Genomic DNA, 141,817 nt, shown 5'->3' on the forward strand with positions numbered 1-141,817 from the left:
GATAAAGTGACTTGCATATGGTCAGATAGCTAACAGTCCTTGAATCAGTATATGAGTCCAAGATTAGTTCTTTACCTACTTTTCCATGAGATTGTGTATGTATATATGTATGTGTGTGTGTATGTATGAGTGGATGAATGAGTGGGTAAATGGGTTGATGGGTATGTGTATATAGGTTTGTTGGTTTATGTATTACAATCCATATGAATATATTTTATAGCTTATAAGTTTATATTTATGTGTTACAGTCTTTATGGAGACTCTGGACTTACTCTTCCATTCCACATATAATATAGTGGCATGGATAAATAGATTGATACAAGGTCTGAAAAATCTTATTTCACATTTTTGTGAAGGGAAATTGAAGCAATTTCTAGCTTTGTGGAGCAGAAGGGGTGTCTTGGCCAATAGTTTAGCTGGAGTGGAACGAGCAGAATCCAGGACAGTTGTGGCTAGACAATCACTCTTTCCTTTCTGCTATCTCTAAGAGAGATATTGGGACTAGAATTATATATATTTTATAATTAATAATATATTTATTATATATTATATATATTTATTATACATCAAATATTTGCATCCTGTGGATATGATTCCCTTATTTAAGGATTCAGAATAAAATCTACTTTTCATAATCTCTCCCAAGCTAAGGGCTATTTAGTTTGTTTACTCTCTCCTCCTTAACTCTTTCCCACTAAATGATTGATAGATACACAAAAATATTTCACATAATGAGTAAGTCCATTTGTCCAAGCAAACAGTAAAAGAAATCAGAGAAATCATATGAAAAAATACATAAGATAAATGATCTCTTCAGGAGTGCTTAAAATTTTAGCTCAGTCAAAGAGATAGCAATCTCTGAGGGAGGAAGCATCTTTTTTTAAGCAGTCTCTGAGGTCTGGGATTCTATGGATATGGTGGGGGCTTGCTTCTTTCACTTATCTATAGCTTTTAAACTCTCATTTGGCATTAAAAGTTTGAACCCCATTTTTAGCCCATTTCTCTACTATTTTATTTCTTCCAAGTCTCTATATTTATTCACTCTCAAAAGCTCAGAGGTCTCTTCATCAGTAATAAGATCTCTCTTCATGTACCCAGTGCATAGGATCACAGGGCTGTGATTAAGAGAATTGTTCACCTAGCCTGAGTGAGAGTAATCTATATTGATATCCATGTCTATATCACCTCTATCTAGATATAAACACATATACATATATATATCTGTATATCTAAATATGTATTTATACATATAGCCAAATACATATCTCTAAACATGTGCTATATATATATGTGCATATGTATATGTGTGTGAACCTAAACATATATTTTTATAGATTGAGCGATATACATATAAATATGAAATTTCCCTATGACTGTAAGCCTCTCCTTGGCAGGGGTCCTTATATCTTTTTCTCTCTTAGCCTAGCATGGAGCCCAACTACATAATATTTAGATTTTACTTTGGAAAGCAGTACATTTCCCAGGAAATGGGGATATGCCTAATAGCTCCTACACCAAAGAATAGTGTCTTCACTATGGTTAAAACTAGACAATAGAATCATCAATTTGGAGCTAAAAAGGACCCTGGAGATCATGTAGATTTCATTTTTCAAATGAAAGAAATTGAGTATCAGAGAATTTAACTGGTTTACCTAAAGTCACTCTTGTAGCAAAGCAGAGAAGCAAATGCAGGTTTTCTGGATTCCAATTTGGTGCTTTAAATTTTTTTTTGCTTTATTTTGCTATTTTTATAATGAATGTAATCATCATTACACATGAACATTTCAATATCTTATTAAATCATTCAGCCATGTCCAATTTTACGTGACCCATACATTATATGTATGAACACCAAGTTCTACTCTCCTCTACTATCTTCTGAAGTTTGTCCAATTTGTTTGTCCAGTTTGTAAATGCTGGCTCCTGCAGCTGATAAAGAGACACTTTTCATGCTTCATTTTCTGGCTTAGATTTTAATTTTCACCAAGCCAGGCTTGTACTGTTTGTTTCTAAAAAACAAAACAAGAGCATTCATTAGCAGCTCTTTCACATGGAAATATATATAATTGTAATTTTCATCCTGATTCAAGTACTGCATTGGGGATGAAATAATCATCTCCTGAAATACTGTAATCAAAATATTGCTGGACTTCTTCTGCCTCTGTTTATGCAGACAGGGGTAGAAGTACATTGAAAGATAGACTACAGTGAATGAACCAGACAATCTTCAAGTATCTTCTCTCCCCTGGGCTAACCTCTAGGTAAGGACAGTATAAAACCAGCAAGTGACAGAATGAAATTGAAATTTGGCCACCTGATAGTTCCAAACTTGGAACAAGTTCCCAACAGAGGACATGTTTCTAGGCATCAATTAATTCTGGTAGCACAGAAAATACAAATTGAAAGGTTATTTATGACACCATCTAAGCCTCAGGTAATTTATTAAAATCTGTGACCCAACTGATTGATACCACTTTGGAATTAATTTTTTTTAAATTTTCAAGCTTTAAATAGGAAAGGATATTGACTTAATTTGAAACTGGTATAAACATTTTGATATTAGGTATACTTTTCAAGGATCTCCTTTTTGGACTGTGTGAATTCTTTTGCTCTTAGAGGATGTGTGTGTGTGTGTGTGTGTGTGTGTGTGTGTGTGTGGAGGGCTCCTGTTTCAGCAATGGAATCCTTAGCTAATGTAAGATATACAATAAATTCTGACTGGCAGAATAAGTGAAAGAGAATTAAAGATTTGAAAAAAAAATAGTCAATTCTCTCCTCCACCTATTTAAATAATTTTAACATTATTTTAAAGAAGGTCTTCATTAGGTGTGTTAGTATCTGGTGTAAAGTGGGGCAAAGTTATTGAAAAATAAAAACACCAATAAGACATTTCAAAGGATGTAACTCCTACTGCAAGTGATTTCTTTGTACTCATCAATATATTTAGATATTACTTTGGAAAGCAGTACATTTCCCAGAAAATGGGGATATGCCTAATAGCTCCTACACCAAAGAATAGTGTCTTCACTATGGTTAAAACTAGACAATAGAATCATCAATTTGGAGCTAAAAAGGACCCTGGAGATCATGTAGATTTCATTTTTCAAATGAAAGAAATTGAGTATCAGAGAATTTAACTGGTTTACCTAAAGTCACTCTTGTAGCAAAGCAGAGAAGCAAATGCAGGTTTTCTGGATTCCAATTTGGTGCTTTAAATTTTTTTTTTGCTTTTTTTTTTTGCTATTTTTATAATGAATGTAATCATCATTACACATGAACATTTCAATATCTTATTAAATCATTCAGCCATGTCCAATTTTACATGACCCATACATTATATGTATGAACACCAAGTTCTACTCTCCTCTACTATCTTCTGAAGTTTGTCCAAATATGTAAATTGCTTCATGACACTATCTATTTATCTCATCCTCTCCTGTCCTCTTTTCCTTTTGCCTTCAATCTTTCCTAACATTAGGTCTTTTCCAATGACATACATTTGGCAAAAATGGCCATACTATTTAAACTTTAACTTTTTTATTTGTCCTTCCAAAGAATAGTCTGAATTAATTTTTAAAATAATGTCTGATTTCATTTCCTTGTTGTCCAGGGACTTTCAAAAGTCTTTTGTAATATCAAAATCCAAAAGTGTCAATTCTAAGCCTTTCAGCTTTCCCTGTAGTCTAACTCTCATAGCCATTCATTACTACTGGAAAAACCAAAATTTTACTATATACATCTTTGCTGGCAAGGGTATATCTCTCCTTTTTAGTATGCTGAACAGATTTGCCATTGTTTTCTTTCCAAGGAGGAAGTGTCTTTTTGTTTCGTAGCTGTAGTCATCATCTGCAGTTTATATTATTATATATCATATATAACAAGTATGATTATTTATTATATAAGCCTATATCTTAAAAGATATAAAATCTGATACAGCTTCCATTCCTTCTCTATTTACCAAGAAGTGATGGGACCAGTTATCATGATCTTAGCTTTTTTCATATTCAACTTCAAGTCAACTTTTACACTCTTCTCTTTCATTCTCATCAAGAGGCTTCTCAATTCTTCATTTTTGCCTTCAGAGTACTATTATCTGAAAATCTGAGATTTTTCCTGGCAGCCTAATTCTGGTCTTTTGATGAGTTATGCAAGTCCTTCTGCCCCAAAAAGGGAATGACCCAGGAAGAGCTATTTCAATATAGAGAATCAAAAATAAGATGTGAAATTATGTACTTTTATTATATAATTTTTAAAAATACATGTTAGATTTCATAAGGAAGTAGCAAAATCATCCTCTTTGTCCAGTGTTCTTCCACCATATAAATTCTACCTCTTAAGAGTTGATTCAATGAAATTCAATTTTTTAGTCATTTATTGAAAAAAGGTAATAGCAACACCTGCAGAAGAGCGTATCCCATCAACCTACAAGTCATTTTACTATGCAAAGATGATAATCATCTAACCCTCTTCTGGTGTAGTCCTGAGTTAGGGGATTGGAGTATCAAGACCTCTGGGTAACATGTCTGATTGATTCTAGTTCAACAAACCTTTCTTATTTTGTCTGTTTGTTGAGATTATAAAACCATTACATTAATATTTCAAAATAAAGGATTTTCACTCTCATTTTTCATACTTCCTAACATTAATATCTATGGAACTCTATGTAGAGAAAGTGCTATGATTAGTTCTGACCACTAGTGAAACATTCCAAGTCATTCCAGGCTAGGACATTCCTTTCAAAACAAGATATATTATGCCTTGATTTTTTTGGTGATAGTTCCCACAAATAACCCTGCTTCTGGCTATACTCTAAATAAACCATGTCCTTGGAGTTAGCCCAAGTTCTGTTTTTTACTAAGCACAAAAGTATCTCCTTTTGGAATCTATACGTGTATATACGTCCTCACATAGTCTTATATGTAGGATGAATAGTGCTATAGTTTGAAGTCTCACAGCCCCCACTCTTCCAAAGATGTTCCCCAGTGAAATAATTGAAATTTCAGTTATTTTTTCATTCAATTAGCTCTTTCTGAAGTCCTCCATTAAATAAAATACAACTTATCTTGTTAAGGGTATGTCACATTTAATCACAGAAATGTTGAAATACATGAATTTATACTATAAAAATATTTAGCATACTACAGAATTTCACATACACACACACACACACACACACACACACACACACACACTAGTCCCAACTCCTCTTGCCTAGTATAGGCCTTTACAATTTAAAAAAAAAGTTTTAAAAAGTCTCCTGGTGAGAAACTCCTTTTACCTATGAAGATTAGCACACGTTCTTCAATATACAGAACAAAAAATTTTCCTATGATATTGAGAGGTTAAAAAATCCAGCCATGGTAACTAGCTAGTATGTATTGAGATAAGACTTTAATTCTTCTGCTTGGGAGGTCTGAGCTGTAGTGGAACCTGACTGGGTGACTACATTAAATTTGGCATTAATATGGTGAGCCCCTAAGAGTGCAAAATCACCAATTTCCCTATGGAGAAGTTATTGTGTCCTGCTTTCTAGACCCCCAAATTGGGGTGACAAAACATACTGCCTCATCACTTTTTCCACCATCCTCAGGAGTCCCGCCTCATCACTTCTCCACTAGTAAGGTATATCTTAATCACCCCAGTGTGGGGGACACAAGAAGTGAACTGACTCCTGTGCTCATTAGAATGGGACTAGGCCCATGAAGATCTAAGGTACCTTTAGTAGAGGTGAGATAGGAAGATCCAGTTAAAAAAAAATAATTGGAGTAGAAATAGCAAAAATCAATGAAGAAATATGAGAAGATTTTATGTGTAAAGAGACTCAAAATGACAAGAATAGAGAGAAAATGGGCAAATAGGAGTCATGTTGAAAGGGAAACTCAGAAATGAATCAAGTCAAAACTCTTGTGTCAGTCAGTACTGAGATTGGGCGTATGAAGGGGTGCTACCTTCCAGCTTAGGTAAGATAGGGAGATCCAGACTCAAAATAAATAAACAAATTGCCTAAGTAATCAAGATTTTACTAAAAAATAAAAAAGTGAATCAACTTCAGTCATAGTCCATCATCACACTCAAAAATATTTCTGTTTTGAACTTAAATGACCAATTCTTGAATTCCATAACCAATCATTACTAGAAATTATAAATGTTAGAGGTAGAAGAGGTTTTAGAGAAACTCAAATTCAGTTTCTTCCTTTCACTGTTGAAGAGACTGTTCCTTCAAGAGGTTGCCCAAAGTACATAGAACCAGGGCTAGAAACCAGAGCTTCTGACTCAGATCGGTAATCTATTTATCACAGCATTTTCAGAACTCTAAACAAAATCTTTGATTAGTCATTTGTACACAGCTACCTTATGAGCTGTCAGCTCATATCCCAGTTTGAAAGATGAGGAAACCACCATGCTAAAAATGTTAAATGAGTCGATGGGCAAGGCTGGCAATAGAATTCAGCGCCTCTAAACCTCCACTTATTGCCCACAGAACTACTCTACCTCAGTCTTTTGGTTATAAATAGGATATAGCTGACAGGTGATCTGCTTTCCTCTTTTTTAAATAGTATCTCACGCCAACACTAACATGATATTGGACCTTCTCTGAAAACACGCAGTTCAAATCATAACTCTCCTCAATGATTCAATGCTTTTGTATTTGCTTATGAAGTTAATATCCCTATAATCCATTTTGCATAGTTTTAGTCACTGAAGAGAAATAATTTCTTTCCAGTTCAGTGTGTAAGCAGATAAACCTGATTCAACAGCAAGGAGCAAAGAGCCAGTGTCTCTGTACACAGAGAGGCTCTTAGGAAAGCCTGGAATAGGCTATTCTCTATCACTACGTCTGCCTCTCACATTCCTGTCATTGAGTCACTTTAAAGGCTTGGCTAGGGCTCACCATTTTTTCCATTCTTAAGCCAATGCTATTTGTAGTTCCAACACCTGTTGCCATAATGTGCTAGGCTGCAAAGGCTGAGAGCAGATTCATTTGTACTATGCTACTAACTCAAGCTCAGTTAGAGTGTCTGGCTTTGTTCAGTTATTCCATGCTAATCATTAGTAGATACTTTAATATATTTTTGCTTTGGATTTTCATTTGGGTTGATCAGGAAAATGCTTATTTAATCAGGTTCTCATATCCCTAAACCATTCTTGGGTCATAAAATAGGACTTTTTCAATCCAATCTCCACACCATTACCAGGATAGCCTTTTTTATTGATTGTATTATTCTTTGTATTTCTCTACTCAAATACTTTGGATGTCAGGTCCCTGTCAGGTACTAAATAAAATCCTAACCTTCTCAGTCTGGCATTCAAAGCTCAAGAATAAACTGGCCATAGACTACATTTCCAATGTTATCTCTTATGACCACCTTTTATATACTTTTATGTTCTAGCCAAATTGAAACATTTACCTCCCCTTCCTCCTCTGTCTCTCTCTGTCTCTCTCACACACTCTCTTTCCATCAATTCTGTCTATCTATGTTGACAACAAGCCATCTATGACTTTGTAGATAAATTGTAGATATTTGCCTGAGGCAATTAAGGTAAATGACTTGGTCACACAGCTAATATCAGAAGTGAGGTTTAAATCCAGGTTTTCCAAATATAACACTGTATTTATTATGACACAATAATTGTATTTGTGTATGATAGGAAATGATTCCTTAATAGCCCATAGGATTTTCTCCCAGAAGCATTTTAGGTATCAGTGAAAAATAGTTGAGATAGACTTTCAAGGACCAGGAACTTTTCCAGAATCCCTCAAATTATAACTAATATATTGTCTACTTCATCTCTGGATAATGTCAATTCTATGTATAACACAAAAGCTGTAAGCTGTTTGAATTTTATCAACAGATACAAAGATCATCTCCTGATCTAAAAGAGACCCATCATGTCATCATAGCATAAGCTCATAAGTAAAATTTAAAACATCTATAAAGTTTAAATTAAAGTAACTATTAATCTGGACTAGATTAAAATTAAAAGACACTGGACTTAAAATTTTTTAAAAAATTGATTCTACTACTTATCAAGTATATATGTGTGTCTTTTATCAAATCCCTTATCTCTGAGAAATTCAGTTTCTTAATCTATAAGACCAGATAATAGTGTCAGCCTTGATTGTTCTTGCAAATAGAACATTATTAAGGAGTTGTACTCCTTTAGTTAGAATTGTTTCCTTCTTTGATATCTCGACTTTGTTCATACCTAGTTCATAGCTCTGGGTTCTCTGGAATTATCAAGGGAGGGTATTGGTATTTTTCTTTCTCTATTTTTAGTTTCTTTAGGAAAAAAATTTCAGGGAAAGGAATAAGCCTTGTCTTCCCTCATTCTCTATGTGAATCTGTTTAAAGTTAAATTTGAAGAGAGAAATAGAAAGGTTGTGTAAGTGATTTTGAAGAGTTCGAATTCATAAAGAAGGCCAGACCTTAAATGTGAGGGAGATGACATTTGGAAGAACTTGAGGTTAAACTGAAGAACAATTGAAATTGAAAGAGCTTTTATTTGAAGTCAGTCAAGAAGCAGCCAGTCAGTCATCAATCAAACTTAAGTGCCAGGAGCTGTGCTAAATCTGGGAGGAAAGTAGCCAGGTCAAAAAGCTAGTGTCTGAATTTGGATTTAAATTCAGGTCTTTCTGACTCCAGATTTAGCATTCTAAACTCTGGTCTACTTAACTGCTAGAAAAAAAAGAAAAACTGAAGATAGTTTATAAAGCAAGCTAAGAAAAAAGAAGGTAAACAATTTAGTAAAGAAAATAATTGTTGAACCAAAGAGTAAGTGAGAAAAAGGAAAGGAAGCAAGGTGCGTATGTAAAGTTATCAAGAGGTGAAAAATAGGTGGTAAAGGTCTATAGAACATGATTAAGAATTGAGATATAAATAGTCATAAATAATTTAAAAAATAAAGGAGAGAATTTAGCATGGAGACCAGGATCAGTTTTGTAGTTATTTGAATTGAATTTGTGCGCAAGAGGTGTTTCAATTATGTACAGAATTCTTTCCTAGAAGGTAAAGGGGACTCTCCACCCCAGGTTTTCAGGGACAATGAAGTGTTCCTTAAAAACAAAATGGAAGCCAGATTTTTGATATGGGGGGGGGAAAGAGTTTGAAGTGGCAGAGGATAAAGTTGATCTTTTTCTGAACATTGGCAAATAGTAGAATGATACACAGATGAAAAAAGGACATGAAAGGACAACTGTACAACTGGAACTAAAGCAAAAAAAAAAAAAAAAAAAAAAAAAAAAGCCTTGAAATTTGAAGCTCTTCCAGAAGAGGAGCAAGTTAGATGTTTTAAGAGAAAGCAGCTGTTTGTTCACAAGGAATGATAAAATAGAGTCACCAAATTTATGAATTGAGTTCATTTTAAAAAAATCAAAAGATGAAGAAAAGAGTAGTTATCATTATTGACTCCTTATTCAGAGGTATGAAGCTATTTACCAGCCTGAAAACAATAAAAGAGAAGACTATAGTTTTCTCATACTATGTGTCCAAGGCATAACAGAAAATCTCCCCAAATTCAGGAAAAATGGATGATTCACTACTTACTTTTGTTGATTCAAAACAAATAAATAGAATTGCTAGAAGTAAGTATTGCCCCAAGATTATGAAGTCTTTGACCAATAACTAGGGCATAAAAATTCAGGATATATAGATTTCACTGTCACCCTTTGAAAGCAAGAGATACAAAAAAGAAAAATTGATTTGGAGAGTGGACAGCTGGTTAAGAAAATGGATATCTGAGAATGGGATTTGGATTTCTGCACCAGGGCTTAAAATAAAGGAATGAGAGATTCCTGGACAAGAATGGCATGCATATAAAATGCTTATAAGAATGTATTTGTCTGGTGTCTTGCAAATCTAATAAAAATATCTTTAAAATAAAAAGATGGGGGAGGGAAAAACATCTCTCTGTATACCCACCAAGCTATATACAATAAAAAAAGTGTTTACAGTGAAGAAGAATTTTTGAGGTATCCAGAAATCCATAGGAAACAAAATACCAAAATAGAGTAAAACCAGTGGCTTCACATGTATACAGAGGCAGCTGGGTGTCACAGTGAATAGATAATCAGTGCTGGAGTCAGAAAGATGTGACTATAAATCTCATCTCAGACATTCATCAGCTGTGTGACCTTCAACAGGTCACTTAAACCTATTTGACTCAATTTACTCAACTATAAAATGGGAATAATAAAAATACCTATCTCAGGGACAAAATGAAATAATATTCACAAAGCACTTAGTCTAATATCTGGCACATAATAAGCACGACATAAATGCTAGTTGTTGTTGTTGTTATATACCAATGATCAAAGTTTTGGCAAAAGGCAAGAGTGAACTAGAGTTCCTGTTGGTCTTATAGGGAACACAGATTTGGCAAGTTGAAGCCCATGACAGGAATATGGTTCAGGTTGGCTATATTTTACTCAAAAGAAATGGGTATAGGGAAAGCCTTTTAAAATAAGGCAATAAAGACATACCTCATTTTATGGCACTTCTCTTTACTGCTGCTTAATTCTTATATTGCTTCTGTTTTCTCTGCCAAGGAGAAACAATTTTGTACTAGCATTGACATACTCCAAATGGCTAACCAGTCACTGATGCCCAAGACAAGTAAGGAGATAATGAAAACTCCTGACTGCCTTTGATGAACTTAAATCTCCTGCTTCAGATGGACTGCTGATTGATAAGCCACTGTCTGGAGTATTTGAAATAAGGAGATCAGAAAAGATACCATGGGACTCAAAGTGACCAAATATCTTAATCCCTTCATTTCTTTTCCCTTCTACAGAAGAGGATAGTCTGAGAACTATAGATCATTGAGTTTGACTTTGATTCCTAGAAATATCTCAGAACAAATGATTAAAGAAGTGGGAGTTTCTAGGAAAAGAAGGAATGATTACAAAGAGCTTCTATAACTTCACAAAGAACAGGTCTAACCAGATTTGTCTTATTTTTTACAGGGTTGTCAAACTGATAGATCAGAAGAATGCCGTTCAATATAGAGTTTATCTGGATTTTAGCAAACATTTGATAAAGGAGTTCATGCTATTTTGTAAAACAAAGATGGAGAGAGACAGATTATATTATTGCAATTAGCTAGAACTGGTTGCCTGTTCAGACTCAAAGAATAGCCAATAATAGTGCAATATCAGCCTGGCAGGACATCTCCAGAACAGCACCACAGGCGTTTGTGTTTGGCCTTGTGCTGGATAACACTTTTATCAAAGACTTAAATAAAAGGATAGTCATCTTGTTTATAAACTTTGCCAAAGACACAAAGCTGAGAGTAAGAGTTTACATACTAGATAACATGAATCAGGATTGAAAAAGAATATTATGTTGAATCTAATAAGGTAAAATTTACTAGTGATAAATACATCTCATCTGTATTTTAAAAAATCAACTTCACAAACATATGATGAAGGAGGCATGGGAAAAAAAACGATGCAGATCTTCCTTCCACTGTGTACCTTCCACTGTGTCCTGATGTTTTATAATTAATAAATTTCATTTTAAAACTTTTCCTGTCATGCTCCTACTATCTTCTGGCACTGACTGAGACTTGATTTTCCCTTGACTTGACTTGAGACTTCACTTAGGGATTATATTGCGTCCCTGACCATCTTTTCCATTATTAGCAGCATCTTTTCTTTTCTTTGAGTCACTGGGATTATCTGAATAATCTTTACCCCCTATTGCCAGTCTCAGACTCTCACTCTAGAAATATTACTCAATCACTTCTCCTTTGAGGTTTACTCTATCTAATTATAGCACCTACACTGGATTCTAGTAGATGCTAATCTACTGAAACCCAAGAAATCCTCCCTTTTTTCATTTCTAGAAGAAAAAAGACCAATGCCCTATGTACATACATTGCCCCGTGTATATACATATTTTATATTTTATAAAAGATTTGAAGATTTTCCCCACTATCATCCCTCTTTGCATTGATCTCAATTTCTCTCCAACTACTAATTCCTTCTCTGTTCTCTTCAAGTATGTCTAAGTCTCCTTCATCTTAAAGAAAAAACCCTCATTAGATACTACCATCCCCACTAGTTTTATTACATAAGTTTTCTTCCCTTCTCAGGTAAACTCCTTTAAAAAGCTATCAGAACTCAGAGACTCTCCTCTTGCTCTCTTCTAAATCTTTGTAATCTGACTTCCATCTTTATCACTCAGCAGAAACTGCTTTCTCCAAAGTTAACAAAATCTTTTAAAAAAGTCATATTTTTACTTCACCATAGTTTCCACCTTCCAGAAAGCCATTCTATATTTAAAAAGTAATATTTTTAAACAAAAAAAAAAAGAAAAGATAAGGAAAAATCAACACAACAAAGCAATACATTGAAAAAATAGAAAACATGTACAATGCATACCTGTGGATTTCCCATTTCTGCAAAGGGGTAGGTTGGGAATATTCTCTAATATCTTATATTTTTGCTTATGCTTAATCTTTACAATTGTGCATCATTCACTTTTAAGTTTTTTTGTGCCATAACTTTTTTTTAGCTATGCTTAATTTTTATAATTCGGACCATTTACTTTTGATTTGGGTATATGTGTATGGTTGTGTTTTTTCTGTTTACATTGTTGTAGTCTGCGTATGCTGGAATTTTTTTATTCTACTCACTTTACTCTTTATAAGTTCATATAGATTCATCATTTCTTATAGCAGAGTCATATTCTATTACATTCCATCATAATTTGATTAACCATTCTTCACGTCCATCAATGGACATTGACTTTATTTCCAGTTTTTTGCTATCACAAAAACTGCTACTAAAAATATTTTGTTGGGTATGGGGACTTTCTTCTTATCAAGTGCTTCTTTGGGGTGTAAATTGAATGATGGAATATCTAGGTCAAAGAGTATGGATATTTTAACCACTTATAGTTACATAATTCCAAATTGCTTCCCATAATGGTTATACCAATTCACAACTCCAACAATGAATTAATGTGCCTGTCTTCCCACATTGATTATTATGATCTTTTTTTTTCATCTTTGCCAATTTGCAGAATATGAAATAAAATCTTAGGATTGTTTTTGTTTTTTGCTGAGGCAACTGGGGTTAAGTGACTTGCCCAGGGTCACACAGCTAGGAAGTGTTAAGTGTCTGAGGCCAAATTTGAACTCAGGTCCTCCTAACTTCAGGGTTGGTGCTCTATCCACTGTGCTACCAACTGCCCTCCTAGGATTGTTTTGATTTACATTTCCCTTATTATTTGGGATTTGAATAATTCTTTCATGTAGGTGTGAGCACTTTGCAATTTTTCTTTTGAGAATTGTTTATGTCCTTTGACTACTTCTCTAATATTACTTATCTAATATCCAATATATAACCTATATTGGTTTTACACAAATTTGTTAAGTATTTATATATCTTGGATTGACCAAATTCTTATTAGGAAAATATGATATAAAGAGTTTTTTTCCTTCCCATTTGGCTGCTTCCTTTCTCATATTAAGTATATTAATTTTGTCTTTGCAGAAGCTTTTTAGTTTCATGTAGCCAAAAATTATTTATTTTATGTTATAATTGCTTCTATTCCTTGTTTAAGAACATATCTTCTATCCATAGCTATAAGATTTATATTATCTATTTCTATTCTAATTTTGTATAGTATCATTTTTAATATTAAAATCATATATCCATTTAGAATGGTTTGTGGAAGTTCTACATCTAATTTTTGCCAAACTTCTTTCCAGTTTTTCCAACAGTTTTTTTAAAAATCATAAAGTTCTTTCCTAAGTAATTTATATTTTCTGCTTTATTGAAAACTAGATTATTTAATCCCATTGTTTTTTATTCTATCTGTGTGGTCTCCTCCATTGATTTACATCTCTATATTGTTTTTTCCTGAGGCAATTGGGGTTAAGTAACTTGCCCAGGGTTATACAGCTAAGCAGTATTAAGTGTGTGAGGCAGATTTGAACTCAGGTCCTTCTGACTTCAGGGCTAGTGCTTTATCCACTGCACCACTTAGCTGCCCCTTATGTCTCTGTTTTGTAAAGTAATATCAAATGATTCTGATAATTTTTTTATAATATAGTTTGAAATCTAGAAGCACATCCCTAACTTTTTTATCATTTACCTTAATAGTCTAGATCTTTCTGTTTTTCCTAATGAATTTTGTTATTATTTTGTCAATGTCTGTAAACTATCTCTATGACAATTTGATTACTATAGCATTAAAACTATACTTTAATTCTGTTAATATTGTCATTTTAATTAAATTAACATAGACCATGAAAAATGAACATTCTTCCAACTCTTTAAATTGTTCTTTATTTCTTTACGGAATACCTTCTTGTTAAATCTATGCAAGTCTTTCATGTGCTTTTGTAGATTGATCCCCAAAGTATATTATTTGGAATTGATTTTCTCCTTCTGTTATTGTTTCTTAGATTTTGTTATAATGTAGAAATGTTGCTGATTTTTGAACACTTATCTTGTAAGCCTGCAACTATGCTGAAGTTGTTAATTGTTTTAATTAATATCTCTGGTAAAATTGAAACTATTTCTAGTCCTATGAAAAGGTGCTCAAAATCACTATTGATTAGAGAAATGCAAATTAAGACAACTCTGAGATACCACTATATCACTCTCAGATTGGCTAAGATGACAGGAAAAGATAATGATGAATATTGGAGGGGATGTGGGAAAACTGGGACACTGATACATTGTGTCAACAGATCCAACCATCCTGGAGAGCAATTTGGAACTATGCTCAAAAAGTTATCAAACTATGCACACCCTTTGATCCAGCAGTGTTACTACTGGGCTTATATCCCAAAGAGATCTTACAGAAGGGAAAGGGACCCACATGTACAAAAATGTTTGTGGCAGCTATTTTTGTAGTGGCTAGAAACTCGAAGTTGAATGGATGCCCATCAGTTGGAGAATGGCTGAATAAATTGTGGTATATGAATGTTATGGAACATTATTGTTCTGTAAGAAATGACCAGCAGGATGATTTCAGGGAGGCCTGGAGAGACTTACATGAACTGATGCTAAGTGAAATAAGCAGAATCAGGAGACCATTATACATGGCAACAATAAAATTATACGATGATCAACTCTTATGGATGTGGCTCTCTTCAACAATGAGATGATTCAAATCAGTTCCAATTGTCCAGTAAGGAAGAGAATCAGCTACACCCAGAGAGAGAACTATGGGAAATGAATGTAGACCATAACATAGCATTTTCTCTCTTTCTGTTATTGTTTGCTTCATTTTTGTTTTCCTTCTCAGATTTTTTTTCTTTCTACTTCCAATTTTTCTTGTGCAGCAAGATAACTGTATAAATATATATACATATATTGGATTTAACATATTTAACATGTATTGGACTACCTGTCATCTAGGGGAGGGGATGAAGGGAAGGAGGGGAAAAGTTGGAACAAAAGGTTTTGCAAGGGTCAATGTTGAAAAATTACCCATGCATGTGTTTTGTAAATAAAAAACTATAATAAAAAATATAAAAAATCTTTGCTACTTTGCTATGATTTTTCCAAGGATACTATCATATTATTACAAATGGTTATTTTTTACTTGTTTCCTTTTTAGTATACAGAAGTATATCAAAAAAATTGTGAAGAAAATGGACATCCTTGTTTTCTTGCTCTTTTTATTAGAAAATATTCTAATGTATCACTATTGTATATAATGCTTGTTTTTTGTTTTAGATGGATGCTTTTTGTCATCTATTGAAATAATTATAGGGATTTGAGACATTTGGTTTTAGTATGATTATGTTGATTGTTTTCCTAATGCTGAATGCTCTTTGATATTAAAAAAATCTAATTTTATCATAATGAATGATTTCTTGGATATATTGCTATAATCTTACATGTTTTGTATAAAATTTTAAAATCAATATTCATCAATAATAATAATCTATATATTTTCTTCTGTGTTTTAACTTTTCCTGATTTAGATATTAGTACTATATTTTTTCAAATAAATATATTCTGGAAGGTTCTTTCTTTCATAGTTTTTGAAAATAATTTGTATAGTATGGATATTAATTTTTCTAAAATGTTTGATAGGATTCTCTTTTGACTATATCAGAATTTTGAGTTTTTTTTCTCCACTTTGGGATTTTCTTTGCACTTCTTTTTCTGAGATTGGGTTATTTTAGATCTCTATTTGATCGTCTATCAGCCTGAGTATTTTACATTTTTAAAGGTATTTCTCTATTTCTTCTATGTTCTTAGTTTTGATAGCATATAGTTATGCATAATTTATTAAGTATTATATATCTATATGTTATATATAGATATATATTCTGGTTGATTTTTTTATATCCTCTGGGGCTTGTTTTAATTTTATCTTGCTTATTTGCTATTGTTATTGATCTGATTTTCTGCCCTCTTTATAAAAATCAGATTTATTGAAAGTATGTTGATTTTGATATATGAAGGTAATTAATATTATTGTTCTATAAAAAATGATGAACAAGCTGATTTTAGAAAGGCCTGGAAAGATTTACATGAATTGATGCTGAATGAAACGAACAGAATAAGAAATACATTGTACTGCTTGCCATCTAGGGGAGGGGGTGGAAGGTGGGAGGGAAAAATCGGAACAGAAGTGAGTGCAAGGGATAATGTTGTAAAAAAAAAAATTACCCTGGCATGGATTCTTTCAATAAAAAGTTACTATAATAAAAAAAAAACATTAAAAAAAAAAGAAATACATTGTACACAATAACAGCAAGAATGTGTGATGATCAACTATGAAAGACTTGGTTCTTCTCAGTAGTTCAATGACTCAAAACAATCCCAATAGATTTTGGACAGAAAATGCCATCTGCATCCAGAAAAAAAGAACTAAGGAGATGGAATATAAATCAACACATGCTATGTTTACTTCTTTTTTCTGTTTTTGTTTTTTATCTCTCCCATGGTTTTTTTCCTTTGCTCTGATTTTTTCTCTGCCAACATGATTCATAATGCAATGTGTGCTGATAAATAAATTTTTAAAAAGCATATTGATTTTATTGTATTTATAATTTCTAGGGGATTTTAGTTTCCATCTTATTTATCCTCTAATTTTCATTGTCTCCTCCTTTTTGCTTATTTTAGTTTTGATTATTTGTTGGCTTTCTAATTTTAAAAATGAATATTAAGTTTGTTAATTCTTTCTTTTTCTGCTTTGTTAATGTATGTTTGTAAGAATAAATTTTTCCTTTGAGGACTACTTTTAGCTATATCCCAGACATATTTATGTTTTGTCATTATCATTTTCCCCCACATCATTGTTGCTTCTTTATTTGTTCTTTCATTATTTACTTTTTTTTTTTTTACATTTGTCTATAATAGCTCTGTGCTCTAATACATGGTCAATCTTTTTTTTAAAAAATTAGTTCCATTGTTACTGAGAAATCTATCTGTATGTGTATATACACATACAGAAAAAATTTCTTAGTATATGTATTTATACATACATACATTTAAATACACACACACACATAATTTTTAATCCTATTGAGAAGATTCCAAAAATCTTTTAGTTCTAGTTTCTCAAGCAATTTGTTCAGGTCTAGATTTTTCCTTTTGCTTATCTTTTTGTTAACTTATCCAAAACTGAGAAAGCAACACTGAAATTTCCTATTTCTATTTTTTTTATTATTGTATATGTATTTTTTAAGTTTAGTCAATGTTTCCTTAAGTATCTGTACTTTATATGTTTAATAGTGATATTAGTTTTATCTATGGCTTCTTTCTTTTTACTGTAGTTTCTTAGTTTATCGTTTTTAATATTTTGAACTTTGGCTTTGTCTGATACCAAAAATGCAAGTTCTGATTTTCTAAATTGATTTGATATATAGTAAATTTTTCCAGGTCCTCACTTGTATGTATTTTTTTTTAATATGTTTTTCCTATAAGCAACAGATTAGGGGATTTTGTTTAACACTCTTTCATTTTATTGGATTATATAATCCATTCACATTTTAAATTACATGAGTTAGGTTTATATTTTCCTCCATTTATCTCTAATTTTTTAAAATTATAATTTCCCCCTCATATCCTCAGTTATTTTTAGATTAATCTTTTTTTATTATAGTCCTATTCTCACTATCTTCTCCTTATTCTTAAGCTTTTCCCATTCCTACTCCCACCTCAATACCTGTAAGTTACTCTTTTCTTCAGTTTTGAAGTTTTGCCTGGTAGTTCCATTTTCTTTCTTGCCCTTTTCTGGCTATTAAATTCTTTCCACCTTTTTTTCCTCTTAATTTAATAATTAAATAGTTTATGTTGTTGCTTTGTTGCTGATTCCCTTTCTCCTGAGGCAGCATGAGTAATCTCTCTAAACACCAAATTTCCATAGAGAGAATAGTTTGTAAAGTTTCCATTTCCCTTTATAGAATATCTCACTTCTCTGATTGGAGTATTCATCAATTGTAAACTCCCACCACTGAAACAATCTTTCTTCCATTTTCAATTCCCTCTTTACCTCCTTATCCATTTTTCATTGGTTCTCTTCTTCCTGAGATTCTATAGGTGTTATTTTTCCTTCATTTTTATTTTTGACTTGATTAAAGTACATCATTCATTCCCCTGTATTTTCTTCCTCCTCTCCCCATTTTAAAGCACTCACTGATTTTTTAATTTAGTCCCACAAAATAAATAATCAAACAAAATATTGATTTATTTGCAGGTTTAGTCCATGATGTTTCAGGCCTATTTCTCCAGGTCCATTTACTTTGCTCTCACCTTTACTTCATCTTAAATCTCTTAATAGCCTTAATCATTGAATGGTTATAGTGTCCGTGAAACTGAGACCTGTTAAAGACTTTAGGGTAAAAAGGCCAAAGTCTCCTTTTTTTTTTTCCGGGGCCATTGTCCTTATCTATATATTACCACTGGACCCAGATGGCTTTGGTGGAAAAAGTGAGGCAGATGACCTTGCACTGATCTCCATCATTTGAATCCAAGTCACTTGCATGTCATGGCATTACCTCCTGAACCTTGGTCCTCTTCAAGAACAAAGGATAAATAACAACAATAGTCTGTCATCTTGTCCTTGATTATTGTTTTTTGTTTACTTTTCCTGTGTTTCTGTTGTCTGGGGTATGTCTTCAATATTGTTCATCTTTTTTTCCCTTCATAATTAGGCGGAGAGTTGATGGATAGGTTGTGTTGGGCTGCATCTCGAGCTCCTTTATTTGGAACACATTATTCCATTCCTTCCTGAGGTTTCTAGTAGATACAGAATTGTAAAGGGCTAGAACTCTGAAAAGGTGTACTTGAATCTAGGTCAGCAAGGTACTTATAGTTAAGCATATATTTAGTATTTAGTATGGTGATGTAATGGTTGCGTCTGCTCAGTGTGTTGTAGTGATATAATTGTACTGAGATATTTAAGGGAATCTCAGACAAAGAAGACTCTCCCAGCCACAGACATAACAGAATTCTCCAGACTCCAGATTCCAGACTCTGGACTCCATCTTTGACCATCCTTATGGTCTCCTGTCTCCTTCACTCCTCCACTAAGACCAAGGATTCAGGTTGATCCTGAAGTCCTCCAGAGAGCTAGTTCAGACATTACACAGAATAGTCTTTTGTGACTTGAATTTCTTTTTCTTTGTATTTGAGTGTCTTTCTCCTGTTGCTTGCAGAATTTGTTGTTTCTCAATGAGATTTGTTAAATCTAACTATTATGTGTCTTGAAGTGTGCAGCCTTGTTTTTTTCTTTTTCTGCAAGTAATTTTTGGATTCTTTTGACTAGTCATTTGCTTTCTGTGTTCAGAAATTTCTGGGTAAATTTATTTTATCATGTCATATGCTCAGACTTTTTGTCTTATGTTCTTCTGGGAGATCTATAATCCCTAAATTGTCTCTTTGAATCTTTTCTTTGAAATTGTTATGTTTTGCTTGTTTGGGGATGATTTTTTTGAATGAAATCTCTTTTTGCTTCTCTTCCTCCACATTGTATTTGCATTCCCAATCAATTATTCTCTCTTTTATTTCTTTGTTGAGATTTGCCATAGAAGATTTAAATTTTCCTATTCTGTCCATTATTTCTACTGTGTAGGCCATTATTCTGCTTTCACAATTCCTGTTTCTCTTTTAAAACATTCAGGAATAGTGTGCATTTTCATGCATTCCTCAAAAATTCAAAGAGTCTTCTGTCTCATCAGGTTTTTAATCATTTTCAATTTTTTTGCAGTATTCATTTATAGATGCTTAAATTTGTTGTCTAGCTCTCTATTTTTATTAGTTACATGATCTGGAAGTTTCTCCAGTGATCTCACTTGTCAAATCTAACACTCTTTTCTTAATCCTCATTCTCCTCAACCTCTCTGCAACATTTGACACTATTCCTTGTACCACCTCTTAGATATAGCTGTTTCTCTCGGTTTTCAGGCACAACCAAAAAGATCGAAAGAAAGACCTCAGGTAGCAGATTAACCAGTGTAAAGTGCAATTACCTCCAGGGTATCTCTGAAGAAACACCAAATCGGGACCCCTAGGGCCAGCTGGGTTTGTCTGGAGCCTCAGCAGGAACCACAGATGCTTTCACCTTCTGAATTGCTTAAGGAATGGGGGTCAAAGTCCAGCAAGACTGAGGGAACCTTGTTTGATCAGGAACACCAGGTCCAACTGTGCTGCAGAGACAAGATCCTGGGTGAGAAGGAACCTGGACACCCAGTAAGTGTAGAAGAAGGATTCCAGGTCAGAGGGAAGAGCTGAAGTGAAGTTGAAAGCACCATCTCCCATGCCACAATTAAAGGTGCTTACCCTAATACCTCTTATTTTATTTATCTATTTATTTGTTTGTTTATTTTTTATTAAAACTTTTTAATTTTCAAAAGATATGCATGGATAATTTTTAAAAATATTAACCCCTGCAAAATCCTGTGTTCCAATTTCCCCCCCTTCTCCCTACCCCCTCCTTTAGATAGCAAGTAATTCAATATATGTTAAACATGGTAAAAATATGTTAATATATAATATATTATTATTATGTACACATAATATATTATATTATATATGCATACATATTTATACAATTATCTTGCCGTACAAGAAAAATCAAATCAAAAGAAAAAAAATGAGAAAGAAAATAAAATGCAAACAAACAACAAAAACAATGTTATATTGTGATCCACAGTAAGTTCCCACACTCCTCTCTCCGAGTATGGATGGCTCTCTTCCCAAGATCATTGGAACTGGTCTAAATCGTCTCATTGTTGAGAAGTGCCATACCCATCAGAATTGATCATTGTATAATCCTGCTATTTCTGTGTACCATGATCTCTTAGTTCTGCTCATTTCATTTAGCAACAGTTCATTTAAGTCTCTCCAGGCCTCTCTGAAATTATCCTGCTGATCATTTCTTATAGAACAATAATATTCCATAATATTCATATATCATAACTTATTCATCCAGTCTCCAACTGATGGGCATCCACTCAGTTTCCAGTTTTTTGCCATTTTCTGGACTTTCTATCAACCAAACCTGAACCCAATAGAAAATTTCATATATAAGAGTCAATATTAAAGATCAATTTATTAACATGGACAAGTTGCTTATAGTTTTTTACATGGAAAATGTATACCATATATTTAAGGTTGGCATCAGCAATAGGGTAGCTCAAAAGAAAGATTGGGGCAGAGTTTTAGGTAAAAATAGTAGTTATTCCTACAAATGAAGTGCAGAGAAGGAATAGACAGAGGCATTAGAGAGAGGAGGAGAGATCATAGTTCTGAAATTTTACTCACATCAAGAAAGGGTTAAAATAGGCAAGACTACAAATATATATCATGAAGGGTATAGCACCCTCCAAAATCTATAAAGAAACAAGAGGAGAGGGATGGGCAGACCAGCAAGCAAAGGATAAGGGAAGAAGACAAGGGAAGGATGGACTAGGGAAATGTTTTTTCAGGTCTTTTCTAGCTCTTCCTCCATGACTCCAATTACTGACTTTCCTTTAAGTCCCAACTTAAAACAGGAAGCCTTCTCCAACTCCTACTATTCCAGTGTCTTTCTTCTCTTAATTATTTCCTATTTATTTTGTGGATAGCTTGCTTCTTATATTTGTTTGCATGTTGTCTCTCCCCACTAGACTGCAAGCTTCTTGAGGGCAGGGACTATCTTTTCCCTTTTTTTATATCCCTAATACTTAGTAGGCACTTAATGAATATTATTACTTCAATCTTTTGTGCTCTTTTTTTAAAGCTTTTTTTATTTTCAAAATATATACATAGTTTTAAGCATTCGCCCCTGAAAAATCCCTTGTTCAAATTTTCTCCTTCCTTCTTCCCCTTCCCTCCCTTAGATGGCAAAGCACTCCAATACATGCTAAACATGTACAATTTTTCTATATACATTTCCACAACTATAATGCTGCCTTATGCTCTTTAAAGACCATTACATAGATACTCTTGAGCAACTTTGCAAAATCTAAATTAAAAGAAAAAAAAACTGTTTTATTAACATAAACCTCAATTTTCTTTCCAGAGCACTACGTGCTTCCTTTATGGTTAAGTGGGAGTAAATCTGTGCTTCTTATTCTTCAGTGAGCTAAGAGAGAAACTTTAGTTGAAAGTAGCAGGTGGTAAAAAGGGAAAGGGAAACAGGTGGATCAGTCCCTAGGGCTGGTTAAGTTAAGAAAGGGAGACTGCCAATCCAGCCTAGATCCAAGAAAACTTACAGTGACAGGAATCCATATCAAACTTTTTATTTGAACCCTAAAGAGTTTTAATCCAGTAATTTATCTTTCACCACTACTCACTCTCAAAATAGTTTCTTTCTAAATCTTCACCTGAGAATCCCCATATTTTCTCTTTCCCCCTTTCCCTCTCTCTAATTTCCTACTCTGCTCCTCCAATCCCTTGTGTCTGAGGCTCTGAGTTCTGAACAGTTTACAAATGAACATTTTAAAGAAAATATCTAAAATCTATTTTAAAGAAGAAAGGCTAACATATGATGACATTTCAAAAAATTTTAAATGAGAGATTCTAGGGTTTGACCATAGTTCTTAGATGCGAAACCCTCTCTCTTTTTTTGTGGTAAGCAGTGATGATATATAGGTTTAGGAAGGAAACTGAGTTGTAGGAAGGTCAGAAAAGCCTGTATATGTGGAGGATAGCCTTCTATTTTTAGCTGTCATTCTTTGGTTTAGGTGACCTCAAATGAGTCACTTAATCTCTTAGAATGCTAATAAGTCTAGGCTCTTGGAAAAATTCTTACTTGTGTCTGTTAATGCACTCAAAGAGTGCTGCACATGAGTTTGCATTGCTAACCTGACTGCATAACTATATGTTTGTTCATTTATTCATCTATTGTATCATTCAATAAATATTTATTGAGTGACTACTTTATAAAAAGTACTGTATCAAGATCCCAAACTGTACAAAACACAAAATCATAAATCTAGAGTTGAAAGAAATTTTATAGGCCATTTAATCATCTAGTCCAACCTTCATATTTTACAAATGAGAAAACTGAAGTATGGGGAGGTTGACTGTATTTAGACACATAAATAGTGATAAAGATGGGAACTGAATCCAGATTCTCTAATTCCAGATTCAGCAGGTTTTCCATCATACTATATCCATTTCCCTATCCCTGCCTTCCAGGAGCTTAGAATCAAATAGGAGTGAGAACTGTTCTAAATAGCTAAAATGTGAGGATAAATGAGAATAAAGTTGTATGAATGTTTCCATTTAAGCACTAAAGAAGGGGAAAAGGAAAAGATCTCTTCTGGAATGTGACCAAAGAAGGCATTTAGATTAAGTCTTGAAGAATGAACAGAATGTCAATAAGTGAGAACTTTGAGGTAAACTCAAATGATATGATCTAAAAGTCCTGAATCTCCCCAGGTTGCTAGTCAACAGTGTAGTTTTGATCCTCAATCAATTAAATAAAATTACTCAAAAATATTAATCAAAATAGATGATTTAAATATGAAGAATACATAGATGCATGGGAAGATTTATGAACTAATACAGAGATATAAACAGAGTCAAGAATTAAATATATACAATGATGGCAACAGTGCAAATGAAAAGAACAACAAAAACTCCAAACTCAATATAATTATAATAGATAAGATTGGCCATGAAGAAGAAAGAGATAATTCTTTCTCTGCTCTTTTCTGAAGAGGCAAACTACTATGGATATGGAACACTGAATATCTTAGCAGGCTCCTTAATTCCTATGTAGGTAGTTATGGTAAACAGCTTCTTTTCTCTTTCTTTTGTATTCTTTGATATAGCTGTTGGTTCTCTGAAGGATGAGAAAGGTTACATATGGAAATGAAGGTAATGTGAAAACAAAATATCAAAAAAATGTGAATTTTGTTATGATGGGCATACATCTTATCAAGTAAGAATAATAAAATGGAATATAGATGAAACTTTAAAAATAAAATGCATTATTTAAATTAAAAATCATTATTAATTTAAGAATTTCTTGCCAGGAAAATATTAATCACTTATTCCTACAATTATATGCTGATAGACATGATAATGATGCATTTTCTGATTAGAGGTGGGCTGTTTTTTTTTAATCTCTAAATCAAAGACAATTGATTTAAAAACCTAACTACCCTCTTTTAAAAAAGAAAAGAAAAGAAGTAATGTTACCATGTTTTTAGGTTTAATTGTGCAGACTTAATAAAACAAGTCACTTTAGCTTCCCAGTAAGTTGACTATACCAGTGAGATGACTGCTCTGAAGTAACCCTTGAACATTTGTTCAAAGCTCCTAGCAGATTCCATGGTTGTTCCTGACCCATTCCTAGTAGTTCTTTTATGTTTTTAAAAGGCAGGATAGAGTTAGCACTTCAATGACAGGTGCAAAGACAGTCTATTATGGCACATAAAGGAGTCAAACATTTCCAATAGACAAATTCGGCAGTCTTGTTAGCGCCTATGTTGTCAGTCACTGGAAAATATATGACTAGAAGGTCAGATATCACTCTTCCAGTCTCCATAGGATCATACCTCATTTTACAGATGAGAAAGCTGAAGACTAGAGATATAAAATAGCTTGCCAAATATCATAAAGGTAGTATTCAGGATCCAAGCCAGTTCCACTGAATCTCTACTTTTAAAAATCTGAACCTCAGTTTAACTGGATTGGTCAAGTCTTGATTTGGAAATTCAAATCCAAAATGTTAATTAGATACCGGAAATACCATTTTGTAGTAGTATCTTTAGGAACTCACAAGTCACTGAGGCTATTATAAGGTTTTTTTTTTTTTTTTTTTTTTTTTTGAGTCTTTAAAATAAAGAAATCAAAGTCTAGATGATTGTGAACTGGGTATTAGGGCACAGTTCTCTGACTAGATAATAGCAGATACAGAAGCAGATGGGGCATTTTCACAGAGGAGTGTGTCACACCTTTAATAAAGGTAGTCTTCACTCCAGGGTCAGAAAAGATCGAGATGAAGACCAGCAAAAAAAGGGGAGAGGGAGTAAAGGTGGTGTGGGAAGGGTAGGTTTCTCTCCTTTTCACGAGAAATAAAGTTCCCATGGTAGCAGTGACTGTTAGGAGACTGGGATGGAGGAGTTGTAAAATCACACAACGGACCATTAATGTCCTGCGCTTCCACCTCTGCACTCAGCTCCACAAAATCAAGGGATAGGTGGGGTGGGCGTTAAGGGGACTGATAAGGCTTGAAGGATGGGGAGTGAGCTGCCGAAAAAGCTTTACAAGAGACACACAAAGATCGTGGCGTGGGAAGCTAGGAAAAAGAGAGAAGACTGGGGAGCAAAGGGAAAGGAGAAGCGGAGGTGGGACTTCTATGCGTGGGGAGGGAGACAGCGCTAGAGCTCTGGAAGGACTGAAAGCAAAGGGGTGGGATGAAGGTGGGGGGGGGTGGTATTTGGGGTGGGGAAGGGGAGCAGGCGCGGCCTGGGCTGACACGTGACAGGTGGCGGGGATATTAAGCAGCCGCGGTCCTGGTTCCGAGCCTGAGCTGGTGCTCGCTGGAGACTCATCCGCTGAAGCAAGGCTCGTGCAGTCGCGAGTGGGGCGCGCGCGAAGGTCAACTTGCACACAGGTAGCTTGCTCAACTACCCCGCCACCTTCCACCTGCCCAGCCGGCCTGACACAGAGTGCACCCGGGGCTTCTCAGTGTCACTAAGTTCCAGTCCTCCAAGAACTCGGATCCCCTGCGCCTTCCAAGAAGGGAGAGAGCCCTGCCACCTCCCTCGCCTGTCCTCCGCCTGAGTCGCTCTCGGAACCGCCCCAGCGCGTATTTGTCGTTGCGAAGAAGGTGAACCAACCTGAGCGCCATGAACCAGATAGAGCCAGGTGTGCAGTACAACTACGTCTATGAAGATGACGAATACATGATCCAAGAGGAAGAATGGGACCGGGATCTGCTACTGGACCCCGCCTGGGAGAAACAGCAGAGAAAGGTCAGCCAAAGGAATCGGGCGCCGTCGGGGTCCCTAAGGTGTCCCTTAGGTGTCCCTTATGTCTAGGCTTATAGCGCAGACCCCTCCCCCCCATAGAAGAACCCTGGGATCTGCGGGTGATACCTATCTGCCTATCCCAGAGTTAGGTACTATTACGACCTTTCTTATTCCGGTCCCAGAGGGAGGCTTAGAAAGGAATCCATTTTCAGAGACGGAAACATTATTGTGTATTGTGTGTGCGTGCAATATAGGTTTTTAAATTTTAGAGAAATCTTGAAAAATAATCGACACATACATACAAAATATAGTGTGTCCTAAAGGTCTTAGTGCGATTTTAAGTTTTAATAGCTTATATGTGGAAAGAAAAGTTGTTGGGTAATATTACTAAAATGTTTTAAGTATTGTAGGGGGGAAAATCCAACTCTAAAATTTCATACTGACCCTCAAACTAGTTCTTTGACCTTAGCAGAGTAACTATAGTCACTTTTTATATGCAAGTTTTATTAGTCTCCTCCTTTCTATTTAATAACCACCTTACAGGGTTATTGTGAGGAAAATTTTAATCATTGTACAAAGTAAGTTGGAATCATCAATAAGTTATTTATTATTAATACCAATAATAGGATAACCAGGCTCTCTGATTTAGCTCTTTTTCAGAAAGATGCTCTCAGGAGTTAAAGGATGTCTTTGAATGCAAGCCCCTTGGAGAGAGATTCTATATTAGGACCACGTAGTATTATTCACTGAAAAGACATTTTATTTCACTATTTAAATATAGTTCTTTGAGGTAAGCATCGGGGACAGAGGAGTCAGCCAGATTCTAAAAACACTGACTCTGCCTCTCCATTCTGGTTGGCTGCTGTCTGACCAGTGGAACATTCTTGATTCTCTTGGTTGGAACAAATAGGTAACGTTCATCAGGTTAAAAGCTGTGGAGCCTTTATTGGGTAAGAAGATTCTTCAGGAAGCCAATAGAAACCTCTCAACCCAAATCCTCTGGTCACATTGTCCTAATAAAAGTAATATGGCTTTATGGTTTTTCCTTCCTTCTGAGGGGTGGAGCAAGAGGGAACTTCCCCTTCTAAGGGATTGACTTTAGAATGAGTGAATGACGTGTTCAGTCATGTTTGTATTTCTGTAATTAATTCATGCATATATCTATCAACTCCAACTCCCAATGTATGCATACGTGAAAGATTGGATCCTGAGCATTTATACAAATTACCTATCCTTCATGTCTGGAGTTTACTCTCTCTAGTCACTATTTCCTTGTGAAGTACTTCAATTGAGTACTTCAAACTGCTTCCCTCTTTTTATGCCCATGCCCATCTGAAAATGATTTCTTTCTCCTCAAAACTTTAATAGTACATTGCTTAGAATTCATTTGTCATTCTTATCTACATCTCCTTGAGGGAAGAAATTGTGATATCCTCCTCTCTCCAGTAGCCATAGTGTTTTGCATATAATAGAGATATATGTAGTATTTCTGGATTTAATTGAATGAGAATAGAACACATACTCATACTTCTCCACTCCCATTAAGGGATTCTCACTTTAGATAACTGACACATTTTTCCCATTAACAAAATATCACATTATTTTCTTTCTTTTTTATATTGAGCGATTTTCTTTTGTAAACTTTTTCTTAGAGGATCTTTTTTGATTAAAAAATTATTACATCTAAATTTCCTATTCCTAATTCTCAAAGTATAAGCTATTTTCTTCCACTTTAAAATTTGAAATACTTTGGAATTAATAAATTGGAAATTGAATTTAAGAGGGAAAACAATAAGATTTCAAAATTTAAGAGAGTTTTCACAAACTATAGTGAGGAAAATACAAACTCTTGAAATGTTAGTTGACTAAAATATCATTGGCCAACAAAACTAATGAATTCTCTTTTTAGGAATCAGCTTTTCAAATTGAATGATAAAACAAGTTCACACAACTAAATCCAGAGATTAATCCGAATAACCAAAGAAATAGCTGAATTTAGTCTTATTTTCTACACAAAGAATTCATGTTGATTGTGGTATCTTCTCCCTCAAAGAAAATAAACTCCTTTTTTTCTCTAATCTTTCAGTTTTGAATTGTATTATATAAATATTTTCTTTTTTTAATTGTTTATGCAGAGTTTTGTTTATGTAGGCCAGTAAATCTTTGTTTCAAAGTTTGCTTTTCCCCCTATATGCTTAAGAGAACATAAAAAAATCCATATTTTTGGAGAAATTATTTGGAATTCTTTTTTGAAATTATTGGTTTAAGCAAGTGATACATTTTAATAGAGAAGAGTAATAGGTTATTGTTAAAGTATTAATGTGAATTTTTGAATAACACATATCTTCTGGGACACTAAGTTTTTAAACCTCATTTAAAATATCCTTTAATGTAATGCCTATTCTTAAAAAAAACTGACCTGGGATATTTAACTACTTGAATTGGTATAAGTTAAGTTATTTTATTTTAATCTCTCAACTTTAAAGTATTTGGTAGGGGTATGTATTAAAGAACAAACCTGGCATTCATGGAACTTAAATGTAATTAAAGAGTTTATAATAAAAATTTGTTTCTTTAACTTAAGATTGGTAAAAATATATAGGAGATAATATGCTATAAAATCTAGATCTAAGGGTATCAATATTTTTAAAAAACAGTGATAAATAAGTTTTACAAATAATTCCCTATTCTGCTTTTGCTCAAGTCAGTAATGTAATATTGAACTGTGATCTCAGCCCTGACAGTGGACTGCATTTATGTCCTATGAGACAATTTGTTGGATCAGGTCACAAATAAAATGCCATTGTTTCTATTATAGGCTACCCTCTTCACACTTGCCATTTCAGTGATATGCCTGGTATGAAATCTGTCAACAGATGCTGGTAACACATGATGACGTCTATAGGGTTACAATGGATGCAGTGCCTAATAATAACCACAGTTCAGAGGGTTTCATGGTCTACCTTAATCCAGGCTCTTTGGTTTGGAATTCCTTCTTGCAGAAGGATTAGTGAGTGTAGTGTCTTTTTCTCTTTTTCTTTTTTTTTCTTTTTCTTTCTTTTCTTTTCTTTTCTTTCTTTCTTTCTTTCTTTCTTTCTTTCTTTCTCTCTTTCTCTCTTTCTTTCTTTCTTTCTCTCTTTCTCTCTTTCTCTCTTTCTTTCTCTCTTTCTTTCTCTCTTTCTTTCTCTCTTTCTTTCTTTCTCTCTTTCTTTCTCTCTTTCTTTCTCTCTTTCTTTCTCTCTTTCTTTCTTTCTTTCTTTCTCTCTTTCTTTCTCTCTTTCTTTCTCTCTTTCTTTCTTTCTTTCTTTTGCAAAAAGGAAGCAAAATGGTAGGCAGTATGATATGGAGGATAGAGAGCTAGCTGGTCTTGAAGCCAGGAAGATCTGATTCCAGTAGTATCGCTCACAAATAGTGGCTGTTTGATTCTGGGCAAATCACTTCTGTTGTAGAGAAGGTTCTGATCTCATTTGCAAAAGAAGTTTCCTCACATAGTAATTACCCATAACAAAGAAATAATAGATCTATCTCCATCCTTATGTTTATAGAAGTTCTGTAGATCTATTATGAATATTGATGATAAGTATTAATTTTATCTTTCAAGTGTGCCTTTTATTGCTAGGGATAGGAAAAATACATTATGATATGTATGACTTTTATCAGTGTGGATATTTTCTCAACTAATGCAGATCTTGGCTCCTGTTTGCCTTTGATGGGTGAATTTTTTTTTTTGGTGGGAAGAATTTCTGAGGCTAAAATGTGATCTCTTAGTAGCTAAATTTTCTGATAATGAATCTCTTCAAATTTAACTAGGCTGATGCTTAGTTAATAAATATCATCAATTCCTAAGCCCTTACTAAAAGTCTTTCCAGCTTGGTAAGATCTGTTTAGGTTGACATGATTCCAGTATAATTTTTGAGAACTCAGAATTGGCTTCCACAATGCCATGAAGTTTTGGAGTAGGACTTTAATGAAGGAAAGAAGTGCATATATTCTGTAAAACAAGATAATTATCACAACTTCTGGAGAGAAAAATTAACATTAGTGTCAGTCATAAAGTTTGAAATATTAATATTGAAAAGATTGAGATGATAAGGTTGTTCAATTATAATCATTACAGTGGCCCACATTATTTAATTATATCTGATACAGTGTTGGGGTGTCTTCCTTTTCAAGCTAAATACAGGTTCTCACAGTGTACTGTTGAGTATTTTTGTAGCTCATTTCCTGGAACCAAGCCATTTCTGTAACTAAGGACATGCTTTTAATATATGTTTAGCTATTAGTTGAAATCTAATCATCAGGTGACTTGTCAAAGCAGCAATGCTGAAAATGTTTGTTCTCTCAATAGGGGACAGGACTTTGTATTTAATGCTTATCTTTGTAGACACCAGTCCAATCCCTATATGGTAATAAATGGCCATGTATGTAAAGTGTCCATGAATATAGAGGGTATACGTATCTTCAGTTAATAATTCATAGAGAAACTTGGGTGGGATGTTGGAGAGAATGAAAGGAAAATTTATTTACTATATTGGGATCTCTGTTGTTAATTTTTTAAAATAAAAAACTCAAGAAGAAGCTGATAAATAGAATATAGTGAAGTTTTCTTTCATAACTCACAATTTAGGCAAGATCAAATTACTACAGGAATACAGTCTTGTCATTTCTGTACTAAAATACAGCCAAATAGCATTGGATGTATAGAAAACTACTTATTCAGAATCAGCTGCTAGAGAGCTCAAAATCTAGTTGATAACTAACCAATGTTCTGGTATACTTGGTATATTATGCTACATATATCCTAAAACAAATTGTGTTGTGGAAATATTTCAGGTTAGGCCCTTCATGATATTCACTCTTTCTCTGTCTCTGTCTATCTCTCTTACGCTTCTCTGTCTTTTCTTTCTCTTTGATAATAGCTTTTTGTTTCTGCAAAGATAGTTTTCAACATTCATCCTTGCAAAACCTCATGTTCTAGATTTTCTTCCTCCCTTCTGTCCACCCCTTCCCCTAGACAACAACAAAAAAGGTGAAAATACTATGTTATGATTCACATTCAGTCCCCATAGTCCTCTTCCTGAATGCAGATGGCTCTCTCCATCAAAAGTCATTATTGAAAAGAGCCAAGTCCATCACTGTTGATCATCACATAATCTTATTGCTGTGTACGATGTCCTCTTGATTTCTATCTATTCACTTCATGTACTCAGTTCATGTAGGTCTCTCTAGGCCTTTCTGAAATCATCCTGTCGATCATTTCTTATAGAACAATAAAATTCCATTACATTCATATACCATAAGTTATTCATCCATTTCCCAACTGATGGGCAGCTTCCAGTTCCTTGCCACTACAAAAATGGCTGCTACAAACACTTTTGCACATATGGGTCCTTTCCCCTTTTTTATGATTCTTTGGAATACAGACCCAGTAGAGAAACTGTTGGATCAAAGGGTATGTTCAGTTGAAAGCCCTTTGGGCATAGTTCCAAATTGCTCTCCAAAATGGTTGGATCAGTTCACAACTTCACCAACAATGTGTTAATATCCCAGTTTTCCCACATTCCCTCCAATATTAATCATTATCTTTTCCTGCCAACTTAGCCAATCTGAGAGGTATGTAGTGATACATGATACACTCTCTTAAGGAGAAAGAAAAGGAGGCCAAAGTTCATTCCATTATACCACACTGTGTTCTCTGAGGGAAAGGGATGTTTAAGTTGAATAATGGTTTGAATTTAGTAAATATTTATTGAATTACATTTGAATTAACTTGGTCAAGCAAAAAACCTGATTGGCAAAAAGCTCCAAGTGTCCTTGGCTTTCTTTACTCAATAAATATTCAAGAAACTTTCATTATAGTCTCCATCCTAGCCTTTATTTAAGTATTCTGTTTTCTCTTCTATTAATCTGAGAAATTTATATTTTTTGTAAATATTGATCCACTCATTTAGATTGTTAGATTTATTGGCATGTAATTGGGCAAAATAGCATATAATAATTGCTTTAATTTCATCTTTATTTAGTCATCCTTTTTATTTTTAATGTTGGTAATTTGGTTTTCTTTTTAAAAATCAAATTAACCAATGGTTTGTCCATTTTATTGTTTTTAATAAAACCAGCTCTTAGATTTATTTATTAGTTCAATAGTTTTCTTTCTTTTGACTTTATTAATTAGTCTTGATTTTCAAGATTTCCCATTTTGAATTTAATTAGCAATTTTAAATTTGTTTGGTTTTCTGGGTTTTCTGGTTGCATGTATAATACATTGATCTGTTCTTTCTCAGTTTTATTGATATAAACATTTAGAGGTAAAGTTTTCCCTAAGTACTGTGCTGGCTACATCCCAAAATTTTTGGTATATTATCTCATTGTTGTCATTCTCTTTAATAAAATTATTTATTGTTTCTTTGACTTGTTCTTTGATTCACTCTTTCTTTAGGATTAAATTATTTAGTTTCCAATTAATTTTTAATCTGTTTGATTGGCCAGAATGACAGGGAAAGATAATGCAGAATGTTGGAGGGGATGTGGGAAAACAGGGACACTGATACATTGTTGGTGGAATTGTGAATACATCCAGCCATTCTGGAGAGCAATTTGGAACTATGTCCAAAAAGTTATCAAACTGTGCATACCCTTTGATCCAGCAGTGTCTCTACTGGGCTTATACCCCAAAGAGATACTAAAAAAGAGAAAGGGACCTGTATGTGCCAAAATGTTTGTGGCAGCCCTGTTTGTAGTGGCCAGAAGCTGGAAAATGAATGGATGCCCATCAATTGGATAATGGTTGAGTAAATTGTGGTATATGAATGTTATGGAATATTATTGTTCTGTAAGAAATGACCAACAGGACGAATACAGAGAGGATTGGCGAGACTTACATGAACTGATGCTGAGCGAAATGAGCAGAACCAGGAAATCATTATATACCTCAACAGCGATACTGTATGAGGATGTATTCTGATGGAAGTGGATTTCTTAAACAAAGACAAGATCCAACTGAGTTTCAATTGATCAAGGATGGACAGAAGCAGCTACACCCAAAGAAAGAACACTAGGAAATGAATGTAAACTGCTTGCATTTTTGTTCTTCTTCCCGGGTTATTTATACCTTCTAAATCCAATTCTCCTTGAGCAACAAGAAAACTGTTCGGTTCTGCACACATATATTATATCCAAGATCCACTGCAATCTATTTAACATGTATAGGACTGCTTGCCATCTTTGGGGAGAGGGCGGAGGGAGGGAGGGGAAAAATCAGAACAGAAGTGAGTGCAAGGGATAATGTTGTAAAAAACTACCCTGGCATAGGTTCTGTCAATAAAAAGTTATTAAAAAAAAAACAAATTGAAAAAAAATTTTTAATCTGTTTCCAAGACCCTTTATTGAATATACTTTTTTATTGCATTATCATCTGAAAATGATTCATTTAAAGTTCTGTTTTTCTGCCTTTGTCAGGTTTTTATATCCTAATTCATGGTTAATTTTTGTGAAGGTTCCATGTACAGTTGAAAAAAAGTATACTCCTTTCTATTCCCATTCAGTTTTCTCCAGAGGGCTACCATAACTTTTAAAAAATTCTATTCATCTCCTTAACATCTTTCTTATTTAGTTTTTTGTTAGGTTATCTAATGCTGAGAGGGGAAAATTGATAGTATAGATTTAATATCTATTCCTTTCTATAACTCATTTAACTTTTCCTTTAAAAATTTGGATGCTAGGCCATTTGGTGCCTATACATTTAGTATTGATATTGCTTTAATGTCTAAAGTATCTTTTAACAAAAAGTAGTTTTCTTTGCTTATGTCTTTTAATTAATTAATTAATTTTTGCTTTTGCTTTCTCAAAGATCATTATTGCTGCTCCTGCTTTTTAAAAAAACTTCAATTGAAGCATATTTTCCATCCCTTTATTTTCACTCTGTATGTGTCTTTCTGTTTCAAGTGTGTTTCTTGTCAACAATGTATTTTTGGATTCTAGTTTTTAATCCATTCATCCATCTATTATATGGTCTGGTTCATCCCATTCACTTTCACAATTATAATGCCTAAATTTGTATTTCCCTCCATTCTAATTTTCTTCCTATTTAGTCTTCTCTCTCTCCCATTTTACTCTATCCCTTCTTAAAAATTTGTTTTGCTTCAGACTATTGTCTCTCTTAATCCATCCTCCCTTCTATCAGTACCATCCAATTTTCTTTTATCATCTTCCCCTTTCCTGTAAGGTAAAATAGATTTCCATCTTCAACTGACTGTGTATGTTATTCCTACTTTGAGCTGATTCCATTGAGAATAAGGTTTAACTGTTCCTTGCTATCCCCTACCCTATCTTCTCCACTGTAAAAACTCTTCCTTCTGCCTCTTTTTTTTGAGATAATTTTTCTCATTATACTTCTCCATTCTCTCTCTCTCAGTGCATCCCTTTTTCTCATCTATTTAATTTTTGGAAACTATCCTTTCATAGACAACTCACAGCCCTCTGTCTATATATCCTTGTTCTAATTTTCCTAATAATGACAAAACTCTTAAGGGTTGTAAGTATCTTATTTTTATATAGGAATGAAATCAGTTTAACCTTATTAATTACCTTTTGATTTCTTTTTCATGTTTACTTCTTTATACTTCTTGTGAATCTTGTAGCTGAAAGTCAAAATTTCTATTCACTTCTTACCTTTTCATCAGGAATGCTTAAAAGTCCTCTATTTTATTATATACCCATTCCCCCCATCCAGAAGACCTTTTGCCCTCTAGAGTATCGGATTCCAAGCCCTTTGATCCTTTAATGTGTAAGCTGCTAAATCTTGTGTGATTCTAGACTTACAATATTCAAATTACTTCTTTCTGAATGCTTGCAATATTTTTCCCTTGATCTCAAGGGCTTTGGAATTTGGTCATAATATTCCTGATAGTTTTCATTTTGGGATTTCTTTTAGGAGGTGTTTGGTGAATGCTTTTGATTCTATTTTACTCTCTGATTCTAGGATATAAATGTAGTTTTCCTTGTTAATTTCTTGAAAGATGATATTTAGACTTTTTTTATTACAGCTTTCAGATAGTACAATATTTCTTAAAACTATTTCTCTCTGATTGTTTTCCAATAAAGTAGTTTATCCTTTCTTTTGTTTTTTGTTTTTTCATTTTTTGACATTTTTTTAATTCTTTCTTGATGTCTCATGGATCATTAGCTTTTACCCACCCAGTTCTAATTCTTAAGAAGTTCTTTTCTAAGGTGAATTTTTGTACTTTTCCCATTAGGCCAATTCTATTTTTAAGCTGTTATTTTCTTAAGTATTTTTTGTGCTCCTGTTACCAAGCTTTTGACTCTTTTTTTTCATAATTTTCTTGAATTGTTTTCACTTCCTTTCCTGGTTTTTCCTCTTCCTCTCATTTCATTTTTAAAATACTTTTTGATCCAATTCACATTTTCTTTCTTTCTTTTCTTTTTTAGCACTTGTAACTGTTTTTAACATTATTTTCTTCTGAGCTTGTGCCTTGATCTTCCTTCTCACCATAACAGTTACTTATGGTTAATTTCTTCTTTTGTTATTTGCTCAACTCTCCAGCCTATTTCTTGACTTTTAATTTTATGTTAAAATTGAACTCTGCTACTCAGGTGGAGGGGTACTATCCTGAGCTTCAGGTTTTTGTTCTACTCTTTTTAGAGCTACTTCTGGGGATCTGTAAGTTGTCAGTGCTTCAAAGGTGCTATGAGCTAAGGATATTTGTGGTCACTGTTCTCCTGGCTTGTGCTCTGGTCTTAACTCAGAAAGAAATCTGTTCCTTTGTACCTACATGTGCTAGTATTCCTATTACCGCAGGAGCAGAAGACCTGCAATCACAAACACCAGTGTTTCTTTTTGCCTTGAAGCTGAAGCTAGATCCCCTGCTTTTCTGTGAGGAACCATTAGCATTTTTCTCCACCCTGAAACTAAGACCAGGGCTTCTGTTTTCCAGTGGCTAGCAAGCATTAGTGATCTTCTTAGTCCTGGTACTTCAGTCTAGTACTGCATATAGGCAATGCATGTGAGTTCTGTACCCAGCATCAGCAAAAGGTCTCCTGCAATCTCTTTCTCAGTCCAAGCTTTTTACTGCCTGTGACTGGATTGCTTCTGAAGCTGTTGTTATCCCTAATGCAATTGCCTACAAGATCTGCTGCTGGTATTGCCGAGGTGTTACTCATGACCTGACCACCACCCTGGTATGACGGACCTTTCCTATCTTATGTTCTAAGTTGTCTTGGGCTGGAAAATTGTTTCACCCTGACCCTTTGTTGCCTCTGCCATTCAAGAATTTTGATTTTGAAGTGTTTTGAAGTTTTTTGGATGAGAATTTGGAAGAGTTAAGATGAAGTCTTGCTTCTACTCCAGTGTCTTTGCTCTGTCCTTCCCCAATAGCTTTCCAAAGCAAAATACACCCCTATGATCACCATTTCTCTAAGTACATGATGTCCCCAAAGTCATAGGGTAGTTATCTTTAATACTTTAAAACTATACTAGTATTTTTTGACACCCTTTATATTGCCTCTCTCTATTTTTTTGCTTAGGCTGTAGGTACAAGATGATACCTTGTTGCTTTTGTATATTAAGTTTTTTTTTTTTTTAAATAGCCTTTTATTTACAGGTTATATGCATGGGTAACTTTACAGTATTAACAATTGCCAAACCTCTTGTTCCAATTTTTCACCTCTTACCCCCCACCCCCTCCCCTAGATGGCAGGATGACCAGTAGATGTTAAATACATTAAAATATAAATTAGATACACAATAAGTATACATGACCAAAACGTTATTTTGCTGTACAAAAAGAATCAGACTCTGAAATATGTACAATTAGCTTGTGAAGGAAATCAAAAATGCAGGTGGGCATAAATATAGGGATTGGGAATTCAATGTAATGGTTTTTAGTCATCTCCCAGAGTTCTTTCGCTGGGCATAGCTGGTTCAGTTCATTACTGCTCCATTGGAAATTATTTGGTTGATCTCGTTGCTGAGGATGGCCAGATCCATCAGAACTGGTCATCATATAGTATTGTTGTTGAAGTATATGATGATCTCCTGGTCCTGCTCATTTCACTCAGCATCAGTTCGTGTAAGTCTCTCCAGGCCTTTCTGAAATCATCCTGTTGGTCATCTTACAGAATAATAATATTCCATAATATTCATTGTATATTAAGTTTTTAACACTGTGCTTGACACAGTGTTAATAATTGTGTAATAAATTTTTTTCACTCATTTTTTATTTATTCATTTATTCAGTAGCTTGTTAATTAATGCTTTTAGGAGATGAAAGTAACTTCTATGCAGCCAAGATGCTTACCATCTGGTTTGGGAAATGAAAAATACAAATCTGATAGCAAAGTAATATGGAATTAATAGTAGGAATGTTTTGTACCCAAAACTGGCGCTATACCTTAATATGCTATAAGAAGCAAATTTAAAAAAAAAGAAAGGAGAGCAATCAATGTGGCATGGAGTAATATAGGCTGGCTTCATGAGAAGATGAGATCAATCAATCAGTAAATGTTTAGTAAGTACTTCCTATGTGCCAAATACTGTATGATACTAAGTACTGGAGATACAAAAAGAGTCAAAACATAGCCTCTTGCCCTCAAGGAACTTATAATCTAATGGAGGAGACAATGTGCAAATTAACATATACAAAGTAAGCTATATACAAGATAAATTGGAAATAATTATCAGGGAAAAGGGTTTGAGGAAGATTTCCTGTAGGAAGGGCGACTTGAATTGGTCCTTGAAAAATAGATAGAATTTGGAGAGTAAGTGGAGGAGGGAATCTATTTCAAACTGGGGAAATCCAGTGATCAAAGTTTTGGTAGAGAAAATTGGAATGCTCTAATAATGCAACCTTGGTTATATCTTCGACTCTGCCATTTCTACAATTATAACATCTAGTATCTCTACCCACACAATTATTACCATAACTTGGACCTTCATTGCCTCTTACCCCATAGACTGGGAGCCTCAGAGGTATCATAAATGAAGAAATTGATGTCCAGAATAGTCAATAATTTGTGGTCTGTCCCTTAAACCATACTTTCTCTTGTTGCAGAGCTTTCTGTCTTTCATCTTACTCCTTTCTCTTCTTTCCTTTCTTCCTTCAGACTGTGTGGTATAATGGAGAGAACCCTAGATTTGGAGTCAGGTCATCTGAGTTTGAATCCTGGTTGAACTGCTTAACCAGTTAGGGCCCTAGTTTCCTCATTTATATAAAGATGCTGGACTATATGATTTCCGTCACTTCTAGCTCTTACAATTCTGTAGGCTATGAATTTACATTCATTTAGGTCTCCCTGTTTCTCATTTCTCCCCATTCCCACCCACCCTCCACAGTGCTAAAAATTATTTTAAAGCATGAGTCTTAGTATGTCACTCCCTCACTCAAAAATCTTAAATGGCTCCCTATGTACCTAGGATAAAATATAATTTTTTCTCAGCTTGTCATTTAAAATCTGCTACAATTTGGATTCAATCTACCTTTTGGTCTTATTTAATATCCCTTCATATGCTTTGCCATCTTACAGAAAAACTGGTCTACTCCAAACATGGAATTTTATCTCTCCCCCTTCTTTGCTTTAGCACAGGCAGCTTCCCATGCCGGAATTTACTCCCTTTTCATCTCTCTTAGAAGTTTTGTTTCTTCTTAAGATATAGCTTAACTGCCAACTCCTACATGAAGTCTTCTCTGTCAATCAACCCCATTTAGGGGTTTCTTTCTTTTTAAATTATCATATGTTTACTTATTTGTTTATATGTTGTTTCCTTCCAATATAATTTAAGCTTCTTGAGGACAGAGATGATTTTATTTTATCTTTGAAATTCCAGTGCACTGAGCAATGCCTTGCACATAGTAGGTTCTTAATGCTTAATGAATTAGTGTTTGTTCAGGTTTAGTTCATTAGATATTAATATGGCAATATAAAGGCTGGGATTGAATATTTTACAAATATTTATTCAGAACTTGCTATATACCTAGAAGAACACTAGGTAGTATCTGCAGACAAAACAGACTGTTTCTACCTTCAAAGAGGATACGTCTTGTGCCTAGAGCCTATAGACAATAGAATAGGCAGAAGCAATATACAGTGTTCCAGAAGTCTTAGTATACTTTTAAAATATTAAAAAAGTTAAGTTTTTAAAGCTTAAAATTACCCTATGACTTTTGCAACTGCATGTACATAGGAGTATGGTGGCCATAGGGGCATGTTTTAGTTTGAATGTTATTGAGCTGATAAGTTGAGTGGAAGTGATTAGATTGATGCATCTTACCTAGTGGTGATGGCAGTATCCATTTAATTATAATTTCAAAACTAGAAAGGAGGGGAAAAGAAGGTAGGGCAGGGATATCAAGATAACTGGTGGGAAGATAGTTGGGGTAGACCACAGAGAATTATAAAGGAAATGTAAGATAGAGCTTCTTCTAATGAAGAGCCTAAAAATTGAATTTGGGAAATAAAAATAAATGTACACAAAACAGCCAATTAATAATATGCAAATAAAAAGAATTTTTTTTTAAGATCTGGAAGGGAATAGAGAGACCAGCTGGTCAGAAAACTAGACCAGTGAGAATTGAAGGCTTTGTATCTACAGATCAGATGTTCAAACAATGTGAATTACAGATCAGATGTTCAAACAATGACTCCAAATTCAGGACTCTTTCCAGTGCATCATGCTGTTGATTGCCTCAAGGTGAGTGGTAGGGACTCAGGTCATGTAACCAACATGAGAGCACAAGGAAATATAATATATAATATGATAATACATATTATCATAATATATATTATAGATAATATATAATGTTTAATAATAACAATATATATGTTACATAATAATATATTATTATATATATGAGAGTGCAAGGAAATATAATATATAATAGTGAATATATAAGAAAGTAGAGTGCTACCATCTCTAGATTCTAGAGGGCAGAAAGGGGGCAGTTAAGAAGTCTCGAGAGTTGGAGGATATTCTCTAGCAAGTCTGGAAGGGAAAATGCTCATAGTATTGACATAAACTAAGATCTTTTGGGGGGCCCAGAACCTGCAAACTCCCAGGTAAGTGGTTTCATTCAATTGGAGATCTTGGTCAGTCAACCTCCATTGAATTGCCACAAACAACTCTTAGTGGCTCACACTTCCAGTTAAGTAATCTCATTCAATTTAAAATTGAATTGAAAATCAGTTTCTCAGGAGTTGCCCTACCTCCACCCCCCATTCCAGGCCAAAGATCAAAGCAACCCCCAATATATCTAGCTACATGCTCAAATATCTTTGCAGATGTGCTAAACAGGATCTGGCCAACTGTTAAGATATCTTCTTCTCAGTGTAGCCCACCTTTGCTATAGTCTGTCTTCCTAGCAAACTGGCTTCTCGGTGCCAATAAATCCCTTTTTGCCACACAGATCTCGGGTTTGCAAATTCTTTTGCATAGAATCTGCACCTCAGACCAGAGGAGATTTCCCACCCCAATTCTCCCACCTCATCACTATGTCTTTGCTGCATAAATTGAATTAAAGAGATATGATTTCTGCCTCCAAAGTACTGTACTTTAAAAACTCGAGACAGTATTATGGACGAACAACAAATAAACAGATGAATGATTAAAATGTATATTCAATTCCTGTAACAATAGAAAACTGAATATTGATATTCATATGAAAGTTATATTCATATGAATACAATAAATGCCTTGAATTGAGAAAGAATGTCCACTTAATTGAAAGAGATTTTTTGGAACTCTATTGTGAACATTTAGATGATTTATGAAGCAAGATATTAGGGGCTCTTGTTTAGAAATAGTTTTCTACATATCTTATCTCAAATTATTTTAAATTGTGCGTAACTGAATGTGGGAGTTGGGGAAAAATTTGGCAACAGAAAAAGATTTCTTAGTGTTTTACATCCTATAGTGTCAAATATTCTGATTTCATTCTTTGTGTAAAAGTAAACACATCCATCTCATTAGTATGCAAATTTTCCTTTGTTTTTAATAAATGGTAAAATTATATATGTATCAAAGAGTTATTTTAAAATAAATTTCTTTATGATTTATTATCATAAAAGTTTGATTTGTCTACATATTTTATATACTTATATACCTGAGGTTGAATAAAAATGTCTTAAGTGAAAAGGGGTCACATGGAAAAAGTTTAAGCCCTGTGGGTTAATTTTGACTTTTATCCTAGTAGCAACCCTGTGAGATAGAAGGTACAAGTATTTTTTTTTTTTGAAATTTCACAGATTTGGATACCAAGGTTATCACATGTTTAAGATCACAAGTTTAATAAGGAGCATATACTCAGGACCCCAGTTGAAAACTCCTTTCACAAAATTGTAAAATTACAAAGCTGAAAAGGATTTCTAATCTGATCCAAATCTGAATTAGAATCCCTTCCACAGGATTCACTATATTACATTTGTTTACCCAAAGATAGCAACTCACATTTTACTTGCATATTATAGTTATATTTTTGAAGCATTATAGATTTTTCTTGTATATTATGGTTATAACATGTTTTTGAAGCATTATAAATTTTTATAGATTTGTTATTCGTGAAAGAAAATAGGTCAGTTGAACCAGAAAGGTTGAGAGATAGATATATGTGAACAAATGCCAAGGAGGCTGAGTCATTAAAAAAAACTGATCTAAATGTGAATTGGATTTTACTTTGAGGCCTTATGGATTCTGCACTACTTGAAGTATGACAGACACTTTGTCATGGAATTCTCTTTTTGGAATTACTGAGCTCTGACTGACCTGTGCAGAGTGAAAAAGACACAAAAAACCTAGTAGACTGTAGCTTTGTCTACATATTGATATATTATTACATGTAGTAGATGCCCAATAAATGTTTGTTGAATTAAGAAAAAATAAAACAGAATAAATAAATAAAATAAATTTTAAAAAATTTAAAAAACAGAATTCTTTAGAAACTTGAGGATCCAAATAGGATTTTCAATGAGTGGGGGATTAGGAATCTGAAGCTTAGCTGAGAAACTTAATTAACTTGGCTTCGGAAAACTGTCAGAAAGTATTGCACTCAGAGTAACTGCAGCTGAGAAGACACCTACAGCAAAGCACAGATCTAGAGTGGGTGGGGTAGCCGCCATGATGAGCAGAGGAGTTGATGTGGAATACGTTGGAGGACAGTCAGAATTGTTGCAGCGTTTCCCTGGGAACGGTACTAATTCTTCCAGAAAGAACAGAAAGGAAAGATTAGGGGGATGTATTGGTAACTGTGCTAAGAAAATTTCAAAGGAAAGAAAATTCTTAATGTGAGAACTCTTTGTCTTTCTAAGCAACCCTGGGGAGAGGAGTCTGAATGCCTTTTTTGAGGTTATTGTTGTTGTTGTTGTTTTTCTCTCTGCTACCCATCTCATTTCCCAAACCAAAAGGACACAAATTATTGGGGTTTCTTAAATATGCCTTTGTCCAGGAGTAGCAAATGTAAGGGGAATAAAAAACATTTAGAATTTAATGTGCATAAATTTGAAAGAAGAATTAATTTTTAGGGAACAAGCTCATATGTTATGGGATAGGGAATTTAATGTTGTTGTTTAATTATTTTTTATTCATTTGATGACAAAGATACCATTGTGGTTTTCCATTTCCTTCTCCAGCTCATTTTATAGATAAGGAAGCTGAGGCAAACAGGCTTAAATGACTTGCCCAGGGTCACAGTCATGTATCTGAGACCAGATTTGAACTCAAGAAGAGGAGTCTTTTTGACTCCAGGCCCAAACATTATATCCACTGCACTATCTAGAAAATTTATTACAAGTGTCAGTTCCTTCTATCAAGTCATATTGTGGTGATTCATTTTATTATGGAGGTGATCATGAATTCTCTAAATCCCTTCCTGCAAAACACAAGCTCTGGTGGAAAGCTTTGAGCTTAGACCCAGAGAAGGATATAGTCTGTTTGAGTATGGACCTTGCTGAGTTTGGACAGACTCATCTCCAGAAAATTGGTACCCAGGTAATGTTTAGTTTAGTGCCACAACTGAAGATGATCTGTTAAGGTGTGTAAGAATTTCAATTTGTATCAGTGGAGGTAGTGCCCATATAGAAGAAATCCCACATCTTAGAGGTAGCTTGTCTAGAGGTAGCTAGATGATATAGTGGGTAGAATGCTGGACCTGTAGTGAGCAAGATCTGACTTCAAATTTGGCCTCAGTTACTACCCTTGTGACCTTAGAAAGGTCACTGCTAACCTCAATTTTCTCTTTTGTAAAATGGGTATAATTGTAGCATCTACCCCCCCCCTCAGGGTTTTTGTGAAGATAAAATGAATTAATATTTATAAAGAGCTTTGCAAACCTTTAAGGACTATATAAATGCTAGCTAATTTTATTATTGTTGTTATTTGTCAAGAAAAAAACATCTGGGCTGGTGAACACTTGGGGAAAAGATTCTGAATTCTGTCCCCAGGTCTCTTGTATCTTGTTTTGTTTTGCTTATTTGTATGTTTTTCTTGTATCCCTTGATCAGAAAGATAGAAGTTATAGTTGCCATTTCTCCCCTAAATCCTTGCCCAGGGCAATTTATATGACTATCAATGAGGTGTTTTGATATATCTATCACCAAGCATTCATTTAGCACTTAGTTTGATGCAAGCACTGTGCTGGGCACTGAGGATACACAAAGAATGAAATAATCCTTATTTTAAAAAAATAATAAATTTATGACTTCAGACACTTAACTCGTCCTAGCTGTGTGACCCTGGGCAAGTCACTTAACTTCACTCACCTCAGCAAAAAAGAAAATAATAACTTTATTTTCAAATAAATGCAAAGATAGTTTTCAATATTCACCCTTGCAAAACCTTGTTCCAATTTTTTTTCTCCCTCCCTTCCCCCCTACCTCCTTCCCTAGACAGCAAGTAATATGTACAATGAAATAATCCTTATGTTCCAGAAATTTATACACACAGACACATATATGTGTGTGTGTATATATATATATATATATATATATATATATATATATATATATATATGTAATCTGGACCTATTATTTAATATAGGGAACTCCCAGGTAAGGAAAGTCTTTCTACCAGTAGCAACTTAAAATCTTAAGAGATTGCCCTAGAATACTGTGATTTTAATTGATTTTATTCAGTTGTAATTTATTCAATATTTCGGTCTGTGTAAATACTATCCCTGAAGAGCTGGAGGGGTTTTGGAGTAGAGGCTACCGCTTGACCTTGCATTGTTTATATAGAGAGCTGTAGAACATAGCTAGCTTCATAAAGGGTTGGGGAAGTATAGAGAGCCTATTCTCTCCTTATTGCTAAATACTATGCTATTCTTAATGTACCCCAAGATCATTTTGGCTGTCATATCCTACTCTTATTCATTGTAATTCAGATATTTTTCAGACCAACAGATGCTTATTCATGCTTCTCTTCACTGATACTTATGAAGTTGATTTTTTTGTACCAAAGCTCAAAACTTTACATTTATTCCTGTTGAATTTATTTTTATTAGATTCGGACCAATTCTCTAGGCTGTTGAGATCCTTTTGAATCTGTCATCTATTATGTTGGCTATCCTTCTCAATCTTGGTACAAAATTAAGAGCATACCTTTATGCCATTATTAATAACATTAATTAAAAATGTTAAACAGCACAGAACTGTTTAACAAATCCAATGGAGTACTCCACAGAAGACCTCTTGGTACATTGACATTGTCATTAATTACTACTCTTTAGTTCAGCCATCTAATCAGTTATGAATCTATCTGATTGTATTATTGTCTCTTCCTTTTTAACTTCTCTTCCTTTTCTTCATAGGAATGGGATGAGTTACTTTTTCAGAAGTTGAAATCTAAGTAAACAATATTTACAGCAGTTCCCTCATTACCTTAATATTCTCAACAAGAGGAATGAAGTTATACTGGCAGAATATGTTCATCATGAAATCATTCTTGATTTTTGTAATCGTTTCCTTTTTAGGTATTTGCCAACCATCTCTTTAATGATCCATTCTGGAATTTTCCTAGGAGTTGTAAGTCAAGATCACTGATTTTTTGTTTGTAGATTCTGTTCTTGTCTCTTTTAGGAAAAGAAGAATCCTACTGGCCCTTCACTAATCTTTTGGTACCTCTTCCAATTTCCATGATTATTCAGCTATCACTCATAGTGGCTCAGCAGTCAGATTTTCTTATTCTTTCAGAACCTGAGTATAGTTCAATATGATGCAGTTGACTTGAGTATATCTTTTGTGTTATGTGTCACATAAAAGTCATAATTGGTAATGTTCTATAGTCATTTCTATTGCCTGTTGAGTTATCCACATTTTAGATTTTTCTTCCATCCATTTTCCTAGTATTATTGAGAGAGAAAAAAATATGGGTTTTGGCAGCAGGGGGAAACTTAGGATCATTGAAAGTATTATGCAGTTTCACAAATGCTATCCAGCTGGTTCTCATATTTAATTCTGTGCCTTGCTTATTGTCTACTTGTGGGGCCCAAGATATGTATACTGACTTAATTTGCTGCTTGTCATTTTGCATATCATAATCTGGGCAGTACGCATTCTTTATATACTTGCTTTTCCCATGTGGATTACTAGCTCTCAAGAGATTCCTATAATTTTCTGGAGCTTGGTGAACTCAATTTGGTGCTGTCAGAAAAGGGTACATCTGGAGAATCTTATCATCTGTTGAATGGAGTTGTTTCTTATTAACATTAGTTGTTATTCATTAAGCTTTTATTAAGTACATACTATGTATCAGGAACTGTGCTGAGTTCAATAAAAAGAAAAGCAAAAAGAGCCTCTGTTTTTGAAGAACTTACTTTTTCTTTATTATAATATTAGCTATTGGGAAAAGTCATTAGATTATATTCATTTTTATGTCTATTTTGTCCATTTGGGTTTAGATAGGGCCAGATTCCAACTTTTTTAGCGAAAATTGTTTTTGTATAAATACTCTTCCCGAAGAGCTGAAGGAGTTTTGGGGCAAAGGCTACCACTTGACCTTGGCATTGTATGGAGTCCTGTAGGATAGAGCTAGCTTCTTAAAGGGTTGGGTTTTAAGTTTAATTTACTTTCCCATCCCACCCTTAGTCTTCACCCAAACATCCAAACTATTAAATATTGTCAAAAATAGAATTATTGTCTTAAGTATATTTTTAAAAAAAACCAAACTTGTTTAGAGGATGAGTTTGATTGAACTCTGAAACACTTGAAATTACTTAGAATCATTATTTCAAGGTAAGAAGAGAGAGACCTTAGGAAATAATCTAGGGTTTTTCATTTGCTGAAAGTAATGGCCTCACCATTTCTCCAAAATCCTTCCCTCTAACAACTTCTCTAATACTGCTGAGGGTACCACCTCTCATTATGTATGGAGTGGACATACTATGTATGTTTGGAGTCTCATTGCCATCCATGATTTCTCAAGTATATTCACTTTATGTGTCTAATCCATTGCCTGATCTTGTCATTTCTACCTTCAAGACATCTCTTTTATAAATCCCTTTCTATCTTCTCACACAGCCACCAGTGTAGTTCTGACCTTCATCACTTCTTGGGTGGGGTATTCCAACAGATTTCTAATTGATCTTCCTGTTTCAAGTCTTCCCATTCCATTCCATGATCTATTTAACTACTAAAGTGATTTTTCTAAAGCATTGGTTTGACTGTGTCATTCCAACTCCTCTGGCTCCTATTTGCTTCCAGGATCAAATATAATATACTTTGTTTGTCTTTTTTTTTTTTTTCCTAAGGCAATTGGAGTTAAGTGACTTGCCCAAAGTCATACAGCCAGGAAATATTAAGTGTCTGGGGTCAGATTTGAACCCAGGTCCTCCTGACTTCATGGTTGACACTCTATCCATTGTGTTATCTAGCTCCCCCTCTTTTAAAATTCTTTATAATCTTTTCCAGTGCTCTTCCACTCTCCTTTCCCCACCCCAAATACTCAGTGGTCCAGGTACACTGGTCTGCTGTTACTTGCATACAACATGCACCAAATAAATGTTTATTTTCTGACTGACTAGAATTAGAACTCAGGTGTTCTAATTCTAGTCTAGTGTTTTTCCCCACCATCTGAAAAAGTTTAGGATGTCAAAACATCAGTATTTCTTTGACTTTTCATCAAATTTGAATATTGCTCTGGAGATTGTGGATCTGTTGGAGCTTTGTCTTTAAATATCCTTTTCAAAATATAGTACAATTAGAAGAGAAATTCTGTGGCAGTAGGATATCTTTTAACCCATGAAACAAGATATGTTTTGAAAGAAAGCAGAAAGCTAAAGGCAGGTACACTCAAGTTTTGAAGATTAAAGATTTGCTCACAATTGAGAAGTCCATAATACCAATTAAAGATATGCTTATAATGCCAACTATTCAGCTTGAGGTTTACTTGTAGAAGGCAGTTTTTAAAATGACTATTCCCTGGGGGAAGGAGGTGTCAATTCTTCTTGTTTTAAAAGACTCTGAATAGATATTAGAATTAATTTGAAATAAGTTTGTTGCAATTTGCTTTGTAAAATAGCCAGGAAATTTAATTGGAATAATGGAGAGTAAATGCTGCATATTTTGAAGACAAATCTGAGTAGTTCCTTTCCATAATTTTAGAATCTAGAGGGACCTCAACTCACATAGGCTAACCCTTTTATTAAATAAATGAGAATACTGAGATCCAAATATAGATTACCTACCTGAGGTCACACAGCTCTGAAGTAGCAAAGATAGGATTTGAACCCAGATTCTCTAACATCAAAGTCAGAGTTCTTTGTTTTACTGTCTACTTAAATATTTTGAAATTTTGTGAAATGTTATGAAAAGTTATGCTGCACATTTGGGCCTCCCCAGATTTTTTTTTATTCAGTGAAATAGTCATTCATCATGTATTATTAAAATTAGGTGTTTAAAATGAATTTTAATTGTACTGGAAGCCAAATTTAATCAAATTTTTAGCAAATTGGAAAAATGCAAAACAAAACAAAAATAGTCGTCACAAATTGATTTTTGTCATTAGTTCAAGAAAACAATAAATTTAGTATTGCCTATTTCTTTGTGATTTGAACAATATATTCTTTTTTACAAAAATAAATGTATTTATTTTTTCAATTACAGATGTATTTTTCAACATTCATTTTTGTAAGATTTTGACTTCTAAATTCTTTACTCCCTTCCTCTCTTACCTCCTCCCTCCCCAAGATGACAAGCAATCTAATTTATACATGTACAACAACAACAACAAAGGTAAAAATACTATGCTTTGATCCACATTCAGTCTCCATATTTCTGGAGGCAGATGGCTCTATCACAAATCTGTTGAAATTGCCTTGAATCACCTTATTGTTGAAAAGACCCAAGACTATTGCAGTTGATCATCATATAATCTTGTTGCTGTGTATAATGTTCTCTTGGTTCTATTCATTTCATTTCATTTAACCACTATTAAGTAAACACTTTTCTGCTTTTAAGGAGGATTTTTTTTTTTAATTTTCAAGCCAAAGGGAGGCTTATGTGAAGAAAAACATATAAAAGGGAAAGAAATATAAAAAAGATTTTGCCTAGAGACAAACTTCACCAGTTGACCCATTCAGTCATTTATGATGATTATAAGGAGAAAGTGACTATAGAAGAAGTCCATTATATCTCACAAATAGATTTTACAGGTCATGCTGTTAGGGGCCTCTTCTCAGAACCCTTGAAGTAGTTTGCTGACATCCATCTCTGACTCATATCCACCACTATTCTAGAGATGGTTGAACTGTGGTTTTTAGCTCTTTTATGGAAATGAAAAAGATCCACATGTGAGAATATGTAACACTGTGTGAACGTCCTCCTACAGCTGGCCAGAGTATTGCTTCCATATAATCAAAGGTTGAGAATTATAGCATGTCATGTCTAGTAAGGACCTTAGAAATGATCTAGTCCAACACCCAGAGAGATCTATAGGAGCTCAGCATGGCTTAGTAGAAAGAATGCTGGACCTGATATCAGGTAACCTGGATTCAAATCATAGAGATGCTACTTACTAGTCATAAGAACATGGACAAGTCTTATTTTTTATCTATAAAATGGAGATGATGATAATCCTTGCAAAGTTGTTCTAGGGAGAAAGATGTAAAAGGAGTTGGAGAAGCACTTTATAAAGAGTATAAAAGATAGGGACTGTACCTGAGATTTTATTGATATAAGAAATTATAGGTTGAGGAGATTCACTCTATGAATGCAGGCTGGCACATTTTTGGCAACTTAGAATATTGCTTAGGATACTGAGAAATTAAATAACTTCCCCAACATCACACAGTATTTGTTAAAGGTAGGATTTGAACTCAGGGTTTCCAGGCTCCGAGGTTAGTTTTCTCTCCAGTAAACTGTTTTGTATTGTAAAACTGCTACAATTGTATTCTATTTGCTATATTGCAAAAATTTTAGATAAGAAAGTAGTAGTGAATAGTTTTTCCTGGTGAAAGTGTATAATTTTAAACTATCGACATATTATTGATATTTTAAATATCTGATGTAAAAGAACTTTGTTAGCTTTTAACAAATCCTTAGTTCCCCTTTTGCCAAATATTTTTTTTCTCCATGCACATATTTGTCACAAGCAAACAATATCTCTCCAAGGTTATGTATAATTTTTTCAGACCAGAAAATAATTATTTAGGGGGGAAATGAGCTATTTACTTTAACCTTGGACATATTGAATTGTGTGAAGTGGACTTTTCAGAAAAGTAGAGCCAGTTGATCAATAAGAATTTTTAAAATGACTACAAAGACTAAACCCAAAACAAAACAAATCCATCATCAGAGACCTTTTATGGAATTAACTTTTCAGTCTCTGCTATATTACTTCTAGCTAAGCAGAACAGGAGCATACATATACATCAATAGAGCATCGATCTTTGATTTCTTCAAATTGGAACCCATCTATTGCTTTATAGCCTTATAAAGCCTTTTATAGCCTGAGTTATCAAATAGAGTGATTTGCTCACAGAGGTGAAACTTGAACCCAGATTTGCCTGACTTATATGCTACTTATCTACCACTCCAAGCTACCTTTCTATTAATTTATATGTGCTGAGAGTCAAGAAACGCTCCACTTTTCATTTATCAACTATTTGAGCACTTTCTTAGGTACCAGAACAAGGAAGCAAGAAAATAGGAAGATATATAAAACAAGTTTCTCATCCATGAAGAGCTTATAGTTTCTTGAAAAAGATTAATAAAAGATCAGTTTATTTCATTGTAAAAACCATTTTAAATCATTTTTCATGCTTTGGTGAAATAAAAGCAGGCTCCAAATGGAATACTGTCACTCCAAGTAAAAAATAGTTTGTCTTTTAATATAGGCTACTGGGCTGGCCTGAGGCAAAATTGTGAAGTAGGTGTTTCTGGTTGCCATGTTTTTAATGTTTTGCCCTCTTCCCATTGTCAACCTCCAGCCAGCTATTCTCAATCTGCAATCCTTGCTTCCTGCTTACCCTCCCAACTCCTTCCCTAGCAACTTCTTGACTACCTAGGACTTGTCACTAAATTTTTCTTGTCTCCTCTTTCTTTGAAATTTATTCATGAATGTCTCCTTTAAAGTAATAACTAGCTAATCTGATAAATTAATCCATTTTAGTGGGAGAAAGCCACCTTCCTCACTCAGGCAATATATTTATGTATTTTTAATCAGGGCCCTAAGGAATTTCAGATCAACTAAAAAAAGGAAGATGCTTTATGCTATTTTGAGACAGGCTGGGCTTTGGCTGAACTTAAGTAACAATGTCTACGCAGTTGCTAGAGTGTTTAATATGTTTTTTCTTTTCCCGTAGAGATTCATTATTGCAAACAACAATTCTGAAAATTATTGTGAGGGTGTCAAGTTTTTTTGTTTAGCTTTTTAGAATAGCGTCATAGAGCTGTAAGACATTTAGAGTTCTGCTGCAACATTTCTGGTAAGTGATGCTGTAATTACTCCTGAACACTTCCATTGGTAGGAGCCACCACTCCAAAAACCATCCGTTCTATATTCGGGTGGGTTTCATTGTTAGGAAGTTTTCTTTAAGAGGGATAGTCATAGTCTTACCAATATGGCTTTACTCTCTTGATGTTTTTGAATTTGAAACTGGAGATGGAACACAATGTCTGAGGATATTGGATATGATACTCTTACATTTTTATTCCCCCCCCACCCCCCACCTTACACCCAGTGTAGAGCCTTAGGAAGGAGCAGGATGAATTTCACCCCCTCTAGACTTTAAAAGTGGTTGTTTCAAGGATATTTTTAGGAAAGAGGCTCTAATGCTGCTTCTGGGGAGGATCAGATAAGTTCCAGGGGCAGATACAGAGTGAGAAGTGGTGGAATGTACTTTGATTCTTTCTTAGCTGATATATTATCTATCTCACATTAGCTTGATTAGCTAGCTCAATTAGCTTGAACCCTGAGAAATGTCAGGGGGGGTTTGAAAATTTATCAGATAACTGTCTGACCTTGCCTGAGTTAATCAGTTTTTACTAACTGTAAAACTGTAAAACTGATTAACTTCTGTGGATTTTTATTTGGAGAAAAGGGCATTGTTTTACAAGACCCTGGACATACATTCAATCTCAACCCAGCTATTTACCATTATGGGATGGTGGGCTGGTCACAACTTTGGCCTTCCTTTTTCTTCTCTGAAGGTGAAAAATTTGAACCAACAGATCTTTAAAACCTCTTTAAGCTCTAAATCTTAGGAAATTATCCACCTAAATTTTATTTTCCTATCTTTAGGGGTCATTTTATTTATGTTTTATTTGTGCTTTAAAAAAATTTTTGTGGAAAAATCAAACAAGCTTTGTAAAAAAAGAAAGCACTGGGCTCTGTCAAGAAAGGCTTAGGTGCCACTAACTGATTCTGTGACCTTGGGGTGGGGGGAAATCACTGGCCCTCTCTGGGCCTGTTTCCTAATTTGGAAAATAAGAGGGTTGGACCAAGCAAATCATAGGATTTAGAGTTGAAGCCAGCTCCAAACTCCACATTTATTATTTTTAGACCTATAAGTCTGTCTGAGTAATTAAAGGGATTTGCTTATAGCATTATTCTGACACAAAAGAAACTATGTGACTAAAAAATATGCTTATGGATTAGAGAGAATCAATCTATTTTTATTATCTTAGTGTAATAGAACAACTTTTTAAAAATTAGGGCTTAACCTCCCTTCTCTCCTATTTGTGTACTTAATCTATTTAAGTCACAATTTTTATGTTTAGCCCTTTAAGGACCCAGTAGTTAAGTAGAGAAAATACTGTCAAATACCCTGGTGTGTGACACTCTGTTCTATTGCTGTATTTAGAATCTTGGTAATAAGATAAAAACTTCAAAGGAATTGTGTCTCATAGTCATAGAACCTTAACAATCTATTACTAATTCATTAGTGTTTAAAGGCAAATAAAATACTTTTAAAAGAAACTAAGTACTATCTTTAATGATTAAGAATTTAGAGGTTTCTTTTCATGGCTAATATATAAGACCAATAGTTTTCAAAGTGTGGAAGTCCTCTAGATACAGGAAGTCCATGATGTAAAAAAATTTTTTTTCATGATAATACCAGGATATTTTAAATTTATAATGCTGTAAATAATGTAAATTTCTAATACTGTAAATGTAAATATATGTAACCCACATGAATAAAAACTCTTTGGAGAGCCTTCAATAAATATTAAGAATATGAAGGGGCCTTCGATTAAAAAGTTTCAAAACCACTGGACTAGACTAATTTCTTGGAAAAATCTTGAACTTTATTATTACCTCCAAAATTGCTGTTAGGAAAATATCAATAACTCTCATTGCTATCAATAAAAATAACCACTCCATGTTTCCTTTTCTTTCTCTGTAAAAGCTTTGAAATTAACACATTCATATATCAAGAAAACATATCATCCTTAATGAATCTATAGAAGTAAACAGGCTGGCTTTCACACATGTGACTTCTATGGCAGTCACACAATTGATTAGATTACAACATGTACTCAAGCAACCTGTTAGGGAAGATTTGCCAGAGCACATGGACGAAAGTTTTGGTTTGTCCCATTGGAAGGCACGCTTACCTATATTAATGAAATCAACGGTGAACTAAAGTGATAAAGAGTATAGTTGGAAGATAAGGAATAGATAACCCAAGAGAACTAGAAAGGAGAAAGGTTGTCTGTTGTTGAAGCATTCTTAAGTTGTGTCTAGTTCTTTGTGACCCCATGGGGTTTTCTTGTTAGAGATACAGGGAGTGGTTTGCCATTTCTTTCTTTAGGTTATTTTATAGATGAGAAATCTGAATCAAACAGAGTTAAATGACTTGCCTAGAGTCACTCAGTTAAGTATCTGGGTCAGATTTGAACTCAAGAAAATGAATCTTCCTGACATTAGGGCACCAGGTATCCCTCTTATTGAGGTAGACAAGCAAATTGATGGAGGAACCCCATCTCAGGACCATTTTGCAGAGAAAAGCAATTGCAATGTCATCTCCCTTTTTAAAAATTTCTAACAGACTGCTAGAATATATCACTTTTACATGTAGAGGATTACCTGTGTATACATATGAGTGTCACCATAACCTTAAAGGAGAACAGACTATTAGAATTATTTTGAACCCTCAGGGACAGTAATTAAAAACATGTGCAACAAAAGCTATTTATTATAAACTCAGGTTCAATGAAAGCACTAATCCACCCTGTAGGTTGCTTTTTATCTATAGTTCTGGAATTCCATAATATAGTAAATTTATTTTATATAATGTTTGTTTTTGTGACTTTACTGTCCAGGTAATATAGGTAGTCAGAAACCTCATTGTAGGGTTTTTGTTAATGTTCACTCATTCCAGTCATGCCAGATTTTGATTACACTTGAGGTTTTCTTGGTAAAGATCAAGGACATGGTTAGCCATTTGCTTCTCCAGATCATTTTACAGATTAGGAAACTGAAGCAAAAGGGATTAAAAAACTTGTCCAGAGTCACACAGTTTATAAGTGTCTGAGCCTGAATTTGAACTCATTTTGCTGACTCCAGGGTAGGTTAAGCAAAAACTTCACATTAATCTGAACAATTGAATCCTCAGGACTTCAGATTTCATTTCTCCACACAAAAGAGCTATCATGCACAAGATAGATTAGATATGTACTATTTGGGCATAGAGAACAATACCAGACATTGGGTACAAATTGAAAAAATGGGGCCTTGAGCTTGATGTCTTTCTTATAAATAGAGCCATCCAAAAATGGATCCTGTTCCCTTTGAGAGGTGATGGATTTTCTCTGCTTAGAGTTCTTCAAGCAAAGTCTAGATAACCACCGGAGGCAACTGGGGGATTGAGTGGACAATGTATTAGGCTTAGACTCAGGAAACCCTGAGTTTGAATTTTGCCTCAGATCCTTAATTGCTTGGGCAAGTCACTTAAGTCTCTGATCTTCAATGTTCTTATCTATAATTGAGGTTGTTGAGAGGATCAAATGAGATAACAGGTGAAAAGTGCTTTGCAAATCTTAAAGCACACCATAAATGTTATCTATAATTAGTGTTATTTTATTAAGAGGATTCCTTTTGGGTTGGGAAAAGGCCTCCCAAGTCCCTTTCATTCTCAAATGTAGTGATTCCGTGATAAGGGAATCCTCAGCTTCCTAGCTGAGTGCTTCTAAACCAAAGCACTAATCTGCTGGTTTATCACCCTCTGAAAGGTAACTGAGATAAAGTGTAGATATTTCCAGAGGAATGTTCCTCAATTGAGTTACTATATTCAGAGACTGCCAAATCAGATATGGTAGCATATTCTGCCACTCCCTGACCAACACCATCTACATAATTACCATAGGCTATAATTACTTTAGGAATGTAGCATGAGATTAATTACACACAAGATTATTCTATGTTCTACACAGTAGATATTTAAACATGTTTGTTGTATTGATTTGAATTATTACCAGAAAGGGCCCAAAGTATTTCTCCACCAGCTATTGTGTTGGCTTATTATAGAGGCAATCATGATACTACTGAGCACAATACGTCCTAGGTAGAATGAAGGAAAGGACTAAGGGTTTGGAAAGAATTTCTTACTCAAGACAGCCAAGTTGCCCAGTGGAGAGCGCCATGGTTCTGAAATCAAGAAGACCTGTATTCTAAATGCAGCCTCAGATACTTACTCCTTTGTGTGATCCTGAGCAAGTCACTCTTCACCTCTGTCTGCTTTGGTTTCCTCACATGTAAAAGGGAACCAATAATAGAACCTACATCCCAGAGCCATAGTGAGGCTATATATTATTCTGAGGAATATAGATTTAAAATTAGAAGGGACTGAATCCAATTTCCTCTTTATATAGATGAAGAAAATGAGGATCAGACAGTCAAAAAATGACCTGTATTAGATTCAGGAACTATGCTATCTGACTCCAGATCTAGTGTTCTTTCTGTCAAACCACACACATTGATTTTTAAAATATGTGTAATATATATATATATATATATATATATATGCATTATTTTAAAAATATGATATATAAATATACATTAATATATGTGACATACATTATTATACACATATAAAATACTTGTAATATATAAATATATTGCTTTGTTACTATATTATTATAATTATTACAATTTATTATTGTAATTATTACAATATTATTATAATATAAATATTACCTATCACAATATACAAATAAATATACAATATGACATAAATGTGGATGGTATATACATACATCTACATATATATACATATATGCACAGTGTATATATGTACATATAAACATTGGAAAACATTATTGATATACACATTCAGTCAAAATTATAATTTATATTCAAATCAGTACAGTCTAGTCTGGCTTTTGGTCTAACTTTGCAGACTGAATCCACAAGACTCCCACATTCTGCATGCCAGTCAAACTGACCTTGCTGTATCCAATCCATGGCATTCAAATCCTGTCTCATGTGCCCTGGCACAGACTGTCCCCCTGATGCCTGGAATGTTGTCCTCTCTTTTCCCCTGTCCAACCTCCACCTCTTGAAGTCTCTAGGTCTCTGCAAAATTCATCTCAAGCATGACCCCCAATATCTGATTCCCCTTACTTGTACTATTCAACCTATCTCCTGGAAAGTATTTTCATTAACTTGTAACTTATATTTGTGTATTTATACATACATACACATATATTGTGTGTCTATATATTTGTGTATTTTACATATTGTTTGCGTGTATATATTTATTTACTCATTTTATATACTTTTATATGTATATACTTTTATATGTATATTTATCACATAACTATCTTCTATATTTAAATATATATATTTATTACATAGGTACATAATTTTTATATATTTATTTTTTTATTTTCTTAGGATCATAGAGTCATAGATATAGAGCATTAAAGACTATTTAGTCTAATGTCCTTACTTTACAGATGAAGAAACTGAGGCCCAGGGATTGCTTAGGCTTGAACAGGGTTACACAGGTAGAAACTGGTAGAGAGGTCATTTGTATTCACAGTCTCTGACTTGAATGAAATTAATCATTCCTTCCCCTGTCCCCTATCTTTGCACAGATTGCCCAGAAGCCTGAAAAATTTTCCCTTCTCATTTCTGCCTCTTGAAATCCTTCTAGATGTTACCTTAAATGCTAGTGACACTTTCTTAACCCCTTTCCCAATGCTTAATGCCCCCCCTCAAATAATTACTTTGCATTTAGTCTGTATATATTTACAATACATATTTCTTTCCAGTAAAATGCAAGCGTCTTGAACTCTTGTACCTCTAGTGACTAGCAGAGTTCTAGAACATAGTCATTGCTTAATAAATGCTTGTTAAATTGGATAACTATGTTTATTCTCAAAAGTTTTTGTGTAGTAAGCCTCTGGAGTCCCTAAAATTTGAGCTTTTCAGTGAGTGCTTCTATTGCAGTCTGATGGAATGAGGCTGCCTCTCCTAAAATATGGTGGAAGGGTGTGGAACATGGGAAAGAAACTGAGAAAATACTGGAAGAGCCCCCAAGTGCAGTAGTCTTACATTTGTGTTCATCCTTCTTTAGCCTGTTCTTATTCAGAGGGGCCTGGCATCTGCCTGTCTTAGACTGGTCCATTTGTAAAGGCTTTCAGCCTCCCTTATCCTTTGACTTTTGTACAGTGATAGTCCAAATTTCGTGGGCACTCACTCATACTGTTCCTTCTAGACCAATCTAGGACCTTATCACTTCTTGCTGAGCTATTACAATAGTCTCAAGCCTTCCTGGCTTGATTTTTTCATTCCTGGAGTTCACCACTGTGATCTCCCCTTTGTGTTGCTCTAATATATAGATCTGCCCTCATCACTCTTTTGCTTAGAGACCTTCAATAGCCACTAAATGTTTGAAATTTAATTCAGTTCAAAATTTAGTAGGCACTCATTCTTTTGCATTTACTATAAATTGATAAAATGCATTAGCCATTAAACTAATATTCAAGGTCCTTCACATTTTATTTGAGCCTATTTTTCATAATTCCTCACTCATTCTATACTCTAGCCAACCTGACTACTAGATAGTTTTTCCTTGAGTGCATGTGTACAAGATGTTATCCAGGCCTTCAGTACATTCTTTCATTTCCACTTTTGCAATCCTCAAGGTTCTAAGTAGTAAGTGTAACCTCTCACATGGAGATTACCCTCCCCATCAGCTGAAAATAAGATCTTTCACTTTAGACTATCATGGAGCACTCTGCATAGACTTATTTCCTTTTTAGCAAATGCTCCTTTTTCTGTATATTTCATATTCCTTCTTAGTAGGTGTAAATTCTTTACAGGAATCAGGGACTATTTTTAAAATTTTAATTACCTGGCACAGTGGTTTGAATATAGTAGGCATTTTGATAAATGTTTGTTGGATGAGGAAATTGAAGTGTAATATCATAGTTTTTTTTGTAATATCATAGTGATAATATCATGTTAAGTGATTCTTGGAATGGGTACAAGCACTTGTATTAGATTTTATTTGGAGAATCTGGCATGGAGCAATGAGCAATATGAGAAATTCAAAAGGGCAGCTTGGTAGCAAAGTGGATAGATCCCCAAACCTGAAGTCAGGAAGAACTGAGTTTAAATCTGATCTCATATACTAAACACATCCTAGCTGTGTGGTCCTGGACAAGTCACTTAACCCCAATTGCCTCAGCAAAAGAAAAAGAAAAAAAAAAAAATTAAGACCATGTAGGTAGTTGTTTTCAAAGATAGTATATTGTAGGAGATTCACTTAGGTGTAAAGTATGTAAACTAATTACATGTATAGAAGTGGTGGTGGTGATAGCAAGGCTTACATCAGTTGTTATCTCCACAGATTTAGCAAGCACAGTCATTAAAATCAGCTTCAAATGATAGCTTCCAGCTGCTTCTGTGTACCATTTTTTAACGTGACATCCCAATTTCTTATGTGGTAGGTAACTTGGATCAGAGTATTTAAAATTTTAACATACTTGATAATGGATTTTGAACACTTCAAAAGAAAGAACTGTCTGTGACCTTTGCCTTTGAACTTCAAATTGTTAACTAAGTTGGAGTGAGGGAAAGACCCACACTCATCATCACCTAGATAAGGCAGCCAAATGACATCATGGAAGGGGTTTTAGACTTGGAGTCAGAAATCCCTGGAATCACTTTCTGCTAGGGACACTTGCTAGCTTAGCTATGTGATTTTAGACACTTTCTGCCTTGGTTTCCTTGTTTATAAAATGAGGATAATAACAGAACCTGCCTCCCAGGGTTGCTGTGAGGATAAAATGAGATGATATTCATAAAATGTTTACAAATGTGCAATAAAAAGGCTAGGTATCTCAGTTTCTTAATCTATAACACAAAGACTATAATAGCACCTATTTGGATTGTAAGGCTGAATAATGAATAATAGATAAATATGTAAAGTACTCTGAAAACTTTGAAAGACTACATAAAAGTTATTGTTATTTTCAGCACTTCTTTCTCTACACTTTGCTGGGGTCACTGAGGGGACTATGATTTCTTCCTCAGTTGGCTGTAACATGTTCAATTACAAAAAGACTTCAACTTAGAGAATTAAGAATAATCTATCTGTCATCATCAGTCATCTTACCTCTAGGGAAAAGTCTTCCTGAACTTCTGGGGATGAGTAATCTCTCAACATATTTTCATGTGGTAGAATTCTGATTCACTTTGATTGAAATCATTTCAGATCAGCCAACAATTCTGCCCTTGAAGTGAGCTAGCTGCTGCATTGTATGCACAGATGTATATACCTTCATTCAGTAAGTTTTTGTTGAGCTCCTGTAATATGAAAGGCATTGAGCTCACTGCACAAGGGAACATACGAAGATGCATAAGACCAAGCACTTGTTCTCCAGCTTTATCAACTATGGGAGGAATCAAGACATGCAAGAAGAGCATGAGTAGGAGCAGAAGAGAAACACAAGAGTCAAGAATAGGAGAAAAGGCAGAGTTCTCTTCAAGCTGAAGAGCCAGAGAAGGCCTTATGGAAGAGAGAAAAATACTTATGTTAAATACATAAAGAGACATTACATAAGTTATATACTCAGCTTCTTTACATAGGAAGATAGCTCCTTTTAGAGCTGAAGATCTGGAGATCTACTTCTATAAGAGGTATACAGTTGAAGGGTCAGAACTCATGGACAGGGGAATAGAGGGAAGTTCTTCTCACTGCTCCTAACCTCATTGAATTCCAACATGAAGTGGAATAGAGTATGATCTCTTCTGTTGCAGTGAATGGGGAGGAAAAAGTGACATAAAGGAGAGAAGGAGGATGAACTCCTTGCAACAGGTTTCTTAACATTTTTTTCTCTTGGATATTCCTCCTTCCCCCTTGATCTGTTCAAGCCTATGGACTCCTTTTTAGTTCCAGAGTTTTTAAATGAATGAAATAAAATGGAAATCAGTTAATGATATCAAATTACAGTTTTCAAGATGCTTTTTAAAAAATTTCATGGACCCTGAGTTACAAACCTTGGCTAAGTGGCATGGAGAGAGAGGACCATATTGGGAAACAGAACAGGGTGATAGTCTCTTTCTAGAGCTATCATTAACTTAGAAAATCTGCTTTACCTATCTTGACTTTGTTTTTCTTATTTGCAAAATGATGACATGGAACTCAAAAGTCTGTCCCAGCTTTGATATCTTCTGATTCCATTATTCTGGTTCTGTTTATTCTGTCTCTGTTATTCACTACCCTCTCCTATATTCTCAGGGATTTGTAATCCTCAATTCAATTTTTCCCCTTAGAAATATTTTTACATGTGATAGTTAAGTTTGATCCTATTCTTTTTGCTATCTTTTTAGGTACCCTGATTACGAATAGGCTTTTCTGGACTGGACTGTACTTTCCAAAATAAAACCCAAACCATCTAAATTACAAATGAACTTTTGAAACCCATTGTGGGAACTCTCTCTCTCTCTCTCTCTCTCTCTCTCTCTCTCTCTCTCTCTCTCTTTCTCTCTCTCTCTCTGTGCTTCTTTGTATGTGAACTGACTCTATTGAGATGTCAGAAAAATCGATCAGGGAGAATCCTTATTTGAATGACAGGGAAAACCCTCTTACTACTAAGTCAAATTATCTGTTTTGAAATTGTGAAAATTCCAGTTTGTTTAAATAAGGGAAGAGGAGATGGATGGTGTCTCAAAGGTTATCTAATAGAGTAACATTTTAAAGATGAGGAAATGAAGACACAGAAATGTTAAGTGTTTTGCCCCAGTAATTATGCAGGTAATAAGTAGGCAGAGTGGCTAGAGATACTTGTTTTCAGTTGTCTGTCCCTTTGTGATCAACTACCATATTCTGTATACTTGCTGCTCTTTAGAGATCATCCCAATTCTTAGGGAACCTTTGATTTCAAATAAGTTACTTTACAAAGAACTAAGTCCAAAAGCACTATAGACACAGAAAAGTAAGCAAATTTCACCCTCAAATGCAAAAATTGAATTTTCTTGCCACTTTAGTTTGAGAAAATTATTTCTTTGTATAGATATCATTTATTCAATACCTATTATACAAAATAGAAGTGCCAAATTCCCAGCCTGCAAAATACCTGAGTACAACAGAACTAGAGTAATATGTATTCAGAAAATATTTAACAAAATAAGTAGAAATACATGCAATATAATCTTAATTTGTGGTTTTCTTAGTCAATATGGGGCTTGCAAGGACTGTTTCTATTTGAGTTGACACCAATACAATATACAGTACATAATGTTTGCTAAGAAGTGGGAGGAATGTATGATAAAGACAAAAAACAATGTCCATATTGTCATGGAGCTTTAGGGTAGGGAGTGCAATATATGTATTTTGAATATGTGTGTGTGTGTGTTTACACAGAGTGATATATACAAAACACATAAGGCAAATCAATATTTTGTAGAATATCAGGAACTTGGGCTCTTTAATTTCTAATTCAGCTCTCTTTTCAGAACACCAAAATATATGATAAGAACATGAGAGGGACATAGAGTAAGGTCTGAGGTCTAAGGAATGAACAATCATTTTCATTTGGGCAATTAGGAAAGGCTTCAAGGAGATGCCCTTTCAAATGGGGTTTTGAGGGGTAGGTTAGGTTTCCATATGCAGAAATTAAGCATTTGAAGAGGACATACCGGGCATAGAGAAAGGGTGTAAGACAGGAAGATCTGTGCCCAGGGATCAAGTGTTTATTTATTGAAGAGTGGCACAATCCTTGGTGGTAGAACATGGAGGAGCAGATAGTTCTTTGTGTTCTTTGACCCTAGTTCTCCATGCATTCCTCCTGTCTGTGTACACAGTGTTATGTGACTCCTGCTAAGCAACAGCATGTTATGTATAGTTAATTGAAGGTGGGAACATTTCCCTGTGCTCAAGTGGGTTTAACATAAAATCGTGACTCCAAGATTGTTCTTATCTTCCTAAACTTCCTACTCGACTCATTTGAGCTATTCAAAACTGATTTCTTCCTTCCTTTTCAAATTGTTCCTAGGAACACCTTGAATTTGCACCACCATTGTGTGAAAGCTGCTTTTTTTTGGCCATTATTTTGTGTTTTTATATTCCTTTTGTATTTACAGGGTTTTTCTGTTGTTGCTTTTGATTAGTCATGCTTTACAAAAGCTCTATATAGTTAGTTAGCTTAACACCCCATCCTACAGATGTAGACGGAGACAAAAGCCAGAAGAAAATTGAAGTGGTTTACCCAGATCACACAATCATTTGGTAGACAGAACCAGTCTTAAAACTGAGGAACTGAAAATTCATAATGCTGAACTGAGCTATTTCTTATTCTGAATTATCTACCAGAATTTTAAAGACTGGGATTTGTGGGCGAAAAACAGAAGTGGATAACTACCATGGTTTTTTCATTATGTAAAGTTATGAGAATTTCAATGCACCAAATAGACTAAGATATCTTGGTAATGGGTTTAATCTTTTCCAGAAAGAACTTGCATATATATAATATATATACTTCTAAATAATCATGATCTCTTACAAATGCTGATTTGTGGAATCATAAAATGTTAATTTTAGAGAAAATCCTTAAAGATTTTCTTGTTTAAATTTTGTCGTTTTACAGATGAAGAAACTGAAGACAAGGGAAGTAAAGTAAATTGCAAAAGGTTACACAGTGAAGTGGTGGTTGACCTCCATTCTTAGCATATCATGCTGCCTCATTATAATACCATCTTTCTTTGTTTCCACTTGTGGGTTTTACTTATTTAAAAAACTTTTCAGGATCATAGAAGGAGCAGGTACCTGGGCCTTCTAGAACAGTTGCTAATGTTTTGTTTTTGTTTTTTTTTTTCCAAATAAGATTATTCCTAAAATTCAAAAAATGGGATTAACAGTTTTTAATAATCTTTATAGAAATGCAACATTGTGTTCAAAGCAATGTACTAGATGTTGCTTAGACAGAACTCCAGCAGAAACATCATCTTTTTCTAATACTTTGAAATTTGAATCAGAGATTATTGACCACAATAGAATTGTAGATGCATAATTTGACAACTTTATTATTTATAGCTTAGTAGTATAGAGTCTTTTCCTGGCAACTATCAGTGAAATTCTGAAAGGTAACATACAAACTTTTAAGCCAAAGCACTCCAAAGACTGCAGTCAGACAGTATCTTTACTATTGATATCAGTCACATGATCCCTGGGAAATTTAACCCTTCCAGAGGATTAGTCCACCTGTTCTTTATAGGGCAGAGTCTCCTTTCATTGCTAAGGTGGCAATCCCCTTTATTTCAGCACCCACACACCACCCTACTGTTTTTTAAGTTCTGTATCCTTCTGAAAGACCCTTATATTTAGTTGGGGTTTTTTAAAGGAACTAGTAAGACCATTTACAGAAATCTTAGCAAATTAGTATTTGCAAAATGAAAAAGTTGAAAAAACAAATTATAACTTTTATAATAGCAACTTAATAGAAAATAATGTTTGTAGGCAAATTTATTTGATGGAACTCCAAAAACCATTGTGATGGCGAGTATTGTTGGCTAGTATGTCTATTCTTCATTTTTTTCATTTAAACAATTTTTTATTAAGTATCCATTCTGTTCAGGGCAGTTATCTTGTGAAGTTAAGAGGGAGCAACCCTTAACATTATTTTAGAATTAGAAGAACTGCTAGATATGAAAGTTAAGTACTTGCTTAGAAGAAACAGATAAAATTGGAGTTGTAAACTCTAGTCTGTTAACACCATTAGCATCTTTTCCCCACTTTGCCGCTACATTTTATTTTCTGTATTAACTATTACTTTACAAAGATCAACTATTGTAAATCCTATGAAGTAGGAAGGTAGGAAAAAACCAGCATATCCTGGAAGACTGAGTAAGTAATGATGGACTTGCTGGTGGCTTTACTTGTTAGAGGTAATTATATAGTAGGAAGTCATTAGTTTGAAATCTTTGAATAAAATCAGATAACAAGTAAAAAAAGCACAGAGAAATATCCAGTCTATTAGAGTTGGTGCCCCTTTACAGTGATTTGGTTTGTAAAAATATCAAATAAATAAGTAAATAAAATGAGATTAGATACTATTTTTATGCTGGTATATCCTGGAATTCTGTTTAGTAAACTTTCTGGTCCTTTTTTCCCTTTAAAATTTTTTTTAAATTAATAAGCATTTATTATCTTTCCCTTCTTACCCACACATTATTAGGGGAAAGGAGAGAAACTTCTTTGTTCTTTTTTGTTTGCAAACAAGATTGCTGTAGTGTGTTTACATACTCAAAACAAATTCTTCTGTTGATCATGTCCAAAAAAGTATGTCTCCTTTCCTGTCTTGTGTTATTACCTCTCTGTTAGCAGACAGTTAACAACTTTATCATCAGAGTTCTTGTCTTTCAAAGTTTTGTTTTTATAATGTAGTTGTTATATAAATTATTCTTTATACTTTATTCATTATCAGTTAATAAAATTCTTCCAGTGTTTCTCTGAAATTTACCCTTCTGTCATGTTATGGCATAATAGTATTCCATTACATTCATATATGACAGTTGTTACTCCATTCTCTAGTCTATGAACATCCAATTTTTTGTCACTATAAAAGATGCTACTAAAATATTTTTGTACAGATACATCCGATATTTTCTTTTAAAGGAAATTGAACTATAGGTTGTTAGTCACAAGGCAGCCTCTTTTTCAAGATTATCATCTCAGTATAATTGCTATTGTCAGAAACATGGGACAGTCTCCATAGACTTTGAGGATAAGGGATCTGAGATAAATATATTATCATGGTTTGAGCAAAAACTCTTACTTATAGCTTTATTTGCTAACATTTCTATTAGGGAGTGTTGGAAAGAGCTTTACTGTTAAATAAACTAATGTTGATAGATCTTGGCTAGTACTGCCCATGACTTTTTAAAAAAGAGAATCCAATTTTTGTTTGTAGTGTAACAGCAGATACAAGCACATTGGAGGACAGTTTGATGAGGTTGACTCAATGTGAAGACTACTTTAGTGATAGAGATCTCAGTAATTTTTTATGATACTTTAAAATTCTAAAGTTGGTTTTTTGTTTTGCTTTTTACAAATAGTAGTAGTTTCACTATGTCCAAAGGGCTATAAAACTGTGTATACCCTTTGATCCAGCTGGGCCAATATTGGGTCTGTATCCCAAAGAGATCATAAAAGAGAGAAAAGGATCCACATGTGCCAAAAAGTTTGTAGCAGCTCTTTTTGTAGTGGCAAGGAATTGGAAAATGAGTGGATGTCTCTCAGAGAATGGCTGAATAAGTAAAGGTTATGAAAATAATGGAATATTGTTGTTCTATTAAAAATTATGAACAAGCTAACTTCAGAAAAGCCTGAAAAGACTGACATGAACTGATGCTGAGTAAAAGGAACAGAACCAGAAAAACATTGTACACAGCAATACCAAGACTGTGTGATGATCAACTATGATAGACTTAGTTCTTTTCAGCAATTCAGTGATACACAGCAACTTCAATAAACTTTGGAGAGATAATTATGGAGACTAAATGTGAACCAAAGCATACTGTTTTCACCTTTGCTTTCTTTCTTGTGGTTTTTTCCTTTTGTTCTGATTTTTCTTTCCCAATGTGATTCGTATGAAAATATTAAAAGAGAATGTACATGTATAAGCTAAAAAAATAAAATTAGGGACATCTTGGTGGTGCAGTGAATGGAGCACCAGCCCTGAAATCAGGAGGACCTGAGTTCAAATCTGACATTTAACACTTCCTAGCTATGTGACCCTGAGCAAATCACTTAACCCCAATTGCCACAGCAAAAAAAAAAAAAAAAAAAAAAAAAAGAAAAAAAAAAGAAATTAAAAAAAAATTCCTTATCAGAAATTTTGACAAACATTTCTAGCTGGAACAAATAGTTTAGTCTGACTATTTAGAACTTCTTGTAAGATACATATAAATAAAACCAAAGATTGGCATAAAAATCATAGAGTTTTGTTTTTCTTTCTTCATAGTGCTTCATAAATTAACAGCAAGTTTTGCAGAATCTTAGACTCTGGTTCAAATCCTTGCTTAGCCCCTTACTATCTCTATGATCTTAAGCAATTTACTTTATCTGGAACTCATTTTCCTCATTATAAAATGAAGGGATTGGAATAGATGACCTCTATTACAATCATAAATGTATGGTCCTAAAGCAACTAGCAATGTAATCTCTGGGCCTGTTAGAAATTATTTATTCTTACCATTGCATATCTATCCATGACCTAAATTTGAAAATTAATAAGATTGAGATTGCTTTATTAAAACAAAGAATAAATATACGTCGTATTTATTTATTTGTCACTTTATTTTTGGCAAGTAGCCAAGTAACTATTTTATGACAAACATTCAACATTGAGATGACAATAGCCAAAATGAATATACACTGAAGACAGCTGATCAAAAAACTATTTGTTTCTTATTGTATTGAATTTCTTTATTAATGTTTTATAGCCTATTCACACACATCATGTGCGTCTCCATTGATATTTGGCAATTCTTCAAATTGTACTCTTTTTCTTTAGTTTTTTTTTTTTTTGCAATTGCATGTAAAATAGTTTTCAGCATTCATCTTTGTAAGATTTTGAGCTCCAAATTTTTCTCCCTCCTTCCCTTCCCCAAAGACAGTAAGTAATCTGATATAGGTTATATATGTACAATTATGTTAAACATTTCCACATTAGTCATATTGTGAAAGAAGACTCAGAACAAAAGGGAAAAACTATGAGAAAGCAAAAACCAGTCAAAGTAGTATATACTTTGATCCACAAATAGAATAGAAATAAATGACACTATCTTATTGAGAGAGGGAATCTAAGTTTTCTCCATTGAGTTATCAGTGATAGATGTAAGTGACAGCTGTTCTTCAAGTGTATTGTTACTTTTTATATTCCATTTATTTTATATTCTGTTATTTTGCTTAGAGGAAAGTGTTGTGCTTTTTATTTATTTATTTGTTTTTTGGTCTGGGGGGCGGGGGGAGGGGGAAGGGAGGAGCTTAAGGAAAATTGGACAAGGCAATCAGGGTTAACTTGCCCAAAGTTACACATTTAGTAAGTGTCAAGTTTCTGTGGATAGAATTTGAATTCAGGTCCTCTGGGGAAGATTCTCTATCCACTGTGCTACTTAGCTGCCCTGCTCTTATGATTAAGAATATGGGGCTGAGGTATAAAAGCTTGGGTCTCTTTTATAGCATTGCTTTCTTATGGAAGACTTCTTTTAATTGAAGTTCATCTTTTGTAAAATAGGGAAAGCATTTTTTGCTACCATATATTTATAGGAAACTTATTTTTTGTCAATTATGGTTTCAAAATCAAGTAGTTTTTGGAAAGATAAAAAGGAGGACAGTGATAGTTATTGGGCTCTAATTTCTTTTTCTGGAATGTAGAGGAGACAAGGTTCCCTTCAGCTTAATCACATGAAACTAATTCTTCAAGTTCCCAGAGTATCACTATTTTTGTCTCTATCTTACCCCATATCACTTGCTGGACTGTTTTCATTTCACTATTATACCTGAGCCACAAAAAGTACAGAAGAATAAAGCAATCCAGATTGTTATTATAGAATCACCATTTTTTTTTGGTATGTGAATGTTTAGTAATATAAGATGTCACACCCTGTGTAGAGCAGAGAATCAAGTTGTCCTTTCTAGTAGTTGGACAGCTGACTTAAATAGAGATAGTAATGCTCATCTTTATTTTTGTAGAATAATTTAAAAACAACTTCTTGAATGAAGTAGTGAACAAATGGGTGAAAAAACATCTAGCAAGTACTTGCTAGTGCCAGGCACTGTGCCAAGTGCCTGGTGATACAAATAAAAACAAGATAGTTATTATGTTCGAGTTGTTTACATTTTAATTGGACCAGACAGCAAAAATAGGACAATCGTGATCAGGAAATCAGAATGATCATTGGAGTTATAGGCAATCAATTGGCATGGCCTTGTCAAGATTAATATTGTTGCATTCATCATTATACTCCTAACAGGAATTGGAAAGGAGGATGAGGACTTAGGGTATACCTAAATATTATGGGAGCAACCTTCTAGTGGTTGCTAAATGTTATGGGAGCCACTTACCAGTGGCTGCTGGGGATCCAATTCAGACCAGCAGAATGGATCCCTTCATGTGAGAGGATGATAATGATACAAGAAGACTGAGAGGCACTTGCATTCTCTGACCTCTTCCCTCTTGCCTCCAATTTATTTCATTCCCAATCCATAAGCAACATCCATGTCAGTAAAGGCTGATTTGCAATTCCTTCAGGGTTGTTATGATTCACAGTTGTTGGGGCTTTTGGAGAACCCTTCACACTTAGGCATGGTCTTTAACACCTAAATGCTGTAGGACGTGATGAATCTTCAACAATCAGGGCCCAGATTAAAATTTTTGAAGAGTTTTTGAATTCTTCAAAGAGTTTACATCTTTCTGATGTGAAAGAAAAGCAATCTCCAATGACAAAGAAATATAAACTTTGGTAATATTTACTAAGCTGGAGTAACTTAACTTTAAGGAACTGGGTAACAGACTATGTCTATGATTGAAGGACAGACTATCTAAGCATGGGTTATAATGAAGTTCTCAGTAAATTCCTATTGTATTATATCAAATTAACTACCGGATGATCTCATATATCAGGTACAGAATAAATTCCTATTGCATTATATCAAGTTAACCATCAGATGATCTTTTCCTTTTCTCTCCTTTTCTCTTTATCTTCTGTCCTCCACTCCATGGATTTTATAGAAACATATAACTTTAAAGAGATGACAAAAAAATGTTTAGAATATTTAGACTTTGTTTTCTGAAAAATTAAAATAGTACTTTTTCAGTAGGATTAAACCACATATGTTTTCCCAACAAATATTCCTTTGCTTGAGAATGTTTTCCTTTTTTTTCTTTGCCCTTTCCCTTCTTTCTTTTTCCTTTCTAATCCATGTGCCAATTTTCAAAATCTTTGAGAGTAATCTCTCTAAATAACTAGGTATCCTCAATGAGTGTATTAGTAGGGAGCAAGCAGTCTTTTCTAAATACTATTTAACAATGGATCACATCTTTGTTATTTTTACAGTTGATTAAATGTAAATGAATATAAGTTGCATTACACTAATTTTTCATTACAAACAAGCATTTGATTCAGCAAGAAAAAAAAATCACCTTTTAAGTTCTTTTGAGGTAAGGTGTCTGCCATCCATAGATCAAGATCTTTCAATATCCCTTGAAAGGTATAATTATAAAAATAGCCCCCAGTTAAAGATCTGTTGATTATATACATCAAGTGAGGCACAAACATAGGAAAATATGTATGTTCAACAAAGTTATTTTTCCACATGAAGGAGATGTAGAATACATGTTAAAGAGGAAGTCTCTCTTAATGGTAAAAACAGCCAAATCAGAAGTATCAAACTCTTAAGTCCTCATTTGACCTTCAAAAGTTTTTGAGGGGGCCCTGAATCAGACTACAATATAATTGGGAATTAATTTACAAAATAAATAAAAACATAATACAAACAGATCATTTTAGTTTTTTGTTTTATAACTCAACTATGTGATCAGATGAGATGCCTTTGTATTTCAGTTTGATGACACTGCTCTAGATACTGCTGTTTATGACTGACATTATATAAGATGTATAAAGTCTCAGCTCTTTATAAAGTCTCAACTCTTCTAGAAGAGATTTGTAATCTCTCAGAGGAGTCTTGTCCATCTAAACAAGAAAGAGCAGATGGAGGAAAAATATCTTTCATCTTGTCCAGATTTCAACATGCATTTGAGCTTGTCTAGCAGTAAGTATATCTGGAATAGATGATTGAGATAGACAGTGAACTCTGGACCTAAAGTTGAAAAGAAGGAAGATATAAAGAGGTAAAGAAGGAAGATCTAGATATTTTCTAAAATCACAAAAGTGCAAAATCCCCTTTCCCAAGCTTCTCATGAAAACAAAAACCCATTTTTTTTTAGTATTAACATTTTACTGATCTCACCTTATAGAAGAGAGTTATGCATCCATACTGCCTCTGAAAAATTAAAGATGAATATCAGATACTAGATCAGTACCATATGAGGGCAATGGAGAGGCACAGTGTGGATGTGAGCAGGGTGCAACATATAACCAATAAGGAACTCTGAACCAACAGAAAAAGAATAACAAATAAAGAACATCATCAAGGAACTGTTGGTTCGTTGCTGACTTTTGTTCTTGAAGAGGATCAAAATGACATCATTATGTTAAAGTCTAGTTATAGTGTGTCTAATCACTACCAATGGCTAATCAGACCAATACCAGCTCAGAATGCTCTGCCAAGGTGGGGCACAAGTAGTCCATCTGCACATTTGGGGTGGATTTTTTTATGTCAGGAAGAGAAGATGATCTGGTCATATGATAAGAACAAAGGATAACAGGTGGACAGCCAGAGTACTCCATTGGTCTCCTCTTAATGTTAGAGAAATTTGGGAAAGCCTCCAGGATGTTGAGTGAAGCTCATCTGATTAACTTTTAAGAGAACATGGACAAATGTCATATAATATGGTGGATAAATATATCTTCCAAACTGTATCATTGAGGGAAACTCATAAATGATGACTATTACTCCCTACTTGAGACTTTGTTGTGTTCTGTTTGACTAGAAAGACCAAAACTAGATTCCAGATGACTTTAAGATGTTCCAAAACAAAGAAGTTTAATAGAAACACTGGTCCAATAGACCAAATCATGACTTTAGTCAAACTACCAGGTTTTTTATCTTGTCCATGTCTCCCAGGTTCATTTAGCAGGGAATCACAGATTATAGACAAATTCTTTTAAACAGTGGTAAGAATAGTGGTCCAGGAATATACTCCTACAACTTTTAAATAGTAGTAGGATTATATAGGAAAAGTCTTTCTATCCTAGACTGAGTCAATTCATTTTACTTCCAAAAAATGAAAACTAAGCCTTATGCTATCTCATAATCTTTTCCCCCCCAAGTTCAATGTGCAGTACAGAGCTAGTGAAGTTCTTTCTTGTGTTTGTTTTATTAGTTATTCTCAATTCTCAAAATTATGTTGGCACATGAGGGTTCTAATTAAAAATATTTAAACTTCATTAGGCTTTATTTAGCTAATAGTTTAATCTTTCTGGATATTATCACTTAAGTAACAAATGATTACCTTGATTATAAGATCTAACTGTAATCACTCTGGGGATCAGTACACTAATATTATTTTCAGTGGATTTCAGTAATGTTTCCAGTACTATTTATTTTCAAGGTTATATTGATTTAAATGGCTAAGTGTGTATTCATAGGTCATCATTTGTCAGTAAAACTGAATGAGCAAAAAATAGATGCCTATTAAACTACATACTCTCCCTCCCCATTTTAATCCATTTTTCCTTAGAAGATCTAGGCAATATCATTTATGTGAATGTCATTAACTAGAGTATTTCATACTTAACTATAGCAAATAGGTTGCAAACTTTCTCCTTTAGCTGACTTTCATAGAGTTAAATAACCATGAACTCCAAAGGACTGCTAACATCCTGAAATTGATGGTCTACTGGCCAGGGCTTGGAAATCCCTTTATTTTATGGGGCTATTTGAAAAAATTTGTTTTAACAAGATTCACTTCTATCTTGTTGTATTTTACTTGGAAATAATATATTTCTTCAGAGGTTGATTGCCTTGTTCATTCTTTACACTATTATCTTATTTACTTTTTTCCATTTAATGTGCTAGGTTAGCACTTTGTTCTTGAGACCAGCAGCTGCTGTAAGACTAGAGGGAGTTTGCATTCTCAGTCAACAGCTGCCTGCTGTTTCTAATCCTGTTTTGGCAGGAAATAGTTCATAAGTAAAAACCAAGTTAAAAAGAAGCTTGAAAAATAAACAAAATAACTTTGGATGCCACCTGGTGATATATAAAGAGATATATTTTTCTGAAGATTTCTCCTTTAGTACTTTGGATTGTTGATCCTTTCTGTGTGGCTTTATACTGTCTAGCTCTTGTCCATATCCTTCCACACATTCTCCATCCACAGTGCTAGAGGATTTCATCTAGTTCTTTTGACATTCCATGAGTATCAGTGTGGTATTCAGGCTGACCATAAGTTATTCCTCCCTCTTACAATTTACTGGCCAACATTCTTTTCTAGACAACACTTTGCTGACATGCTTGCCATTTTATGTCATGTTTCTTAAGCAGTTCTTGATTGGTGTTATGTTGCAGCCTGCTTATTCATGTTATCTGCAGAAATTTCAAATCAATACAAAAATATATTTTGCAGGTGGTCAAATAACTTATGATAATCATAATAGCTTCTTTGTAGGAAGTCAGGGAAGAAGGGAACAAACATTAACTGTCTAGTATGTGCCAGTCACTGTGCAAGTACTTTATAAATGTTGTTGTTTGTTCTTTCTTAAAGACTACCAGGACATCAAAGCCTCATAACAACCCTGGGAAGTAGGTATAATCACCACTTTCATTTTACACATGAGGAAACTTATTTAAGCAGAAGTAAAATGACTTAGCCCAAGGTCATATCCCTGAATGGATATCTGAAGCTGAATTTGAACTCTGATTTTTCTGACTCCAGGTCCTGCTTTCCATGCAGTGCACCACTTAATTAGCAATCCCAGATACTTCTTAGAACATCCACACTAATCTGGGATCTACAAAGAGCATACACAAAATGTTCTTTTTTTCTTGCTCTCTAGAGTAGAGAGTGATATGAATTATTTTATCTTTATTCCAGTATATAGATAGGATGAAATTTATGAACTAATGTGTTTGGGAAATTCACTGTAAGTTGGTAGTTTGGCTTCAGAATACTGTTTTTTTCTCATAGAAGGCTTTATACATAGTGTTTGGTTCCCAGGCCAGTGCATAAAGAACTATTGAGTTCTAATCACTAAATATGACAATTGTTCATATGAACAAAATATACTCGAGTTTCTCCTTCTGATGTCATAGTAAATTTCCCTTCTATCTCCCATCCCAAAATCTGGGAAGAGGAATTTTTTGTGTTTCATTGAAATTGTCAAGCTAATAAAAACTCCAGATAAAATATGATTATAAAGTATGCTTAGATGTATCTAATGAATAATATCAAAATATGCATAAGAAATCTAATCCCAATTAGGGAACAAAAGCATTTTATTTGTGGCATACATAGTAAGTTTAACCATTCTAGGAGACCATAGTAATTCTCCCTCCTTAATACATTCCAGTACTTACTATTTTCTCAAGAGTAAAATGCAAAGTATTTTGTTTTGCATTAAAACCCTTCTTAACCTGGTCCTTTCTTACTTTTCTAATTTTTTTTTCACTTTACCCGCCTCCTTTAATTGGCCTGCTTTCCATTCCTCTCATTTGACTCTCTGTTTCCCATGTCTGTGTCTTTTGAATTGGCTGTCTTCCATGCTTGGAATACTTTCCCTCCTCACTTCTGTCCACTGGCATTTCTGTTTTTGTCAAAACTCAGCTCAAATCCTTTTTCCCTTTCTTGGTATCTCTCTCAGATTATTTTCCATGTTATCTGTAAAAGAGTAAGAAATTACCCTTTGAATGTTGTTTACCCATTAGAATGTGAGCTCCCCAAGAACTAAGACAAGTGTCTACCATTCCATACTATCCGCTTGGCAGATAGTAAAGGATTAAAAATGTTTGTTGAATAAATTATAAAAAATATTTAGGACTAGAAGAAAAATTTAAAATCTTTGTCATTAAGAATTATAGTTTAATTGATGAGGTAGAACTATAAGTAATATAGTTACAATATACAATATAGTTACAAAATTCAACATTTATTAAGTATGCACTGGATGTGGACCATTGTGCTAGACCTAGGTTTGATGGTAAATTTAAGACCTTTTCCTGGTCTTACGTGGTTTAGGATCTACCTGAGGAATATGAAGTAGAAACATAATATAAAATAATATGGGACAGATATTTTTCAAAAACACAAAGTGCTTGTGAGGTTAAAGGCAGAAAAAGTCATTACTTAACTGTAAGGCTGACAATTTGAGACAAAATGATTAAGCCAATGGTTCTAGTCTTTTAAAGTTCAAGCAGGAGTTCTGGGTATTTCATCAGATGAACAAATCTTGCTAAAAACTTGCCTCAAGTCTTCAGTTATCCCTGTTTTTTTTCATTTTTTTTTCATTTTCATTTCATTTTTCATTTTCTTCCTTTAGAAGGATGGACAGGACCCAAAGTCCTCTTTTTTTGTACTGCTCAGTATATGTGCTTGGTTAACTATCTTTCAAAAGGAAATTTTCTAATTGTTGTTTTGACAAATATTTCTTTTACCTTCCAGACATTTACTGCCTGGTGTAATTCTCATCTAAGAAAAGCTGGTACCCAGATTGAGAACATTGAGGAAGATTTCAGGAATGGCCTTAAACTCATGCTTCTTTTGGAAGTCATTTCAGGTTGGTAATAAAGTTTTCATAGTTATAGCGCCTAATGCATCTGTTTTTTATATACTTAGTAACTTTAGTGGAAAGAGCTCTGGATATATCTCCTTGAGGGTCAAATTCTGGCTTTGATTTATCTGTAACACTTAACAACTCTATAATTGCAGAAGTCATATAACTTCAGTAATCTTTGATTTCCTTATTTGTAAAATAGAAATATTGTTTGTATTACCTGCCTTAGAGGATTGTTTTGAAGAAAAACACTTTATAGACCATATATAGTTGAATTAATTTTTTTGTCTGTTCCAGGATGGATGAGTGTTTTCCTTTGAAATGTGTTCAAACTTTGTAATTGCAATATTAGAAATTACTCTTTGGAAAAATTCTTATCTACTGGAGATCTTCATCCTTAAAACTAGCTAAATCTTACTGTAAATTCATTTTGTAATTTTACCTTTTCAAAATATTATTTAGGTCTCCCACTTTGAAAACCAAGAAGAAATGCTATCATATTCTTATAACCTATTCTTGCTGCTTTCTTGTCCCCCAGTTCTTAAAAATGCTAGAATTTATGTACCTAGAATTCACATACATTTTTTTTGAAGAAAAGGCATTTATATTAAATAATTAGGATGGAAAGTAACAATAAAATATATTTATCATGATCTGGAATATACTTTCTCATAGAGTAGGATAATAAACATGCTTAGGAAATATGAATGGAGAGCCACATTATTAAGAAGTACATTATATATTTTTAAAGTTTTTTTAAATTTCAGTAATATTTTATTTTTCTAGTCACATATAAAGATAGTTTTCAACATTTTTATAAGATTTGAGTTCCATAATTTTTTTTCTCTCTCTTACCTCCCCAAGACAGCAAGCAATCTGATAGAGGTTATACATACATAATTTTTTTAAAATAAATTTCCACATTAGTCATATTGTGAAAGGGAAATCAGAAGAAAAAGGAAAAATCATGAGAAAGAAAAAGCAAGGAAACAAAAAAGGTGAAAATGGTATGCTTCAGTCCTATTAAGTCTTCATAGTTCTCTCTCTAAATGTGGATGGCACTTTCCATTCCAAGTCTATTGGAATTGTGTTGGTTCACTGTGTTGCTGAGAAGAGCTAAGTTTATTATAATTGATCATCACATAATCTTGTGGTTACTGTATACATTATTAAGAAGTACATTACTAACAACATGTGTGGAGAAGTACATTATTAGGAAGTACATGAAGAGGCATACATATTGGGAACATATGTCCAGGGTATTCACATAGAATAATTTTTACATAGGGAAGATATGTGTCTGAAGGACATGTATGGAGGGGCAAATATGTAGGAACACATAAGGACTAGTCACATTTGTGGAAAGTTACTGATTCTTTTTCAAGCTGCTAGTTCCAAGGGAAAATAATCCTCACTCTACACTTAAAGCCCTAATTTAGTTTATTATGCTTGTGTTTTATAGATAAAATTTCTTACAAAACCCAAATTAAAATACTGAAGTATTTTGCTCAACATTGAATCAGTGAGCATAATTTAAACAGAGTCTTCTTTTGCCTTTTAATTTATATATCTGATTTTGTCCATATACTACTGACATTACTGGAATAAATGTCAGTTCCTAATAGTCAAGTCTGGGCGCTGAATTTAGGTTTTTTTGGCTTTGCAAAAGGGCTAGCTAGCAATTTAGAATGATTCAGTTACACAGCCCTATTTCTGTCAACTTATCTGTAAGAACTTCAGTAGTAAACTTTATTTCAAGCCAAAATCCAGGAATAGGTTTCAAAAGCATCCATGCTTATAGTACTTTATCTTGAAATCCATTTTATCCAAAAGTGACTGATTGATTGCTTTTTTGGGATTAAAACAGCTGACTTCAGGTTAAAAGCTATGTTCTCTCCCTGGTTTGGTTCAGTGAACCTAAACAAATTGGTTCTAATGATCCTGGATATTAGAATCTTGCCAATAAGATTTTCTTTAAGAAAGTCTGTATCAGGTTTTGTAAGGATGAATGTTGAAAACTATCTTTGCATATATTTTGAAAATTAAAAGCTGTTATTTTAAAAAAAAAAAAAAAGAAAGAAAGCTTGTATCTTGAATTTTTTTCATCCTTGGTCTATTACCTGGTGTAACCAATAGTCTATATGTGTACTTTTTTTTTTTACCCACAGGTGAAAGGTTATCCAAACCTGACCGAGGAAAAATGCGCTTCCACAAAATTGCCAATGTCAATAAGGCCCTGGATTACATAGCCAGTAAGGGCGTGAAACTGGTATCCATTGGTGCTGAAGGTAAATGAAGCACAAAAGAGGGAAAAATGACAGGGAGATGAAAGGATTTAAAAAGCATAAAACTCTATGCAAATGTATAAAATACCATCACAGTAGGGGCAGCTGGTGGCATAGTAAATAGAGTGAGTGTTGGCTTAGAATCAGGAGAACTACCTGAGTTCAAATCCAGCTTTAGATACTAGCTATGTTACCCTGGGCATGTAATTAATTTCTATGTGCCTCAATTTCTTTAATGGTAAAATGAGAATAATGTCTCACATGCATGCCTCGCAGGATTGTTGTGAGAATTTTATGAGATGCATTTAGAACATTACTTAATACGTAATAGGTACTATTTAGTATTTTCTTTTTTTTTCTTTATTCTCTTCCCCTTATTAATAATCATGCACATAAATTAACAGAAACTGAGAATGCCTTATACTGTTGGTCATTGAGTCCTGTAACCAATTAAAGCCTAGTAGAATCTAGTAGCTGAACACCACTGCAAACTTAGACTTTGAGAGTAAGGATTGTGCTTCACATCCCAGAATACCTATCATAGTGCCTTGAAGATGCCCAATAAATCTTTTCCTAATAAATTTGTAGAAGTTGAAAAATTAATTGGTTTATTTATATTTTGCAAGATTTGTGTTTGTGAGTCAATTCTGAATTCAACCAGGATCTGAGGAATTTGGGCCCCACTACCCTTTGAAGCCATTAACATGAGGATTATAAGCATACTGATGGGCCTGTAGAAATTTAACAATTCTTTTCATTCATGGTATAATTGCAAGCATTATTGTTGAAGGAGTGCTATGGTAAATGTGTTGAGATATTGTTTGTAGAGTTTGTTTTTAATGTTTTTTTTTTCTTGCCTATAGAAATTGTTGACGGCAATGTGAAAATGACGCTGGGTATGATCTGGACCATCATTCTTCGCTTTGCTATCCAGGATATTTCAGTGGAAGGTAATGTATAGAGGAGTGTCCAGATCCTACCACCAGGGACAGCCAGGGGTCTTACCATTACCGGTCTTCAGAGTACTACTGGACACAGCCAGCTGTGTTCTTAAGAAGAGTCAGGAGCCAGAGGAACGAGAAAGAGAAGACAGATTTGTTGCCAATCAGTTACATAATCAGAAATTCCTCTCTTGCCTCTCTGCCTCCCTCCCTTTTTTATCCTATAGCTCTCAGTGCCACGTATAAGCCTAAAGAACTATAGCCAAGTTAAAGCTGGGGAGGGTCTCCTCAGATCTTTGTGCTTATTCCTGTGCATTCCTCCCTAGTCAAAGTATTCTCATGCGTGACAGCAAACATTCTGAAGTCCTCAGCAACAAAGATCATAGTCTCAGTCTGATAGAAAACAGTCCCTGAGTACATGCACAATGAGGTCTGTAAGTACCAACACCAATCCTGTCTGTACCCATTCTTATTCAGTGCTGTTATCCATCAACCTGATAAGCTGACCCTGCACTAACCCAGCTTGGTTATTTTCTCATTTTCTTAGGCTAAGTCTTCAACAAGATCCCTAATAGAGGAGATAATGCTGAATATGTCAAAATGTTTGTGGCAAGATATTATTGAAAATCAAGCTTTCTTTTCTGAATAGAATCTCAATTTTTCATGGTATCTCTCTTCCTAGCCATCTCAGCTTCACAATAAGGACATTTTAAAGCTTTGAATCTCTAGTGAAGATGAAAAGCACTAGTCTTTTACTCCCACTCCATTTATAAATTTATAGTATTCTATAAACTGAATTTTATATAAGGTTTTCTAATGCAGAAGAATCAGTTATAATCAGGAGCATGACCATTCAACTTTATAATTATATTTATATGTGTATGTGTGTGTGTATATATATATATATGTGTGTGTGCATGTGTATATACATATATTTATGTGTATATATGTATATGTATATGTGTATATATATAAAATGCAGCTTGATGTCCAAGTGAATAAATGTTGGACTTGGAGTTAGGAAAACCAGAGTTCAAATCCATCTTCAGATACTTACTGGCTGTGTGATCTAGACCAGGAGTCCTCAAACTATGGCCTGTGGGCCAGATGCAGCAGCTGAGGACGATTATCCCCCTCACCCAGGGCTATGGAGTTTCTTTATTTAAAGGCCCACAAAACAAAGTTTTTGTTTTTACTATAGTCTGGCCCTCCAACAGTCTGAGGGACAGTGAACTGGCCCCCTATTTTAAAAGTTTGAGGACCCCTGATCTAGACTAATTACTTATCTTCCCTGAATTTTAGTTTTCTTATCTGCAAATTGAGGGTTAATAATAGCATCTAGCTTGCAGAGTTGTTGGGAACAAATGAGGCACTAGATATGAAGCATTTTGTGAACCTTAAAGTACAATATAAATACTAAGTGTTACTGAGCTGGGCTTGAGCAGTACTATGTTATTCCTGAGGGTGGAATCTTTGTGGAAATGATTAGTGGTAAGTTCAGAACACAAGTAGCCAGGAAAATGTACAGATATTTAGCTTAAGTGTTTATTATAGGATTAAAAATAAATATTGAATTCATAGATATCTAGTTGAATTATTTGGGCTTACACCTAAAACAGGAAGAATTTCAGGTACACAAAGACTTTATTAAAAATCAAGCTTTCTTTTCTGAATAGAATCTCAACTTTTCATGGTATCTCTCTCCCTAGCCATCACAGCTTCACAATAAGGACATTTTAAAGCTTTGAATTTCCAGTGAAGATGAAAATCACTCGTCTTTTACTCCCACTCCATTTATAAATATTTTGATCTATTCATTACTGCTAAGAGGTGTTAAGTTGATTTCTCTGAAATTAGGTTTCCTATTTAGTCTGAAATCACCAACTGTCTAGCTAGCTACAGGTCTGTTGAAGGAGAGTCCTATTTATTCCACACCCATGACTTAACTTGATCTGCCTTCATTAATTTATACATTGGAGCCCAGCTTTTCATTTTCATATTCCAGCAGTGTGCTAGGATATTTTCTAGTGCTGGCCCTTTCTAGTTATTAATCAGCTATCATATATTTATTGAGAACCTTCAAGGCACTGTGACAGGTACTTTGGGATATGGGGCACAATCCTTGTTCTTAAATTGTTCACAATGAAGTTGGGCCATTCTTTAAGATGCTGAAGACCTTTGCATAGATACCTCAGTCAGTCAATTAGCAAACATTTATTAATAACTTAATAAATGTTCTTGGAATTATGCTTGGAGAAAGGCAAAAAAATGGGAATAATCCTTGCCCTCAAGGAGCTTACATAGTAGAAAGAAGACAACATTAAACCTACAGAGTAGGAGGAAGGCAGCCTCCTTCCTCATCTAGTGGTCAAGGAGACCATGAAGGCCTCTTGCAGAAGGTGATCCTTCAACTGAATCTTAAAAGAAATCAAGGAAGACAAGAGATAGGGGTAAGAAAGGCAAGCATTCCAGACATTAGGGGATAGCCAGTGCAAATGCATGGAGATGGTAGAAGTAGTATCATATGCACAGGACAGCAAATAGGCTGGTATTATTGGCCCAAAAGGTAAATGGAGGGGAGTAAAGTGTGAGAAGATTAAAAAGGTAGGAAGGGACCAAGTTTTAAGGGATTCTTTATATTTAATCTTGGAAGTAAAAGGTAGCTTCTGGGGTTTTTTTAGAGCAGGGAGAGTGACATGGGTAGGCCTCAGCTTTAGTAAAATTATTTTCACAGCTTTGTGAAGGGCAATTTAGGGAGGTAAGAAAGTTGAAACCTTTTTTTTATTAGAAGGCCATTCTAATTAAAATTTGACTATTTTTTAGAATTAGAAGATTATTCCAATAATCCAGGCAAGAGTTATTAATGGCCTGAACTATCATGGTAGCTCTTTTAGTAGAGAGAAGAAATAAAGAGGAGCAAATGACAATATTTAGCCATGTGTGGGATGAGTAAGAGTGAAGAGTTGAGGAAGATGAAAAAGTTGTGAACTTGGGAGACTGAGAAGTTGGTAGTGCCTTTAGCAGGTGTACTTGGGAAGGAGGACAGGTTTTGTGGGAAAGATGACTTCTCATTTGGATATATTGAGTTTGAGTTTCAGGTGCCCATATAACATCCAGTTTCAAATGTCTAGTAGACAGTCTGAAATTAGGATGAGAATTAAGAAGAGAGACTAGGGCTGGATATATAGATTTGAAAATTATCAATATGGAGACAATAATTGAATCCATGGGAACTGATTAGATCATCAAGTAAAAATAGTATAAAGAGAAAAGAGGAAAGACACAGGCCGCTATCTTATGGAAAACCCACGTTAAATCAGGGGAAGAATCTGAAGATCCAGCGAAGGTAGAGCACCAGTCTTGAAGTCAGGAGAAACTGAGTTCAAATCTGGCTTCAGATACTTAACACTTCCTAGTGTGACCCTGGTCAAGTCACTTAACCCCAAGTGCCTCAGCCAAAAAAAAATTATGTAAATGCTAATTGTTATTACAGCCTCCACTTTCTCAACAGTCCTATTATTATCACCATTTTACAGATGAGGATATTGAGGCAAAGAAGTTAAGAATGTTTGAAGTTGGATTCTAATTCTAGTCTTCCTAACTCCAAGTCTTTCACTTTAACCTTATGTGATCTACTATTTTGTTCATTTGTAAAATATCTGTAAGTTCCTTTCTAGCTCGAATTTACTGTGATTCTATCGAGTGTTCCATATAGAAATGGCTTTTTAAAAAAGCTTGAGCATTTTCACCATTTAAAATAACAGTTGTTTCACCTGCAATCTTGTTTTTACTATTTTGCATTATCTTACCTAGCAAACCCTTTTTAAACTAGATTGTACAAGATAAATGGTAACTGTGAATGTGGACTCTGCATTCACTATTGCCAGTCTCTCCTAATTCTCAGGCCCTCAGAGAAATCTCTGGTCACTGCCTTTGTAGTGTTTAAACCAATTTTACCAAGCTTACTTCTATCTGAGGTCTTCAGAGATCTCTGGCCATCGTTTCATAAGAACAATGGTTTAGATACACAAAAGAGCATTCAAGAGAAGTTGAATGCAAGCTCAAGATCTTTATTCATGTGTTCACTTCCTACCCTCTGACCCTCCTGAACATTCTTAGTTACTACTCCTAGTAGAGCTCCCGGTAAGAAGGACCAACTTCCTCGTCCTTAGAGCTTAAATAGGGTCTATGAGGTCACATACACAGCCAATCAGAGAAGGCGACGCCTCCCGTTAATGATGTGGATCTCAATGCAACCAGAGTTCCTGCCCATAAGGCAGTCCCTATTAATACACAACAGACCCACTTCCAGGAGTCTCAAGCTTGATTGCTTGTTTACTTCCTGATTGCACTGAGCATGGCTCCTACCCCGACCCTTACAGGTAACTCATCAAACATCTCAATCATCACAGATTTTAATGTTAACCCATCAAATATCTTAGTCATCACAGATTTTAAATTAGTTACATTATGAATCTATTAGATTTTTCTACATTTTAAAGAATATATATTAATGATATCATCTGTATGTGACTGTCCTGAAGGAAAATTAAAAATGCCAAAAGTGTTATAATTCTGGATCTTGCTTAATAGCTTAAGTACAATCTGTCAAATTAGTACTTGGAATTTTCTAGCATTTTTGTAAGGAGTGTTTATTAGACAGACTTTCCTCAAAACAACAAACCAACAATTAAATGTAAAAAACAAAGCATAAAACTCTTACTTAAAAAAGAACTAACTTATTTTTTTAGCCTTCAGCAGAGTAATTAACAAATTACCTTGATAATTCAGATTTTATGGAGTCATTGTTCTTTGATGAGCGCCCTGTAACCCTCTGTGATTTTACCCTTTAAATAAAGGGATTTTTCACAAATATAATTTTTCAGTGATACCTTCTTAAAAAAAAATAAATAAATTAGGCAGGGCAGCTAGATGGTGCAGTGGACAGAGCACTAGGCCTGGAGATTTGAGTTCAAATTGAGTCTCAAACACTTAGCCTTTATTAACTGTGTGACCCTAGGCAAGTCATTTAACTTTAACCCTAATTGCCTTGCTTAAATGATTCAATCAACAGATAAATAAATTAGGCCTCAATTGCTTTGGGAGATATGATTTACTTCAACAGAATGATATTTTAAATTAAAATAAAAAGATAGATTTACCTCTTATTGTAAAAATTAGAGATAATTCTATTTGTTTATGAAGAGACTATTATATATGGTATGGGGAGAACTATCCCTAAATGGGTGTTGTTTTCTTGGTATATCATGAAGGCCACACTGTACACTGGAAAGAGTGTTAGATGTAGAATCAGAGAATCCTGCCTTACCACTTATTACTAATTTGCCTGTGGGCATCAAATTTCTCATCTGTAAATTAAGGGAGTTGTATTCAATAACATCTGAGGTGAGGTCCCTTCCAGCAATAGATCTATGGTGTTGTGATTAGTGGTCTTGTGGGGGCAATGATGAACACATACTAAGAACCTTTAAAATTAATTATTGTTGGATTAGGTGTTGTAACTAATGTTCTCTAGCAGTTCTCTAATGTTAAACTACATTCTGGTTTAACTTGTATTTCCTAGTAGTACAGGACTCCTCATGTTTATTTCTTTGCATATTTGGGAAGCCCTAGAAAGTTGCTAATTTCTCCAGAGTTAAAGTTTTTTATGTTTCCTTTGATGGACTATCTGCTGTTGTTCCTGAATTCCTTTTATATTATTCCTTTGTTGTATCATAATATTTACAGAAGATAATGAGTCCTGCATTCAAAGTTCTTTTCATACTCGTTTTTAAAAATGTGAGCAATGGTGTCAGCTTTGGTCATTAGCACTCCAGAGATCTTTGGATGAATAGTGGTACTGGCCCACTTTTGACTTTTTCCCTCTGTACCTTCTTTTCTTGTTTTCCCTACAGAAACCTCTGCTAAAGAAGGTCTGCTTCTCTGGTGCCAGAGGAAAACTGCCCCTTATAGGAATGTAAATATTCAGAATTTCCACACTAGGTAAGAGATCAAGATTTTTAAAATTGTATTAGAATCAGTAGGGAGAAGAAATATTTATTCATACTAGCATTTCTCCTCTTCTTTAGGGTGTCAAAAGTATTTTTTTATGAATACAGAATTTCTAATGTCCAGTTTTTCCTGGGAGCAAAATTTTGCCTGCAAGAAAAATAAATCTCAGTAAACAAGATTAATTTTTTTGGTATAGAAGTTGTTCAATGTCAGAATAATTCATCAAAATTGGCCATTAGCAGATGGACAAAAAGGAAGAAAGAAATCAATAGGATCTTTTTTAGATAGGGCAAAAAGAAGTGAGTGCCAACCTGAGCTTTTTCAAAATCTAACATTCTCTTTGCTAGGTTTCTATAACTATTCAAGAATATTGTGTCAACAATATGGGTAATTATTTATCTGTTAAGTTTTCACTGTGGCAAGAACCCTAGATAACACAAAAGAACAAAAAGCCATGGATCCTACCCATTTGATAGGCAACATTTTAGATACACAAAACAGTTATACAGTAATTCTGAAGGAATGTAACATAGTATGGTATCTACTATTGGAAAAATGCAAAGGACAAAATTATAGTATCAGTTTTTGAATGCTTCTGAGAAAAAGTAAATATTGGGGTATCTTTTGAACGAGAATTAAACTGATAGAGAGGAGAGAAGACAATTTCAACAGATTAGAGAGTCTGAACTGAGATAGAGGCAGGACGAGGACATTTGAATGTCATTTCATGAACACAGGATAGAAAATTGTATGTGTGATACCACAATGATATTAACTTGGTTAGACCAGTGGGATATCTATGAAAAATTTGAGAATCAAGAATGATTAGACAAAATGGAGGACCTTGAATATCAACGTAGAAAGTTTGGACTTATACCTTTATACACAATAGGGGAATATAGACACTAGTAACCTCATAGATAAGTGTAGTTTTGTTAGTTAATTGCTTCATCTCTCCACTTAACCATTTTCCTACAATCACTTAGAAGAAAAAATTATGTTAGTCAATTGCTTGTCTTCTTTCTACTTACCCTTTTTCCTATAATCATATAGGAGAAAAACTTAAAAGATTTTGCCCCTGTTTCTTGGTGTTAGGTAGTGGACTCTTGAGTTAACAAACTAATCCAAAGGCTATGGGAAAAAGCAGAAGACAGGAAGTTCATGAAAGACCCACAAGCTATATAATTGAGTTTACTTCTTAGTATGTGAGACAGAATGAACAATCAATTTCAATTCCATTTTCTGAATGCCAAAATAAGAATATGTCCTAAGAAGATAATTTGCCTTAGTTCCTTGATAATGTATAGTCTCTGCATTTCAATCTTTGCGCTCACTCTTGTTCTTTCTCTGTCTCTCTTTTTCTTTGTCTCTTCTTTTTTTCTCTCTCTTCCCCCCTCCCAATCTCCTATAACTGTACCCCAAGATATTTATGATACTCTAGCATTCCTTGGATTTTCACTCCCTGTGAAGTTCAGGTGAACCTAGGAATATAGGTGCCCTAGTTCCAATCCCTACTGTCATCACTGTAAAAAAGTTTTTTCTAATCATTTTTATTAGCTCTTTCCCAGGTAAACTCCTATTTAAGGTATCAGGGCTTTTTAAAATTAATTGCATTCAATGTTAACATTAAAATAAAATCACAAATAAGAGGTCTTTAGCTATGAAGAAGGTAGAATTAGGATTTATATTTTTAAATGGTTACATAATACATTGCTAGTTTACAAATAGATTGTATTCCAAAAATTAATCTCTAAATTGGTTTGGAAATCTGAAAATATTTTCTGAAAGAAACAATGTTATACTTGGTCATTTAGTTCTCAAGTAAACTCAGAGTATTAAAGCCTTAAAAGCAAAACTACAATTCAGATTGTTGTTTAGTTCAATGAGGAGAGGCTCATCTCTGGTAAGTCTGAAGTTTGATAAAAGGATTGGGAAAATTGTGGTGGTATCTGTAGGTGCAAGGGGAAAGGGGAAGGAGGAATGAAAGAGCTCATGTGATTTTTGACTCCCACAAAATAAGGGATTAATGGTCCTGAGCAGAGAAGCATGGGACGGCATGCAGCACTGTGCCAATGTAAGCAATTACTTGATTAACTTGTATTCCCATTCTTTTTAACTCCTTGTGAAGCTGGAAAGATGGCCTTGGACTCTGTGCGCTCATCCACAGACATCGACCTGACCTCATTGACTACTCAAAGCTTAATAAGGTCATTCTGGGTGACACAGCATGCTGACTCTTTAGGGTCCTGACTTGTGTTCCTTTGGCATGTTCTCCTAAAAATGAGCATATCAGCACTGAACTAACTCTAGATATACTTCCTCTCCACCCTTACCACAAAAAGGCCTTAAAAAACCAGTAGTGTTATCCAAGCTAACCTTTCCTATGAGCGAGAAGCATGGCTGCTGGATCAGACATATGTGTGTCTTTTACTGTTCTGTCTTTGCATTCCTAGATGCTAGCAGGGGGCTTAATAAGTGTTTGTCTGATTAAATTAAATAGGTTATCACAAGTAAAATGGGAAAAAACCCCAATCATTCCTTTTTTATACAAACTGTGAATTGATAGATTGATTTAGTTTGATTTAACCAACAGTTCAAATATGTTATTCTTTGGAGATTTTACTTAATGGATTATGAATCTGATCTAACACATTTATCTGGGAGGAAGTTCAAACTCTCCCCTTGAGTTTCCTTTTTCTTTTCAGGTTTATTTAGTTGTAAACATAGTCATCTTTATTGCTGGTTAATTTGATTCCCACAATGCAGATGAAATATGAAGGTACAAATGTTAAGAGATAGACACAGTATATTAAACATAGTTTGCAGTCCTAGAGAAGAAAGGATGCCATCTTTAAGAAATGTTAAATTACATAGCTTTCACTTCTTCTTTAATGTACTTTCTCACTAATTTGAAAGTAGAGACCATACTAACTCAAATTTATGTGCTTTATTGTTTAGACTAGAGCACTTTCTCAATAACTCAGTGATACAAATATCATTTTCATTTTATATATGGAAACCATGGAATGGATATGGAAATTCACATTTACTCAGCAATTTAGATTTTCTAGTATTCCTTGATCACAACAGCCTTGTGAAGTAGGTCATGCAAAAAACCTTATTTCCATTTTTTAGCTAAGGAAATGGACTCAGAGAGGTTTACGTTATTTACACAATATCATACAACTAGTCATGTCAGTGCCATCTAGGTTTCTTGCATTCTAGCATTGTAGGTCTAGCATTTTATTCTTCTAAACCCTTCTGTCCATTCTTCTATACCCTCCTATGCTTTTAGGATGTTTTGTTTTTCCATCATGGAAATGATGTCCTTTAAAAATGTTAATGGCAATATAACTCACAAATGGTAAATAGATCTTTCAGATGTTGATAACAGAAAGTTTTTTGGTTGCAACTATTCTTGGTTAGCTATTTTGAGGATATCTTTATTTTTGTTTTTGGTCTTGGACTTTGCTCCTACTTTATATTGCTCTTAGCTGTGTGACTGAAGCAATAGATGGAAGACTAATTTCCTTTGAATTTTTGCATCGGGCTGGACACCACTGACTTAGGTATCACCTGAAGGTTTTACTGGTCACTATTTAGACAATGCATCTGAAATAAGATAATGCCTTACAGAAGAGAATTGGATGACCATATTTTCTCAGTTTGTCCAGTATGATTTTTTCCCCCATCTTCAAAATAAAAGCCTGGGACATGAAACTGGAAGTGGAGGTGGTGTAGTATAGTGGGAAGAGTCTGGATTCAGAGTTAGAGGATCTGAATTAAAATCATGGCTCTACCATTTACTATCTGAGTGACTTGGTAAATATATAATCTCTCTGGATCTCATCTGTAAAATCAGGTGTTTAGACTAGATGAGTTTTAAGACCACTTCTAGCTCAAAACCTGGAATTCGCTGAAAAACAGATTCCAAGCCCTTTTATATAAAAATTTCCTAACAATGTTTTCCAAAAGTGGAATGAGCTATGTCAATAGATAGTAAATTCCTCATCCTTTAAATGAAGCTAGATGAATACTTGTTAGAGAAGTTGTAGAAGAGATGCCTTCACAGATGTACTATATGAAGGGACCTTAGAAAGTTCTTATACTCAAAGAGTTCATCCCAGACACTTTAAAATAAAACACATGAAATGATGCATTTTCAGGACACAGTGTTTTTACCCTAAGAACTTTGTGATTCATTTTGCTGTTTGTGCATGTACAGTTTGTCTTGGTGTGAAATTGATATATGTGTTCCCAGAATAATTTAACTCCACTGTGGTGTCTTTACTTATATTTTTTTCCAAATGTTTACATTGAAATGCATTTTATTGGAGTGGAGTAGTAAGGGAAATAAGACTATTTAAGATATAATATATTGTAATGAAAAAGTGTGTGTGTGGGAATGTAAAGAAGGAGGATATTTCTTTCAGAAAGCAAAATATGTAAAGAACATTATTAGCAAGTATTTGATTTTTTTTAAAAAAGCTATTGGTTATTATTTTTATTTGATTATTCCTTTTTATTTTTCTGTGCAGGATGATCCCGTAGGAAATATTAACCTGGCCATGGAAATAGCAGAAAAGCATTTGGATATCCCCAAGATGTTGGATGCAGAAGGTGGGATTTGTACTTAGTGACTTTTGTCACTTTTGATTTTATTTATACTAATCTCTTAGCTCTGTGCAGTGTGATTTTGCAGCATTGTATTATATTTAATAAGTTATCAAGTCAATCATGCAAATGTTATGGCAGAATTTAATGTATAATGTTTGCCTTGAAACTCAAAAGTGATTTGAGAGGAGACACACACACACATACACACACACACACACATACACACACAGAAGACAGAGACAGAGAGAGATAGAGACATGAAAAGAGAGGAAGAGAGACAGAGAGAAAGAAAGAGAGAGGTGGGGGAAGAGGGAGACAGAAAAAGAGAGAGAGAGAGAGAGAGAGAGAGAGAGAGAGAGAGAGAGAGAGAGAGACCAAAAGACAGAGAGAGACAGAGAGAAAAGAAACCTCAAACTAATTATAAGACAGATAAGGAAAGAGAACCAAACATTTTACTATGTAATGGAAGGCAGGAAAGCAAGAACATAGGTTATATATGTACTTTAAAAAATAAATTTGAAAATAATTTCCTCAAATTTTAGCAGAACAATACTTTTTTTTCATCTAGTATAGCTCTAGTATAGCACGTGAACCTAAATGTAATATATAAGAGGTCTAAAAGAACTATAGAATTGAGCCTGTTTCTTTCTAATAGCAATTATGCTTATCAAATTAGAAATATTTGCTTATCAGGGGTGACCACTAAATTTCCATCACTTTCCTTTGCACAATTCTAAAGATCTGGAAGAGCTTCATCTTTTTCCTTAATGTCACATAGTATCATTTATGATTGTGTCTTGTAGCACATGTGCTTTTCTCCCCTTTCTGTGAATACAGGATGAGTCAAAATTTCCTTATACCTAATTTAAGTCACTTTCAGTATAGATAACTCTGATTCTCTTGTCTCACCCTGTATTTATTATTAACACCTCCAGGCCAGTTCTGTGTTGCCATTCATTCGGTCTTATGTGAACAATAAATCAAGTGTTTTCTATTATTTCCCATCAGTCATTTCCTTCTTTATTCATTTGTGGTAGTCTTAAGTTTATGTCTCAAATTTTTTTTCTTTCTCATTTTTTCAACATTTATTGAGCTATTACTCTTTCAAGCAGAGCACTGTATGTTGGATGCCAGCACTTTAATCAGTTTGTTATGGTCTCTGCTTTAAAGAAATACAGCTAGAATACACAATAGTTAAGGAATATCATGAGAACACTTGTTCTTCATTTTTTCACCCTCTTTTCAAGCTCTCTTTATCCTTGTGGACCTTCTTTTGCCTGGATCCGGTAAGAAGTAATGACTCAGGGAATTCTAGAGTGATGGGGGGGCAGAGAGGTAGAAGGGGAAGGTTGCCAAATCTCTTCAAGCTTGTGGAGTAACTTCCTCATGGCATAAAATTGAATTTCCACAGTTGCTCCCCTGATTCAGGAGTCACTCATTTTCTACTGGATCATTCTAAATACCATTCCTTCTGATATTGTTGACATTCCCACTTTTTCCTGAAATTCTGACTTTGGTTCAAGGATACTTCGATTCTTCCTGCTTGTCAAAGAAGTTATATTTCACCTACCCTTTCTTCTATTGTCTCATATTCTTTTCTCCTATTTTGTTCCTTCCTCTTTTTGTACAAATGTAGAAGACTCACAAACTCCTTTGGCTCATATGCTGTTTTGTCTTTTTACAATATTATTTTATGAAAAAGTGATGACTAAGATTGAGAAACATGACCAGTATAGAAATAATAACACTTTTTAATATGTGTTATGTATTTTTTTCATTCCACAAGTTCTCTATGTTCATTTCTGGTAAACACTGAATTATTAAAGTAGCATTACACTTTAATTCTCTTACCTGTCACTCTTCCATTATGATGTTGCTTATTAGTCTCATCCTTGAAAGACTCTCATTCCATCTAATGAGTCCTTCTTTACTCCATGTTGTTGGTTGCTCTGTTGGTTATGTGTCTGTTGTAGAACACTAAATGGGGACTTTGTCTTGCTAATAGACCCATTTATGAAACTAACCACATGATCTATAATTTTACATTTGGTGAGATTCTTCCTAATCTTGATCAATCTACCAACCAATATTAAAAAAAGAGACTAGTTCATCTATTCCAGTTCCTTATAATCCAGAAGAACCCCTCTCTTTTTTACGCTCTTATTTAGGGGAATGGGTTTAGATTATATATATATATATATATATATATATATGAGCAAAAATCTTGACGATTCTTGGTTTGCCATGGAATATGGCTATATCAAGATCATTGATATAGTTATCTCACCCAGTACTTATCTCCTGTGGAACTCTAGAGCTGGACAAATCCTGGAGATTGTAAATCTAGCCTTAGCTCTAGAGTGAAAAATATTCAGTAACTAGTCTGAGATTCCTCTATGGTGGTCTAAAGTAGACATACCATTCTCTTTGGTGTCTTTTAAATCTCTGTGGGAAGTGATGGATTTTTATAGGTGACAAACCTTGATCTGATCTATAATACCATCCTAAATAGGCAAGAATCCCTTACTTCTCTTTCTCTGCCTGACAGTCAGTCAGCAGAAGGCAATTGTCTTTAGAATGTCCAAGCAGTTAACCTTCTTTTTTCTACACAGATTTAGTATACACTGCCAGACCTGATGAAAGAGCCATAATGACTTATGTTTCCTGTTACTATCATGCATTTGCTGGTGCACAGAAGGTGAGGATGTAAATGATGAGCAGCCACCTCTCACCCTTCACCTTCTGTATCTTAAATTTTTTCCATTGTTTGTTTTTCTTTTTATTTTCTTCCTTCCTAATAAGAAAACCTTTCTGATGCTTAATAGGTTTTTGTCTCTTGTAGGTTAGTTTTCTTTGAAATCTTCTTTTTTTCCCCATCTGTGTAGCCATCAGCAATTTATGTTTTATTTTCCAAAAGCTTTCCATGCTGTTTCATAATCCCACATTCTTTTTAACAATAGTGTTTTGAAACCTAGTGGCCAGCCCTTGTCCTGGAGAATTACCACATGTCCATCTAATTGAATTCTGTCCCTTGCGTAAACCTAGTGCAGAAAGAATTAAGTTCTAAACTGGAAGAAGAAAATATATAGTGTGCCAATATGCCTTGTACGGGAAAGGAAAATTTGAGGGCAATCGAGTGGGTCTGTTTTCTCTTTTTTTTATTTAGTATTAGAGGAGCCTTTATGAAATATTCACATTCAGAAATGTGACAATAAATGGTCTGTTTTCTCTCTCTTTTTTGTTCAGTGTTAGAGGGGACCTTTGTGAAATACAGAATTCACAAATGTGACAGTAAAAATCAATGAGTGTACATGTTGTATACCTTTCTTGTTTAATTTGTGTTATTATTAGCAATTTTTAACCAACCTGGTAAGTAAACACAGTTAACATTAGTGACTCTAAGTTCATGCACAGTCAAATTGAGATTTCAAGACAGAAGACAAAATAGTGACAGGGTTGCAAAGATAAAACAATAAATCTCTGCAAATATTGCCAACATTCTGTTTGTTGATGTGCTCCTCAGAGAAAACCAGAAGCCCTTGAATTTTCATCTGGCTCAGCCAATTTAAAGGCAACTCCACGTGGGCTTGACTACTTATTGAAAATAATTATAATGTCTTATTGTTCAGTCATTTTAGTCATGTTCTACTCTTCTTGACCCCATTTGGGGTTTTCGTGGAGACGATACTAGAATGGTTTGCCATTTCCTTCTCCAGATCATTTGATCGATGAGCAAACTGAGGCAAACAGAATTAAATAATCTGCCAGTCACATGCTTGTAAGTGTCTGAGGCCAGATTTTTAGGAAGATGTCTTCCTGACACCAGGCCCAGAATTCTATTTATTTTGCCACCTAGTGCCCATAATTATAAACTTCTAATGAACAATAAAATGAGTTCTCAACTTAATAATCTAACTTAAAAAATAAAAACAAAAACACAAGAAGACTGGGAAAGAGACAGACTCTTGGTTTGATTTTCTTTTTAAATTATTGTCTATTTTTATTTTTAATGTTTGTTCCAATAAATCTAACACAGGATTTATTCCAGTTTTCTGTGTTCTCCATGAAGCTCAGGTTGGGGGCAGATGCTCATTCAACATAGAGAAAAGTCATCAGGTCAAATAAAAACACATTCTATTCTTCCCTTTGTTTTCTTTGATTTTTACTCTTCATTTTGTGTATGTGTTTGTATATGTGTCTTTTCTTTCTTTTTTTTTTTTCCTTCTCTCCTCCCCTTTAGACATTGTGAATACTCCCAAACCTGATGAAAGAGCTATCATGACTTATGTATCCTGCTTCTACCATGCTTTTGCTGGAGCAGAGCAGGTATCAACACTTGGTCCATCTGGGTTGCTATGCTTGAGTTTTTGGCTTGATTTTTTTTAATTGTGTGTTTTGTCTGTTATGTTTATTGTGCTTCACATCTTACCTCAATTAAACATTTAGAAAAAAAATTTTAACCATTGGCAAGTGTAATAATTTAATAGGTTCCAAAATGTGTTTTCATATCTCTTATTTTGAGATGTTTCTTTCATTTCACTTATAACTAAGTATATTAGCATGTCAATTCTGCTACATTTAGTTGACAGTGAAGGGAACATTTGAAATGAAGAAATAACTGTCCTTTTAAAGGCCCTTAATTGCTGTCTTTGTACAAACCTGCCAGTGTTGAATGATTTCTAACATCTTTAATATTTTCAATTAAAAGAAGACTTTTCTTTAAAAGGAATAACCTTTTGTTAGTTCATTTTAACTTCAGAAATATTTTAATTTCATGTGTTGTTCTTGTAGTTTCCCTTGGCTTTTTATATATTTACTTATCAGTACTTCTTGCTACTTTTATGAATCTGTACTTGGTGGATTCCGCCAGATGGACAGATTCGGATAGATAAAGCATGTTTTGTTTCTTGCATCCAGAAACCTGCATGTTTTTTAGGGCTACTTTGGAATTGAAGACAAGAAAATGGCACAGTTTAGGGATTATGTGGAGAGGCATTGATTGGAATAGGACATGGGCCTGGAAGCCTTGGTATTTAAGTATTTCCAATTGACTCAATATGATCATGGCGTGAGTTACTTACTGTACAGCACATTACCTCAGCTTCTTTTTCATAAAAGAAAAGCTGCTATTTGGGGCAAATTCTTGTGAGAAAAAAATTCCAAATAACCCAACATTGGTAATGCACTTTGAGCCCTGTGAAGGAATAATATCTCATATCTCATAAATTCAAAGTATTCTTATCAGAGGAAGAACAGATGTGCCTTTTGTTCAGTAATCTTCTTTTAATCTTGAAGTCAAGGCAGTTGGAAAATAGATATTAAAAAGCCTGAGATCTTAGTGTCTTTGGATGGTTTCATGGGAGGACCCTTCTCTCCCTTGCTGCTAGGTACTAACTTATTTGATGCCTTAAAATATGTTGTTTTTACTCTAACCAACTTGGCTTGCCATTTAAATCTATATGAAAACTGTAGTTTAACTATAAAGTCACCTACAGTATTTGGAAATATTTGTAATCTATCTTATTGTTCCCTAAACTAACACACATGATCTACTCCACTGGCAGTAACTTTATTTCCCCTCATTACCGCCCATTCCCTACTACATTCAGTTTGTATCTGCACATCAGTATCAATAGAGCTGTCCTGTTTACCTATTGTGTTTTACAGGCCGAGACAGCAGCTAACAGGATATGTAAGGTTCTTGCTGTGAATCAAGAGAATGAGAAACTGATGGAAGAATATGAGAGGCTAGCAAGTGAGGTAAAAAAAAGACTGGTGAACTACAATGCTGTCAATACTTTATCCAGATAAGGAGGCCCAGATGGTGATAAATTGATTGCCAGTGTTATTTTTGTATTCTGCATCTCAGGTGGAGTAAAATGTAGGAATAGACATGGATCTTGGAGGCTGCTAATCTTTCAGCAACATAATTATTGGCAATATCATAGGAGACATACTTCAGACAATCCTAAATTGTGTTCATTAGGGGTTATGAGAATAATTTTTGATTATATTCTTAGGTATGATGGGGTTAAACAACCTTGAGGATGTAGAACACTAACTGTAGTGTAGCTTTTATCCAAAGCCAGGATACTCATTCTCTATCCCTAAATCATGTACCCTATAATATCATCTGTGCTGAGGAACCATGCTATTTCCCTGAAGCACTGTCCACTACTGGCATCATAGGAATTTGTCTAGCCTACTGGTGGTGGAAGTTCCATCTATTGTGTATATATAAAATTAGAGATTTAGTAGTGTTCAAGAGTCTTCACCAAAGTACTTGAATAGGAGCTGGTCATGACTCTAATTAGAATCCTGTATAGAAAAGTAGATGTTATATATTGGATTTCTTGTTATCTAGGGAGGGAGTGGGGGGGGGAAGGAGGAGAAAATTATAACACAAGCTTTTGCAAGAATTAATGTTGAAAATTATCCATGCATATCTTTTGAAAATTAAAAAGCTTTAATAAAAAATAAAAATTTAAAAAAGAAGAAAAATAGATGTTAAATCTCTTTTCCCTAAAACCAGGGTTGCAAAAAATAGCCTTCTCTCATAGATTGAAGAAGCTTGATTTCTTTAAAGATATTGTTTTCCTCCAAGTGGGCTTAGGCGAAAAGAAGTGGTATATATTACCTCTAAGGTGGACAATAGTGATATGCCAACAATTGAAGATGGAAAATAATTTTAGCATTGAATTATATATTCTAAGCCCAGGTAGTATTTGAGGAAATTGCATCCATTCCAAGATACAACTTACCATCTTCTCAGATAATTTACATCAGATCAATCTAATGTAATAGTATTGTGTGTGTGTGTTGACAACTGATTAGATGTCCAATCTAATGATTTTGGCCCAAATTTAGGTTGGGCCTAAAACCTTTGGTCCTTTTCTCTCTTTACCATGTCTCTTCTTATTTTTTTATTTCACTTCAACTGCATGAAATATATGGGCATCATTCTTAAGGAAATATCCTTTAAATTTAATTTGTTGTTATCCTCCAAATAGGCAGAAAGGTAGTTTATGAGTGTGCTTCCTGTAATTCACTTCTAAAGTCTAGATTTTGATTTGCAAGGTATAATGTGTACTTACTACTCAGAAATTCCATATCATACTTAGACATAGACCTTAAAGATTTTTTTTTCAAGTGGAATAGATTAATGATATATATTCAAGAGTAGAATATCTCAGAAGTGTACTTCCACTTATTTCTGGCAAATGACTTCATTATAAGGATAGGCCCATTTGAAGAACAAATCCCAGATGATATTTTTAATTAAACCTAATCTTTTGCCAATTTACATGGAATTGCACTCTTACCATGTAAGGATTTTTATTTGGAAATTCCATCCAGCATTTGTCTGCTATTGTCTGGTTCCTGAGTTTACTGTAAATGTCACATTTGTAACACATGGCTTGCTTTGATATCTCAACTTCTCTACTGCCCAGGAAAAGGATGATAGGTGATTTCCAAGAGTTAGGGTGAATTTATCAACTAGATATTAATTTTATTAATTAGATAGAAATAAGTAAGAAATTTTTAGACCTTTATTCATACTATAGCCAATGGGTCCTCCTCCCTCTGCCCCTTTTTCCCCTTTTAGTCAATATATAGTATGGATATTTTGCAAATCTTAAATATAAATTATATAAATGTTAGCTTTATTGCTATTATTATGTTTGTATGTCAAATAATAAAATTCCATGTTTTAGATTAGGGATTTAGTTTGTTAGAGAAAGGGTTTTCTTGTTCCTTCTGAAAATTATTTTTTATTTTGGGAGTAGCTTTTGGAATGGATTCGTCGCACAATCCCCTGGCTAGAGAATCGGACCCCAGAGAAGACGATGCAAGCCATGCAAAAGAAGCTGGAGGATTTCCGAGATTATCGCCGGAAGCACAAGCCCCCCAAAGTCCAAGAGAAGTGTCAGCTAGAGATTAACTTCAACACCTTGCAGACTAAGCTGAGGATCAGTAACAGACCAGCTTTCATGCCATCAGAAGGCAAAATGGTTTCAGTACGTAAAGTTAACATCTCCATTTTCTTTGAGGGACACTCACTTGATTTAAAGATGCTTAATTTGGAAAGTTATGAACTTATGGAGTACTCTGTTTGGCAACTTCATTTCTTAACTATTATTAGTTACTTTTGAGTGATTGCCTATTGTCACATGATTCTGGTGCTTTTGGCTCTTTTCCTCCATAAGCAATATGGAATCTTAGCCCTTCTTCTTGGTACATGGGGATATCTTCCCATATTTATGAGGTGATACAAGCTGTTTTCTTGGGTGTAATAGTTTGGAGCTTTATTCTCTTCAAATTAAAAACTAAACATCTGGAGTTTTTTTTACCTTATTTCAGATGGATATCAGACAATTGTCAGTTGGTGAACACAGTTTGGCTAAATAAAGCATTTTGTAAATCATTGAAGATATCTGGTAGTCTTATTTTTTAAAAAAGTTCAATAATTATTTTAATAAAAGCATTTTCAAACATGCATTATAGGCTTTTTAAAAGACCAAAATAGCAAAGATGAAAATAACCTGTACCTTTTTTCTTTGTTCCCAAATTTCTTCTAGGATATTGCTGGTGCTTGGCAGAGGCTAGAACAGGCTGAGAAGGGTTATGAGGAATGGTTGTTAAATGAGATAAGGAGACTGGAACGCCTGGAACATCTGGCTGAGAAATTTAGGCAGAAAGCTTCAACTCATGAAAGTTGGGCATATGGTAAGCAGCTTAGATTACATTAAGAGGTTAATTAGAACTGAGCTGTGACCAGAAGAACTGGAAATACCATTGACTTATGTGACCTTGGGGAAAATGCTTTCTCCTTTTTGTTTCGATGCTTCTGAATGGAATTACTTCAGAAGGCATATGAGAAGATTCATTTTATGATTCAGCTAATAGCTATTGGCCCATTCAGTCTATTTTTAGTTAGCTCTTTTCTACAGTTATTGGTGCTACTTTTACTTTGCAGTTCATAACCCACATCTCTTTTACCAAGTTCACTTGAATTAAATGAGATACTTATATTCTTCATTGGCATTTTTTTTTATTGCCTATTCTGTATCCAAAACTGGCTTAGTCATTATAGGGAAAATCATCTGGCTAAGCATCTGCCAATAAAAAAGTTGTTGAATTCCATACAAAATCCAATTTTCCATTTTAAAAAAGTCAACAAAGTAAAAATATGAGTATACTCATTTTATTGTATAATTCTGCTCCTTTATTTTAGATTCATTCTAATTTTCTTCAAGGCAACAAGCATTTATTAAGAAGTGTTAGTATTATATACCAAGCTGGGAATACAAATACAAACAGAGAGGCAGCCCTTTTCTTCAAGGAACTTATATTCTAATTGAGGAAGACAATTCATAAGAGAAAACTGAAATTGGGGTTGTGTGTTGATGAAGCTGTTAATGCAGTAGAGGCAGCATTCTTCTTAAAATGGGGTTTTGGGGGGGCATTATTCAATCAGAGGGAGAAACTAGAGAGATGGAGGATACTTTTGTTGAGATTGGGAAGGGACCCCAAAAGGCTGGGGTTTGCAGACCTGTGTTGTGAGGTATCTTTCAATATAAGGAGTCCAGAGTTGATTGCAGAGGGTGAGTTTGCAGGTGAATAGGTTTCCAAGGCATTGAAAAGAAACAGTAGAAGAGTCAGGAGTGCAGTCTGGAAGGGAGTGAAGACAATCCTGAGCATATTTCCATAGCTATGGTAGTAATTTTTATTTAGCATTTTATAATCATCTATTCTGTGTGCTAAATCATAATAATAACTTGCATAAACATAATGTTTCATTGTCTGCCAAATCCTTTTATATACATTATCTCCTTTGATCTTCATAACAACCATTTGAGATGGGGATTGTAGATATTATTATCACATTTTGGGGATGGAAACTTGAGACTGAAAAGTATAGAAATTTTCCTAAAGGCACACAGTTAATAGCTGACTTCAGTTCAGATTCTCAACTCTTAGTCTAGTAAACTTAGCCTATCTTTCATATTGCTCCATTATAATACGGATGAAGCCTTTCCTATTGAAATGAGAAAATAAAGAGGAAATTGTTGTTCAGTTGTTTCCAGTTGTATCTGTTTGCCAGTCCATTTAGGATTTTCTTGGCAAAGATAGTGGTTTGCTATTTTCTTCTCTAGCTCATTTGACAGCTAAGGAAAATGAACCAAACAGAGTTAAGTGATTTCTATAGAATCACATAGCTAATAAGAGTCTGAGGTCAGATTTGAACTCTGGAAGAGTTTTCCTGACTCCAGACCTGACACTCTATCCACTGTACCATCTAGCTCCCAAAGAGAAGACATTGCTTCTGCTTTTCTCACAAATTATTCTTTGCATTCCTTTTCATCTATTACTAATCTCATTACAAAAATAGTTGGTTCCTAGCCTCCCCCCTCCCTTTTTGACTTTGTTTTCATTTATTCGGTTTAACTTGCTCTCTAAAATGAAGAATGTGATCTGCTTGAGGCAAATTGTCTTCAATTAAGTTTGGGTCAAGGTGATGATTATGCCAGACTCGGAAGATTTGGGAAATATTTATAGGGAGATAGGTAGAGTTCTAGGAATAAAAATCCCTGTCAAATCTGAACACATACATTCATGTGAATTATAGAATTAAATCAATATGAGACTACAGAAAGAGTAGAACAAATGGTTGGGAGACAAAAAATATCTAATTGCCATAGGTAGAGTAACACTGAGTTATTAGCTAAGTATTGTCTTAGAAAATTAGGTTACATCCTAAATGAATTGATGTTTCAAAGTATGCAAAGTTATGCTTGCCCAAGTGTTCTTTCTTCCTACCTATCCTCCATCCCACATATAGATGTAAAGGCTTCTGAGAGAACATTGATGTAAGTGATGCCCCAACTTCCAACTGACATTATTCTTCCTCCTTCTCTTGGTTCTTTGGAGTTATGATGCTCACAGGGCACTCTGTAGCTATGAACAAGCTGACACTGGAATCAGAGTATTAATAATCCCTTACCACAACCTTTTCAGGCAAGGAACAGATCTTGCTACAGAAGGATTATGAGTCTGCTTCTCTGACTGAAGTCCGCGCTTTGTTGAAGAAACATGAGGCTTTTGAGAGTGATTTGGCAGCTCACCAGGACCGGGTGGAACAGATTGCTGCCATTGCCCAGGAGCTGAAGTATGTTCTATTTCAAGGCATGCAGCTGCTGACATTTAGCTGATAAACTCTTTCCAGTGAACCTGATCATGTCGTAGGTACAATGTAAGAATTCCACAGATAGCTTCTCAAGTAGATTATTCAAAGTCCAGCAGGGGAGACCTTCTTCTCTCTTCCTGGCCTAAATTTAGTAAGAGAGCCAAGCTGGGGAATTCTACAGCAGGAGGTGATTTTGTGTGTGTGTGTGTGTGTGTGTGTGTGTGTGTGTAAATTTAAATGAACTGACTCTTAACGAATATTCTTAGCACTATTAACTATATTGCCCAGAACCAACTCTTGAGGAGTTAGAAATAGAACTGTTAAATATGATTGGACTGAGGAAGATTAAAATTGTTCCAAAAAAGCTATCTGACTTATGATAGGGAAAAAACTCTATGACTCTCAATCTCACTATATCATAAAATGAATTCCATCCCATTATCATGTTTTTGTTATTCTGCTGGTGAAGATGGTTTTAAAAGGAAGACTAATGCTACTATATCACTGACCTTGACAAATTCTACAAGTCCTAGATAAAATTACCTTAAGTTAACTTCTTGGGAAGCTTCAGCTTAACTATTGTTAAACCAATAGCATGTAAAGATTTTTGCATTCTGTAATAAAGTATATTGGTTTAAATATTATTATAATATTAATAAAGAATAAGTAATAATTCAGATTTTCCTTGAATTTGATAAAAGCAAATCCCTGAATGACATGAGTTCTTTCCCCCTGTAATGTGTCCCTAATACTCGGCAAGCACTGAATGAAATTGTTATTTCTTGATTCTTTATAGGTTTTTTAACTTATTATGTCAGCTATCTAGGGCCTTCTTTCTTGTCTTTTCATTGTTGGGTCATATTATGTCTTATTGAACTTGTTTTAAAATAGGGAAAAGAAAAGGAGAAGAAATTACTCATTCTAGTTTGCTGCTTTTTAAATAGCTAATAAATAATTTGCATTAGATTTCAACTTTTACTAAAGTTTTAGGATAATTTGTATATTTCAGTCATTTGTGTGATCATTTCTTAATTTTCATTAGTGTAATCAAAAGATGTTTGCATATAGCATTTAAATCTTATTTTTATTTCATTGTTTTAAATTCTACTGCTTTTCTTTTGACCAAGAATGAGTTGATGATCTTGAGCAATTACTGATGCCTACAAACTGGAAGAAAAATAATAAACAACTTCCACACTCTTCTAAATTGAAATATAAATGCCAAGTACAGAATTAATATTATGTATTGAAACTATAATGCATCCTAAGTAGGGACTGGTTTTATTTTTCATTGATTAGGTAGAATTTAGAAGAGAGAGTAAGAACAAAGATAGAGGTAGAAGGAAGGGGAGAGAAGAGATAGAAAAGAAAGAGAAATAAAATTGTTTAAATAACAGAGACAAAATTTTATTTAATTAGGTTTGAGAGGTTCACTTAATCTATAATGAAAGGAAGTTAAAAAATAAGGAATTTCTTTTATTTATCTAGCAAAAAAATATTCATAGATTGTGTAATCTCTTAGAAATCATTCTAGAGATGAAAATGTATTTAGTTTTTAATGGTATGTTAAAGATAGAAGGATGTGCCATTTGAAATTTCAGAGTCCATGCCAACTTGTTGATTCCATGAATGTGCCCATTTAACTGAAATGGAAATAGAGTGATGGAAATAGAGTATGCAAAAGTATAATTTTACATTGCTAAATTAGCCTGTAACTTCTGGGAAATCCATGTTAAGAAAATATATCAGCACTTATATTTTTCAGTGAACTTTAACATCAGATCTTAATTTTATAAGGAACCCATTCAACCTATACAACTATTTACTGTAAATTGAAAGGAGTTTTTCCTGGAATTTTTTTTTCTCATCAATGGCATCAAGTAAAACTGTCTATTTCATTTGTCATGTTAAAAGAGTTTTGCTTTGTCCATATGGGGTAGGTCACTGAAATGTTAGGGAGCCCCTCTTGTCCATCTACCACTCTACTCTTAGAGGTTAAGTAGGGTGTCTTTTTGAGACAAGCCAAGGACACAATGCTATGGAAGCTATTCCCACTCAATTCCTCTTGATGTCAGCAGAATTCTAAGGTCTGTCCTTCAGGTCAGAAAGTTGGCTTTGTTACAGATTCACTGCCAGATCTTCTTTAAAAATACTCATCTCCAGAGGCCTGACCTATAGAAAGAAACAAAGGATTGGTAGACTTATGCCAAAATACTAAGTACGGACCATACTTTTCACAAAACCACAAATACTATGTTTATAATAGAGAGAGAATAGAAAGCCATTAGCCAGAATATTTTTTAAGGTTCTTTTCTACATTTATCAAAGGGTAATGATGAAATAACATAGGTCGTGATAAAGCTTGAAATTGAATAGCAATCATCTGGGTCAAAAACATTTTTGGTTTCCTAATCTTTGACTGTATTTGAGTTGTTGGCCTAAGTACAATTTTAGTACATCTTCATAGGAACAGTAAACTTTTATTTCCACTTTGCCTTAGTGAACTGGATTATCATGATGCTGCGAGTGTCAATGACCGATGCCAGAAGATCTGTGATCAGTGGGACAGATTGGGAACACTTACTCAAAAAAGGAGAGAGGCCCTGGAGGTAAAACTTTGGAGCGCTTGTTTGACATAAATTCTCTCAGCACAGAATCTTTAATTTCCTTCACTGTTTTTTGCAGCTTTATAGTATTCACAATTCACAACTGTAATTGTTGCAAGCCAACTAGGAATCACCAAAGAATCACCAAAAAAGATTCCCTATCAAAGAGCTGAAAAATTAGAGAAATCAAGCCTAGAATAGGGACAAATAAATCAAAATTTGGATATTTAATACATATCTATGTTGATGGTACATAATTACAATAAAAATATCTCAAATTTCCATGAATTATGATAGAATCTCATGGGATACCAACTCATGCTGAGAAATTCTAAAACTTTCCCAAAAAGCATATCTAATTGAAATTAAACTATAAGAAATAAAGAAATAAATGTTTATTGATTGAATGTACCTGAATATTCCTTTCTTCCTATGACTTCAAGGCAGAATAACCCCTCTAAACTGCACAATAGAGGGAGAGTTAAGAAGTCCAGTTTTCATTACTTCTCTTATTAGTTCCTCTACTGGGTAACCTCAAATTAGTCACTTAATTTGCAACTCTGCTTGCATTTATAAATTAAGGATGATATAACCAGCACTGTTGGGGGGAGCAATAGTCTTACTAAATCCTGGTTGAAAGCAAACTACTACGGATACTACAGCTGACTACCATTTTAAAAGAATTAACATAATTAAATGCACTTGATTATTATAGTGTATATGAGCATATTATAATATACTTAGCTACAATAAAATACACTTAACACTGAAATTACAGTGAACATAATCTTTAACTTGGAAAGCACATTAGCATCTTGCAACATCTCAGAATCACTACTTTGAGCATCAGTTAGTGCATAGTACTAACAGAGAGTTCTGGTTACCAAGTAGAAATGAGTTTGCTTTATTAAAATGTTTTTCAGTTAAATCAGGAACTTTTTTATTTTATGAAGAGCTTTTATATTTTCAAAGAATTTTCAATGTTGTCACCAGTATTAATTTTTTTTCATATATATAGAGGACTGAGAAATTGCTAGAAACCATTGATCAGCTTCACTTGGAATTTGCCAAGAGAGCTGCCCCCTTCAACAACTGGATGGAAGGTGCTATGGAAGACCTGCAAGACATGTTTATTGTTCACAGTATTGAGGAAATTCAGGTAATTGAATTTCAGAAGAGCTTCCTTTTCATAGGAGGAAAAAATTTGACATTTAGGCTGGTACTACTGAAATGAGTGCCACATAACAAGAAAGCCCAGATCATCTTTATCTTCTCTGCATCTAATATGGTGCTTTGCTTATAGTAGGCACTTAGTGATTATTTTGTAATGTATTTTTTTGAATCATAGATTAATTTATTTCATAAAATGTTTGAATGTTATTTGCCTTGACTACCAGGACAATTAGAAAGTGAAAAATTCTAAGTAGTACTATATAGGGAACTGTGTCTTAGTGAATACACAATTTTGCATTAAAAATCTTAGTGTGATAGACAAAAAAGGCATGACTTCTTTAAGCAGATGAGATATCACTGTGTATTATGCACTTAGTTGATTAAAATTTAGAGAAATATGCTGTTTGTGAAATTTTGCTATTATCTCAAGGAAAAGTATACAGTTTAAAAAAAAAGAAAAATTTTTGATCTATTCCATAGGCAAAGCATTGTAAAAGTCACATTTTAAATATTAAAAAAGCAGCTTCCTCAAAATAAGTTTTTCTTTTGAAAAGGAAAGGCAGCTTAAAAATTCAGTTTGCATGCTTATCTTGAATATCAGTTGTAATTCTATACAATAGTAGTTGAGGAATTTCACAAGCTGGTTGTAGAGGGCGGAACTCTGGAGAAGTATACTTGAAACAAGGTGTTAACTTAATGGAATTGATGAGATGATGGTTCTGTAGTTCCCATATATACTTAGTACTTAGTATGGTGATGTAATGGTTCTCTAGTTCACACATATTCAGTATGTTGTAATGATGTAATTGTACTGAGGTATATAAGGGCTGAGAAGGACTAGAAATGAGACATGCTATCTTTGACTATCCTACTAGTGGCTCTCCTGCCTCCTTTACTCCTCCACTAAAATCAAGAGTGAGTCAGTCAGACAGACTGTGGAGGAGAGACTGAGTGAAGGAGAGTATGAAAGTGAGTGTGCTCTAGCTTAATCTTAAACTCGAGACTCAAGAATAAAGACTAGATTTTATTCCTCACTATCCTTGTACTTATTATCCTGCTGAGACCAAGGCCCATCCGGAGGTCCTCCAGAAAGCTACCCAGAACATTACAGCTGGTACTCTTCCATCTGTTCCATCTACAATGATATTTGGGATTTAGAACTAGAGTGTACTTAAAGATAATCTAGTACAGCCTTCTCATTTCAGAAATGAGGAAATTGAGAAACAGGGAAATTAAAAAGCTTGTCCAAAGTCAATAATGACCAAATAGTGCCAAGAAAATTGTAGAATTAAGATTTGGGATTTGTTATCAGATGCTCTTAAAACCTCTGACAGTGTACTCACTGTCATTTGTCACTGTCTTTGTACTCAAAGAGTTTGCTTCAGGAGATCAAATTTCAGGATGCTATCCATTGTTTACAAATATACTATAGTTTATAAATAGAATAAATAGAAAGGAAAATTATTTTACTCTCTGTGTCACCAAACATGCTATAAAATATAAAAGAAATGCCAAATATTTAGATTCTAATTCAGGGCTTGAAAATTATAAATTAGACTTAGGAGCCAAGTAAATTGGTTTCATTTTTAAAGAAATAAAAATTGAAATAAGAGGGAGAATGGATTAAGACAGTCTATTGCCATAAGATTTTTTAATCTTAGCTCCTAACTCAAATTAAGGTTTAAGTGGAAAGTATTGAACAGAAAAATATTGAAGGGGAAACACATCTGATAAAAGTAATCTTAGGTCATAGATAACAAGTTAAAGCACTGGTATCCAGAAGTTCCTTTCTTCTCCATTCCTAGTCCATCTTTTTCTACCTTCTCTTTCCAACCTGAGCAAATATGGTAGAAGCTAAAAAGCCTAACTTACTATATCCATACCAACTTGTGTTGTCTGATGTTGGAGACTTTCTTTCAAATTACTGGGATGATAAATCTCAAAGATACCTAAGTGGAGAAGAACCCAGTATACTTCTCTGAAATTTGGACTAAGCAAGTGCCAAAATCTAAGCTTCATGATTCAGGTTCCAGGTGCCATGGAGACCAGAAATTGTCTAATTTAAGCTTCCATGCAGAGAAATCTCCAAGAAGGTTTAGACTTAAGTAAAAGTAGAAAGAGCTATTCAAATGCAAAGTGGTTTTTTTGTATGAAATGATTATTTTGAACAATGATAATAAGTTCCAAAATAGTTTTGATGGTTTATCTTTTATATTATGTTTAAGTACAGGCTGACAATCAAAAGTCTTCTAATTTTAGAATAGATATTTTCTGTGCAAGTGATTAAGTGTACTTAAGAAGTCCAGTTTGAAGTTGAAGGTTGTCGCTTTATTCCAAGACAGATTAAGTGCCAATAATTGATTTATTGCAAAATCCAGAGTTAGTATTAACCTCTCACTGGTTTATCATGCCAGTAACACTTTTATATAGCTGTACTTAAGGGGCTACTGCCAAGTATTTTAGGTCCAAAGTATAGGTCTGGAAAAGTATAGTTCTTATTAAACCTGATGGGGTAAAGAAATAGCTTTTTGTTCTTTTCTTTTATTGGGCTTTAGGATGAATTTCTCTTGAATTATTAGGTTTACACATTTGCTAGAAGTTGAATGGAGATAAAAAAAAACTCATACAAAATATCACAAAATTAAACTCCATTGCCTCCAAAAAAGTGAACCTATCCATCAAGAGGAACAAGGAATGTTTGTTGTTGTTTAGTTATTTTAGTCTGACTTTTTGTGACTCCCATTTGGGTTGTTGGTTTTTTGGTTTTTGTTTGTTTTAGGTTTTATTTTTTTTGTTAAGATACTGGGTTTGTCATTTCCTTCTCTGACTTTTTCTATAGATTAGGAAAGGTTTAAGTGACTTGTCCAGGGTCACACAGCTAATAAGTACCTGAACCTAGGTGAACTAAGGTCTTCCTAATTCCAGGCTCAGTATTCTGTCCACTGTGCCACCTAAACCAGTATTGAAAAACAAAGTTGTTAATCCATCATTTTTTTTTTTTTAAAGATTCTGGGCTATGATTCAATATTTTTTTTATTAAGCACTCAATGTGTGCAAGTTGTTACTGTGGTAGATACTAAAGATACAAAGGTAAAAAAGAAATGTTTCATGCCTTTTAAGGAGCTTATGTTCTTCTGGTTTTATCTAGGCAAATACTAGATTTTTCTATTTCCTCTAGAATCCAAATTATGCCCATGTCGAAAGAACTTGACTTGTATGTAGGTAATGATAGCCAACAATTATATAGTGCTTACTATATCCCAGGTCCTCTGCTAATATAAGCACTTTGTAATTAATATCTCATTTGAGTGTCAATATATTCCTGGGAGGTAGATGCTAAATGTCTTGACAAAGATCAAATAGCTAAATAAGTGTCTCAGACTGCATTTGAACCCAGGTATTCCTGATTCCTGAATGTACTATAGAAGCATTTTTTAAAAAGTCAAGTTTCCCCACCATCTCCTCTTTCCCAGTTAGATTCTCAAGGATAAAGTAATACAGAAACGAATATGTGAAGGTCCCTTACATTCAGTTTAAATCAGGCTTTCTTCCCTTCTCTACTTCCCTGCAGAGTTTAATCACTGCCCATGAGCAATTCAAAGCAACACTTCCTGAAGCTGATGGTGAAAGACAGGCCATTATGTCCATTCAGAATGAAGTGGAAAAGGTGATTCAGAGCTACAACATCAGAATCAGCTCAAGCAATCCGTATAGCACCGTCACCATGGATGAACTTCGTGCCAAATGGGACAAGGTAACCGTTTGGACAGGAGGTGGGAGTTTAGGGAAGTAGCAACAAGAAAAATTGTGGCAAGGTTAATAGCTAAAATACTTGAGGATTACCAAGGAATCTCTGACTTCCCATTAGGGTCTCCTAATCTAATGGTTTAGTTGTCACAGAGCACTCACTCTCTTTCTCTATGTCTCTGTCTCTGTCTCTGTCTCTCTCTCTCTCTTCCATCTCTCTCTCTTTCTGTCTCTGTCTCTATCTTTTTCTTTCTCTGTCTCTTTCTCTGTCTCTCTCTGTGTCTGTCTCTCTGTGTCTCTTTCTCTTTCTCTCTCTGTGTCTGTCTGTCTCTCCCTCTCCCTTTCTCTTTCCCTCTATCTGTCTCTCCATCTCTCCCTCTCTATTTCTTACACACATAAACACACACACACACACATACACACATACACACACCCCTTCCAAAGATAGAATGTATCCAATACTATACTTTGGAAATTTTTGTGAGAAACATTTCAGGGGAAAGAAGTAGAGACTGTTTTCTTGTGAATTATTGATAGAGAAAAGTTCCAAATGTTGGATAGTTAATGCTGTGATAGTTAATGATGTGAAAGCAGGGAAATTTTACAAGTGCATAAGTTTTATGGCATCAATGTCTAGAGTCCTTACTTGCTGATGTGGCTAGCAGACACCAGATGATTGATGGTAGGTACCAAATGTCAGAGTTTGGTCATGTGAAGAACTCACAATGGCCACTTGCTTGGGCAAAAGGTAGATTTATTTAGGAGAAAAAGTTACAGACAAAATGAAAAAATATTATAAACACCATGACTGGTAAATGTGAAATAGAGTGGGAGAGCAAAAAAAAGACAAATTCCATAGAGGAACTCAAAAATACTTAGTAGAAAGGGAGCACCTCATGAGGTTGGTATTCTATCTGTGGGCTAGTGGGCTGAATCCTAAAAGAGACTTAACATCCTAAAAGAGGTAGTTAGTTATAAGGAGGAGAGACATTGTAAGACTTGATGGGGTTAGGAATCACCACGTGGCATGGGGGAGGAATAAGGGGAAAGATACCAATCACACAAGTTTACTTGTGGTAGATTGACCCCCAAAAAGGGCAGTCACATGGCATGGGCCCTAAGTAGATTTTTAGGGAAAATTTAACCTCAGGGACATGACTGGAATTTCTGACAGAGCATAACAAGGTGAGGAAGCCCATGACCTCCGTGGAGGTTACACAAAGCTAAACAGATCTTTACCAGACACTTTTCCCTGCCTGCCCCAAGGATCAGTTTTTATCAATTCTTCAGTTTCACCACACCCACCACTCAGGATGCCATTCATTGCAGTATATTTTAGAAGACAAATGTTGTATCCCAAATATGTGAATTCAAAATAAAGAAATAGAAAATGTATTTATACAGCATTTGCATTTTGATTTATGAAATGCTATCTTCATTGTTGCACTGAGTGGCAAATAATTGAATATTTTTATACTTATTTTATGGGTTAAAGAGATTAAATAACTTACAACATTGCACAAATCAGAACTAGGAAACAAATTTCTTGACTCCAGGTTCAATGTTATTTTCATTTTATCATATTGCTTCTCTTAAGTGGAGGGAAATTCCTTAGAAGGACATACCTTGTTTGTTAATTTGCTAGCTTGTTAAGCTCTAGAAAAGAGCTCTGCTCAAATCTTATTATAGTCATAAATAATATAATTTGGGTTAGCTCTGCCTCAGTCTTAGGTAAACTGTAGTTATCTAATTAAAAACATGACAGAGAAAGTCATCTCAATTTACTCATATCTCATCTCTAAGGAAAACAAAAATCTACTCATGGAATTCTGTAGAATCTACCTCATCCTTGGAGGTATTTTTCAAAACCACACTCTTAAAAGATTTGCTTTGAAGTAGACATATTTTTTCTGAAGATACAGAAAAATTTCCCTTTAATTTAGCTTTTTTGACTTTTTAAATGTTGGGGTTTTTATATTTCTCTTTTGTCCCTGACCCAACCACCCCTTTTCCCTATGTCTTTCCTTTCTTCTTGCAGTGGCCATTTATCATTCATCTTGTCAAGCCTTTACTCCTTCTCTCCATCATTTTCCTTTCTCCTCCCATCCTTGGTCATTTTTCCTTCTCCTTATCCTCATATCCCTTTCTTGTCTGCCTTGGGATTGTTACTTAATTGGGATATTATACTATCAGTATGAGGATTGACCTTTAACCCTTGTTGCTAGCAAGATTGTGTGATGATTAACTGTGATAGACTTGCTTCTTCTCAGAAGTTCAGTGATCCAAAGCAGCCCTGATAAACTTTGGATGGAAAATCCCTTCAAAAACCAGAAAACTATGGAGACCGAATGTAAATCAATATATGCTCTCTTCACTTTGTTTTTCTTTTTTCTTCTTTTTTTTTTCTCTCTCATGGTTTTTCCCTTTTGTTCTAATTTTTCTCTCGTAACATGATTCATAAGGAAATATATATTTAAAAAAGAATATACATTTATAAACTCCTAAAAAATTATGTTTCTACATGTAACTGGGGAAAATAAAAATTAGAAAAAACCCTGTTTCTATTGTGTCCTCTGACAGGTGAAACAGCTTGTGCCAGTACGGGATCAATCCCTGCAAGAGGAACTGGCTCGCCAGCATGCTAATGAGCGACTCCGGCGCCAGTTTGCTGCCCAAGCTAATGCTGTTGGACCATGGATCCAGAACAAGATGGAGGTAAATCATGCAGGAGGATGTTGTTGTTTAGAGAACTTCAGAAAATCTATCAAATAACTTTAAAAAACATTTACCAACTTAGACAAAGGTTATTCCTTCTCATATTTACCAGCATCAGAACAGTAGTGGCAAGCTTTATTTTTTCTTCATTATCATCAGTGATTTATATTAAGCATTTTCTGTGTGCCAGGCACTATGCTGAGTGCTGGAGAAACAAAAAAGGACAAAAGCAAGGTCCCTGCCCTCCAGGAGTTTACATTCTAATAGAGAAAATGGTTTACAGTTATGTACATTCACAATATATGTCTATAGTATAGATGACAGGTATTCTCAGGGAGATTTATGATTATGCCCCAATACATTTCCCAAAAAAGCATTTGAAGTGACAGTAATTGCAACCAGACAGTGTTGTTGGAGCATATTTTCCACTGTTTCCTCTGTTCACATTTTTATTTGCTTCAGACTGTTTTTCAAATCTGTAGGACTATAGTTATTTGTGTGGCTACTTCTCATACACAGGTGTCCTAACCAGAAACCTAAACTGGTATCCCACAAAAGAAAGAGGAAGGAAAGATCTTCATTTGGAGATCTGTTTACTTGGCAGTTAGCAAAGGTGTTAGAGAGGGTCTTATTTAACACTTTTTCTGAACGGGGCTTGGAATTTAAATTTAGTATCATGATTATGGAAGAACATATGATTCACCATGTGGTTGTGCTTTGATGTGGGCTATATTGGTTGTCAGCAGGAATAACTCTAAAGCTTTCAGAGCAGTAAATGCTCATTCTCTGAAAAATTGTAAATGCTGTTTGTAGTATGTAAGTCTTTGAGTTCCATTTTGTTACAAGGAACAAAGGAAATTTGTCAGTTGCCTCACTTCTTTCCTTTAACTATTTTTAATGATAAAATAATTAATTTTTGAAGGTAGAAATAATGTACTGAATAAGGCAAATATCTCTGCTACAGGAGTATCAAGCAGTATTTCTAGCAGTATTTCTAAATGTTAATTCATTGCTGCATCCATGCATTACATCTTATTCTTTAGACCACATCATCCATACTTAGTTAGGAATATTTTAATTCCTATCAATGAGAACTAAATGCTTTATCGTTGGTCTTTCCTCTTCTTTCCATAGGATCTTCCTGCATTCCTGTTTCTGTTCTCTAATGTTTTTCTGAAACCCTTTTCTCCCTCATCAAATGGATAGGAAACTGGGCTTCGAGTCCGAATGATCTTATTTCAATTCCTGCTTCAGTTGCTTCTTATCTATGTGATTATGGGCAACTCACTCAACCTCTCTGGATCTGTTTCCTTATTTAAAATGGGGGAGGTTGGACTTGCTGACCTCTTAGGTCTTTTCCATCTCTGACTCCATCTTTGGTCCCGTCATCAGAGCCTTGTCTCTGCTTGTCCCTTAGGAGGCTTTTTCATTCCAGCTTCTTTATATAGCTAACTCAGAATGGAAAACAAGAAACAAAACTAAAAAAAAAAAAAAAAAAAGGCCTTTCCCTTGTTTTTTGCCATCTCTTAATCCAGAAAGGAATGAGCACGATAGTGAAAGACCTTCAGATATGAAAGACCTTACAGACCTGAATTTAGGTTTTTAGTTTAGAGAAGATTTGATGGAGATAGGATAGAAGCAAACATTTGTTAAATAGTTATTGTGTGCAATGCACCATGTTAATCTTTGGGAATACAGATATAAGCAGAAAGAAAGTGCTTCCCCTAGAGGTGCTTACATTCTTTTGGAGGAAGATAACACATAAAAGAAAACTGAAAAGTAGAGAAGATGGGAGGAGGGGAATGCACAATAGAGACTGGAGAATATGGGGCAAGAATGATTAAACTTGTTCTATTTAGCCCAAGAAAGTGGGCTTGATGGGAGGAAGTTACAAAGAATCATGTTTAGCCATGATATAAAGGTAACTACTCTAACAAGTAGAAGTGGCCCATGGGAAAGCAGGCTCTCTCTCAGGGATGAGGAATGGATAGATTTTGGTTTCCCTCTCACTAGCAATCTTCATGCAAAGCCTAAATGTTCATTTGTTAGGTATGTTATAGAGAGAATTATGGTGTGGACCAAATGGTCTCTAAAGTTTTTTTTCAAACTCTGAGATTCTATAATACTTCTACATTGTGGACTTAAAGTTGACTAGATTTTCCTGGATTCATTTATGTTTGTGTCTGTGTGACTACTTGTCTTAATCTGCCTATATACATTGAACAGGAAATTGCTCGCAGCTCTATCCAGATCACTGGGGCTTTAGAAGATCAGATGAACCAGTTGAAGCAGTATGAACATAACATCATTAACTACAAAAATAATATTGACAAACTGGAAGGAGACCATCAGCTTATCCAGGAAGCCTTGGTATTTGACAACAAGCACACTAATTATACCATGGAGGTATGTGAGCCAGGAAGTAATTTGTCTTTTTTCTTCCCATTTAATAATTTCATTTTTATTCCAATTACATGCAAAATTTACATTTATAAGATTTTGATTTCCTTTTTTTTGCTTCCTCCCTCTCTCATACATTCCCCCTTTCCCCAAGACAATAAGCAATCTGATATTGGTTATACATGTGTAAACATATTAAGTATATTTTCATGAAGTAATTTGTTACAATAATAGCAGTGGTATTTATATATTAAGAATAAAAATCATAATTAGAACATCCTCACACCTAAGAAGTAGGTGCTGTTTTATAAGTTTTATAAGTGAAGAAACTGAGGTTAAATGACTTATCCAGAGATCCACAGCTTCCAAATATCTGAGCCTGGATTGGAACTGAGGTCTTCCTCATTTCAGATTCAGTACACTATCAACTCTGCCATATAGCACATAATGTTTGACAGAGTATTCTTTGTATATATTATTTCCTTTGATCCATACAATCTCCTAGGAAGTAGATGACATAAGTAAAATTCTATTCCATTTTCTCAAGTTGATCTTTTACTATACCCTGCCCTTGCTCAAGTAGATATGAGTGAATACTCTCTCTCCCAAAATTAATCTGAGCTGTTTCCAAATAAGTTCTTAAAGTAGAGAGGTGCTTTTTATTCTTGATGTTTTTTTTTTTTTTATCCCCTAGATTTTTTCCCAGTAGGAGGAATGCCAATATCCAAGTAACATTTGGACAGCAATTCCCTCCTGCAGTTTTGATTGATTTTTCAAGAAGAAATATAGACTATGGGAAAGTCTCTATTTCCTATTTTGAGTAGATTTTTTTCATGTGTACAGACAATTGCGTACTCTCTCATTAATAATATAGTGCTCCAATTCCATGGAGGGGTCCTGAGTACTTCTTATTAGAGAGTCCAGTTGAATTCAATAAATATCATAAAAGCAATCTACTGTATATAGAACCCAATTTCAGGTGCTGGAACATGAAATAATGTTTAAAGAAGATAAATTGCCTTCTTAGGGCTTACAGCCTACTAATAAGAGTTCAACTATATAAAATATGAGGAAAAGACGTAATGAAATCTTCCTGCCAGCTCTGCTATTCTCCATTTGGATTGATTCTAAGGCTAAGGACAGGAACAGACAGAAGGTGATTATACTAGGTAAATGGAAGAGAATTAACAATTTCCTATTTTCTCTGGTAGCATATTCGTGTTGGATGGGAACTGCTGTTGACAACTATTGCCAGGACTATTAATGAGGTGGAGACCCAGATCCTTACCAGAGATGCTAAGGGTATTACCCAGGAACAAATGAATGAATTCAGAGCATCTTTCAACCACTTTGACAGGGTACAGTACTTTTCCTATTTTCTTACCATAACCCCCTGGCTATTACACAATTGAGTTATTATAGAGTAACCTATAATGCTTTCATCAAAAGCCTTAATGCCTTAAAAAAAACTACAGAAAAGCAGAATAATTGCCATAATCTTCAAAGGGGAAACAGTAATATGAAATAAAATGCTCTTTAAAATCACATCTTAGCTAAAACTGCACACAAAATATATTTTTATTTGCTGGCATATATAATATGTATATATGTAGATATATGTGTATATATGCACATCAGTGAATCTATGTGTTGGTATTTGTTGAGTTGAAAAAAATAATGGAAACTGCTATTTTCTAATACTATGTAGTTATAAAATATACTAATGATGTTTTTTAAAATTATTTTTTATTATAGTGGTTCATAGTTATCTCCCAGAGTTCTTTCCCTCGGTGTAGCTTGTTCAGTTTAATGATATCATTTAATCTTTTTTTCCCCTGAGGCAATTGGGATTAAGTGACTTGTCCAGGGTCATAGTTAGAAAGTATTAAGTGTTTAAAATCAGATTTGAACTCAGATCTTCCTGACTTCAGGGCTGGTGCTCTATCCACTGTGCCATCTAACTGCGCAATCTCATTTAATCTTTAAATAGTTTATAGTTAGGGAAAATATTAATGAATCATCTAAATTCACATAGCTAATGAGTGTCCAAATGGACATTTGAATCTAAGTTTTCTGGCTTGAGTTTTTCCCACTTAGACCTCACTGTAACAAAACTAGACCCCTGGGAAGCTAAATCTTAACAAATACTGGATGATAAATGTCAGTTCCTTTCACTCTTTCTGCTTTCTACTTGAGTATGCTTTTTACAAGTATTATTGTGCACTTTCCCTAAGTAATTATGTCCAGATGAGGAGCATTATATAAACTCAGTCTGTTTTCTGATATTTTTTTGTTTTCTCTATTTAAAATAATAAAATCAGTGCATTTTAGTAAAATAAAATAAAATTTTCATAACAAATTTATATAAAAGGTCATTGCTTCTCCAATACATTAATATGTCTCATAAAATCTTGGACAAAACCAATTTTTTGTAGGTTGTTTATAAGACAACCTGAATGCTGAAGAAACAGTTCATCCATTTGTAAACTTATGAAATATTTCTTAGGATAGTCATCTTGTTCTGCCTGCATATATGCTGTTATTTGTCAAGCACTCACCAAGTACAAAATGCTAAATAGAATTAGGCCTAGGATGGAATACAGGCTTTATTGGAGAACCTAAGCCTTGGTCTACATGGGAAGGAACAGGAGAAACTACTGATCCAGAAACTCCCATGTTCTCCATTTGGAAGGGTAAAGAGAAGCACAAATGGGCATGAGGTGGCATGGAACTTGACATATTTATATTATAATTAATACCAACTGCAAATATTTATTAAGCATTTTTTAACTATGTGCAAGACATTATTATAATCATCTATAACCAGGGGAAATTCCACATTAGTCTGAGAGCTGAGCAGTTTTTTTCGTGTGTGTGTAAAATGAAACACCAGAACACTTTATGCAAAGTATGAATGCACCCTTCATTTCAAGCCCTCTAACAATAGGATATTGATGAACATATCCATTAATATGATAGAACTAAATATTAATCCATTTCTCAGCAGAATTATCATTATAATTTTTATGTAAATTTCTTTTTTTAAACCAAAAACTCAGTGTGTTTAATTTGGGGGCTTTGTTGCATGCCTACATTTGTCTACATTTGTAGACTCATGAAAGATGAGTTTGCATGTGCCAAATTGAGGTTGATACAATGTAAGTTGTCTTAGGATACTAGGAAAACAAACATACAGATGGTAGAAAGGGCGTGAGTACTTTGAATTATTGTTGTTTGAATATTACAGAAACTATTATGATTTATCTATAAGTTTTTGTATTCTTTAAAAATTATATATAAATACCAAATAATAACTGGTACATAAGACCATAGCTAGAAGGTGTTATAATTTCTTAGAATCTTTATCATAAAAACAATTGTCAAGAGCTTGTATACTCGTTAGAAGTAAATAATTAAGTTATTTCCCAGCAAGTTTTCTTCTAATGACACTAAATAATTCTTTTTGACTTTTTTTCCTCATTTCTGGATGTTCTTTTTGTCTACTCCTCCTGTGTTTATGATTATTTTTTAATTTTTTTTTTTTTAGTTTTGACCCCTCTCTTTTTGACATTTATGGTACTTGTCCTGTTTCTGTATGTTGTATGACAGTTTCATTTCTCTCACAATCAACAGTAACTTTATTGGCAATGCTTCAAATCAAATTCCTCTTGGTGGACTGATTCCATGTTGGTCTAACTGCCTACTTTGTGGAGCTGATGTAATCTTACCCCAAATTTCTTCATCTGTGTTTTTTTGCTTTCATCAACAGAGGAAGAATGGCCTGATGGATCATGAAGATTTCAGAGCCTGCCTGATTTCCATGGGTTATGATCTGGTATGAACAGAATTGAAACTGTCTTGTATTTTAACAAAATTGAGTTTATAAATTGATAATAAAAGTAGGAAATAGATGGCTAGGACTTCGGAGAGTGTTTCCTGTGTAGCATGTTTGAGGTTGGTTAATTTTAACACTGTAGGAGGAAAATTTTTTTTAAAGAATTATTTCCTATTATAAGAAAATAGTACAGTAATAACAAAACACATTTTGATTTTTGCCTTTTGTGAAAGATATTGGCACCAATTAGTCAGAGAAAAAAAGATCTCATGATTTTTAGTTTCTCATAATTTTTACATTTTTAATGTAAAATAATTTATATTTGCATTGTAAAGTTCGCAATAACAAATTATTTGAAATTTATAAATTCATTTTAACTTTGAGAACTTCAAGGAACCCCAAATTCTCAAATCAATCTATTTATTAAACGTATTAATTAATTTCAAATCAATACTGACCTTTGAAACAAATTCACCAGGTTTAGATTCTAATATCCATACTTGAAATTCATCAGCACAACTTTTCCAATTTATCATTTAGAAAAGGTACTAGACTTTTTCCTTTAAACTGTAGCTTCTCGTAGAAATAGTTCTTAAGGCAGAAAAAGGCAGGTAGAAAACTCTGGTAGAAAAGCAATGGTTCTTGGTTTTATATAGCAGTCTCTGAATTCTTATGTTATTTGTGATAATGAACACAAGGTCAATGGATTAAGCAGATGGCTCCAAATTTGTTACCAAAAAACACACTAAAGACCACATGCATCAATTGATGCAAAAATATTACATTTTTACTTTGAAGTGAAAATGTTCATCTTACCATTTCTATTTTCTTTGCCTTACGGATTTAAAAAAAATATTCACCAAGTCAGTTGAAATATTTGTTCCTTCAAGGTATTCTTAAGTTCTAGTCCTAGGGTTAAACATGCAAACAATAAGAAACTTGTAATTGTAAGAACTAATTGTTAATTGTGGATCATGGGAATGTTTGTTTTGCATCTTATTTTAGGGAGAAGCTGAATTTGCCCGAATTATGACACTTGTAGACCCCAATGGTCAAGGAACTGTCACCTTCCAGTCCTTCATTGACTTCATGACAAGAGAGACTGCTGACACAGATACAGCTGAGCAGGTCATCGCTTCCTTCAGAATCCTAGCTTCAGATAAGGTCAGTTCCTATTCTCCTGATTGAATTTACCTAAGTGTTATCCAGATGCAGTAGTTAGATGTCAGGTCTGGAGCCTGGAAGACTCAAGTTCAAATCCAGCCTTAAGGCACGTACTAGTGTATACCAAAGGCTGATCATTTAACTTCTGATTGCCTCAATTTCCTCATTTGTAAAAGGGGAATGATAATAGCACCTTCTCCCCAGTGTTGTAAGGATCAAATGAGAAAATTATAAAGTACTTGGCAAAGGCCCTAGAATATAGTAAGTGCTTTATAAATATTAGCTGTCATTATTACTGTTTTATTTTTACATTTAAAAGAAGATCTTGCATTGTTATTACATTCCAGGGTCTGTCATATTGAATGTCACTGTTACACTCTGTATCTGAAAGGAAATTTAAAAATATATGAATTCAAAGACCAGAAACTCATAACATAAAATGATAGTATATTCTGCTCCTGGGCTTTGAGTGTGCATTTCACTTTGAGTTTCATATAAGGAACCTGCAAAACTGTACATATATATTCTGAATTTAGAGCTTTTGGTAAAGAAGACAAAAGCCACTTAGCTCAAGTAGCATATGAATTTCAGCTCTCATGATAAGGAGTAGTGATTTCTGAGTCTCAGCCATTAGATAATGGTTATATGAAATCCTCAAGTCATTAAAAAAAAGTGAATAAAATCTAAGAAATTTGTTTTCCCTTCTGGGCAAGGGTCTGTGGTGTTTCCACAATATCCCACAGTGGTGAGCTCTCTAAAGGTGTGAACACAAGCATCATTTCTATCAGTTGTACTTAGTATCTTGTTTCAAGTTCTGGCCCAAAATATCTCTTTCTAAGATCAAATCAATCATATTGAACCATGTCAAATTAGATAATTATTGTCTCTATCAACTCCAATGGCTTAACAGTTTATAAAGATTCCAACAAGGGTCTAAGGAGAATATGTTCTAAGTTCCACAGTCTACCAATTGAAATTTAAGAAAATGATCTTACAGAACAATGGGATCCAGAGGCAGAAAGATCTTTAAAGACCATGCACCCTAACTCTCTCACTTTGCATTTGGGGTAACCAAGGCCTCAAAGGGTAAAGTCCATAGTTTTGCAAGCAGAAAGAAGTAGAGTTAGGATTGCAGCTTAATTCAATTTGAATGCAATTTTGATTCTACATCCAGTATTTTTTCTACTATATCAGGATTCCTATTCAGAATCTTACTGCAAGGCAAGATATGTGTCCTTCACCATAAAGAACTGACCAAGAATACTAGGACCAATCAATAGGGTTTCTAATAGCTCCAATCAAGGTTGTTACACAAACATTTAAGGCATAAAACTTAAAATAAATTCATTTAGAATGAGTAGTTGAAAGGTGAGGTTTTAATAGGGACAGAAACAACAGTTGAGCCATGTGCTCATTAGCTCTGGATCATCCTGGGTGTGGAGAATTGGCCACTGGCACAAGCTCTTTCTGCTGTGCCAGCTCTGTATGAGAGGGTCTGAGGTACCTTCCCATGGGTCTTTAATGTGCACTCTTGGTTCAAACTCAGCAATCAAACAAAGATCTGCTTCTTTACCACTTGCTTGGTAGATGGGAAGCCATCCTACCTGCATTTGCCTGCAATGAAATAGAGATTATAAATGTATTTTAAGAGGCAGGTTCACCAAACCTCCTGTATGGTTTGACAACAGGCAGATTCTTCTCTGAGCCTAGGGCGCCCATTGACCAGTACTCTGTTACACTACCCCCTTTCCCTCAAAAAGAAAAAAATTTGTCTCTCCCAGCAAATCAGCCAGGATATGTTTTTAAAACATTATCCATGTCTCCAATCCAGAATAGTTCTCTGGAATCCTGTAGTGTCAGTGTTAGATCTCCATTTTATGCATATATTTGATAGCAGAGCTAATAGCGAACAGATTTGTGGATGCAATTCCATGTTATTTCTATTAGAATACTGATTTTTTTAAAAAATTAAGTAAAATATTGAAATAAATGTAATAAGCACCAAGACAGATTAGATTCTACAGTACTATATTTATGACTTTCTTTCACTCTTAACATGTGAATTGCTGTATATGTGTTTTCCAGCCATACATCCTTGCAGATGAGCTACGTCGGGAGCTGCCTCCAGATCAGGCTCAGTACTGCATCAAGAGAATGCCACCTTATTCTGGGCCAGGCAGTGTACCTGGAGCTTTGGATTATACTGCATTTTCATCAGCACTGTATGGGGAGAGTGACCTGTGATTCTGTAATCATGGAACATCAGAATGCAATAAAAGTTGGAGTAACAGTTTGATTCGTGGAAACCTTGACAGGCTGTTTTAAGTTAAAGAAAATATTTTTAAGTATTCTTAAAGCTCAATAGTTACCACCCAGTGTAACATGCTAGAAAGTATAGTGTCTATGTCAGAGTGTGCTGCACTAAGTAGGTGTATTTATTGTGGGTTTCTTAGTTTTTAGCTAGTACAGTATAATTTTAGAGGCATTTCAGTCAAAATTGAGAGATCGTTGTTTTCTTGCTTATCCAAAGATTAATTGTAGCTAGATATTTTCATGATTTTGTGGCTTTTGCAGTTCAGTTTTAATGTGTGTAAAATGGAAATTTCAGGGAATAGAAACAAACAAGCCAAAAAACCAGAAAGTCCTTTAGCTTTTTAGAAGGGTTAAGGAAGTGAAGAAGGAAGAGACAGGAAGAGATTTCAACCCACTGTCAATGATGTAGGGACTGATCATCCATCCTAGGGATCATTGTAAGTCCTTGTTTGACTTGAAACAAAATGTGGGCAAACATTTAAATGAAGTCATCTGCTAGGTAGAAAGGTGAAGTAGCTAGTTTATAACAAAGCTTTTAAAATTATCTGTAGTGAGTTATGCTTTTTCCCTGGATCCTCTTAGCACAGATAATCAAGACAGGAAACTATATAGAGTCTGAATTTTTAAATTGACAGTTTTCTATATATTAATTCTTAACAAGACCCTAATCAGAAAAAGACAAACTTGGTATTCTGCAAGGATTTGCTTTCCTTTATGCCTTTAGTTTTCTAACCCCTTAGGAGTAGACAGGCAACTTCACATGAATAAAAGTGAATAAGAAAAGATGAATTCCCTCAGATGGTTATAGCAAGTTTCATTATTCCGGAAGAACTTACCTTTATATCTATAGGATTAACTCTTCCCCTGTAGCATATCTAAATTACATGGTTACATTCACAGTCACATCCATCTAATATAATGTCAAAATCCATCTGAACAAGCACAGTATATGGTTTTATGTAGAGCTATACTCGATAGACGCCATAGTTGTCTTGGTTTCTATTTGAATGTTCATTAAGCTATTACTCCTTAAGCTACCGTATGCTGTGACTACCCCGTTTTTCCATCTTGTTGACAGCTTGTAGAGAAATAAAGCAATAACTTTTTTTTTTTAATCTGAGTCCTTAATCAAGAATGGAAATGAGAAAAAAAAAAAAAAAAACAGCCACAAAAAGAAAATTAAAGTGAACACTACCTCGTTGTTATTAGAAGCAAGTATACTCCTATAATGGACAGTCTAGGTATTTTTTTTAAGAGCCCCACCACCAACTAATTAAAATTGAATTCATTGTTATGCTTTTCCCCCAATCCTCTTAGCACAGATAATCAAGATAGGAGACAAATAAAGTGTGTATTTTTAAATTGACAGTTTTCTATATATTAATGCAAACTTGGTGTTCTACAAGGATTTGCTTTCCTTTATGCCCTTAGTTTTATGACCCTTAGGAGGAGACAGTTTCACATGAATGTGCCATGGCTTGTCTGTCCATAACTTCTTGAATCTTAAACACATACCACATTGGTCATCTTTTTTTTAAAGGAAAAAAACACACCTAATTTTATAGGACATTTGATTTCCTATTTTTTCCTTTATGGGAGTTTTGTAATTTTATTTTAAATTGCTTCATTAAGTGTTTGGGCATTAAAAGAGACAAATCCTTTCATAGATGATGTGTCCTGAACAAAATACTTTATAAACATGCTCTCTTTTCATCTTTCTGATTGTAGTACTTCTGGTCTCTTGGTTATAGTACTTTGCAAAATTGCTTGATGCATGATTAAGTGAATGTAGCTGTCAGGGATGTGAAAAGGTTAAGGTTAAGAAGACTCTTATATCCTTTGTTACAAGAGACTAAATGTACTATATTTTCATAATTTCAAAAAAATTAGATGACATTTTAATGACATACATCAAATTCAGTGTCACTTGGTTGTGTGTTCACCCTCAAATCTGAGACTTGCTACTTTTCCAACCTCAAACATGCAGAAGGATCAGAAAGAATCTCTCCCTTCTAGCCTATGAGGAAATTGTAGTGCTTATTGCTTATGATCCACATAGTCAAATCAACTTATAGAAAAATTACATTTTTATCATAATATTCAAGCTTGAAGATGGATCAATGCATTTGCTGAAGAATGAAAAAAGAAAATGATCAAATACTCAAATAAAGCACTTGATTAGCACATTTTAAAGTTCCTTATTTCTAAGCCTGGATCATGTATTAAAATTTTTTTAATAATGGAAAAAAACTCTGTTTTAATTCTTAAACAAGCCTGAAGATAGGAGTAAATCATGTTAAGTAACTTAGGGGAGAACAAAACAGTAATTCCTGGTTGGAAATTGCAAAAGAACAGTGATCATTGGAATTAAATTGAAAGTCTTTAATATGGATAAGTGATAGGATAGAAGGGAATAAAAAGCAAGGAGAAACTCCTGCTCTGCTCACTTAGAAATGTTTGGTAGCAACTGCTTTCTATCTTGGTATAATTGGACTTTGGGTACTTTGATGGGTTCAGATGTTTTATAGAGCTATAATGTCAAGAACCATAGAATAAATTCCTTATCCCTAGATAGCTTTAAGGGGAAGGTGAATGACTATTACCTAGTCAGAGATATAGAGAGGCTTCTTATTTCCTGAGTTAGTCTACTCTTCTGGGGCCCTTTCCAATTCTGAAATCATATGAGAAAAAGGAAGTTTGGAGGAGAGGGGAAAATAGTTTGTGTAACTGCTCTGGGGTTCCTATTAATAAAGGATGGATATGGCTAGAATTTTATATAGCACTTGAAGATTTGCAGGATACTTCATGAATGTCATTTTATCCTCATAATAACCTTTGGAGATATTTGCTGCTATTGTTTTCATAGAAGAAGAAACTGAGGCAGTCAGAGTTTGGGTAACTTGTCCAAAATCATATAGCCAATAAGTATCTGAAGTCAGATGTTCAGTACTCTATCCACTGTGTTATCTTATTGTCATAGCAAATAAACTGAGGCACTTAGCATTTGTGTTTAGTGATTAGATGTATTAGAAGAAATACAATTGTTAATTATATCAAACAGTTATTGAAAAGAAGAGTTGTCCAATAAAGGGATCCCTCAACCAGATATCCCTAGTTTTGTTAGGGTTCAGGCATGCAAGGGTCCCTCAAAATGTATTGGGGTTCCGGATGGGTGTTGTGGGTATCCCAAAAGAATCTGGAAGCTTAGATAATTTCTTAGTCAAGAGGCAAAGTTTTATTATAATTGAATGCTAATTAAAGCAAGCCAAATTCCAAGAAGGGAAGATGGCCAATATCAGGTAACAAGCAGATAAATTTTTAGGATTTGGAGAGTACAGAACATGATATAACGGGATTGAGGTTCATGTGATATGGGGTTTAACAATGACACCTCCTCTTTCTTTTTTCATGAAATTAAGAAGTGCTCATTATTTGAGTACAGATGCAGGACAGCAAACCAGATTTCTGGATGACAAACCAGACATCCTTGGAGGATAGCTTAGTGGAATGAAGATACTAGGTTCAACTCCCTTTCTTTCACACACATTTTCTAAGACTCCCAGTCCCTAAGGTAACTACATCATTCCCAAGGCCAAGTGGACTGGGATTCTTGAAAATATTGGGGTCTCCACTACTACATTTGATTCAAAAAATCGATCTTCTATACACTTGTAGAAATCTTTTTAGGAAGTTCTAAAATTGATTCATACTATAGTGTTTATTAATATGACAAGTCAATAAAGTGTTTAATCAAAAAAATTATTGATATTTGGTCATAATAGTATAATACAATTTCCAGGACTTAAGAAAATGAAGTAAAGATACTGCAAATGATAAAGATTGAAATGATAATGATTTTGTGAAAGCAGACTTAAGTTTGTCCACTCATAGGAAAAGGAACATCTTCTGATATCTGAGAATGTACCTTTTCCTGGTCCTTTGAACTGCTAATGCCTTCCCTTTGAAATTACCTTCCATCTCACCCTAGCATATACCTAGCAATATGGGATGTATAAGATGTTATGGGAAGACTCATATATCTGGTGTGAAGACTTGCTGAACCCTTTTCAGGATTACTCATCTACCCTTGCTGTCTACCTGTCATCCTACTCTCATCTTGATTCCAAGAAGCTGTAGCATGCAGAGTAGCCACACTTTGGTAAAACCATCTGGGCAGATGGACTAAATCATGCTGAGGGTAACTTAATAGGCCTTAAACCTGTTGATGAATTAGGGGGATGTCTTCTCCAAATATATAAGTTCTCCCAGTGGAGTGGGCAGATGAGAACAGTTTATTCCAATGGTCATGAAGTTGGCTACAGTATGAATTGTAGAGTACTTAAGAGCTTAGACATCAAAAATGCCAAAGTCATCCACTGAAACCTAGGTTATCATCAATCTTCTTGACTTTTGTCTAGTCACTGAACTTTGATGACTTTGGAAGAGACAGTGAGACGGACAACTTTGTCCAACTCTGTCTCACTTATATAACTTACTTACAAATCAAGACATCACTCCTTATTATCATTGGTCCTCTTTGAAAACAAAGGACATACAACAACCTGGTTATATATGTGATTTCTCTCCCATTAGACTGTGAGCTCCTTGAGGAAACAGGCTGTTTTTGCCTTTCTATCTCCAATACTTTGTACAATCACTGGACCATAGTAAGCAATTGATGAATGCCTACTAACTGGCCTTTCTTTTTCCCAATCAACAATGAATAGCTTTTAAAATACAGAATCCTAGTAAATTTTAGTTCAGTCTTATTCATTAATTTCAATTATCTAACAATTTGAGAGCCCAGTATATTGCTTATCTCTCTCTCTCTCTCTCTCTCTCTCTCTCTCTCTCTCTCTCTCTCTCTCTCTCTCACACACACACACACACACACACACACACACACACACACATGGTTCTCCAAGTTATTTTATTATATACATTTGAATATAAGTATGACCAGTCAACAAACTTTTAGTACCAACTATGTGCTGGGTGCTATACAAATGAGGATGAAATAATCCCTACTCTCAAGAGTTTTATATTCTAAAGAGATGAGGAAATGGAAAGAAATATATGTATAAGTATATGCAGAATAAATGTAAAGAGAATAATTACAAGTTAGGGAGCACTACAAGGGAGCAATTACAAGAGGGGAGCACTAGAAATTGGGTGGTTCAGGAAAGATAATGGGAGGATGGAGATTCTTTGAAGCAGAGGTGAAAAGAAAGTACATACTATGCTTATGGGATCAACCATGCAAATACATGATAGGAGAGGGGGGGGAGGGAGAGACTATTGTATGTAAGAAACAGAAAAACAATTTTACTGAATAAAAATGCTTGGTAAAAGCTGTAGTGTACAATAAAACTAGAAAGATGAATTGGGGTTAAGTTGTGAAAAGTTTTAAACACTAAATCAACAAGTGTCTATATTCTAGAGGCAATAAGGAGTGACATGGTCAAATCTATCCCTAAAGGATATCACTTTGGCCACTCTATAGAAGATGGACTAGAGTGGGGAAAGAGAAGGCCACTGCAGTAGTCTAGGGAAAAGGGGATAAGAATATAAATTAATACAGTCTGTTCTGAGCTGAGAAAAGAGGTTGGATATAAGAAATAAATAGAAATTATAAGATCTTCAGTTAATTGGATATGTAGGGTGAGAAAGTTGAGCAGTCACAGAGAAAGTTCAGGCTTTGAACTTAAGAGACTGAAAGAATGGTGGTATCTTCTACAGAAATAAGGAAATTTGGAAAAGGAGTAGGTTTTTTGATGAAAAATAATAAATTCTGTTTTGAAACATATTGAGTCTGTGATATCTTCAGGACATCTAGACAGAAATGTCCAATTGTTGTGTAATGCCGGAGAAACTGAGCAAGATAGAGATTAGAGAACAATTTAATAATTTATTAAGTGTAGAGATTTACTGGGACCAAATGGATCCACAGTTTGGTCCCAGGGCTGAATGAGACTATTGTCACAAAGAATCCAGCCGTGAATGTCAGATACAAGATTCTTTTATAGGGTAACAAGACCAATGACATAATGGGGGAGGTACCTGGATGTGGATGCCCTTAATGGGGGAAGGAACCTAGGATGAGAATGATATGCTGGAGAGGCTCCTGATATTCTAATGATGTCTAAAATGGATAAAGACCTTTATCCCATCAAATATTAAGGTCTTCTTAAGAACAAAAGGCCTACTTCAGGCTAAATAATACTATAAGTGCTCCTCCCCACTTGCCTCTCAAATCAGCTTGGATTGTAAAATTCAGGCTTTTTCTCCATAGTGCCATTCTCTGGTACCTAGGACCTGTCCAAGTCAAAGATCTGGGAGTCTTTTTCCCCCACCCTCATCAGTGTGACCTTTACAAAGTAGAATTTAAGGCTAGATATATTAGCTATAAGATCTAGAAACTCACAGTTCTGCACATAAAATAATAAAAATGGATTGCATAGGTATGACTCAGGGGTAACTAAGAAGCTACCTACCTGCCCCATCCTCCTTACCTGCTTAATTTCATCCACTTCTGAGATGAATACAAGAACACTGATCTATTACAGTGTCCACTTCTCATTAAAACTGAGTCAGGGATATTATTTTACTTCCTGGTTAACTTTTCCCTCCAGATTGGGAGGAAATTATTTTGGTTTAAAACTCTACTTTTTACTTTTAGGCTTCTGCTGAGCAAGTATAGCATAAGTACTTTATAAAAAAGCAAACAGGTAAGTGAACAAGATTATGTCAAAAGTTAATTAACATTATTAAGACATTGTTTGCCCTTGTGAAGTCTGAACAACAAAAAGGACTATTAAGCATTATGCAAAGTATTAGGGATAAAAAACCATCCCTGCCCTCAAGGAGCTTATGCTTTAATAGAAGACAAAATATAAAAACTGGTGCAAGGAGTTTTTGGACTGTGGGATCATGGTGCAGGTGACTTCTCAACAAATCCCAAAGTATAGGGTAACTAGATGAGAAGTGACACCTCTAAATTGGCTTTGATCTTTAAAAGGATGTTTGGAGTTCATAGCCCCACCCTCTAATCAGAAAGGAATAGAGTAGTGATGGGATAAAGTATTGAGGCTGATGAGATCTTCCTAGGTGATGAGGTTATCCCCCCAAAATAAGTTTCTTGGAGCAGTGGAGGGAATTAAGAGAAATTCCAAAGATCATCTAGGGAAGAAATGAAGCAATTCATTGTGACTTAAAATCCTGCCTTTGTTTATCCAACTTGTGCTGAGCAAATATCAACAGAGATTCTAGGTTGTAGACTTTTTTTTTTTTAATGTGTAAATGAACAGATTATATGACAGCCTGTATGTGAAAGCAACATTTTCTTCTATGTTGTTGAATGAAATTTGAGAGCGATTCACACCCCTAGAACTGCTACGGGTAGTTAGGCAGCTAGATGGCACAGTAATAGAACACTGGACTTGAGTTGAGAACATCTGAATTCAAATGTGGCTTTAGACACTTACTAGCTGTGTAACCCTGGGCAAGTCACTTGGCACTGCCTCAGTTTCTTCATCTGTAAAATGAGAAGGAAAGGTCAAACCATTCAGGTTGCCAAAAAACTCCAAATGAGGTCATGAAAAATTAGACATGACTGAATAACAATAACAAAAGAAGTGTTCTATGGTGTTCTACTGCTAAAGTTTAATGCACTGAGTTCTGAAAATGCTAAAAGGAATATTAGTAACATTTTCTTAATTCCATAATTCATATAAAGTAAGCCATAGCTAAACTTCTGATACTTTAAGTATACAAATTTAAACAATGCAAAGAAAAACCATTTACCAGTTGTCATGAAGCACTTTTAAAAAACTGGCAGAGATTATGTCCTTCTTTGACAGGAGGTGCTGTTCTGACCTCTTGGGCCTTTTCCCATTCCAAAGTTATGATTCTATGAGCGATGGCTCATTCCCACTTTCAATGAATCTTTGGCTATTAGGATGATGTCATGAAAGCAGTTTGGTGAAGAACTGCCCCTTGGATTCTCAGCTCTAAGTACCTACTTCAAACTGGAAATTTTTGTTCTTGACTTTTCATGCTTAAATAAGAGAACTTGATAGAAAAGAGACAGAAATGTATTTGTTGTATATGAATACTTTATTCCTTCAATTGAGAATGAGTATTTGAATAGCTATCATTTCTTTGAGTCCATCAGGAGGAAAATATAAAGAATAATACAAACCCATTATCGTCTAGATTTTTCAAAAAGTTCCCTCTATACAAACAATCATATTGAAAACTTACTCTCTATTGCTTTAACCTGGGTATATACAAGTGTTTTAAAAACACTAAAATACAACTTAAGTGAGAAATCACTTGGGTCCTATAAAGTCACAGTAACAGATTCTACCTATTGTCAAAGTAGTGAGGGGGCAGATAGGTGACAATGGATAGTGTCTGACATTTCCTAGCTGTATGATCTAAATGGTGATATTAATGATACCTATCCCTCAGGGCTGTTTTAATGATCAAATGAGATAATTGAACAGTGGTTAGCACAATGCCTTGCACTGTAAGCTTTATATAAATGTTAGCTATTATTACTAAGGGCAGCTAGGTATCTCAATGTGTAGAGCACTGGACCTGAAGTCAAAAAGACGAGTTCAAATTCAGTCTCAAACACTTATGAGCTGTGTGACCCTTGGCAAATCTACTATTAACCTTAATTTCCTCATGTGTAAAATGATCTAGAGAAGTAAAAAGTAAACCACTCAATATCTTTGCTAAGAAAACCCAAAGATAAATTTTTTTGACTCATAGGATCATAGCTTTGGAATGGCAAGAAGTCCAAGAGGTCAGCTAGACTAGTCTCCTCATTTCAAAGATAATGATATAAAAATCTCTGCCAGCTTTTTTTAGGTGCTTCATGACAACTAGTAAATGATTTATAATAGACTAGCTTTTCTTTATATCATTTAATTTTGACCTTTAGGTCATCTCTGTATGACTACACCATGATATATAACTTTTATAAGAGATTGCTATGTGAGTCCTTCATATGATTATCAGAAATGACAATAAATTATATTGTGACTGGTATGGAATTATCTAATACAAGATTAGCTGGAAAATTAGTCAATAATAACCAAATAGTGCTGGTCTAGGGGGGAAAAAATGAAATTTATCTAAAGAATCTTTAATCTCCCCCCCTCTCCTACTTTCCTTCTGTATTGCTATCATTCCTATCAATGCCCTCAAAGTCTCAATGTTCTCTTTTGCATAGCTTATAGTTGCAGCCTATACTCAGATACATTCTGGGAGTCCCTGTGTTTCAGACTTTTTGCAGTGAATGGTTCTAGAATCTGCTTGATGACAGCTGTTTAATAAAAGACACAAATACAAAATCAATTTTATTTATGAGTTCAAGTGATTATATTTCCTAGGTCTATGTATGTTAATAGACTATACCCTAATTCACAGAAGTAACTACAATGGGAATTTGAAGTGTCAATATATAAGACAGGGAATTATTTGGGATGCTCAATCTGCTCTTAATGTAGTGTAAACCCTGATAATTGCTGCAAATGATTCAGACCAAAATGCCACACTCTTGAACAAAATCGAGTTGCTAGGATTTAGAGCTGAAAATGAGTTTAAAGGATTATTTTGTTTAGATTCTAAAGGTTTCTAAAACAATGACCAGAGGAGCCCTCTGAGGTCCCCAAAGTGCTACAGCTGCCACTGATGAACCAAAGAAAATTGATCTATTCCTAAAAGCCATTTCTTATCTAAAGAGATTCACAAAGCTTAGGGTAGGAAAATCCATTTAAAAGGGTGAAGACAGTGAAATACTATGTATTGATATGGTAACTTTTTGAAGAATCATAATTTTTAAGCAAAAGCACCTTATCTAGTCTAACTTTGTGATACTAGAATGAGGAAATGGACCCAGACTGAAGTCACACAGCTAGATGGTAGTTTACTTAATTTTTATCTAACATTCTCTTCATTGTTCCAACGTGAAGAGATGAAACAAGATAATTTAGATGTATGCCTCATTTTCTATAATCTTAGTATAGGGTATGGAGCTAACCATAAGAATAATTCTTGTAGGTCCTGTATATCCAAATGATTAAATAATTACCCAGACACAAGGCCATAGTTTCCTCTTATCTCCATTCCCTAACTCTCTGGTGTTTTGGGTGAAAAAATTTGCAAGCTGATCCTATTGCCTTTCTATCAATAATCTAGTCATTCATTATCAGTTCCTGGATGATGAAGAACTGCATCAGATGGTTCTACCCCATTTTATATTCCGTTTAGTCCTGTATTTTATGTGTTTCAGCCGAAGCAAAAATTCCATTTTCACTGCCACTTTTTTTTTTTTATTCTCATCCCTAATTGCCTCAGCTACACTCTCACCATTACTTTTCATCTGCCATAGAATTCCATTGTGCTCTCTGGAACACCCAGTCTATCACTAACAAACTTTCTTGCATCCTGGCTCTTTATCACACATTCTATTTTCTAAACCTTATAGAAACTTGGCCCTCCAGAAGAGATTGCATTTCTGGTCATTCCTACTACGTGCATGGTATTTTTTCTTTCATTGTACACCGAAATATTGGGCCTGGATGAGGAGAAATACTTTTTTTTTTCTCTACTGTCATTTCCATATCTTTCTTAGAACATCTCTCTATTCATGATCTACTCTTCAAAAGCAATGTTAGCAATGTTAGGAGCAAATTTTCCCATCCATTTTGGTTGATAACTCTTGCTTCTCACATATTCCCTGCATTGAATCAATGGCCTATATCAGATCTACCCCCAATGACATTTCTCATATCCATACTTTCTTCCCTTCTTACATGATAAATAGATTAGCTCCTTATTACCTTTTGCCTAGACAATTATATTAGCCTTTTAATTGGAAATTCTGCCCCAAGTTTCTGATCTTTCCAGTCCTTCCAATATGCAACTACCCAAATAATCTTCCAAATTATGACACAGATATGACCTTGTCACTAATTTAGTTAAAAAATTTCTGTCCCTAGAATAAAATATTTCCTCATTGAGGCATTTAGGACCCTCCACAAACTAGTGCTAACCTATCTTTCCTGGTGTACTTCTACTTGTTTATGCCAGGTTTTATTCAAACTAGGTTATATAGCTTTAAAATGTGTAGGTATTGCTTTTATGTATTTGCATAGTGCATTCACAATGGCTGGAATGCAATACCTATATATTTTAGTCCTTTGGGAGCCTGATCTTCCTTCCAAATTCTACTTAGACACCAACTCTGCTGTCAAAGTTGCTAATGTTCCCCAAGTTGCTAATGTTTTCTCTTTAATTTTTCCTTGCTGGATCTATGATTTCTTTGGTATAGGAAACTGTAGGTGTGGAAATTCCCCCTACAGAGGGATACAGTGGATACAGTGGATAAATCACAGAGCTAGAGTTCAAATATAGTCCCTTTAACCTTTGTCTTCCTTAGTTTTCTCTACTCGTATAATGGGGATAATAACCAACCTTGAATGGTTGTTGTGAGGATAAAAAGAAAAAAATAGTTGAAAAAGCACTTAGCAAAGTGCCTGGCACATAGTAAATGCTTAATAAATGTTTACATCAACTGGATGGAACTGGCCTCTAATACATGGACGGTTGGAGCTGAACAGAACAGGCTGGAGACAGGAGAATCAGGAATCAAACAGAAGCTTAATTTCAAAGTGAGGTAAACAGCTTTCAAGCAAGGACACATGTATAGGAGCTCCAACCCTAATACAGAACTTGCTTTAGTGTGGCCAAATCTCAATATTTATACCAATGGCTGCACAATAAGCTGTAACACAAATATCTGACAAGGTTGATTCATGGCAGGGCTTCCCAGAATGTGGATATAGCAGGGGTGTGCTGGTCAAAGCAATGCATTAATGATGGAATTTTGCCAAAGGGTGAGGTCATCCTGAGGGTGAGTGCAAGAAATTGCTCTTATGCCAACTTCAGAGCACAGCTTGCTTGCTGGGCCTTAGCTCTGGAAAACATGGTGTCTCCTAATATCTTGACACTTAAGTTCTTCCTTTCTCTACAAATGTATATAAATGACTACTTTTCAGCTTCTAGCCCCTGAAAATTGCCTGGATTATGGAGAAGGTAAGTGACTTGCCCAGAACTCATTCACTTATATTACCTTAAATTTTTCTTACTTGGTATATTCTACTCCTCCAGCTGAATGTAAATTCCATGAGTAGGTATTTAATACAACTTTGTTAAATTGAATTGAATTGACTTTCTTAGCAATACAGGGGATAAAAGGAGGCCTTCAATTGGTTTAATAAAAAATTCTTGGAGTACTTAGAAGAAAATGTGGGTTAAAAATGTTATAGATTAAAAATATGGATGGCTTGCTATCAATACCAATAGAGAGGATACTTTCTTGGATGACATCACAGATCCATTGAAATACTGAAATATAAGGAACCATTCAGAAAACCGTAGCAACCCCTAGTGGTCAAAATAGTATATTCTAATTTACTACTAGGTAGTAACTGAATTTAGTCATATTTACTACCATTGGGAAAGTCAAGAAAATTCTACTTTGGGGATTATTTTTGACTCTGCCATGACTATGTAGTCAGCAAACTTGGGTTCTATAGTTACAGACTAACTTATATTTACTTAGTACTTTGTAGTTTTAAAGCATTTTCAAGAATTCTTAATGCTTTTTTGTCATGGGCTCCTCTGACATCACATACTTGTGATCTATGACATCTAGTGAACCCAATGGACCCTTCTCAGATTCATGTTTTTAAATGCATGAAATAAAATACTTGGGATTAAAAAGGAAACCAATTACATTGAAATACAGTTTTCAAAATATTAAGAAAAATAAACCGGGGTAGTTAGGTGGTACAGTGGATAGAGCATCAGCCCTGAAGTCAGGAGGACGTGAATTTAAATCTGGTCTCAGACACTTAACCCTTCCTAATTGTGTGACCTTGGGCAAGTCACTTAACCCCAATTGCCTCAGTAAACAAATAAATAAATAAAATAAATTCATGAGCTCCAAATTAAGAACATACACTAAATCTAAGGTCCTATGGTCCTTTACTTTTCATCTCTCTCTCTCTCTCTCTCTCTCTCTCTCTCTCTCTCTCTCATTATAACTTTAGTGCATAAAATAATCCATAAACTATAGTTTTGATAATAATTTTTCCCTCATAATCATTTTGGTCAATTTACTTTGGAAGAGAATTATAGGAATTAGAAAAATAGAGACTCCAACCTCCTCATTTCACATATAAAGAAACTGAAGCCCAGAAAGTGAAAATAAGAAATGGTATGATATAGTAGAGAGAGCAAAAACTTGGAATCAGCAAGATCTCAATTCAACTCTATCTCAGCCAATTATTAGTTGTGTGACTTTTCTGTGTTAAATTTTTTTGTGCTTTGGTTTTCTCATTTGTAAATTAGGGATCTGGACCCAATGGCTTATAAAGTCCCTTTCAGCTCTACATCTGTGATCATATGATTCTATAAGTGATATAACCAAAGTCATACTAGTAATGGTTTGCATTCCATAATGCTTTAAGATTTATAAAATGCTTTCTTCATGGAAAATCATTAGACTATGTATTTGTTAATTTTGTTTAGTCATTTCACCCATGTCCAACTCTTCAGGACTTCACTTGAGGTTGTCTTGACAGAAATATTGGAGTGATTTGCCATTGTACAGATGAGGAAACTGAGGCAAATAGAGTTAAGTAACTTGTTCAGTGTCGTATAACTAGTAAGTGAGGTTGGATTTGAAATCACAAAGATAAATCTTTCTGGTTCTAAGCCCTATGTACTACGGTGTACTCAGCTGCTGCTTACAAGTAATATAAGTATATTGAGTATTATTAAAGGATAGATAGGTGGTACAGCAGAAAGAGTAATGAGTCTACAGTCAGCACTCTGAGTTCAAATTTGGACTTAGATACTTACTGTGACCTGAGTCATTTAAAAATCTCTGTGTGCCTTAGTTTGCTCAAGTGTAAAAATTGGGATAATTAAAGCAACCATCTCCCAAGGTTATTGTGAAGATCAAATGAAATCCTATTTGTATTTAGCCCAATTTCTGACATATAGTAGGCATTTAATGGTATTTCTGTGAAAGAACTTAAATGACTTGTCCAAAGTCACTGGTAAATATCAGAGTTGGAATTAAAAACCAGATGTAATAATTCCTAAAACACTAATTTTTATATTTCACTATACTTAAGCTCCAGATTCTTGCAATCCAATACTCTCCCAAAATGATCTCTAGGATCTATTCTTAGGAATATGTTCCTAGGTGACATAAATTGCATTCAGAGAGGAAGTGTTTCTATGACCCTGTGTGCCAAAATCCTTATCTTGGTTACATGAAGGCATTCCAATTGGTTTTAAGTAATACTTTGATCTATAAGATGCTTTAAGTGACTTCTCTTTACTATTCTTTTATTTTCTATAGTTTCTTAAACACCTTTTCAATGTTTTTATGCATAATTCCAACAAATCCACCGATTTCTATTGTATATGTAGCTAGCACATGGCAAAGCCTGGGAAACTCACTGCTGGGTACACATACAAAATAACAGGAATTTGGAAAAAAGAATTGAAGGTCAAAGCAGTGCTTCAGAGTGACTTGTAAAGTCCAGGCTAGTTCCCTGGACGCCTCAGGATCAGTCAGAGTCAGGATAAGTAAAAGTCCTTGGTTTTTAGGATGAGAAGGGAAAGAGGAAGGCAAACAGCCATGAGCCAAAGATGTATCCTGGATTCTCCATTCCAAAGTCACCAACTTCTCTCCTCCTCCACAGGCTGCAAAGTGACTCTCTCTCACCCCACCCACAAATCCTTGTTTACAATTATCTTAACACCAAACATTCAGTAAGTACCAAACAGTGAGAAGAGTCACTTATCCAAAACATATGCTAATAGAGTCATTGTCTCAAATGGAATAGGTAATTAGCCTCAAGTGCTCAGTTGTCTGATTCAAGTACACCTTTTCATAGTTTCAGCCCTCTAGCCTGCCTTTTTTGTTGTTGTTCTGGCTTTCCCTCCTTAACCTGCATAGAAGATCCAAAAGAATTTAGAGGAGCTGACAAAGCAGTTTCATATAGTTTATCAGAAAGCAGTTTCTGAAATGATTTTTCAAGGAAACAGATTGACAAGGGGGAATAAAACATGTTACAAAGACTTTCTAACCCTATTTCAGGTATAAGTTTGGAATAGAGGAAATTGTTCTTGGTTAGCAGGAAAAAACAGATTCAAAGACAGACTAAATGCCTATGGTATCTAATTAGCTGGTGTGCTATTCTGTCTTCTAAGAGCCTAGATTTTGGGAACTCATAAACATTCCTCCAGATGGATACAAAACTGCTAACAATTTTTCTTAATTTGGGTTTCTGCTTCATGCATATGCCCTAGCCACTTGTCTTCCCTAAGTGTGGGCATTAACTTTCTGTGTAGCTACTCTTTCAAATGATGATGTATGTATTTATTAGAAAGTATATCCTAGGTTTAAGGGGAGAATGTTCTGTAGCTTTTTTTTTTTTTTTTTTTTTTTTTTGATATTACATGACTAAAGGCCTTTGTTTTAAATTTATTGTTTCTCTAGTTCACCAGTAAAAGTAAACCCATTGGTGGAGGCTTATGAATGGTGATTTTGAATGACAGTATGTCCACAGAACATATAGGTCCTCAAAGATGAAGAGTATATCCTAGGTGCTACTTATAAAGAGATGATTAAAGTAGCACACATCTACAATCCTTTCCTAATTTCCTCAAACTACTATGGTTCTCACTCCCCATATTCCTATTAATATTTTATATTCTATTAATTATGTGACATGTGCCATATGTTAATATGTATAACACATATTCTATAATACATAGATATGTGAGTTATATGCATATATTCGTGTGTGTATATATATCTATATCTATATTGATTAGATATACATGCCCATGCTGACTTTTTGGTACAATGTAAAACCCTTGAGAGCAGGCTGTGTTTCTATTTTGCCCTTATATCCTCAGCACTCAACACAGAGTGTGGCACACAGCAAAGATTTAGTAAATGCTCGTTTATTGTTTGATTGATGCCTTGAACAAAAAAGTCATACAGGGTATGCTTGTCAAATTTGCAGATGACACAGGGCTGGAAGTTCTAGCTAATAAGTTTGATGACAAGATTCAAAATGATTTTGAAAGGACTGAATGTTGGGGTGAATCTAATAAGATGAAATTTATAAGCATGAAAGTATGCATTGTAATTGTGTTTAAAACAATTTTATAAATATAAGATAGAAGAAAAGCTATTTGATTGTTTTATCTGAAGATCTGAGCTATTTATTGCTCAGCTAATCAATTATATAGTTTTGATTTTTTTTTTGATGGTGGTTATTTTTTTTTTTTAACAGATATGTGGTTTCATCAGTGTGGGAAATTCCCTCCACAAATGCAGTTGGGAAAGTATAAGCAAGAGCCTTAAAGAGGTATCAGGAATATTGAGGGGATAAGTGATTTGTTAGAGAGGACTTGAACCTGGGGAATCCTCTTTTGTTGTTTTTTGTTTTTTGGTTTTTTTTTAATTTAATAGCCTTTTATTTACAGGATATATACATGGGTAACTTTACAGCATTGACAATTGCCAAACCTCTTGTTCCAAATTTTCACCTCTTACCCCACCCACCCCCTCCCCTAAATGGCAGGATGACCAGTAGATGTTAAATATATTAAAATATAACTTAGATACACAATAAGTATACATGACCAAAACATTATTTTGCTGTACAAAAAGAATCAGACTCTGAAATATTGTACAATTAGCTTGTGAAGGAAATCAAAAATGCAGGTGTGCATAAATATAGGGATTGGGAATTCAATGTAATGGTTTTTAGTCATCTCCCAGAGTTCTTTTTCTGGGTATAGCTAGTTCAGTTCATTACTGCTCCATTAGAAATGATTTGGTTGATCTCGTTGCTGAGGATGGCCAGGTCCATCAGAACTGGTCATCATATAGTATTGTTGTTGAAGTATATAATGATCTCCTGGTCCTGCTCATTTCACTCAGCATCAGTTCGTGTAAGTCTCTCCAGGCCTTTCTGAAATCATCCTGTTGGTCATTTCTTACAGAACAGTAATATTCCATAATTTTCATATACCACAATTTATTCAGCCATTCTCCAACTGATGGACATCCATTCAGTTTCCAGTTTCTAGCCACTACAAAAAGGGCTGCCACAAACATTCGTGCACATACAGGTCCCTTTCCCTTCTTTATAATCTCTTTGGGATATAATCCCAGTAGTAACACTGCTGGATCAAAGGGTATGCACAGTTTGATAACTTTTTGAGCATAGTTCCAAACTACTCTCCAAAATGGTTGGATTCGTTCACAACTCCACCAACAATGCATCAATGTCCCAGTTTTCCCACATCCCCTCCAACAATCATCATTATTTTTTCCTGTCATCTTAGCCAATCTGACAGGTGTGTAGTGGTATCTTAGAGTTGTCTTAATTTGCATTTCTCTGATTAATAATGACTTGGAGCATCTTTTCATATGACTAGAAATAGTTTCCATTTCTTCATCTGAGAATTGTCTGTTCATATCCTTTGACCATTTTTCAATTGGAGAATGGCTTGATTTTTTATAAATTAGAGTTAATTCTCTATATATTTTGGAAATGAGGCCTTTATCAGAACCTTTGACTGTAAAAATATTTTCCCAGTTTATTGCTTCCCTTCTAATCTTGTCTGCATTAGTTTTGTTTGTACAAAAACTTTTCAGTTTGGTATAATCGAAATTTTCTATTTTGTGATCAGTAATGATCTCTAGTTCTTCTTTGGTCATAAAGACCTTCCCCTTCCACAGGTCTGAGAGGTAAACTATCCTATGTTCCTCTAATTTATTAATAATTTCATTCTTTATGCCTAGGTCATGAACCCATTTTGACCTTATCTTGGTGTACGGCGTTAAGTATGGATCAATGCCTAGTTTCTGCCATATTAGTTTCCAATTTTCCCAGCAATTTTTATCAAACAGTAAGTTCTTATCCCAAAAGCTGGGATCTTTGGGTTTGTCAAAGACTAGGTTGCTATATTTGTTGACTGTTTTATCCCTTGAACCTAATCTATTCCACTGATCAACTAATCTATTCCTTAGCCAATACCAAATAGTTTTGGTAACTGCTGCTCTATAATATAATTTTAGATCTGGTACAGCTAAGCCACCATCATTTGATTTTTTTTTCATTAAGGGAATCCTCTTTTGAAGGTTAATCCTCTATTCACCTCATCATGGAGTCTCCCCTAACTGAGTGACATGGAAGCCAGGAAATCTAAGGTCATCTTGGGATACACTGTGAAAAGTAGAGTGTTTAAAATAGAGAAGCAAGAGTATCAGTTACTTCTGCCACAGTGCTATAATACCAGGAGTATTGACTTTGGGATATTAATTTTGAGGAAGGATGCTGATGAGAAGCAGGACATTCAGAGGTGGTTTTCAGGCCTGTGAATGCTCTCAAGATTATGCTCTGTGAGGATCAGTTGACAGAAAAAGAGATGTTAATCTTGAAGGAAACAGAAGACATGATAGCTGTTTTTGAATATGTGAAAGACTGCAACATAGAAGAATTACATTTATTCCAGGGGGCCCTTATAGGTGGAAGTAGGAAGAATGAGGAGAAGTTATAAATAGGCAAATTTAAGCTAGGTGTAAGTGAAATGGGGTACCTTATGAGGTAGTACATTCCTGATCACTGGTCAGCTATGTTACAGAAGAGATTGTTGTATAGGTGAGAGTCTAGATAGTTTTGGAGTTCCCTTTCAAATTGGAAATTTCATGATTTCTTTGCTCAGCATTATTAATGCTCCTCATTTCATTTTGCTCATTTTACCTCTTTGACACTGAAGATACTAGCCAAAGATTTGCTTATGTAACCTTCAAATATATTAATATCCTTAATGCTTCAGTGCTAGCTTGTGGTTTGCTTGTTTTTTTTTCTTATGTTTTTTTCCCTTTTGATCTGATTTTTTTCTCGTGCAGTGTGACGAATATGGCAATCTGTTTAGTAGATTTGTATATATTTTACTTATGTCAGATTGTTTGCTGCCTTGGGAAAGAGAGGAAGGGGAAGAGAGAAAAATTTGGAACAAAAGTTTTGCAAAGATAAATGTTGAAACTATGGATATATTTGGAAAAATAAAAAGCTATTTAAAAAATTAATGTTGAAAACAACCTTTACATGTAATTGGAAAAAAATACCATTAAGTAGAAAAGAAAATACATGTATGTATACCTTTATCTATTCCTAACATATCATCCCATTCTGATATCTAGAAAGGGATTTTGTCCTGATTATTTTTCTTATCACACATATCTTCAGTTTCCTGTACTTCTAGGATCTATGCTTTTATCTATGTAGGAATGACTTCTCCCTACAGATTAGTAACTCTTCTTAAAAATTACAATCTTAGTGGCAGCTAGCTGGCACAGTGAATAGAGCACCAGCCCTGAAGTCAGTTCAAATCCAGCCTCAGACATGTAATACTTTCTAGCTGGGTGACCCTGGGCAAGTGACTTAACTCCAACTGCCTCAGGAAAAAAAAAAAAAAAGTTAAAAATATTAGCCTTAAAGTTGCCTTTCCCAGGGTCATACAACCAGTAGGTGTTCAGATGGGACCTGAACTCAGGTCATCTTGATTCCAATCATTTTGCCATGCTGATTTTCAAATTAGAATGTTAGTGAATTTAATCATAATTCTTTTATATTAGTGCTCAAATTAAAAAAATAAAAGGGTGATTTAAAATGGTTCCTTTAAGGAAAGTTGATTGCTAGATAGACTTCTGAAGGGCAAGGGAATTGCATTAGGGTATTCAATTGAATTTGTATAAATTAAGCAACAACTATGTGTCATTTAAGGCATACAGATGAGTAAGTACAAAATATATAAATGCAAAATATTTTTTGGCAAGAGAATTATTAACAGCCAGGAAGTAGGGAGTATTAAGGCCTTATGAAGGGGTTGGTCCTTGAGCTAAACTTTGAAGGTATCTAGGGATCTGAAAAGAGAAAGCATGCCTGGTATGAGAAGCCTTCAGGCAGAAAGTGGAATGTTGTGTATGAGGAAGAGAAAGAGACAAATTTGGCTGAAATGTAGGGGTATGGGAGGGGGAAGTAATCCTTCAGGATTCTGCTCTAGGCTCTCTTTTCTACTCCCTACCTTACTGGACACAGAAAGTACCAAGAGCTACTCTAGGTTCTTCAGTGGATAATCTGATAAAAGCAATATTTTAGGAATTAGAATCTGTCAGTTATTTCACAAATTATTATGAAGTAGTTAAATCAAAAATTGATACAGTCCTTGCTTTTTCAGAGCATAAACACCACTTGTTTACTTCCAATCATCTTTCTTTCTTTCCTCCAGTCACATAGAACCTTAGTTCAGTCCCTCATTAGTACCCCCCTGTATAGATATTCCAGTATCCTAATCTCCCCACTTCAACCCATCCTTCACTCATTCAACCTCTCCCTATCCAACTCATCCTCTCCCCATCCAACCCATCCTCCCCCCCCCCCCCCAATTTATTTGTACCCACCTAAAGCACCAAATAGAGTTTATATTTAATCAACCAGACTCCTACTTTTCCAGTCTTATCACACAATGCTTCCATAAACTCTATGACTTTACCAAACTGGCTTTCTTGTTATGGTTCACATGACATTCCATTACACAATCCATCATCTGTCATTGAGCTTTTTCACTGGTTGTCCTCCAAATCTAGTTATGCTTATAAGAATTTATGGTTTGCAATGTGCTGGGCACTTTGAATCATGGAGTATGTGGAGTAAGGATACAAAGACTGGCATGGGAGAAGAGGCTACGTTATGAACTCTAAAAAGATTCTAAAAGCTAATGAGGCATTTTAATCTAATGATCCTGAAGGTTTTAGGGAGACAATGGGTGTGCATATGACATAGTTAGACCTGATCTTTAGGCAGCCAAGTGACACAATGGATAGCGGGATGGGGCTAGAGTCAGGAAAATATGAGTTCAAATTCAGATTCAGATACTAGCAGTGTGATCCTGGGCAAATCTCAAATCCCTCTTTGCCTCAGTTTCTTCATCTAAAAATAAGCTACAGAGGGAAATGGCAAATCACTCCAGTGTTGTTGTGCCACAGTTCTCTTTTAATGTCCTGACCCAGTTTCCCTAATTGTCCTATTCAGTTACTCTGCCTCAGATTATAAAAATTCCCTCTTAATGTTTGATGGGATAAAGGTCTTTATCCATTTTAGACATCATTAGAATATCAGGAGCCTCTCCAGTACCTCCCATTATGTCATCCTAGGTGCATTCCCCCATTATGTCATCTCTATCCAGGTACCTCCCCCATTATGTCATTGTTCTTGTTACCCTATAAAAGAATCTTGTATCTGACATTCACTGCTGGATTCTTTGAGACGATAGTCTCATTCAGCCCTGGGACCAAACCATGGATCCATTTGGTCCCAGTAAATCTCTCCATTAAATAATTAAATTGTTCTCTGATCTCTATCCTGCCTCAGTTTCTTCGGCATTACATTTAGGAGCTCCCCAGAGAGATATTAGAAAATGAGCAGGATTAGAGATAAGAGACTTTCTGGTCTCTGCCTTGGGCCTCACAGTGGCTGGGGATCTGAATTCTTGGCCTGGAGAGGCCAGGGCCCCCCTGGATTTTTTTTCCTAGAGCCTCTGGGAAAGAGAGCAGTTTCCAGCCACAACAGCCTGATAGTAGACACCCCGATTTTGGCCACCTGAGTAAGTCTGTCTGGGTACCTTTTGGGGTACCATCTGACTAAGTCTTAAGACCTGTTCTATTCTGTTGTGTTCTGTATGCTAGCATCTGGATTCCCAGAATTATGAAATGCCAATGGGCATAAATCCTGGGAGTAGGGTCTTTTGGACACAGGGGACCCTACCTGGGTGTCTAAGACACATCTGTGTGTCAGTTGGCACAACTCTGGGCATTACAGAGTTTAAATCTGGGTGTCTTTTTTAAGATACCATCTGGCTTTAAAAGAAAAAAAGGCTCCATTTGAATTATGGGAGGAAAAACTGGAGC

The 141,817-nt window shown here is 34.5% G+C and overlaps 1 protein-coding gene across 2 annotated transcripts; it reads left to right on the forward strand.

The window, feature by feature from the left end:
• The first annotated feature begins 25,917 nt into the window (after positions 1-25,917).
• On the forward strand, positions 25,918-121,639 carry ACTN2 (actinin alpha 2). Of its 2 annotated transcripts, none has more exons than XM_003767797.3 (21): positions 25,918-26,391; positions 74,620-74,734; positions 76,900-77,019; positions 77,880-77,966; positions 83,873-83,960; positions 86,098-86,176; positions 88,508-88,589; positions 91,199-91,284; positions 94,254-94,346; positions 96,374-96,604; positions 97,166-97,313; positions 99,606-99,756; positions 102,275-102,383; positions 103,399-103,539; positions 107,125-107,307; positions 109,881-110,015; positions 112,242-112,421; positions 113,627-113,773; positions 116,185-116,250; positions 117,256-117,414; positions 119,500-121,639. In XM_003767797.3, exons 1-21 carry the CDS (start codon positions 26,266-26,268, stop codon positions 119,656-119,658), a joined length of 2,685 nt encoding a protein of 894 aa, XP_003767845.1. In that variant the 5' UTR covers positions 25,918-26,265; the 3' UTR covers positions 119,659-121,639. The 2 variants fall into 2 exon arrangements, with proteins under 2 accessions (XP_003767845.1, XP_003767844.1); XM_003767796.3 differs by lacking the exon at positions 91,199-91,284 and adding an exon at positions 92,827-92,912 and having other exon boundaries at positions 25,919-26,391.
• Positions 121,640-141,817: the final 20,178 nt, after the last annotated feature.

Source organism: Sarcophilus harrisii, chromosome 4 (assembly GCF_902635505.1).
Source record: "Sarcophilus harrisii chromosome 4, mSarHar1.11, whole genome shotgun sequence".
NCBI lineage: Eukaryota > Metazoa > Chordata > Mammalia > Dasyuromorphia > Dasyuridae > Sarcophilus > Sarcophilus harrisii.

What these genes read in the sequence shown, in the direction of transcription:
- ACTN2 (XM_003767797.3), top strand. Translation starts at nt 26,266, where the DNA reads ATGAACCAGATAGAGCCAGGTGTGCAGTACAACTACGTCTATGAAGAT. An exon ending in ATTCAGAATTTCCACACTAG is followed by an intron (nt 83,961 to 86,097) that starts GTAAGAGATCAA and finishes CTCCTTGTGAAG; the next exon opens with CTGGAAAGATGGCCTTGGAC. An exon ending in ACACTAATTATACCATGGAG is followed by an intron (nt 112,422 to 113,626) that starts GTATGTGAGCCA and finishes TTTCTCTGGTAG; the next exon opens with CATATTCGTGTTGGATGGGA.